Source organism: Artemia franciscana, unplaced genomic scaffold (assembly GCF_032884065.1).
Source record: "Artemia franciscana unplaced genomic scaffold, ASM3288406v1 PGA_scaffold_37, whole genome shotgun sequence".
Lineage (NCBI taxonomy): Eukaryota > Metazoa > Arthropoda > Branchiopoda > Anostraca > Artemiidae > Artemia > Artemia franciscana.
The window spans coordinates 717,727-831,292 of record NW_027062675.1 but is presented as its reverse complement, the minus strand read 5'-3'; the positions used below and the strand labels follow the sequence as shown (position 1 = coordinate 831,292).

Sequence of the window (113,566 nt, the reverse complement as noted above, 5' to 3'; positions counted from 1 at the left end):
ACGGCATTGATTTCTAGCTGACATTTTTTTTTCATTTGAAATTTATTCACACTAATTTTCTGTGATTTTAAGGTTTTTGCCAAACACTTAATTCTTCCCATTAACCGTTTATTCCATACCGAGATGGGATCTCCACATCCCGTCAGTTTGTTAGCTACTAAAAGCGACTTTGCTGAAAACTACTATTATGTTAAAAGAATGAGACTTGATAACATCTTGTCAACTAACCAAGGCTCAGAACGAGGGTGTTTCCTTGTGGTCTCCACCACTGGTAGCTTCACCAATATTAGGTATTAGGTATCTGTAAAAACCTTCCTCTAAACTCTATCTTTGAGGTTCTTGCCCCCTCGGGCTTCACTGCTTGATAAGAAGCACAAGTTTTTCTAATGGTTATATTCAAGAGACCAAAGAAGGATTGATCTTTTTTTTCTTCATAAGCTCAAGAAAAAGCTTTCTTGTATTTCATATTATCCCCCGTATTCTTTCAAGTAGCTCGGTAATTCAGTTCAAGTAATATAATTGTCAAAGTACAACGCGGGGAGTTTGGATGTGAGTTGGGCAGTTAATTCACCAACTACTCAGCCTTGCATTAAAAATTGCGGTTTTGTTCGTGCTTCCTATTTCTTTCCTTGGTAGATTTCAAATCTGTAACTGTAGCCAGATATACAAGCAATATACCAAAGTTTATACCCATGCTTCGCAGACCTATATTACTTCATAGTGAATCTGCACTTGAATATTATCATATTCTTGTTGATGCCTCTTTTCAAACACCTTCTAGCTGTATGTTTAGCTTTACAATCAATGGCTTTACACCCTTTGGCTGAACGCTCATGGTTGTCATTGAGAGGGATCAAATGTTGGATTTGACAAAATCTGTCTCTGGTCTTGCTCTTACAGATTGCAGGACCTGCACATTGTCTGAGTTATTCCAGTACATTTTAACATTTTGAAGTGTAAGGTATGACAAGACTACGTTGATGCTTAGGACACTCAAGAGTTCAGGTATGGTTAGGGGCCTAGAGGCCTTAAAGGTGTCTAATTTTCCATCTTTTCCTGGGAGTAAAGTTTAATTTTCTCAAAAATATGTCCCAGTTACTTCTTGTCCCACAAACAGAGAAAAAAGTCAGTTAATGTGCTACAATAATCAAAAACGTCACCTCCTTCTATCGTTGTGGCTACCAAAATTGATTTCTTCCATGTGTGCACAAGTATATTTAAAGAAGAATTTCCGTTTGCAGTTTGCGTGACAATAGAAAAGGTAGAAGTGCCAGTTGAAGATCTAACATCTCTCATGATAAGCTTTGCAGAGCTCTTTTCAAATTTAAGACCAGGTCGAGCAACCAGTGGTATGCTCGCCTCTTAGACTTTGTGCTCGACTGTTTCCGTTTACGTTTGAGTTACGTAAGGCAGTATCACTTTATGGTTCTACAAAATCGATTTCCACTATTTGCAGTGTTTCCATCATCTCAATGCTGGGCCAGACTGAAACAAGACACCTAGATCATCGGAGAGCTCGCAATATGACTCTAAGTCCGTATTGGAGTCATAATCAGATGACAATTCGTCTAGTAAAGTTAAAAGATCTCCTGGGGATATCTACTTCTTAATGTTCTGAAAAAAATATTCTGCAACAGAATAATAGATATGCGTACAGGGCCTACCAGGTTTTCTTGTATACACGCCAAGAGAGCCTGGTATTAACACACACAATAATAAAGGTAATAAATGATGGTATTGATGAAATTTGAGAAATGGAATTAATAGATTAATTAATAAAATAAAAATGTATATTATAAATTAGTTTTAAAAAATAAAATCAATAAATAATAAATTAAAATAGAGAAATGATAATGAAGATGTAACGAAATAATAACTGCGTAATTAGTAATATGTAAAGAAATAGTTAATAAATTAAAAATGAATAAAATTAATATGAAGTATAACAAAAAATAATAGAGAGAAATAATTATAAAACAAAAACCACTATTAAAGACAACATTAATGAATAATAAGGGCAATAATAATAAAATGCACCATTAAATTAGCTCAGCAAAAACGAATCTACTGTGCAATAATATTCATGAAAATTATAAAGGAGAGGGGATGTATTCTCGAAACCACGGGGAGGTATTTGTTCAGTTTTTATTGTCTTCTGATGAATTTCCAAAAACAAGTATTTTTTCAAAAACAAAATATTAAAAGGTATGTTTAGAAACATAACGAGAAAAACGAATCGAAAGGCCATTCCTCCTGCCCTCCGTCCCCCTCCACCATTGCTCAGGCATTTTGCTTCATATCAACTAGTTTTAAAAGATCGTATGTCACTAATTTTTCAAAAACAGATCAAAAACACACTTCAAGCAACAAGTATTATTATTGACTGACAGGATATCAGGGTCCTAGAGATAAATAGCGCTGTTATCCCAATCCTAAGAAAACGCTCAATTTCATGTAACCTGAACTACAAACCAGTTTTTGTAATAAAACAATTTGCTTCTACCAACCTTAATGAGAACAGCCAAAACGCTTAATTGCAAAAAAAGATAATTTTATGTTTTACTTCCTTGTGTACGACAAGCTTACAAGCCGTATTGCTCAATCTGGGTCCATTTTTTACAGGTAAAATTGTTATGAAATCTCGCTGTTTTTACTCTGAGGCGTCAAACCTAGCTTTTGCTCAGCCGGGATCTGGAAATTCTGTCAGTCCCGAAAGAGTTAAACTCTCTGGGTATAATAAGGGAGATGTTGAAATTACCAAAAGACACAATATACACCCAGGTTTCCAAAGGGTGTACCTGTATTGTGTCAGGAATAGCAAAGGGTTAATTAAGCCGCAACTTTAAGGGTATATTGTGAATTTCAAACTAAATAAGAAGAAACTAAACACCTCCTTCATCTAGGGTTGCAAAAGGGGCTATCCAAAATATCTTAGGAACGTCAAAGGGCATTAAGTTGAAGCTTTCACTGGACAAGCATACCCAATAAGCAAAAATGTTCATGTTATGTTGAGTGTAAAACTTAATCAAACAACCTAATGCGTATCCAAATTTTCAAAAGAGTGTCGGTGAAAAATTTTAGGAACAGCTAGGGGCATTACTTTGGAATTTACAGGGCATGATTTTGGGGATATCAAATTAGAAAAAATATGCTACGTGCATCCAAGTTGTTATAAGGGTGTATCTGCAATATCTCAGAAATAGTTAAGGGTATTAGGTAGGTAGGTAGGTAATTTTATTCAAAAAACAATACAATTTTCATTCATCAGCTAAGGAAAAATAGGCCGCAATGGCGTGCAAGCATAGCTGACATGAAATACGATCCATTTATTTAAAATATTTCACCTACATCAAAAAGAAAAGTAAATAAGATAAATAACTACAAAAAAAGAAAAAAATACAAAAAAAAGAAAACAAAACAAAAACTAATGGTCAATTTAACAAAATGGGGGGAGATACCCCTCTCTCAATCTAAAATACTCAACATTACTAATTTTTTAGAAGATCGGCCTTGAGGCGACGCTTCAGCTGAGGCAGACTCTCTGATTCCTTAACTTGCTGTGGGAATGGATTCCAGACGGACGGTCCCATTTATCTGATGACATGAGCCGACTGGGAAGTATTCCGAAACTCATGAACAAGATTATTTGAATTTCGCGTGTCATAATCATGATAGGAAGAACCCAAGCTAAAAAAATCATTACAAATATCAGGCCTTAAATTATGTAGACACTGATGTACTATAATAACAATCTCCATGTCTCTGATTTTTCCAACATCCAAAATTTCAAACTTCTTATATTTAGACACAGTGCTAGCGCTTCCACGATCATAATTTCCTAGAATTCTAATTGCCTTATTCTGTTGACTTGAACTCTCCTGTAATTAGACTGAAAGTTACTAGCCCAGATTATACAACCATAATTTATATACGACGCTATTAAAGTATGGTACAGTGGCATTGAAACTTTCAAAGGAAGCACATTTTTTAGACACCGCAGCATTCCAACTCCCCTTGACACTTTGCAGGAAACTAGGTCACTGTGTGCCTTCCAACTTAGTTTGAAGTCAAGAAGAAACCCGAGGTAACGCATTTCTAGGACTTGTTTTAAAGAAACATCATTGTACTTAATATCTGAAGGTGAATCTTGGGGCTCTCCAGTCCTTCTAAAAACCATGTAACTTGTTTTTGAAGCATTAACAGCAAGTTTACTGAGTCTACCAAACGCATGTAGTCCCTTTAAAGCACTGTTTGCTCGGTCTATTAAGTCCGGCAACGATTTGGCAATAACAGTTACAGCAGTGTCATCAGCAAAAGACGTTAAGTAACCAGGGACAAAAAATCTCATACTATCTATATAAATTAAAAATAAAAGAGGACCTCGGATAGAACCTTGTGGCACTCCGCAATTCAATGGGTAAGCTTGTGAAACTTCATTATTTATTACGAATTTTACACTTCTACCTCGCAAATACGACTCAAACCAACTCAAACACGTATTCCTAATATCTAACTTCGACAATATATCCAACAAAATTCCAAAATCAACAGTATCAAAAGCTTTCTTAAAATCAATGAAAATTGTCATGCAAAAATAATTTTTTTCCCGTGCACCGTTTACCTTATCAATTAAATTTAAAGCGGTATGCACAGTTGAATGTCTTTTTCTAAATCCAACTTGAATTTCAGACAGAAATCCGCAATTTGTTAGATGCTCATATAGTCTTTTGTGCACTATTTTTTCATATAGCTTTGAGATGATGGGTAGTATTGATATAGGTCTCCAATTTGAAAGGTCACTTAGAGTCCCTGATTTTGGAAGCGGGATGACTTTGGCTATTTTCAACGAATAGAGATATTGACCCTCTGCCATTGACAGATTTATAAAAACTACTAGTACTGGAAGAATATTCGGAAGCACTGATTTTAGAGTTCGTAGGTTGAGGCCATCGGTCCCAGCACTGTTTGATTTTATTGAAAAAACAAACTTCTCTGTTTCTACAAAATCGCAGGGTTCTAATTTCATTGCAAAATCTTGACCTCTTAGGTCTTCAAAAGTTGATTCTTCTATCAGCAACTCGTTGTTCACTGCTGCTTCACTCTGAACAGTTTACCAATCTTCGAGAAATGATAAGCAAACAAATCACATACTTGGTCAAGATCTCGAACTATTTCGCCACCAACATTTAGGCTATACTGTTGTGGACCAGGACTACCTCTGATTACTTCATTAATAATTTTCCAAGTGGCTTTAGGGTTTGATGCATGTTTCTTAAATTCTTCGCCATAAAAGTTTCTCATTTTCTTTCATCTAGTAGAGTTAACTAGATTACGTTTATCCTTGAACTGTGCAGAACTAAACTCATTTGGTTCATGATGTGTGCTGTATACAAAGCATTTCTTATATAATCATTCGCAAAAGCTCATCATCAACCCAAGGTTTTCTCGCTGTTATTTTTCTTATTTTCATGCTTTTCAGTGGGCATGTCAAGTCATAAATACCTAGCAGCGTGGTGTTGAACTTTTTAAAAGCCAAAGATGGGTTATTCTCCCTAAATATACTCTCCCAAGTTACAGCACCTAGCTCTTCTGAAAAAACATTTTAACGTTCGCTGGCTTCAGATCTCGGATCTGTATCATTATGGTGCATATTTTGGTCCTTAGTACATCTTAACCGTCATGACTGGACAATAGCTGACCAATCTCTTTTTGTTCTAAGCTGTTGTACGGGGTTACAAAAGTTTCTACAGGTTGCGAGTAGTCCTAAAAAACAAACAACATCATAGACATTTAACGCTTCATGTCAGTAAATGATTTGGTTGAAGTATGAAGAAAATTGTGTATAGTTGCATATAATAGAACTTCAGCTATAATGGAGAAGGGTCTGTGGTTCTTTGTGTAGGCTGGGAGTGAAGTGTGCCTTGAGCGTCGAAAACTGAGTATCTAAATCTTGGTGGGTCTTTTGATGAAATTAGCCAAATTTTCATGCGTCGCAACGTACAACACTTGTTGAAAATATATTGAGATATTTCTTGATTGTTTGGATTAAACGTGCAATTTTGTGTATATAATAAGGTCCTTGCGAATTTCCTATTTTTTTCATGTTGCAGCATCGAGTGATTGGCAAGCAATGCACGAAAGGTCGTATTTGAATGTCAACTGTCTGATCCTCATCCCATAGCCTCTTCAATCACTTTGTCCTCTTTTGGTCATCAAATCACATTTCTTGGTCTTTAGCACCTTTTAACCATCATGACTTGTCAAAAATTGATCAAGTACTTTTAAACTCGTCGGCATGTTCAATTTTGAATTGTGTGTCCTTTTTCATCACCTTTAGAAGTCACTCCAGTTACCTCGAAAAGAGATTTGGATCTTTCTAGAAATGTGATAGTGCTGAAATGTGTCATTCCCCAATGGAACTAGTTGCTGAGACCTTCCGGTGGAATTGCTTTGGTCTCCGCTAGCATTGTCTGATGGGTTTCCCACCTTTATTTAGTTCAAGGTTCTTTTTGCTTGTATTTTATACATTATAGGCCTCCTTCACGTTTGGCGTTTCGTTTGATTTGTGAAATCTTGGGTAAACAAGAACCCATACTAAACCACAATTCAAAACAATAAAAAGGGTCCCTGTTTAGAAGGCAGGTCTCAATTTACTTGTTGTATAGAAAATAATATCTATCGCCGAATAGTTAAGGAGAATAGAAATGGTGGCCTCGACTTTTTCATGACATTCCATTGAAAGCATTTTTAAAGGTCCGTGGGCCCCATTGATAGCCGTTCATTTTTTTGAGTATTTTTTTTATTAGGCTGACCTAGATTGGCTTTTTCCGTGTTTCCTTTTCATTACATGTTTTCGATCTTGTTAAATGCCACGCTGAATTTATGACTCATTTTTACAATAATTTGGCGTATACCTGAAATAATTTCGACCTATTATTTTTGTTGTTTTGCCCGTAGTGTGTTTTTTTTTTGGTTTGGTCATTTAATGTCCGTTGATTTTGAATTAAAATCGAATAGTTGTGGGCATCAAACCATGGCCAATTGTAGAAAAAGCCAAGAGAGATTTTCCGATTGAGTGAGAGGCAAATCTGGCATTAACCCCCTTATTAGGATTGCATAAAAATGAGTCCGTTCATTTTTTGGGTTTTCTTTTGGATTTATCAGACTGGCCTAAATTGGCTTTTGGTGTCTTTCGCTTTTCATTAGATAGTTTGGATCTTGTTTAATAACGCGCCGAATCTTATAATTCAATTTTGAAATAATTATGCCTCCTTGAGTCATATTTTTTTTTAACCGAACACTACGCTGTTTAACGTAGTTTCGCCTGTTTGTTTAGTCATCTAGTGGCCCTTAAAACGGCCGTTGGTTAAGATGCAATTGCGGTGAACTAGGGTACTTAAGCTCTTTCGCCACAGATACGTTGGGCAAGTTGAATATCTTTTGGCATGATGGTCACCCTTTTGGCGTGAATGGCCCACAAGTTAGTATCCTCAAAAAGTCCAGCTAAATACGCCTCGCTGGCTTCTTGTAAGGCCATCACCGAATTCTGGAACCTCAAGTCAGTTTTAAAATCGTGGGAAATCTCTCGCACAAGTCTCTGAAAGGGCTATTTCATTATTAAGAGTTCGGTACTCTTTTGATAGCGACGAATTCCGGTAGCAAGAGGCGACTTACGTGCTGCCTTGATCGCAAGCTGCTTTCCAGGTGCCTTTCCACCCATTTATTTTCTTACAGTTTGTTTTGTCCTAGCCATGTTGATATGTACTCCCAAACAGCCATTTTAAGGGCTAACACATTATTTCAAATGCTCTACTTTCAAATGGTTTTCATTACTCCTGGCTTTGATTTGTGAAATCCTGGGTAAACAAGAACCCATACTAAACCACAATTCAAAACAATAAAAAGGGTTCCTGTTTAGAAGGCATGTCTCAATTTGCTTGTTGTATAAAAAATAATATCTATCGCCGAATAGTTAAAGAGAATAGAAAAGAGGGCCTCGACTTTTTCATGACATTCCATTGAAAGCATATTTAAAGGTTCGTGGGCCCCATTGGGAGCCGTTCATTTTTTTGAGTGTTTTTGGATTTATTAGGCTGACGAAAATTGGCTTTTTGCGTATTTCCTTTTCATTACATGTTTTGGATCTTGTTGAATGCCTCGCTGAATTTATGACTCATTTTTACAATAATTTGGCGTATACCTGAAATAACTTCGACCTTTTTTGGTTATTTTGTCCGTAGTGTTATTTTTTTGTGTTTTGTTTTTTATGTCCGTTGATTTTGAATTAAAATCGAAAAGTTGTGGGCATCAAGCCATGGCCAATTGTAGAAAAAGCTAAGAGAGATGGTCCGATTGAGTGAGAGGCAGAACTGGCTTTAACCCCCTTATTAGGATTTCATAAAAATGAGTCTGTTCATTTTTTGAGGGGTATTTTTGGATTTATTAGACTGGCCTAAATTGGCTTTTGGTGTCTTTCGCTTTTAATTAGACAGTTTGGATCTTGTTTAATTCCGCACCGAATCTTATAAGTTAATTTTGAAATAATTATGCCTCCTTGAGTCATATCTTTTTTTCACCGAACACTACGCTGTTTAACGGAATTTCGACTGTTTGTTTAATCCATCTAGTGGCCCTTAAAAGGACCGTTGGTTAATATGCAATTGGGGTGAACTAGGATACTTAAGCTCTCTCACCACGGATACGACGGGCAAGTTGAATATATTTCGGCATGATGGTCACTGTTTTGGCGTTAAATGCACACAAGTTGGTATCCTCAGAAAGACCAAATAAATACACCTCGCTGGCTTCTTGTAAGGCCTTCACAGCCGAATTCTTGGACCTCAAGTCAGTTTGGAAATCCTGGGCAATCTCTCGCACAAGTCTCTGAAAGGGCAATTTCCCTATTAAGAGTTTGGTACTCTTTTGATAGCGACGAATTTCTCTCAGGGCTATGGTTCCGGGCCTGTATCTGTGTGGTTTTTTCACCCCTCCGGCAGAAGGAGCCGACTTACTTGCTGCATTGGTCGCAAGCTGCTTTCTAGGTGCTTTTCCACCCGTTGATTTTCTTGCAGTTTGTTTTGTCCTAGCCATGTTGATAGTTCGCCACTCTTTAAAAGAATCAGTGTTGTCAGATTAAACGGAGAGGATTATACTTTCTTGAGCCCAAAATTATGCTTTTTTGGACAGATTTATGCTACGCTTCTATATTTTCCCAGGTTTCATGTAAAAGTTGATCAGTTAAGACAAGCCGAATTCGGTCTTATCTTAATAAAGGTTCAGTAAAGTGAAGTAAAGAATACGGCATTAGACTTTACAGTCCACACCGGCGGTGTTGATCGCCGTTTCTTGGCCCAATTTGGTTCACGTTTTTCGTCTTTTTTTTCGCAGGTCGTCTTTCTTCTCGACGTGGTTGACGATATTTGAAAACCATAGTGTCTTACATCATCATCAAAATTTTACTTCAGATACATTAAAAATAAAAGGAAACACCGCGGTTCATATTCAATGATCTTCTTTTTCTTCGCTTTCGGATTTGACTTCTTGACCAGGGGGTGAGATGGCTGTGTAGAGGTTCTCGATTCAAAAATATGCAAGGAAAAGCTAAATACAGTAAAATAGCAATTGAAAATTTGTTTGCATATTTCTAATCAGATATTATACCTGAGACAAAAAAAGAAAAGTATTTACTGACATTTTAAAGGCACAACAAAGAAAAAGCTCAAAAACCTGAGCTAGAAAGTGTCTAAAAGATTTGGTGGCTTTTAAAAAGGCCGTTGGGTAGGGGGACAGCTCAGGGGACCATTAACCACCAAAGCCATACAATGTACGACCTTGATGCTTCAGAGCGTAGATTACCTCCATTGCAGTTACTGTTTTTCTTTTGGCTTCTTCTGTGTAGGTGACAGCAGCACGAATAACATTTTCGAGAAAAATATTTAAGAATACCTCTGGTTTCCTCGTAAATTAGGCCAGATATACATTTTACACCACCGCGACGAGCCAGTCTTCTGATAGCTGGCTTTGTGATACCCTGGATATTGTTAAGAAGTACTTTGCGATAACTTTTCTGATTCCTTTTCCAAGCCCCTTTCCTCCTTTTCTTCTTCCTGTCATATTAAAATCAGTGGAGTCTTCAACAGCTGTAAAGTTTTTGTCAAACTAAGAAATTTCCTTCAAAGCCCGCTCAATTTATAATATTAAAGTGTTTCCCGTCAAAATGTGACTCTGTCGCGCGGCTTTCGCTCCGTATAAATATAGTCACTAGGTATTGATTCGTTTGTTCATTCTTTTCATTGTTGCCAGATGTAGCATAATTATGTGGAATGTAGCATAATTAGGAACCAAAAGCATCAACGCATAATCCTCCTTAAGATAGCCTAATCGCAGTATAATTTAAGACGATTTAGAACAACTCATAAAGTCACATCAATAAAGAGAACACCAAAGATTGTTTATCAATTTAAGATGGTTATGGTTATCAGCCAAGATGGTTAAAATTTTTCGACCAAACTAAAGTAAAATTTTCTGCACAGCGTTTAGGTGTTTAGGTTTCTACATTACCGCAGCGACCCAGACGCTCAAGCGCTTCCCACACGGTGATCCGTTTTTGAAGTCCCTTCGGTTTGTTCATCCCAAGATAGCCCTGGGAACTGAAAGAACCAGTATTCCGTCACTAAGTTGTGTAATGAACAGATTTCCAGGTATCCTGCAAAAACTCACAGATATTGACTCCCAGTGGCTTAAGCTACCACATGCTTTTAGTGACTCTGAAAAGAAAGATGTAAGAAAAATTGCTACAGACTTGATTTGGAGAAAAGTGCTCGAAATGAGAAATCTTAAATCTTTAGTCGAAATCTTTAATCGAAATCTTAAATTTATAAACGATCTTTGGTGTTCGTTTTATTGATGTGACTTTATGAGTTATTCTACATCGTCTTAAATTATGCTGCGATTAGGCTATCTTAAGGAGGATTATGCGTTGATGCTTTTGGTTCCTAATTATTCTACATTCCGCATAATTATGCTACATCTGGCAACAATGAAAAGAATGAACAAACGAATCAATACCTAGTGGCTATCAAACAGTTCGTGGTAACGAACTGTAGTAAGGAGTGACCCGGCTCAATAGTAACCAAAACTCTAAAAAATGGAATTTTGATACCAATAGCTATATCAAAAGAATCGCATTTTAATGCTGGTTTTAAATATATAAGTTTCATCAAGTTTAGTCTTACCCATCAAAAGTTACGAGCCTGAGAAAATTTGCGTTATTTTAGAAAATAGGGGGAAACACCCCCTAAAAGTCATAGAATCTTAACGAAAATCACACCATCAGATTCAGCGTATCAGAGAACCCTATTGTAGAAGTTTCGAGCTCCTATCTACAAAAATGTGGAATTTTGCATTTTTTGCCAGAAGTCAGATCACGGATGCGTGTTTATTTGTTTTTTTGTTTTTTTGTTTTTTTGTTTTTTTTTTTGTTTTTTTCCCCAGGGGTGATCGTATCGACCCAGTTGTCCTAGAATGTTGCAAGAGGGCTCATTCTAACGGAAATGAAAAGTTCTAGTGCCCTTTTTAAGTGACCAAAAGAATTGGAGGGCACCTAGGCCCCCTCCCACGCTAATTATTTTCCCAAAGTCATCGGATCAAAATTCTGAGATAGCCATTTTATTCAGCGTAGTCGAAAAACCTTATAACTATGTCTTTGGGGACGACTTACTCCCCCACAGTCCCCGTGGGAGGGGCAACAAGTTACAAACTTTGACCTGTGCTTACATATAGTAATGGTTATTGGGAAGTATACAGGCGTTTTCAGGAGGATTTTTTTGGTTGGGGGAGGGGTTGAGAAGAGGGGGATATGCTGGAGGAACTTTCCATCCAGAATTTGTCATGGGAGAAGAAAACTTCCATGAAGGGAGAGCAGGATTTACTAGCATTATTTAAAAAAAAATTAAAAAATAAATGTGAAAAAGCTTTTTCAGCTGGAAGTAAGGAACAGCAATAAAAACTTAAAACAAACAGAAATTATTACCCATATAAGGGGCTCACCTCCTTATGATACCTAGCTCTTTACGCTAAAGTATTTTTAGTAATTTCAACTATTTATTCTACGGCTTTTGTGATTCAGGGGTCATTCTTAATAAATTGGGATAAAATTTAAGCTTTAGTGTAAAGAGCGAGGTACTGACGATGGGGCGAATCCCCTCATATATGTAATAAAAACATGAGAATACAAAAGTTCTTTACGTAAGCTAATTTATAAGTTACGTAAATCTTTTACCAATAAAAAGATTCGTAAAAAATTAAAAGTTCTAGTTGCCTTTTTAATTAACCAAAAAATCGGAGGGCAACTAGGCTTCGCCCCCGCTCTTTTTTTCTCAAAATCATTCGATCAAAATTATGAGAAAGCCATTTAGCCCCCTTAAAAAAAATATGTAAATTTCGTTTTGATTATTCCTCTGCGGAGAGCCAAAATCAAAACATGCATTGATTCAAAAACGTTCAGAAATTAAATAAAAAAAACGAGTTTTTTTAACTGAAAGTAAGGAGCGACATTAAAACTTAAAACGCACAGAAATTACTTCGTATATGAAAGAGGCTGCTTCCTCATCAACACCCCGCTCTTTACGCTAAAGTTTTTTACTGTTTTAAAAAGAAGAATTGAGAGAAAGAGTCAGACTTTAGCGTAAAGAGCGGGGTGTTGATGAGGAAGCAGCCTCTTTCATATACGAAGTAATTTCTGTGCGTTTTAAGTTTTAATGTCGCTCCTTACTTTCAGTTAAAAAAACTCGTTTTTTTTATTTAATATCTATACGGAGCGAAAGCCGCGCGACAGAGTCACATTTTGACGGGAAACACTTTAATATTATAAATTGAGCGGGCTTTGAAGGAAATTTCTTAGTTTGACAAAAACTTTACAGCTGTTGAAGACTCCACTGATTTTGATATAACAGGAAGAAGAAAAGGAGGAAAGGGGCTTGGAAAAGGAGGCACAAGCATTATCGCAAAGTACTTCTTAACAATATCCAGGGTATCACAAAGCCAGCTATCAGAAGACTGGCTCGCCGCGGTGGAGTAAAATGTATATCTGGCCTAATTTACCAGGAAACCAGAGGTGTTCTTAAATATTTTTCTCGAAAATGTTATTCGTGCTGCTGTCACCTACACAGAACATGCCAAGAGAAAGACAGTAACTGCAATGGAGGTAGTCTACGCTTTGAAGCATCAAGGTCGTACATTGTATGGCTTTGGTGGTTAATGTTCCCCTGAACTGTCCCCCTACCCAACGGCCTTTTTAAAGGCCACCAAATCTTTTAGACACTTTATAGCTCAGGTTTTTGAACTTTTTCTTTGTTGTGCCTTTAAAATGTCGGTAAATACTTTTCTTTTTTCGTCTCAGGTATAATATCTAATTATAAATATGCAAACAAATTTTCTATTGATATTTTAATGTATTTAGCTTTTCCTTGCATATTTTTGAATAAAGTTGCGTAATCATACCATGGAATTATTCAAAGAAATAATTTTTGCTATTTAAGTGCACAAGCCCATTCTTTCATTGTTTGAATGAAGATAGTAGGACCGGAGGAAAATGGGTTCCTACTCTTTGATAAATTGCCGCTCGACCTTACAATTTGGACAAAATTATTCCATTAGTTATTTGCAGTAAATAAACAAATATAAAAAGCTGGCAAAATTTTAGCTAGCAAATGAATTTCCTTGAAAACTGACTCTGAGAATGAAGCCCAAAATCACGAGTTTCAAACTACAACAAAAGGCATCCGACTGTCTTTAATTTAGATTTCAGGAAATAAAAACAAATCGAATTTTAGTTGGTATTCATTTCAATGCTTTTCTTTTGTGCATTTCAATGCTAAGCATTGAGCATATTCGTTTGTTCCAACAAACAAATATTGGTCTTTTAAAATACAAGACGCCATAAACTTATAAAATTGAGCGTATTTGTGATTATATAATAAAATTTGTTGCCGTTTATTTTTTAATTTATTTATTTATGATTTATAATGTTGTTTTTTTAAGCAGAACTTGAAAATATATTGTAGAAAGGGACATTTTTCCCGTTTAAAACAATTCCTTTATCATTGGAACGTATGTTAAAACTTTTAGATAGCCTGAGATCGAAACAAATAAAAGTGGGTTTATTTGTGATTATGTAGCAACAATTCGTTATGCGTTTTAAACTTTGGCAAAAGTATTTTTCCATTTGCGTTTTATCGTTTTGCTGTTTTTTTATTTTAGTTATGATTTCTAATGTTTGTTTTTAAGCAAAACTCGAAAATATACTGTAGAAAGGAGCATTTTTCTAGTTTAAAGCAATTCATTTTTTGTGTAGAACGAATATTAAACTTTCAGATATCCTTGGTTCTAAACAAATACAATGCAGTTTGCTTCAACTTTTCGTCTAGCCCCCCCCCCCGGCATTTCAAGAATATTATTATACCATTTTTATCTTTTCAAACATAATGCTAAAATAAAGTAAAATTTATTTTTATTAGAATGCAAATTTGACATACAAGCCTCAAAGTTTCAATATTTTGGGCTCCTAGAAATACCAGACTATAAGTAATAAAAGCCTTTGTTTCGAAAAAAAAATGCATCCGGGTTTTTTTTACTCATCTTTGTTTGAAAACTCTAGTGCTAAAGGGATTCTGATAAAAAAAGGGAAAATTTGTGAGGCTAATTTGTGATTTCTATTGTTTTATATTAAACAAACTCAAAAATATACTCCAGCAAGGGACATTCCTCAGGTTACAAATAGTTTAGTTTTAAATGGTAGGTATATTGAACTTTTATATAGGCTGTGATTAAAACAAATAAAAACAATTCCTTTCCACTCCCCCCCCTCTCGGCATCTCGAAACCTTAAAACGTAATTATTGTATTTTTTAAATATAATACTAGAATAAAGTGAAATTCATTTTCATTGGAATAGGAGTTTGACACTTTTAGCCGCAAATTTAGGTGTCGTTTCTTATTGCTTTATCTTCTGTGTTTTTAGTTGGAGTCTCGGAATTAATTTCAGTGCGATTTTGCAAACACACATGCATGTATGTTACCTTGTCTGAAAGCACTTGTACTGGATTTCACTAATAAAAATTAAAAAGTGGACATAAAAAATCATAAAAGATCATTTTTCTAATTTATTGACATTGAACACTAGTTATGACGGATTTCCACTATTCTTTGCCCCTTTGATGGCAAATTACCATGGATGAAGCAATGAAAAAATGTCTAATTATAGAAAAATGATCTGTCTATCCTTTAGTTTAGGTTTCGTTCCTCAAAAGCTTACCTCCTAGTCGAAGATTCGAATAAAGGTTTTTTAGACAAACACAAGCATGGCCAAAATTCCTTAGCTCGCGCTCACAGAGAAATGTTAACCCGGGTACGGCGGTTTCCAACATTACAAATAAGTATGTGTTCAGTATTTAGTCACACTAGTGACAGAGCAAAGTAGAAAAGAGTTGAAAATGTCTGAAATTGAAGCTGAAGTGGCACCAGCATCTGTAGTATCCCAGAGCATGGCTTCACCAGCCAAGAAGGAAAAGAAAGCAAAGGCTCCAAAACTAGCTAAGGCTGCAAAACCCAAAGGGGATAAAAAGGTCAAGGCACCAGGAAACTACCCAAAATACATGGGTTTGATCACCAAATTCACTGCTGACATGAAATAACGTGGGGAACCTAGCTGTCAGGCAATTCTCAAATACATAATGGGTAATTTCCAGGTTGGCAATGATGCCAAAGTTGTGAAAATGCATCTTAAGCAAGCTTTGAAGCGTTGCCTTGCAAATAGATTTGTTATAAATCCCAAAGGTACTGGCGTAACTGTTTTTTTCAAGCTTGCAGAGCCTGTCAAGGCCGAAAATTCCAAGGCTGTAAAGCCTGCTAAGCCCACAGCTAAGAAAACCCCAGTCAAGAAAACAGCCAAACCTGCTGTAGTTAAAAAATCAACTTCAGCCAAAAGAGGCTACCAAGCCAATGGCTGGAAGCAAAAAACCTGTAAAGGTTTTCAAGAAACCCACTGTTGCCAAAAAAGCAGTAGCAGCAAAGAAATCAACACCCAAGAAGGGGCCGTCAGTCAAGAAAGCTCCTGCCAAGAAAGTGGCATCTAAAACAGCCCTTTTCAGGCCTATCAAAGCAAATGCTCGAAACTTTCTGTTCAGAAAGTTATAATTCTATATATTTCAAATTTTGACTCTCTACTTTTCCCTTTCAAGTGTAATTCAGCTGTTGTTTGAGCCCAAAAATCTGTTGCATAATATTTACTTTTGTATTCTAGCGCAATTGCTGTCTAGAAAAAAACAACCCCATTTTAAAGAATAGATTTGAAGACTGGCTCGTAAGCTTCAAGCTTGATATTAAAGTGCTCAAACAGATAAATATACAAATATATCGCCATAGCCGAATGGGTAGAGTGGCGCCTTCAAATTGCAGGAGCGGAGGTACCATTCCCTACTATTCTGAGCGAGGCTGATGAATCATAACTAATAAGATTATATAAGTCAAAAATAATAACAGATTAAAAATAACAAAGAGTAAATCGTGAGAGTTGAGGTGTCATTCCAAGTAGACTTATAAATACTAGTACTATTTTACAGTAGAACAACACAAATATAAATAGTTTCACTTAATTTATTTTTTTAAAACCCACTGTTGCCAAAAAAGCAGTAGCAGCAAAGAAATCGACACCCAAGAAGGCTCCCGACAAGAAAGTGGCATCTAAAACAGCTTTTTTCAGACCTATCAAAGAAAATGCTCGAAACTTTCTGTTCAGAAAGTAATAAATTTCCAATTTTGACTCTCTACTTTTCCCTTTCAAGTATAATATAGCTGTTGTTTGAGTCCAAAAATACGTTGCATAATATTTACTTTTATATTCTAGCGCCATTGCTGTCTAAAAAAAAAACAACCCCATATTAAAGACTAGATTTGACGACTGGCTCGTAAGGTTCAAGCTTGATATTAAAGTGCTCACACTGATAAATATACAAATATTTCGCCATAGCCAAATGGGTAGAGCGGCACCTTCAAATTGCAGGAGCGGAGGTACCATTCCCTACTAGTCTGAGCGAGGCTGATGAATCAAAACTAACAAGATTATATCAATCAAAAATAATAACAGATTAAAAATAATAAAGTGTAAATCGTGAGAGTTGAGGTGTCGTTCCAATTAGACTTATAAATACTAGTACTATTTTACAGTAAAACAACACAAATATAAATAGTTTCACTTAATTTTTTTTTTAATTCTCGACAAAAAAGAAAAGGTTTGATAAAAAAAATTGAGACTCTAAAAATGACTGTTGTTGTTGGTATTGTTTTCTTATTTTACAATACAACATATGAATCGCAATCTTTGCAAAAACAAAACAGGAGAACCATAGATTACCTAGAAATGACTCACTAGGCGTCTGAGCAGAAATTGTTCACCCACGTAGAGCAGTTTCTTGAATATACCTTAGAAGATAGAAGATAGAATACGTTAGAAGTCTTTGATTAAGGTCAGTTGTTTTCACGGCGCTCTTGAAGGAGCAAGTACATTAGTGTTATTGATGCTTTTGAAAGACAAAAGTAGTTGAAATTTACAATGAAGTTGAGGCCGAAAACATTTGAAGGGACTTTGAACTTAGACCAATCAAAGACGAACTTTAAAGTTAGTTTTGATCTAAGAAAATTGCTTAGGCGGCACTATTGAAGGAACAAGTAGACTTTTGCTATAGATGCGATTGAAAGACCAAGGCAATTTGACCTGTACAATGGAGTTGGGCCTGACAACATATGAGGAGGAATTGGACATGGATAAATCAAAGAATAATTTTAACGTAAGTCTTTGATTTAAGTCAGCTATTTATGCGGCACTATTGAAACAACAAGCAGATTTGTGGTGTAGATGGTACTGAAAGACAAAGGTATTTGAACTGTCTAATGGAGTTGAGGCCAACTTGATTTAATTGGCGGAATGGTCAACTAAAATATCTTGGGGGCTTGTAATGTCACTTTGGTTGCAAGTTTTGACTTTATTTATTGGCTTTGATAAATGTGATTCAAGTGTTGGCATTTATTTATTACCGATAGATGAAAATCAAGGAGATGTCCAACTTAGTCTCTTCTGTTTTTCTTTTTTTTCTTATAAAAGATGTAATTAGCTTGGCGCTATTAGAATAAGGAAACGAGTTTGTTATCAGAAATATAATTTTACTTTGAAAAAAGAATCATTATAATATATATATATATATATATATATAAATATATATATATATATAAATATATATATATATATATATGTATATATGTATATATATATATATATATATATATATATATATATATATATATATATATATATATATATAATATATATATATATATATATATATATATATATATATATATATATATATATATATATATATATATGTATGTATATATATATATATATATATATATATATATATATATATATATATATATATATATATATTTATATATATATATATATATATATATATATACATAAAGATGCCAACAGCACCCGGTGTTCCCAGGCGGTCATCCATCCAAGTATTGACCGGGCCCAACGTTGTGTGATTTCCAGGATTTTACGAGACTGGGTACTTTCAACGTGGTATGGGCGTTGGCTGAAAAATTTTGTAACAAAATGATTGTTGGTCTACAAACTGAAATGAAATAAAATACCTAGTTTTAGAGTCATGTACCAAGGTTCTAATTATTTAATAAATATTTAAAAACAATCAAAATATGTTTATTAATTCTTTTTTTTAAAGCAAACCTTTATTCCTTCTGAAAAAAATGACAAGCCCCCCAAAATGTTTCTATTTTTGAGATGACTACCCAATGGCTGACTAGGCTAGTTTAGATCAGTCAGAATTAGAGGTTCTTTGAGACTTAAGTAATTGTAACAAAATAGTTTAGCCTCAAATACATATTTAGATTATGTTGGGGTATAATTTAGGGATTTTTAAGGAAAATATCTCCCCAGCCAAGAGTAAATTCGTGTCCTTTGTTACTAGATAAATATGCAAGTTTTACCATTCACATTCAGCGTCATATATATCCCCAGCCAAGAGTAAATTCGTGTCCTTTGTTACTAGATAAATATGCAAGTTTTACCATTCACATTCAGCGTCTTTAATTTCATAGATTTTTCTATTCCGGGAGTGGTTAAATGCTATAGAGTGATTCAATGAATTTATAGCCCAGAAAAGGGCTGTTGGTTAATTTACGGTAGGTCTTGGAGCTAAAATCAGATTCACTTAGGCCTTTGCCGATTTTTCAGTCTTCTTTGGTAGAAGAAATGCTTAAATATTGCGCAAAGTGCCTCCTTGGGCAATGGTAATGCCCGACAGTAGCTTATTCAGTTCTTCATCGATTAAAATGGCTAGCTGAAGGTGATGTTACGAGTTTATTTGTTATCTCGTGCAGCATTACCAGCAAGCTCATCAATACTCTATCATAGCTGCAAGGTAAATGGGTGCCCCTGCACCAACTCGCTCTCCATATTAGCCCTTTCTCAGATGACGGTGGATCCTTCCCACTGGGAATTGGAGACCTGCCCTGTTTGGACGGGACTTAGCGTTTCCCTTCATTTTTCCACCTTTTCCTCTTCCTGACATGGTTTCTAGGTTACAGAATTTATTCGGACTCATCTTGATCGCGAACAAATTGAAAATGATGTCTACTCTTGAAAGCGCAATTAATTTATACCGGCCAGAGAACTGAGTTCCTCTGACAAAAGAATTGTGCGCGAACTGTAGTTAGTATTTAAATGGGTCAAATTTTATAAACGCTATTAATTTGACAATTGGATTTCGTTAAGGCAGCTTTTAACCTTGGCTCCAAAAACTTCAGGAAAAGCAGCACAAAAAGAAAGTAAGGCGCAGAAAAATATCATTAACACTGATAAGAAAAAGGAAACGAAAGAGGAAGGAAAGCTACGCCAATTACATTTACAAAGTTCTCAAGCAAGTGCATCCCGACACTGGTGTTTTTAGCAAGGCAATGAGCCCCATGAATAGCTTTGTCTATGACATCTTTGAAAGGATTGCTGCGAAAGCCTCTCGTCTATCTCACTACAACAAGAGGTCCACCATAACTAGCAGAGAGGTTCAAACTGGTGTGAGGCTGCTACTACCCAAAGAACTTGCCAAACACGCTGTTAGTGAAGGCACTAAATCTGTAACAAAATACACAAGCTCCAAATAAGGGGTTATCCCTTGACTATTAGTGCTCAGTCAACCGGACCCTCTCAAATCACCCTTTTAAGGGCTAAAACCTTATTTCAAATTCTCTACTCTCAAATTGCTTTCATTACTCCTGGCTTTGATTTGTGAAATCTTGGGTAAACTAAGACCCATACTAAACCACGATTAAAACAATAAAAAGGGTCCCTGTTTAGAAGGCTGATCTCAATTTGCTTGCTGTATAGAAAATAATATATATCGCCGAATAGTTAAAGAGAATAGAAAAGGGGGCCTCGACATCAAGCCATGGCCAATTGTAGAAAAAGCCAAGAGATATGGTCCGATTGAGTGAAAGGCAAATCTGGCATTAACCCCCTTATTAGGATTGCATAAAAATGAGTCTGTTCATTTTTTGGGGGTATTTTTGGATTTATTAGACTGGCCTAAATTGGCTTTTGGTGTCTTTTACTTTTTATTAGATAGTTTGGATCTTGTTTAATGCCGCGCCGAATCTTATAATTTAATTTTGAAATAATTATGCCTCCTTGAGTCATGCCTTTTTTTTCACTGAACACTACGATCTTTAACGTAGTTTCATCTGTTTGTTTATTCCATTTAGTGGCCCTTAAAAGGGCCGTTGGTTAAGATGCAATTGCGGTGAACTAGGGTACTTAAGCTCTCTCCACACGGATACGACGGGCAAGTTGAATACCTTTGGGTATGATGGTCACCCTTTTGGCGTGAATGGCACACATGTTGGTATCCTCAAAAATTCCAACTAAGTACGCCTCGCTGGCTTCTTGTAAGGCCATCACAGCCAAACTCTGGATCCTCAAGTCAGTTTTTAAATCTTGGGTAATCTCTCGCACAAGTCTCTGAAAGGGCAATTTTCTTATTAATAGTTCGGTACTCTTTTGATAGCGACGAATTTCTCTCAGGGCTACGGTTCCGGGCCTGTATCTGTGTGGTTATTTCACCCCTCCGGTAGCAGGAGCCAACTTACGTGCTGCCTTGGTCGCAAGCTGCTTTCTAGGTGCCTTTCCACCCGTTGATTTTCTTGCATTTTCTTTTGTCCTAGCCATGTTGATAGTTTGCCTCTCTTTCAAAGAATCAGTGTTGCCAATCAAATTAAAGTAAAGACTACGGCATTAGACTTTACAGTCCACACCGGTGGTGCTGATCTCCGTTTCTTGGCCCAATTCGGTTCACGTTTTTCGTCTTTTTTTGCAGGTCGTCTTTCTTCTCGAAGCGGTTGAAGACATTTGAAAACCATAGTGTCTTACATCATCATCAAAATTTTTCTTCAGATACATTAAAAATAGAAGGAAAAACACGGTTCATATTCAATGATCTTCTTCATTTTTGCTTTCAGATTTGAACTGCTTGACCAGGGGGTGGGATGGCTACGTAGAGGTTCTTGGTATTATGGAGCTTGATCTGATTGCCTGTAGGGACATATTTGTTGCAAACTGTTTCTTTTTTTCTTAGTCACGATTTTTTGACCAACACGGCTTCAATAATCTTTCTTTCTTTCTTATTTCTTTCAATCATTCTTTCTTCAACCTATTCCGCTTTTTTTTGTCTTGACATCACTGAACCAAGATAAAAATTCTTTCTGAGCCTGCGTTCGAATGTGGTAGCGAGAACACCTTCAAGGCAAGTTCTGCCAGATCTGGAAAACTCTTTCGTCGGTAAAGATTCTCATTTCGAGCATTTTTTCCACATCAAGTCTGTAGTAATTTTTCTCACATCTATCTTTTCAGAGTCACTAAAAGTATGTGGCAGCTTGCGCCACTGCGAGTCAATATCTTTGAGTTTTTGCATGATACTTGGAAATCAGTTCACTACGACACCTAGTGACGGAATACTGGTTCTTTCAGTTCCCAGGCCCATCTTGGGATTAACAAACTGAAGGGACTTCAAATAAGGATCACCGTGCGGGAAGCGCTTGAGCGTCTGTGTCGCTGCGGTAATTTAGAAACATAAACACCTAAACGCTCTGCAGAAAATTTTACTTTAGTTTGGTCGAAAAATTATAACCATCTTAATTGATAACCGTAACCATCTTAAATTGATATACCATCTTTGGTGTTCGTTTTATTGATTTGATTAAATAAAAAAAACAAGTTTTTTAAACTGAAAGTAAGGAGCGACATTAAAACTTAAAACGAACAGAAATTACTTCGTATATGAAAGGGGCTGCTTCCTCATCAACGCTCCGCTCTTCACGCTAGAGTTTGACTCTTCCTCTCAACTCTTCTTTTTAAAACAGTAAAAAACTGTAGCGTAAAGAGCGGGGTGCTGATTAGGAAGCAGCCCCTTTCATATACGAAGTAATTTCTGTTCGTTTTAAGTTTTAATGTCGCTCCTTACTTTCAGTTGAAAGAACTTCTTTTTTTATTTAATTTCTGAACGTTTTTGAATCAATCCATGTTTTGATTTTGGCTCTCCGCAGAGGAATAATTAAAACGAAATTTGCATATTTTTTTCCTTTTTTTGGCTTAAATGGCTTTCTCATAATTTTGATCGAATGATTTGAGAAAAAAGAGCGGGGGAGGAAGCCTAGCTGCCCTCCAATTTTTTGGTTAAATAAAAAGGCAACTAGAACTTCTAGTTTTTTACGAATCTTTTTATTATTAAAAGATATACGTAACTTATAAATTAGCTTACGTAAATAATTTTTTATTCTCATGTTTTTATTACACATATGAGAGGGTTCACCCCCTCGTCAGTACCTCTCTCTTTACACTAAATCTTAAATTTTGTCCCGATTTATTAAGAATGACCCCTGAATCACAAAAGCCGTAGAATAAACAGTTGACATTACGATAAATACTTTAGCGTAAAGTGCGAGGTATTAGGAGGAGGTGAGCCCCTCATATGGGTAATAATTTCTGTATTTTTAAGTTTCAATGTTGCTCCTTACTTCCAGATGAAAAAAAATTTCATATTGATTTTTTCATTGTTTTTTTTTTTAATAATGCTAGTAAATCCTGCACTCCCTTCAAGGAAATTTTCTTCCCCCATAACAAATTCCTCGATGGAAAGCTCTCCCAGTATATCCCCCTCTTCTCAGCCCCTTCCCCCAACCAAAAAAATCCTCCTGAAAACGCCTGTACACTTCCCAATAACCATTACTATATGTAAGCACTGGTCAAAGTTTGTAACTTGTAGCCCCTCCCACGGGGACTGTGGAGGAGTAAGTCGTCTCCAAAGACATAGTTATAAGGTTTTTCGACTACGTTGAACAAAATGGCTATCTCAGAATTTTGATTCGTTGACTTTGGGAAAATAAATAGTGTGCGAGGGGGCCTAGGTGCCCTCCAATTTTTTTGGTCACTTAAAAAGGGCACTAGAACTTTTCATTTCTGTTAAAATGAGCCCTCTTGCAACATTCTAGGACAACTGGGTCGATACAATCACCCCTGGGAAAAAAGACAAACAACAAATAAACACGGATCCGTGATCTGCCTTCTGGCAAAAAATACAAAATTCCACATTTTTGTAAATAAGAGCTTGATACGCTGAATCTGATGGTTTAATTTTCGTTAAGATTCTATGACTCTTACGGGTTGTTTCCTCCTATTTTCTAAGATAGCGCAAATTTTCTCAGGCTCTTAAGTTTTGATGCGTAAGACTAAACTTGATGAAATTTATATATTTAAAATAAGCATTAAAATGCGATTCTTTTGATGTAGCTATTGGTATAAAAATTCCATTTCTTAGAGTTTTGCTTCTATTGAGCCGGGTTGCTCCTTACTACAGTTCGTTACCACGAACTGTTTGACTTTATGAGTTGTTCTACATCGTCTTAAATTATGCTACGATTACTCTATCTTAAGGAGGATTATGCTTGGATGCTTTTGGTTTCTAATTACGCTACCTTCCGCATAATTATGCTAAATCTGACAACACTGCTCTCGGCAAGTTTTGCCAGATCTGGAAAACTCTTTCGTCGGTAAAGTTTCTCATTTCGAGCATTTTTCTCCACATCAAATCTGTAGTAATTTTTCTCACATCCATCTTTTCAGAGTCACTAAAAACATGTGGCGGCTTGCACCACTGGGAGTCAGTATTTTCCACATAATTATACTACATCGGGCAACACTGAAAAGAATGAATAAACGAATCAATACCTAGTGGCTATATCTATACGGAGCGCCAGCCATGCGACAGAGTCACATTTTGACGGGAAAGACTTTAATAATATAAATTGCGCGGGATTTGAAGGAAACTTCCTAGTTTGACAAAAAAATTTCAGCTGTTGACGACTCCACTGAATTTAATATGACAGGAAGAGAAAAGGAGGTGCAAAACGTCATCGCAAATTTCTTCGTGACAATATCCAGGGTATCTTAAAGCCAGCTATCGGAAGACTGGCTCGCCGTGGTGGTGTAAAACCTATATCTGGCCTAATTTACGAGGAAACCAGAGGTGTTCTTAAGCTTTTTATCGAAAATGTTATTCGTGATGCTGTCATATACACAGAACATACCAAGAGAAAGACAGTAAAAGCGATGGATGTAGTCTACGCCCTGAAACGTCAAGGTCGTACATTGTATGGCTTTGGTGGTTAATGGTCCCCCTGAACTGTCCCTCTACCCAACGGCCTTTTTAAAGGCTACCAAATCTTTTAGACACTTTCTAGCTCAGGTTTTTGAGCCTTTTCTTTTCTGTGCCTTTAAAATGTCGGCAAATACTTTTTTTTTCGTCTCAGGTATAATATCTGATTAGAAATATGCAAACAAATTTTCCATTGCTATTTTTAGATTTTTCCTTATATATTTTTGAATAAAGTTGCGTATTCACACAATGGAGTTATTCAAAGAAATAATTGTTGCTATTTAATTGTACCAGCCAGTTCTTTTATGTTTGATTGAAGATAGTAGGAACGGAGGAAAATGGGTTCCTACTCTTTGCTAAATTGCCGCTAGACCTTACAATTTGGATAAAAGTATTGCATTAGTTACTTGCAGTTATTAAACAAATATGAAAAGCTGGCAAAATTTTAGCTGGCAAATGAATTTCCTTGTAAACTGACTCTGAGAATGAATCCCAAAATCTTGAGTTTCAAACTGCAACAAAAGGCATCCAACTGTCTTTAATTTAGAGGTTGGGAAATAAAAGCAAATCGACTTTTGGCTGGTATTCATTTCAATGCTTGTCTTTTGTGCATTTCAATGCTAAGCATTGAGCATATTAGTTTGTTCCAACACTGCTTTTGGTCTTTTAAAATACAAGACGCTATAAACCCATAGAATTGAGTTTATTTGTGATTATATAGTAACAATTTGTTGCCGTTTTTCTTAAATTTATTATTTATGATTTATAATGTTGTTTTTTTAAGCAAAACTTGAAAATATACCGTAGAAAGGGACGTTTTTTCCGTTTAAAACAATTCCTTTATCAGGGGAGCGTATATTAAAACTTTCAGATAGCCTGAGATCGAAACAAATAAAAGTGGGTTTATTTGTGATTATATAGCAACAATTCGTTATGCGTTTTTAACTTTGGCAACAAATGTTTGCCATTTGTGTTTTAACGTTTTGCGTTTTTTTTTTATTTATGATTTCTAATGTTTGTTTTTAAGCAAAACTCGAAAATATACTGTAGAAAGGAATATTTTTCTAGTTTAAAGCAATTTCTTTTTTGTGTAGAACGAATGTTAAACTTTCAGATATCCTGGGATTGAAACAAATAAAATGCAGTTTGCTTCAACTATACGTCCAACCCCCTCTGCATCTCACAAATATTATAACACTATTTTTATTTTTTCAAATATAATGCTAAAATAAAGTGAAATTTAATTTTATTAGAATGCAAATTTGACATACAAGCCTCAAAGTTTCAATATTTTGGGCCTATTGAAATACAAGACTACAAGTAATAAAAGCCTTTGTCTCGAAAAACAATGCACCAAATCCATTAATGACCTGAAAGAACGTGAGGGACCTAACCTTCAGGCCATTCTCAAATTCATAATGGATAATTTCCAGGTTGGAAATGATGCCAAAGTTGCGACTATGCATCTTAAGCAAGCTTTGAAGCGTTGCCTTGCAAACAGAAATGTTATAAATCCCAAAGGTACTGGCGTAACTGGTTCTTTCAAGCTTGCAAGGCCTGTCAAGGCCGAAAATTCCAAGGCTCTAATGCCTGTCAAGCCCAAAGCTAAGAAAGCCTTAGTCAAGAAAACAGCCAAACCTACTGCAGCTAAAAAGTCAACTTCAGACAAAAAGGCTACCGAGCCAATGGCTGGTAGCAAAAAAACTGTAAAGGTTTTCAAGAAACCCACTGTTCCCAAAAAAGCAGTAGCAGCAAAGAAATCGATACCCAAGAAGGGGCCGTCAGTCAAGAAAGCTCCCGCCAAGCAATTGGCATCTAAAAGGTCACTAGCTAAGAAACTAGCTAAAAAGTAATGTGTGCAATAAGTTATCCTGCAGTATCAAACAGCCCTTTTCAGGGCTATCAAAGCAAATGCTCGAACCTTTCTGTTAATAAAGTTATAATGCTATAAATTTCCAATTTTAACTCTCTACTATTCCCTTTCAAGTATAATTCAGCTGTTGTTTGAGCCCCAAAATACGTTGCATAATATTTACTTTTGTATTCTAGCGCTATTGCTGTCTAAAAACAACCATATTAAAGACTAGATTTGACGGCTGGCTCTTAACATTCAAGCTTGATATTAAAGTCCTCACAATGATAAACGAACAATTTCTGCTCAAAGGCCTAACTAGTCCTAGGTAATCTGTAGTTCTTTTTTTTTGCATTTGCAAAGATTGCGATTCATGTGTTGTATTGCTAAATCAGAAAACAATACCAACAACAACAGTCATTTTTAGAGTCTAAACTTTTTGTATAGTATATTCTAACGTATATTCACGGAACCGCTCTACCAGGGCAAACAATTTATGCTCAGAGGCCTAGCGAATCAATTCTAGGTAATCTGTAGCTCTTCTTTTTGTTTTTGCAAAGATTGCTGTATTGTTAAATAGGAAAAAAACACCAACAACAACAGTCATTTTTAGAGTCTAAACTTTTTGTATCGTATATTCTAACGTATATTCAGGGAACTGCTCTACCTGGGTGAACAATTTCTGCTCAAAAGCCTAGCGAGTCATTTCTTGGTAATCTGTGGTTCTTCTTTTTTGTTTTTCCAAAGTTTGCGATTCATGTGTTGTATTGTTAAATAAGAAACAAATACCAACAACAACAGTCATTTTTAGAGTCTAAATTTTTTGAATCGTATATTCTAACCTCTATTCAGGTAACCGCTCTACCTGCGCGAACAATTTCTGCTAAGAGGCCTAGCCAGTCATTTCTAGGTAATCTGTGGTTCTTCTTTTTGTATTTGCAAAGATTGTGATTCATGTGTTATATTGTTAAATAAGAAAACAATACCAACAACAACAGTCATTTTTAGAATCTAAACTTTTTGTATCGTATATTCTTACGTATATTCAAGGAACCGCTCTACCTGGGCGAACAATTTCTCCTTAGAGGCCTAGCGAGTCATTTCTAGGTAATCTGTGGTTCTTCTTTTTTGTTTTTGCAAAGATTGCGATTCATGTGTTGTATGGTTAAATAAAAAAACAATACCAACAACAACCGTCATTTTTACAGTCTAAAATTTTTGTATTAAACCTTTTCTTTTTTGTCGAAGATTTGAAAAAAGAGAAATTTAGCGAAACTATTTTTATTTGTGTTATTTTACTGTAAAATAGTACTACTATTTATAAGTCCAGTTGGAATGACACCTCAGCTCTCACGATTTACAGTTTGTTATTTTTAATCTGTTATTATTTTGATTGATATAATCATATTAGTTATGATTCATCAGACTCGCTCAAACTAGTCGGGAATGGCACCTCCACTCCCGCAATTTGAAGGTTCCGCTTTGCCCATTCGGCTATGGCGATATATTTTTCAATATCAAAATATTTGTATATTTTTCAATGTGAGCACTTTATTATCTAACTTGAGCCTTACGAGCCAGCCGTCAAATCTATTCTTCAGCCAGGGGTAGATGCTTAAGATGCAAACCCCAGCAATTGGCTTGGTAGCCCTTTTGGCTCAAGTTGACTTTTTAACTGAAGTAGGTTTGGCTGTTTTCTTGACTAAGGTTTTTTTTAGCTGTGGGCTTGGCAGGCTTTACAGCATTTGAATGTTCGTCCTTGACAGGCCTTGCAAGCTTGAAAGAAGCAATTACACCATTACCTTTGGGATTTATAACAACACACCTGCATGCATGTTACATTGTCTGAAATCACCTGTACTGGATTTCACTAATAAAAAATAAAAAGTGGACATCGTGGATCTAAATTCCTAGCAAAAAGTTTTTATTGACATTGAATACTAGTTTTGACGGATTTCCACTATTCTCTGCCCCTTTGCTGCCAAATTACCATGGATGAAGCAATAGAAAACATGTCTAACTATGGAAAAATGACTTCTCTTTCCTTTAGTTTAGGTTTCGTTCCTCAAAAGCTTACCTTCTAACCAAAAATTCAAATAAAGCCATTTCAAACAAACACAAGCACGGCCGAAATTCCTTAGCTCGCTCACACAGAGAAATGTTAACCTGGGTAAGGCGGTTTCCAACTTTGAAAACAAGCATGTATTCAGCATTTAGTCGCACTAGTGACAGAGAAAAGTAGAAAAGAGTTGAAAATGTCTGAAATTGAAGTTGAAGTGCCACCAGCATCTGTAGAATCCCAGAGCATGGCTAAACTAGCCAAGATGGAAAAGAAAGCGAAAGCTCCAAAACCAGCCAAGGCTGCAAAACCTAATGGGGATAAAAAGGTCAAGGCACAAGGAAACCACCCAAAATACACAGAAATGATCACTAAATCCATTGCTGACCTAAAAGAACATGGGGGACCTAGCCGTCAGGTCATTTTCAAATACATAATGGGCAATTTCCAGGTTGGCACTGATGCCAAAGCTGTGAAAATGCATCTTAAGCAAGCTTTAAAGCGTTGCCTTGCAAATAGCATGTAGAAAGTTTGACGAAAAAAACATAACAAGTTTCTAGAAAGCACAAAGTAAGATACATTAAGGTTCTCGAAAAAAGAATCCACATAGAACAAGTTTCACGAGCAAAAACAGTAAGCATCATGTTTCACGAACAAACACCAACACGCAACAAGTTCAAGAAGATAAACATCATGATAAATTAAGTTTCACAAAAGAATAAAAAAACATAGAATAAGTTTAACGAGAAAAATATAAAGATAAATTAAGAAAATCAGCAAGCAACACATTTCACGGAAATTTAATCCACATGCAACAAGTTTCACGAACAAAAATCTGCCTATATAATGTTTCACGAAGAAAAAACTGCATACAACAAATTTCACGACGAAAACTATGTTGAAAAATTTAGACATTTATTATAGCCACAAAGATTGTCCCAGAGCAAAGCGGTGGTTTTAGCCATTTTATGGTGCAAAAAAACAATTGTAGCTAAAAAAAAGCTAAAAAGCAATTGTTTGAAAATTCTGAGGTATTCAATTGTCTTAAAATTGTCAAAATAACATACACATACTGAGACACATAGTTGTATATAATAGAACTTCAGCTATAATGGAGAAGGGTCTGTGGTTCTTTGTGTAGGCTGGGAGTGAAGTGTGCCTTGAGCATCGAAAACTGAGTATCTAAATCTTGGTGGGTCTTTTGATGAAATTAGCGAAATTTCCAAGCGTCGCAACGTACAACACTTGTTGAAAATATATTGAGATATTTCTTGATCGTTTGGATTAAACGTGCAATTTTGTGTATATAATAGGTCCTTGCGAATTTCCAATTTTGTTCATGTTGCAGTATCGAGTGATTGGCAAGCCAATGCACAAAAGGTCGTATTTGAATATCAACTGTCTGATCCTCATCCCATAGCCTCTTCAATCACTTTGTCCTCTTTTGGTCATCAAATCACATTTCTTGGTCTTTAGCACCTTTTAACCATCATGACTTGTCAAAAATTGATCAAGTACTTTAGCACCTTTTAACCATCATGACTTGTCAAAAATTGATCAAGTACTTTTTAGCTCGTCGGCATGTTCAATTCTTAATAAATTGTGTGTCCTTTTTCATCACCTTTAGAAGTCACTCTAGTTACCTCGAAAAGAGAGTTGGATCTTTCTAGAAATGTGATAATGCTGAAATGTGTCATTCCCCAATGGAATTAGTTGTTGAGACCTTCCGGTGGAATTGCTTTGGTCTCCGCTAGTATTGTCTGATGGGTTTCCCACTTTTATTTAGTTCAAGGTTCTTTTTGCTTGTATTTTATACATTATAGGCCTCCTTCACGTTTGGTGTTTCGTTTGTTGTGTTTTCATTGCTTTTTCTGTGTTTTAATAATACTTGTAAATTTTAGTTTATTAATAAAATTTGTAGGTACAATAAAAGTTTGTATCTTTTAGATTTCTTGCTCAAGAAGAAAACTTACATGTGAACCAGGTATGTGAACGATTTAATCATTTTAGAAGGTTGGGTGGGAATTCTCCGCCGCTTGCAATTGGTTATCACGTAGAAAGTATCCTCGAATAATGATATATGAGATGCTTTCATAGTCTACTTATCTAGCGCTCCATGTCCTATAGGAACAATTACTTTTGGATCTTAATTTGGACGAAAAGCTTTTGATTATAAGGGTCCCCTGAAATAAAAAAAAAAATTGAAAGAATAGAAAAATCTCTCGTCAAAGTGAAACCTTTTTTCTTTTTTCAGTTTTCTTTTTCTTCTTTATTTTTCAGACGTCATATGTAAACCCTCAGCACAAAAATACATACAACTTATTTTTATTTATATAGAAAATAGTGTAACAGACATACAATTTATTTTTATATAGATAGATAATTAGTGGGCAATATTTTGTTAAAAATCAACTACATCTATGTATTTATTTTTTAAGGAATGGTAATTATTACTTTCCTCAGGATCAGAAATGAAAAGTTATCCTTAAAACAAATGTTTAAGATTCTTAAACAGCCTGACGTCAAAGCAAAACTATAAAATCAAGTATTTTATATCTGAGTTTTATTAATAAGGAATATTTCCCATTAATTATCTTTTTAAATTATTCTTTGGTTGAAGTCACCGCTAATTATTCTAATTATACCGCTAATAATTATTAATTATCCTTTGGTTGAAGTCACCGCTCATACTGTGATTACTTCTGTAGGCAGCACCAACCTTTTTACTTTTTTCAGTTTTCTTTCTATTCTTTATTTTTTAGACGTCATATGCAAACCCTCAACATAAAAATACATACAACATATTTTTATATATATAGAAGATAGCGTAACAGACATACAATTTATTTTTATATAGATAGATAATAAGTGGGCAATATTTTGTTGAAAGATCAACTACATCTTTGTATTTATTTTTTAAGAAATGGTAATTATTACTTTCCTCAGGATCAGAAATAAAAAGTTATCCTTAAAACAAATGTTTAAGATTTTTAAAAAGCCTGACGTCAAAGCGAAACTATATCATCAAGTACTTTATAATTGAGTTTTATTACTAAGCCAGTGTAGCACAGCGGTATGTGCATCCGTACACAGCTATATGCGGGAGGTCGCAGGTTCGAATCCTGCCACTGGAAATTTTTTAAATATTTTGAATATTGAAAAAAAACCTCTATTTATAATTATTACATGACACATTCTATTTTGAGTAATAAATTTACTTTGGGATGCTGTTTTTTGACCAGATTATTGCTATCTGACCAACAATGATGAGACTGAATTTTTCAAAAATATTTAAATATAGGAAAATTAATTGTTTTTTGCTGTTAAAATAATCAGTGAAACTCTAGAGATCTATGGTTTGGAGTCAGAGAATTTTGCATAATATTCCAAACAAGGGAGTTTTAAAAAGATAATTAGTGGGCAATATTTTTTTGAAAGATCATTAACTTTATGGTCAAGCAGTGATTTAATTTAATGATTTAAATTGTTAACTACAATGTTTATTATTACATGAATCCTACTATCTTGAGTAATAAATTTACTTTTGGATATGTTGTGTTTCGACTAGGTTGCGGCCATATCATGAACAATAATGAGACTAAATTTTTCAAAGATTAAACAAAGAAAAATACAATTTTTCTCTGTTGAAATAATAAATGAAACTCCCGAGAACTATGCGTTGAAGTCAGTGAAACATGGCATAATATTCCAGAGAAGGGACTTTTAAAAAGAAACTCGTTGGGCAATAGTTTGTTAAAAGATCATTAACTTTATGGCCAAGCAATGATTTAATTTTTAATAGTATTTATTGTTAACTAAAAAGCATTTGATGTAGCAATTTTTCTAAAGTAAGCCACTAAACAGTTTTTTTACGATTTTTATTACTCCGTTTATTGCGGAGATAGATAAAGAATGAAAGATGTTTTCGATACGAGTAATTTTTTTTCGCTGTTGAAAAAATCAGTCAAACTCCAGAGATCTATGCTTTGAAGTCATGGAAATATGACACAATATTCCAGAGAAGAGAGTTTTTAAAAGATAACTAGTGGGCAATATTTGGTTGAAAGATCATTAATTTTATGGTCAAGCAGTGATTTAATTTGTTATGATGGTTTTTGTTAACAGCAATTTATTTAAAGTAAGCCACTAACCAGTTTTTTTGCGATTTTTAAGAACTCCGTTATTGGCGGAAATACATAAAGAATAAAAGATGTTTTCGATACGAATAATTTGTTTTCTCTGTTGAAATAATCAGTGAAACTCCAGAGATCTATGCTTTGCAGTCAGGAAAATATGGCATAATATTCCAGAGAATGGAGTTTTAAAAAGATAATTAGTGGGCAATATTTTGTTGAAAGATCATTAACTTTATGGTCAAGCAGTGATTTAATTTTAAACGATGTTTATTGTTAACTACAATGTTTATTATTACATGAATCCTGCTATCTTGAGTAATAAATTTACCCTTTGGGATATGTCGTGTGTAGACTAGGTTGCAGCTATCTCAATCAACAATGACGATATATGAGTTAAAATGGCGATATACGCGAATATGGTGAATATGGCGCTATAAAATCGCCATATTTCAATATGGCGATTTGGCGAATGACGATATACGATTACAAAATAATGGTTAACATGGTTATTTATTATAGCCACATAAATTAATTTTCGTGAAGATTTTTCCTCTCAAAGAAGTAATCCACTTGAAACAAGTGAATATTATTATAAATTAAATTTCAAGACGAAAAATTTCATGATAAATTTAAGTTTCACGAACAAAAATCGGCAAGCAACAAGTCCCACGAACAAATTCAGTTTCACAAGGAGAAATATTAATGTACAGCTTTCAAGAAGAGAAAAATCAACATGCAACAAGTTTCACGAAGAAAAACCTCAGAATGCAACATTTTCTATAAACAAAACCGTGTCGCAAAAAATTACTGTGAAAGTTTCACTAAGAGAAAAATCAACGACTCATGAAAAAGAAATAAAAATACAACAAATTTCTCAGCGAAGTAATCCACTTGAAACAAGTGAATATTATTATAAATTCAATTTCAGGTAGAAAAATTTCAAGATAAATTTAAGTTTCACGAACAAAAATCAGCAAGCAATAAGTCCCACGAACAAATTCACAAGGAGAAAAATTAATATATAGGTTTCACGAAGAAAAAAATCAACATGCAATAAGTTTCACGAGTATAAATATCAAGATAAGTTAAGTTTTATGAACAAATATCCATACACAACAAATTCCACGAACTAAACAGGCTCCACAAATAGAAAAATCAATTTACAAGTTTCACGATGAGAAAAAATCAACATGCAACAAGTTTCAATAAAGAAGAAATGAGAACAAAACAAATTTTTAAAGATATAAATCAAGATACATTAAGGTTTTTGAAGAAAAAATCCAAATGCATCAAGTTTCACGAAAATTTAGCTTGCATCATGTTCCACGAAAAAGAATATCATGATAACTAAAGTTTCACGAGAGAATAAATTAACAAACGACAATTTTCACAAAGAAAATGTCAAGATAAATTAAGTTTCATGAACAAAAATCAGCACGCAAAATTTCCAAGAACAAAACCAGTTTCACATGAAGAAAAATAAATGTACAAGTTTTACAAAGAGAAAAATGAGCATGTAGAAAGTTTGACGAAAAAAACATAACAAGTTTCTAGAAAGCACAAAGTAAGATACATTAAGTCGCTCGAAAAAAGAATCCACATAGAACAAGTTTCACGAGCAAAAACAGTACGCATCATGTTTCACGAACAAACACCAACACGCAACAAGTTCAAGATGATAAACATCATGATAAATTAAGTTTCACAAAAGAATAAAACAACATAGAATAAGTTTAACGAGAAAAATATAAAGATAAATTAAGAAAATCAGCAAGCAACACATTTCACGGAAATTTAATCCACATGCAACAAGTTTCACGAACAAAAATCTGCCTATATAATGTTTCACGAAGAAAAAACTGCATACAACAAATTTCACGACGAAAACTATGTTGAAAAATTTAGACATTTATTATAGCCACAAAGATTGTCCCAGAGCAAACCGGTGGTTTTAGCCATTTTATGGTGCAAAAAAACAATTGTAGCTAAAAAAAGCTAAAAAGCAATTGTTTGAAAATTCTGAGATATTCAATTGTCTTAAAATTGTCAAAATAACATACACATACTGAGACACATAGTTGTATATAATAGAACTTCAGCTATAATGGAGAAGGATCTGTGGTTCTTTGTGTAGGCTGGGAGTGAAGTGTGCCTTGAGCGTCGAAAACTGAGTATCTAAATCTTGGTGCGTCTTTTGATGAAATTAGCAAAATTTCAAGCGTCGCAACGTACAACACTTGTTGAAAATATATTGAGATATTTCTTGATCGTTTGGATTAAACGTGGAATTTTGTGTATATAATAGGTCCTTGCGAATTTCCAATTTTGTTCATGTTGCAGTATCGAGTGATTAAATCAATTTACAAGTTTCACGATGAGAAAAATCAACAAGCAACAAGTTTCAATAAAGAAGAAATGAGAACAAAACAAATTTTTAAAGATATAAATCAAGATACATTAAGGTTTTTGAAGAAAAAATCCAAATGTATCAAGTTTCACAAAAATTTAGCTTGCATCATGTTCCACGAAAAAGAATATCATGATAACTAAAGTTTCACGAGAGAATAAATCAACAAACGACAATTTTCATAAAGAAAATGTCAAGATAAATTAAGTTTCATGAACAAAAATCAGCACGCAAAATTTCCAAGAACAAAACCAGTTTCACATGAAGAAAAATAAATGTACAAGTTTTACAAAGAGAAAAATGAGCATGTAGAAAGTTTTACGAAAAAAACATAACAAGTTTCTAGAAAGTGCAAAGTAAGATACATTAAGTCTCTCGAAAAAAGAATCCACATAGAACACGTTTCACGAGCAAAAACAGTACGTATCATGTTTCACGAACAAACACCCACACGCAACAAGTTCAAGAAGATAAACATCATGATAAATTAAGTTTCACAAAAGAATAAAACAACATAGAATAAGTTTAACGAGAAAAATATAAAGATAAATTAAGAAAATCAGCAAGCAACACATTTCACGGAAATTTAATCCACATGCAACAAGTTTCACGAACAAAAATCTGCCTATATAATGTTTCACGAAGAAAAAACTGCATACAACAAATTTCACGACGAAAACTATGTTGAAAAATTTAGACATTTATTATAGCCACAAAGATTGTCCCAGAGCAAAGCGGTGGTTTTAGCCATTTTATGGTGCAAAAAAACAATTGTAGCTAAAAAAAGCTAAAAAGCAATTGTTTGAAATTTTTGAGGTATTCAATTGTCTTAAAATTGTCAAAATAACATACACATACTGAGACACATAGTTGTATATAATAGAACTTCAGCTATAATGGAGAAGGGTCTGTGGTTCTTTGTGTAGGCTGGGAGTGAAGTTTGCCTTGAGCGTCGAAAACTGAGTATCTAAATCTTAGTGGGTCTTTTGATGAAATTAGCAAAATTTTCAAGTGTCGCAACGTACAACACTTGTTGAAAATATATTGAGATATTTCTTGATAGTTTGGATTAAACGTGCAATTTTGTGTATATAATAGGTCCTTGCGAATTTCCAATTTTGTTCATGTTGCAGTATCGAGTAATTAAATCAATTTACAAGTTTCACGATGAGAAAAATCAACATGCAACAAGTTTCAATAAAGAAGAAATGAGAACAAAACAAATTTTTAAAGATATAAATCAAGATACATTAAGGTTTTTGAAAAAAAAATTCAAATGCATCAAGTTTCACGAAAATTTAGCTTGCATCATGTTCCACGAAAAAGAATATCATGATAACTAAAGCTTCACGAGAGAATAAATCAACAAACGACAATTTTCACAAAGAAAATGTCAAGATAAATTAAGTTTCATGAACAAAAATCAGCACGCAAAATTTCCAAGAACAAAACCAGTTTCACGTGAAGAAAAATAAATGTACAAGTTTTACAAAGAGAAAAATGAGCATGTAGAAAGTTTGACGAAAAAAACATAACAAGTTTCTAGAAAGTACAAAGTAAGATACATTAAGTCTCCCGAAAAAACAATCCCCATAGAACAAGTTTCACGAGCAAAAACAGTACGCATCATGTTTCACGAACAAACACCAACACGCAACAAGTTCAAGAAGATAAACATCATGATAAATTAAGTTTCACAAAAGAATAAAACAACATAGAATAAGTTTAACGAGAAAAATATAAAGATAAATTAAGAAAATCAGCAAGCAACACATTTCACGGAAATTTAATCCACATGCAACAAGTTTCACGAACAAAAATCTGCCTATATAATGTTTCACGAAGAAAAAACTACATACAACAAATTTCACGAGGAAAACTATGTTGAAAAATTTAGACATTTATTATAGCCACAAAGATTGTCCCAGAGCAAAGCGGTGGTTTTAGCCATTTTATGGTGCAAAAAAACAATTGTAGCTAAAAACAAAGCTAAAAAGCAATTGTTTGAAAATTCTGAGGTATTCAATTGTCTTAAAATTGTCAAAATAACATACACATACTGAGACACATAGTTGTATATAATAGAACTTCAGCTATAATGGAGAAGAGTCTGTGGTTCTTTGTGTAGGCTGGGAGTGAAGTGTGCCTTGAGCGTCGAAAACTGAGTATCTAAATCTTGGTGGGTCTTTTGATGAAATTAGCAAAATTTTCAAGCGTCGCAACGTACAACACTTGTTGAAAATATATTGAGATATTTCTTGATCGTTTGGATTAAACAAAGTTCTATAATAAAACATTTGTTTATATAACAAAGTTATATTTGTTTATATAACAAAGTTGTATATAATAAAAATATTTCTTGATCGTTTGGATTAAACGTTTATTATAGACATTTATTATAGCCACAAAGATTGTCCCAGAGCAAAGCGGTGGTTTTAGCCATTTTATGGTGCAAAAAAACAATTGTAGCTAAAAAAAGGCTAAAAAGCAATTGTTTGAAAATTCTGAGGTATTCAATTGTCTTAAAATTGTCAAAATAACATACACATACTGAGACGCATAGTTGTATATAATAGAACTTCAGCTATAATGGAGAAGGGTCTGTGGTTCTTTGTGTAGGCTGGGAGTGAAGTGTGCCTTGAGCGTCGAAAACTGAGTATCTAAATCTTGGTCGGTCTTTTGATGAAATTAGCAAAATTTTCAAGCGTCGCAACGTACAACACTTGTTGAAAATATATTGAGATATTTCTTGATCGTTTGGATTAAACGTGCAATTTTGTGTATATAATAGGTCCTTGCGAATTTCCAATTTTCTAGAAACTTGTTATGTTTTTTTCGTCAAACTTTCTACATGCTCATTTTTCTCTTTGTAAAACTTGAACATTTATTTTTCTTCACGTGAAACTGGTTTTGTTCTTGGAAATTTTGCGTGCTGATTTTTGTTCATGAAACTTAATTTATCTTGACATTTTCTTTGTGAAAATTGTCGTTTGTTGATTTATTCTCTCGTGAAACTTTAGTTATCATGATATTCCTTTTCGTGGAACATGATGCGAGCTAAATTTTCGTGAAACTTGATGCATTTGGATTTTTTCTTCAAAAACCTTAATGTATCTTGATTTATATCTTTAAAAATTTGTTTTGTTCTAATTTCTTCTTTATTAAAACTTGTTGCATGTTGATTCTTCTCATCGTGAAACTTGTAAATTGATTTTTCTATTTGTGGAGCCTGTTTAGTTCGTGGAATTTGTTGTGTATGGATATTTGTTCATAAAACTTAACTTATCTTGATATTTATGCTCGTGAAACTTATTGCATGTTGATTTTTCTCTTCGTGAAACCTGTACATTAATTTTTCTCCTTGTGAATATGTTCGTGGGACTTATTGCTTGCTGATTTTTGTTCGTGAAACTTAAATTTATGTTGAAATTTTTCTACTTGAAATTGAAATTATAATAATATTCACTTGTTTCAAGTAAATTACTTCGCTGAGAAATTTGTTGTATTTTTATTTCTTTTTCATGAGTCGCTGATTTTTCTCTTAGTGAAACTTTCACAGTAATTTTTTGCCACACGGTTTTGTTTATGGAAAATGTTGCATTCTGAGGTTTTTCTTCGTGAAACTTGTTGCATGTTGATTTTTCTCTTCTTGAAACCTGTACATTAATTTTTCTCCTTGTGAAACTGAATTTGTTCGTGGGACTTGTTGCTTGCTGATTTTTGTTCGTGAGACTTAAATTTATCATGAAATTTTTCTTCTTGAAATTTAATTTATAATAATATTCACTTGTTTCAAGTGGATTACTTCTTTGAGAGGAAAAATCTTCACGAAAATTAATTTATGTGGCTATAATAAATAACCATGTTAACCATTATTTTGTAATCGTATATCGTCATTCGCCATATCGCCATATTGAAATATGGCGATTTTATAGCGCCATATTCACCATATTCGCGTATATCGCCATTTTAACTCATATATCGTCATTGTTGATGAGATAGCTGCAACCTAGTCAACACACGACATATCCCAAAGGGTAAATTTATTACTCAAGATAGCAGGATTCATGTAATAATAAACATTGTAGTTAACAATAAACCTCGTTTAAAATTAAATCACTGCTTGAGCATAAAGTTAATGATCTTTCAACAAAATATTGCCCACTAATTATCTTTTTAAAACTCCATTCTCTGGAATATTTTGCCATATTTTCCTGACTGCAAAGCATAGATCTCTGGAGTTTCACTGATTTTAACAGAGAAAACAAATTATTCGTATCGAAAACATCTTTTATTCTTTATGTATTTCCGCCAATAACGGAGTTCTGAAAAATCGCAAAAAAAACTGGTTAGTGGCTTACTTTAAATAAATTGCTACATCAAATGCTTTTTAGTTAAAAATAGATACTATTGAAAATTAAATCACTGTTTGGCCATAAGGCTATTGAACTTTTAACAAACCATTCCCCAACGAGTGTATTTTTAAAAGTCCCTTCTCTGGAATATTTATGCCATGTTTCCCTGACTTCAATGCATAGTTTTCTGGAGTTTCACGTATTATTTCAACAGAGAAAACTTGTATTTCTCGTTGTTTCATCTTCGAAAAATTGAGTCTCATCATTTTTGATGAGATAGCTTCAACCTAGTCAAAACACAACATATCCCAAAGTAAATTTATTACTCAAGATAGCAGGATTCATTTAATAATAAACATTGTAGTTAACAAAAACCATCATAACAAATTAAATCACTGCTTGACAATAAAATTAATGATCTTTCAACAAAATATTGCCCACTAATTATCTTTTAAAAACTCTCTTCTCTGGAATATTATGTCATATTTCCATGACTTCAAAGCATAGATCTCTGGAGTTTGACTGATTATTTCAACAGCGAAAAAAAAATTACTCGTATCGAAAACATCTTTCATTCTTCATCTATCTCCGCAAATAACGGAGTAATAAAAATCGTAAAAAAACTGTTTAGTGGCTTACTTTAAAAAATTGCTACATCAAATGCTTTTTAGTTAACAATAAATACTATTAAAAATTAAATCATTGCTTGGCCATAAAGTTAATGATCTTTTAACAAACTATTGCCCAACGAGTTTCTTTTTAAAAGTCCCTTCCCTGGAATATTATGCCATGTTTCACTGACTTCAACGCATAGTTCTCGGGAGTTTCATTTATTATTTCAACAGAGAAAAATTGTATTTTTCTTTGTTTAATCTTTGAAAAATTTAGTCTCATTATTGTTCATGATATAGGCGCAACCTAGTCGAAACACAACATATCCAAAAGTAAATTTATTACTCAAGATAGTAGGATTCATGTAATAATAAACATTGTAGTAAACAATTTAAATAATTAAATTAAATCACTGCTTGACCATAAAGTTAATGATCTTTCAAAAAAATATTGCCCACTAATTATCTTTTTAAAACTCCCTTGTTTGGAATATTATGAAAAATTCCCTGACTCCAAACCATAGATCTCTAGAGTTTCACTGATTATTTTAACAGCAAAAAAAAAAATTAATTTTCCTGTGTTTAAATATTTTTGAAAAATTCAGTCTCATCATTGTTGGTCAGATAGCAATAATCTGGTCAAAAAACAGCATCCCAAAGTAAATTTATTACTCAAAATAGAAGGTGTCATGTAATAATTATAAATAGAGGTTTTTTTTAATATTCAAAATATTTAAAAAATTGCCAGTGGCAGGATTCGAACCTGCGACCTCCCGCATATATCATCATACGGATGCACATACCGCTTTGCTACACTGGCTTAGTAATAAAACTCAATTATAAAGTACTTGATGATATAGTTTCGCTTTGACGTCAGGCTTTTTAAAAATCTTAAACATTTGTTTTAAGGATAACTTTTTATTTCTGATCCTGAGGAAAGTAATAATTACCATTCCTTAAAAAATAGATACAAAGATGTAGTTGATGTTTCAACAAAATATTACCCACTAATTATCAAATGCTTTTTAGTTTAAAATAGATACTATTGAAAATTAAATCACTGCTTGGCCATAAGGTTATTGAACTTTTAACAAACCATTCCCCAACGAGTGTCTTTTTAAAAGTCCCTTCTCTGGAATATTTATGCCATGTTTCCCTGACTTCAATGCATAGTTTTCTGGAGTTTCACGTATTATTTCAACAGAGAAAACTTGTATTTCTCGTGATTTCATCTTCGAAAAATTGAGTCTCATCATTTTTGATGAGATAGCTTCAACCTAGTCAAAACAAAACATATCCCAAAGTAAATTTATTACTCAAGATAGCAGGATTCATGTAATAATAAACATTGTAGTTAACAAAAACCATCATAACAAATTAAATCACTGCTTGACCATAAAAACTCCCTTGTTTGGAATATTATGCAAAATTCCCTGACTCCAAACCATAGATCTCTAGAGTTTCACTGATTATTTTAACAGCAAAAAAAAAATTAATTTTCCTGTGTTTAAATATTTTTGAAAAATTCAGTCTCATCATTGTTGGTCAGATAGCAATAATCTGGTCAAAAAACAGCATCCCAAAGTAAATTTATTACTCAAAATAGAAGGTGTCATGTAATAATTATAAATAGAGGTTTTTTTTAATTTTCAAAATATTTAAAAAATTGCCAGTGGCAGGATTCGAACCTGCAACCTCCCGCATATATCATCATACGGATGCACATACCGCTGTGCTACACTGGCTTAGTAATAAAACTCAATTATAAAGTACTTGATGATATAGTTTCGCTTTGACGTCAGGCTTTTTAAAAATCTTAAACATTTGTTTTAAGGATAACTTTTTATTTCTGATCCTGAGGAAAGTAATAATTACCATTCCTTAAAAAATAGATACAAAGATGTAGTTGATGTTTCAACAAAATTTTACCCACTAATTATCAAATGCTTTTTAGTTAAAAATAGATACTATTGAAAATTAAATCACTGCTTGGCCATAAGGTTATTGAACTTTTAACAAACCATTCCCCAACGAGTGTCTTTTTAAAAGTCCCTTCTCTGGAATATTTATGCCATGTTTCCCTGACTTCAATGCATAGTTTTCTGGAGTTTCACGTATTATTTCAACAGAGAAAACTTGTATTTCTCGTTGTTTCATTTTCGAAAAATTGAGTCTCATCATTTTTGATGAGATAGCTTCAACCTAGTCAAAACACAACATATCCCAAAGTAAATTTATTACTCAAGATAGCAGGATTCATGTAATAATAAACATTGTAGTTAACAAAAACCATCATAACAAATTAAATCACTGCTTGACCATAAAAACTCCCTTGTTTGGAATATTATGCAAAATTCCCTGACTCCAAACCATAGATCTCTAGAGTTTCACTGATTATTTTAACAGCAAAAAAAAATTAATTTTCCTGTGTTTAAATATTTTTGAAAAATTCAGTCTCATCATTGTTGGTCAGATAGCAATAATCTGGTCAAAAAACAGCATCCCAAAGTAAATTTATTACTCAAAATAGAAGGTATAATGTAATACTTATAAATAGAGGTTTTTTATTTTATTCAAAATATTTTAAAATTGCCTGTGCCAGGATTCGAACCTGCGACCTCCCGCATATATCATCATACGGATGCACATACCGCTGTGCTACACTGGCTTAGTAATAAAACTCAATTATTAAGTACTTGATGATATAGTTTCGCTTTAACGTCAGGCTTTTTAAAAATCTTAAACATTTGTTTTAAGGATAACTTTTTATTTCTGATCCTGAGGAAAGTAATAATTACCATTCCTTAAAAAATAGATACAAAGATGTAGTTGATGTTTCAACAAAATATTACCCACTAATTATCAAATGCTTTTTAGTTAAAAATAGATACTATTGAAAATTAAATCACTGCTTGGCCATAAGGTTATTGAACTTTTAACAAACCATTCCCCAACGAGTGTCTTTTTAAAAGTCCCTTCTCTGGAATATTTATGCCATGTTTCCCTGACTTCAATGCATAGTTTTCTGGAGTTTCACGTATTATTTCAACAGAGAAAACTTGTATTTCTCGTTGTTTCATCTTCGAAAAATTGAGTCTCATCATTTTTGATGAGATAGCTTCAACCTAGTCAAAACACAACATATCCCAAAGTAAATTTATTACTCAAGATAGCAGGATTCATGTAATAATAAACATTGTAGTTAACAAAAACCATCATAACAAATTAAATCACTGCTTGACCATAAAAACTCCCTTGTTTGGAATATTATGCAAAATTCCCTGACTCCAAACCATAGATCTCTAGAGTTTCCCTGATTATTTTAACAGCAAAAAAAAAATTAATTTTCCTGTGTTTAGATATTTTTGAAAAATTCAGTCTCATCATTGTTGGTCAGATAGCAATAATCTGGTCAAAAAACATCATCCCAAAGTAAATTTATTACTCAAAATAGAAGGTGTCATGTAATAATTATAAATAGAGGTTTTTTTTAATATTCAAAATATTTCAAAAATTGCCAGTGGCAGGATTCGAACCTGCGACCTCCCGCATATATCATCATACGGATGCACATACCGCTGTGCTACACTGGCTTAGTAATAAAACTCAATTATAAAGTACTTGATGATATAGTTTCGCTTTGACGTCAGGCTTTTTAAAAATCTTAAACATTTGTTTTAAGGATAACTTTTTATTTCTGATCCTGAGGAAAGTAATAATTACCATTCCTTAAAAAATAGATACAAAGATGTAGTTGATGTTTCAACAAAATATTACCCACTAATTATCAAATGCTTTTTAGTTAAAAATAGATACTATTGAAAATTAAATCACTGCTTGGCCATAAGGTTATTGAACTTTTAACAAACCATTCCCCAACGAGTGTCTTTTTAAAAGTCCCTTCTCTGGAATATTTATGCCATGTTTCCCTGACTTCAATGCATAGTTTTCTGGAGTTTCACGTATTATTTCAACAGAGAAAACTTGTATTTCTCGTTGTTTCATCTTCGAAAAATTGAGTCTCATCATTTTTGATGAGATAGCTTCAACCTAGTCAAAACACAACATATCCCAAAGTAAATTTATTACTCAAGATAGCAGGATTCATGTAATAATAAACATTGTAGTTAACAAAAAATATCATAACAAATTAAATCACTGCTTGACCATAAAAACTCCCTTGTTTGGAATATTATGCAAAATTCCCTGACTCCAAACCATAGATCTCTAGAGTTTCACTGATTATTTTAACAGCAAAAAAAAAAATTAATTTTCCTGTGTTTAAATATTTTTGAAAAATTCAGTCTCATCATTGTTGGTCAGATAGCAATAATCTGGTCAAAAAACAGCATCCCAAAGTAAATTTATTACTCAAAATAGAAGGTGTCATGTAATAATTATAAATAGAGGTTTTTTTTAATATTCAAAATATTTAAAGAATTGCCAGTGGCAGGATTCGAACCTGCGACCTCCCGCATATATCATCATACGGATGCACATACCGCTGTGCTACACTGGCTTAGTAATAAAACTCAATTATAAAGTACTTGATGATATAGTTTCGCTTTGACGTCAGGCTTTTTAAAAATCTTAAACATTTGTTTTAAGGATAACTTTTTATTTCTGATCCTGAGGAAAGTAATAATTACCATTCCTTAAAAAATAGATACAAAGATGTAGTTGATGTTTCAACAAAATATTACCCACTAATTATCAAATGCTTTTTAGTTAAAAATAGATACTATTGAAAATTAAATCACTGCTTGGCCATAAGGTTATTGAACTTTTAACAAACCATTCCCCAACGAGTGTCTTTTTAAAAGTCCCTTCTCTGGAATATTTATGCCATGTTTCCCTGACTTCAATGCATAGTTTTCTGGAGTTTCACGTATTATTTCAACAGAGAAAACTTGTATTTCTCGTTGTTTCATCTTCGAAAAATTGAGTCTCATCATTTTTGATGAGTTAGCTTCAACCTAGTCAAAACACAACATATCCCAAAGTAAATTTATTACTCAAGATAGCAGGATTCATGTAATAATAAACATTGTAGTTAACAAAAACCATCATAACAAATTAAATCACTGCTTGACCATAAAAACTCCCTTGTTTGGAATATTATGCAAAATTCCCTGACTCCAAACCATAGATCTCTAGAGTTTCCCTGATTATTTTAACAGCAAAAAAAAAAAATTAATTTTCCTGTGTTTAAATATTTTTGAAAAATTCAGTCTCATCATTGTTGGTCAGATAGCAATAATCTGGTCAAAAAACATCATCCCAAAGTAAACTTATTACTCAAAATAGAAGGTGTCATGTAATAATTATAAATAGAGGTTTTTTTTAATATTCAAAATATTTCAAAAATTGCCAGTGGCAGGATTCGAACCTGCGACCTCCCGCATATATCATCATACGGATGCACATACCGCTGTGCTACACTGGCTTAGTAATAAAACTCAATTATAAAGTACTTGATGATATAGTTTCGCTTTGACGTCAGGCTTTTTAAAAATCTTAAACATTTGTTTTAAGGATAACTTTTTATTTCTGATCCTGAGGAAAGTAATAATTACCATTCCTTAAAAAATAGATACAAAGATGTAGTTGATGTTTCAACAAAATATTACCCACTAATTATCAAATGCTTTTTAGTTAAAAATAGATACTATTGAAAATTAAATCACTGCTTGGCCATAAGGTTATTGAACTTTTAACAAACCATTCCCCAACGAGTGTCTTTTTAAAAGTCCCTTCTCTGGAATATTTATGCCATGTTTCCCTGACTTCAATGCATAGTTTTCTGGAGTTTCACGTATTATTTCAACAGAGAAAACTTGTATTTCTCGTTGTTTCATCTTCGAAAAATTGAGTCTCATCATTTTTGATGAGATAGCTTCAACCTAGTCAAAACACAACATATCCCAAAGTAAATTTATTACTCAAGATAGCAGGATTCATGTAATAATAAACATTGTAGTTAACAAAAACCATCATAACAAATTAAATCACTGCTTGACCATAAAAACTCCCTTGTTTGGAATATTATGCAAAATTCCCTGACTCCAAACCATAGATCTCTAGAGTTTCACTGATTATTTTAACAGCAAAAAAAAAAAATTAATTTTCCTGTGTTTAAATATTTTTGAAAAATTCAGTCTCATCATTGTTGGTCAGATAGCAATAATCTGGTCAAAAAACAGCATCCCAAAGTAAATTTATTACTCAAAATAGAAGGTGTCATGTAATAATTATAAATAGAGGTTTTTTTTAATATTCCAAATATTTAAAGAATTGCCAGTGGCAGGATTCGAACCTGCGACCTCCCGCATATATCATCATACGGATGCACATACCGCTGTGCTACACTGGCTTAGTAATAAAACTCAATTATAAAGTACTTGATGATATAGTTTCGCTTTGACGTCAGGTTTTTTAAAAATCTTAAACATTTGTTTTAAGGATAACTTTTTATTTCTGATCCTGAGGAAAGTAATAATTACCATTCCTTAAAAAATAGATACAAAGATGTAGTTGATGTTTCAACAAAATATTACCCACTAATTATCAAATGCTTTTTAGTTAAAAATAGATACTATTGAAAATTAAATCACTGCTTGGCCATAAGGTTATTGAACTTTTAACAAACCATTCCCCAACGAGTGTCTTTTTAAAAGTCCCTTCTCTGGAATATTTATGCCATGTTTCCCTGACTTCAATGCATAGTTTTCTGGAGTTTCACGTATTATTTCAACAGAGAAAACTTGTATTTCTCGTTGTTTCATCTTCGAAAAATTGAGTGTCATCATTTTTGATGAGATAGCTTCAACCTAGTCAAAACACAACATATCCCAAAGTAAATTTATTACTCAAGATAGCAGGATTCATGTAATAATAAACATTGTAGTTAACAAAAACCATCATAACAAATTAAATCACTGCTTGACCATAAAAACTCCCTTGTTTGGAATATTATGCAAAATTCCCTGACTCCAAACCATAGATCTCTAGAGTTTCCCTGATTATTTTAACAGCAAAAAAAAAAATTAATTTTCCTGTGTTTAAATATTTTTGAAAAATTCAGTCTCATCATTGTTGGTCAGATAGCAATAATCTGGTCAAAAAACATCATCCCAAAGTAAATTTATTACTCAAAATAGAAGGTGTCATGTAATAATTATAAATAGAGGTTTTTTTTAATATTCAGAATATTTAAAGAATTGCCAGTGTCAGGATTCGAACCTGCGACCTCCCGCATATATCATCATACGGATGCACATACCGCTGTGCTACACTGGCTTAGTAATAAAACTCAATTATAAAGTACTTGATGATATAGTTTCGCTTTGACGTCAGGCTTTTTAAAAATCTTAAACATTTGTTTTAAGGATAACTTTTTATTTCTGATCCTGAGGAAAGTAATAATTACCATTCCTTAAAAAATAGATACAAAGATGTAGTTGATGTTTCAACAAAATATTACCCACTAATTATCAAATGCTTTTTAGTTAAAAATAGATACTATTGAAAATTAAATCACTGCTTGGCCATAAGGCTATTGAACTTTTAACAAACCATTCCCCAACGAGTGTCTTTTTAAAAGTCCCTTCTCTGGAATATTTATGCCATGTTTCCCTGACTTCAATGCATAGTTTTCTGGAGTTTCACGTATTATTTCAATAGAGAAAACTTGTATTTCTCGTTGTTTCATCTTCGAAAAATTGAGTCTCATCATTTTTGATGAGATAGCTTCAACCTAGTCAAAACACAACATATCCCAAAGTAAATTTATTACACAAGATAGCAGGATTCATGTAATAATAAACATTGTAGTTAACAAAAACCATCATAACAAATTAAATCACTGCTTGACCATAAAAACTCCCTTGTTTGGAATATTATGCAAAATTCCCTGACTCCAAACCATAGATCTCTAGAGTGTCACTGATTATCTTAACAGCAAAAAAAAATTAATTTTCCTGTGTTTAAATATTTTTGAAAAATTCAGTCTCATCATTGTTGGTCAGATAGCAATAATCTGGTCAAAAAACAGCATCCCAAAGTAAATTTATTACTCAAAATAGAAGGTGTCATGTAATAATTATAAATAGAGGTTTTTTTAATATTCAAAATATTTAAAGAATTGCCAGTGGCAGGATTCGAACCTGCGACCTCCCGCATATATCATCATACGGATGCACATACCGCTGTGCTACACTGGCTTAGTAATAAAACTCAATTATAAAGTACTTGATGATATAGTTTCGCTTTGACGTCAGGCTTTTTAAAAATCTTAAACATTTGTTTTAAGGATAACTTTTTATTTCTGATCCTGAGGAAAGTAATAATTACCATTCCCTAAAAAATAGATACAAAGATGTAGTTGATGTTTCAACAAAATATTACCCACTAATTACCAAATGCTTTTTAGTTAAAATTAGATACTATTGAAAATTAAATCACTGCTTGGCCATAAGGTTATTGAACTTTTAACAAACCATTCCCCAACGAGTGTCTTTTTAAAAGTCCCTTCTCTGGAATATTTATGCCATGTTTCCCTGACTTCAATGCATAGTTTTCTGGAGTTTCACGTATTATTTCAACAGAGAAAACTTGTATTTCTCGTTGTTTCATCTTCGAAAAATTGAGTCTCATCATTTTTGATGAGATAGCTTCAACCTAGTCAAAACACAACATATCCCAAAGTAAATTTATTACTCAAGATAGCAGGATTCATGTAATAATAAACATTGTAGTTAACAAAAACCATCATAACAAATTAAATCACTGCTTGACCATAAAAACTCCCTTGTTTGGAATATTATGCAAAATTCCCTGACTCCAAACCATAGATCTCTAGAGTTTCACTGATTATTTTAACAGCAAAAAAAAAAAATTAATTTTCCTGTGTTTAAATATCTTTGAAAAATTCAGTCTCATCATTGTTGGTCAGATAGCAATAATCTGGTCAAAAAACAGCATCCCAAAGTAAATTTATTACTCAAAATAGAAGGTGTCATGTAATAATTATAAATAGAGGTTTTTTTTAATATTCAAAATATTTAAAGAATTGCCAGTGGCAGGATTCGAACCTGCGACCTCCCGCATATATCATCATACGGATGCACATACCGCTGTGCTACACTGGCTTAGTAATAAAACTCAATTATAAAGTACTTGATGATATAGTTTCGCTTTGACGTCAGGCTTTTTAAAAATCTTAAACATTTGTTTTAAGGATAACTTTTTATTTCTGATCCTGAGGAAAGTAATAATTACCATTCCTTAAAAAATAGATACAAAGATGTAGTTGATGTTTCAACAAAATATTACCCACTAATTATCAAATGCTTTTTAGTTAAAAATAGATACTATTGAAAATTAAATCACTGCTTGGCCATAAGGTTATTGAACTTTTAACAAACCATTCCCCAACGAGTGTCTTTTTAAAAGTCCCTTCTCTGGAATATTTATGCCATGTTTCCCTGACTTCAATGTATAGTTTTCTGGAGTTTCACGTATTATTTCAACAGAAAAAACTTGTATTTCTCGTTGTTTCATCTTCGAAAAATTGAGTCTCATCATTTTTGATGAGATAGCTTCAACCTAGTCAAAACACAACATATCCCAAAGTAAATTTATTACTCAAGATAGCAGGATTCATGTAATAATAAACATTGTAGTTAACAAAAACCATCATAACAAATTAAATCACTGCTTGACCATAAAATTAATGATCTTTCAACAAAATATTGCCCACTAATTATAATTTAAAAACTCTCTTCTCTGGAACATTATGTCATATTTCCATGACTTCAAAGCATAGATCTCTGGAGTTTGACTGATTATTTCAACAGCGAAAAAAAATTACTCGTATCGAAAACACCTTTCATTCTTCATCTATCTCCGCAAATAACGGAGTAATAAAAATCGTAAAAAAACTGTTTAGTGGCTTACTTTAAAAAATTGCTACATCAAATGCTATTTAGTAAACAATAAATACTATTAAAAATTAAATCATTGCTTGGCCATAAAGTTAATGATCTTTTAACAAACTATTGCCCAACGAGTTTCTTTTTAAAAGTCCCTTCCCTGGAATATTATGCCATGTTTCACTGACTTCAACGCATAGTTCTCGGGAGTTTCATTTATTATTTCAACAGAGAAAAATTTTATTTTTCTTTGTTTAATCTTTGAAAAATTTAGTCTCATTATTGTTCATGATATAGCCGCAACCTAGTCGAAACACAACATATCCAAAAGTAAATTTATTACTAAAGATAGTAGGATTCATGTAATAATAAACATTGTAGTTAACAATTTAAATCATTAAAATAAATCACTGCTTGACCATAAAGTTAATGATCTTTCAAAAAAATATTGCCCACTAATTATCTTTTTAAAACTCCCTTGTTTGGAATATTATGCAAAATTCCCTGACTCCAAACCATAGATCTCTAGAGTTTCACTGATTATTTTAACAGCAAAAAAAATTAATTTTCCAGTGTTTAAATATTTTTGAAAAATTCAGTCTCATCATTGTTGGTCAGATAGCAATAATCTGGTCAAAAAACAGCATCCCAAAGTAAATTTATTACTCAAAATAGAAGGTGTCATGTAATAATTATAAATAGAGTTTTTTTTTTAATATTCAAAATATTTAAAAAATTGCCAGTGGCAGGATTCGAACCTACGACCTCCCGCATATAGCTGTATACGGATGCACATACCGCTGTGCTACACTGGCATATCTGTGCAATTATAAAGTACTTGATGATATAGTTTTGCTTTGACGTCAGGCTTTTTAAAAATCTTAAACATTTGTTTTAAGGATAACTTTTTATTTCTGATCCTGAGGAAAGTAATAATTACCATTCCTTAAAAAATAGAAACAAAGATGTAGTTGATGTTTCAACTAAATATTACCCACTAATTATCTATCTATTTAAAAATAAATTGTATGTCTGTTACGCTATCTTCTATATATATAAAAATAAGTTGTATGTATTTTTGTGTTGAGGGTTTGCATATGGCGTCTGAAAAATAAAGAATAAAAAGAAAACTGAAAAAAGTAAAAAGGCTGGTGCTGCCTACAGAAGTAATCACAGTATGAGCGGTGACTTCAACAAAAGGATAATTAATAATTGTTAGCGGTATAATTAGAATAATTAGCGGTGACTTCAACCAAAGAATAATTTAAAAAGATAATTAATGGGAAATATTCCTTATTAATAAAAGTCAGTTATAAAGTACTTGATTTTATAGTTTTGCTTTGACGTCAGGCTTTTTAAGAATCTTGAACATTTGTTTTAAGGATAACTTTTTATTTCTGATCCTGAGGAAAGTAATAATTACCATTCCTTAAAAAATAAATACATAGATGTAGTTGATTTTTCAACAAAATATTGCCCACTAATTATCTATCTATATAAAAATAAATTGTATGTCTGTTACACTATTTTCTATATAAATAAAAATAAGTCGTATGTATTTTTGTGCTGAGGGTTTACATATGACGTCTGAAAAATAAAGAAGAAAAAGAAAACTGAAAAAAGAAAAAAGGTTTCGCTTTGACGAGAGATTTTTCTATTCTTTCAATTTTTTTTTTATTTCAGGGGACCCTTATAATCAAAAGCTTTTCGTCCAAATTAATATCCAAAAGTAATTGTTCCTATAGGACATGGAGCGCTAGATAAGTAGATTATGAAAGCATCTCATATATCATTATTCGAGGATACTTTCTACGTGATAACCAATTGCAAGTGGCGGAGAATTCCCACCCAACCTTCTAAAATGATTAAATCGTTCACATAACCGGTTCACATGTAAGTTTTCCTCTTGAGCAAGAAATCTAAAAGATACAAACTTTTATTCTACCTACAAATTTTATTAATAAACTAAAATTTACAAGTATTATTAAAACACAGAAAAAGCAATTAAAACACAACAAACGAAACACCAAACGTGAAGGAGGCCTATAATGTATAAAATACAAGCAAAATAAGAACCTTGAACTAAATAAAAGTGTGAAACCCATCAGACAATACTAGCGGAGACCAAAGCAATTCCACCGGAAGGTCTCAGCATCTAATTCCATTGGGGAATGACACATTTCAGCATTATCACATTTCTAGAAAGATCCAAATCTCTTTTCGAGGTAACTGGAGTGACTTCTAAAGGTGATGAAAAAGGACACACAATTTATTAAGAATTGAACATGCCGACGAGCTAAAAAGTACTTGATCAATTTTTGACAAGTCATGATGGTTAAAATGTGCTAAAGTACTTGATCAGTTTTTGACAAGTCATGATGGTTAAAAGGTGCTAAAGACCAAGAATTGTGATTTGATGACCAAAAGAGGACAAAGTGATTGAAGAGGCTATGGGATGAGGATCAGACAGTTGATATTCAAATACGACCTTTTGTGCATTGGCTTGCCAATCACTCGATACTGCAACATGAACAAAATTGGAAATTCGCAAGGACCTATTATATATACAAAATTGCACGTTTAATCCAAACGATCAAGAAATATCTCAATATATTTTCAACAAGTGTTGTACGTTGCGACGCTTGAAAATTTTGCTAATTTCATCAAAAGACGCACCAAGATTTAGATACTCAGTTTTCGACGCTCAAGGCACACTTCACTCCCAGCCTACACAAAGAACCACAGACCCTTCTCCATTATAGCTGAAGTTCTATTATATACAACTATGTGTCTCAGTATGTGTATGTTATTTTGACAATTTTAAGACAATTGAATACCTCAGAATTTTCAAACAATTGCTTTTTAGCTTTTTTTTAGCTACAATTGTTTTTTTGCACCATAAAATGGCTAAAACCACCGCTTTGCTCTGGGACAATCTTTGTGGCTATAATAAATGTCTAAATTTTTCAACATAGTTTTCGTTGTGAAATTTGTTGTATGCAGTTTTTTCTTCGTGAAACATTATATAGGCAGATTTTTGTTCGTGAAACTTGTTGCATGTGGATTAAATTTCCGTGAAATGTGTTGCTTGCTAATTTTCTTAATTTATCTTTATATTTTTCTCGTTAAACTTATTCTATGTTGTTTTATTCTTTTGTGAAACTTAATTTATCATGATGTTTATCTTCTTGAACTTGTTGCGTGTTGGTGTTTGTTCGTGAAACATGATGCGTACTGTTTTTGCTCGTGAAACTTGTTCTATGTGGATTCTTTTTTCGAGAGACTTAATGTATCTTACTTTGTGCTTTCTAGAAACTTGTTATGTTTTTTTCGTCAAACTTTCTACATGCTCATTTTTCTCTTTGTAAAAGAGAAAAATGTAAAAAAGAAATGTTTCTTGTAAAACAATTGCTTTTTAGCCTTTTTTTAGCTACAATTGTTTTTTTGCACCATAAAATGGCTAAAACCACCGCTTTGCTCTGGGATAATCTTTGTGGCTATAATAAATGTCTAAATTTTTCAACATAGTTTTCGTCGTGAAATTTGTTGTATGCAGTTTTTTCTTCGTGAAACATTATATAGGCAGATTTTTGTTCGTGAAACTTGTTGCATGTGGATTAAATTTCCGTGAAATGTGTTGCTTGCTGATTTTCTTAATTTATCTTTATATTTTTCTCGTTAAACTTATTCTATGTTGTTTTATTCTTTTGTGAAACTTAATTTATCATGATGTTTATCTTCTTGAACTTGTTGCGTGTTGGTGTTTGTTCGTGAAACATGATGCGTACTGTTTTTGCTCGTGAAACTTGTTCTATGTGGATTCTTTTTTCGAGAGACTTAATGTATCTTACTTTGTGCTTTCTAGAAACTTGTTATGTTTTTTTCGTCAAACTTTCTACATGCTCATTTTTCTCTTTGTAAAACTTGTACATTTATTTTTCTTCACGTGAAACTGGTTTTGTTCTTGGAAATTTTGCGTGCTGATTTTTGTTCATGAAACTTAATTTATCTTGACATTTTCTTTGTGAAAATTGTCGTTTGTTGATTTATTCTCTCGTGAAACTTTAGTTATCATGATATTCTTTTTCGTGGAACATGATGCAAGCTAAATTTTCGTGAAACTTGATGCATTTGGATTTTTTCTTCAAAAACCTTAATGTATCTTGATTTATATCTTTAAAAATTTGTTTTGTTCTCATTTCTTCTTTATTGAAACTTGTTGCATGTTGATTTTTCTCATCGTGAAACTTGTAAATTGATTTTTCTATTTGTGGAGCCTGTTTAGTTCGTGGAATTTGTTGTTTATGGATATTTGTTCATAAAACTTAACTTATCTTGATATTTGTACTCGTGAAACTTATTGCATGTTGATTTTTCTCTTCGTGAAACCTGTACATTAATTTTTCTCCTTGTGAATTTGTTCGTGGGACATATTAATTGCTGATTTTTGTTCGTGAAACTTAAATTTATGTTGAAATTTTTCTACTTGAAATTGAAATTATAATAATATTCACTTGTTTCAAGTGGATTACTTCGCTGAGAAATTTGTTGTAGTTTTATTTCTTTTTCATGAGTCGTTGATTTTTCTCTTAGTGAAAGTTTCACAGTAATTTTTTGCCACACGGTTTTGTTTATGGAAAATGTTGCATTCTGAGGTTTTTCTACGTGAAACTTGTTGCTTGTTGATTTTTCTCTTCTTGAAACCTGTACATTAATTTTTCTCCTTGTGAAACTGAATTTGTTCGTGGGACTTGTTGCTTGCTGATTTTTGTTCGTGAAACTTAAATTTATCTTGAAAGTTTTCTTCTTGAAATTTAATTTATAATAATATTCACTTGTTTCAAGTGGATTACTTCTTTGAGAGGAAAAATCTTCACGAAAATTAATTTATGTGGCTATAATAAATAACCATGTTAACCATTATTTTGTAATCGTATATCGTCATTCGCCATATCGCCATATTGAAATATGGCGATTTTATAGCGCCATATTCACCATATTCGCGTATATCGCCATTTTAACTCATATATCGTCATTGTTGATGAGATAGCTGCAACCTAGTCAACACACGACATATCCCAAAGGGTAAATTTATTACTCAAGATAGCAGGATTCATGTAATAATAAACATTGTAGTTAACAAAAACCATCATAACAAATTAAATCACTGCTTGACCATAAAATTAATGATCTTTCAACAAAATATTGCCCACTAATTATCTTTTAAAAACTCTCTTCTCTGGAATATTATGTCATATTTCCATGACTTCAAAGCATAGATCTCTGGAGGTTGACTGATTATTTCAACAGCGAAAAAAAATTTACTCGTATCGAAAATATCTTTCATTCTTTATCTATCTCCGCAAATAACGGAGTAACAAAAATCGTAAAAAAACTGTTTAGTGGCTTACTTTAGAAAAATTACTACATCAAATGCTTTTTAGTTAACAATAAATACTATTAAAAATTAAATCATTGCTTGGCCATAAAGTTAATGATCTTTTAACAAACTATTGCCCAACGAGTTTCTTTTTAAAAGTCCCTTCCCTGGAATATTATGCCATGTTTCACTGACTTCAACGCATAGTTCTTGGGAGTTTCATTTATTATTTAAACAGAGAAAAATTGTATTTTTCTTTGTTTAATATTTGAAAAATTTAGTGTCATTATTGTTCATGATATAGCCGCAACCTAGTCGAAACACAACTTATCCAAAAGTAAATTTATTACTCAAGATAGTAGGATTCATGTAATAATAAACATTGTAGTGAACAATTTAAATCATTAAATTAAATCACTGCATGACAATAAAGTTAATGATCTTTCAAAAAAATATTGCCCACTAATTATCTTTTTAAAACTCCCTTGTTTGGAATATTATGCAAAATTCTCTGACTCCAAACCATAGATCTCTAGAGTTTCACTGATTATTTTAACAGCAAAAAAAAATTAATTTTCCTGTGTTTAAATATTTTTGAAAAATTCAGTCTCATCATTGTTGGTCAGATAGCAATAATCTGGTCAAAAAACAGCATCCCAAAGTAAATTTATTACTCAAAATAGAAGGTGTCATGTAATAATTATAAATAGAGGTTTTTTTTAATATTCAAAATATTTAAAAAATTGCCAGTGGCAGGATTCGAACCTGTGACCTCCCGCATATATCATCATACGGATGCACATACCGCTGTGCTACACTGGCTTAGTAGTAAAACTCAATTATAAAGTACTTGATGATATAGTTTCGCTTTGACGTCAGGCCTTTTAAAAATCTTAAACATTTGTTTTAAGGATAACTTTTTATTCAGTTTAAGAAAACTGAAAAAAATAAAAAGGTTGGTGCTGCCTACAGAAGTAATCACAGTATGAGCGGTGACTTCAACCAAAGGATAATTAATAATTATTAGCGGTATAATTAGAATAATTAGCGGTGACTTCAACCAAAGAATAATTTAAAAAGATAATTAATGGGAAATATTCCTTATTAATAAAACTCAGTTATAAAGTACTTGATTTTATAGTTTTGCTTTGACATCAGGCTTTTTAAGAATCTTAAACATTTGTTTTAAGGATAACTTTTTATTTCTGATCCTGAGGAAAGTAATAATTACCATTCCTTAAAAAATAAATACATAGATGTAGTTGATTTTTCAACAAAATATTGCCCACGAATTATCTATCTATATAAAAATAAATTGTATGTCTGTTACACTATTTTCTATATAAATAAAAATAAGTTGTATGTATTTTTGTGCTGAGGGTTTACATATGACGTCTGAAAAATAAAGAAGAAAAAGAAAACTGAAAAAAGAAAAAAGGTTTCGCTTTGACGAGAGATTTTTCTATTCTTTCAATTTTTTTTTATTTCAGGGGACCCTTATAATCAAAAGCTTTTCGTCCAAATTAAGATCCAAAAGTAATTGTTCCTATAGGATATGGAGCGCTAGATAAGTAGACTATGAAAGCATCTCATATATCATTATTCGAGGATACTTTCTACGTGATAACCAATTGCAAGCGGGGGAGAATTCCCACCCAACCTTCTAAAATGATTAAATCGTTCACATACCTGGTTCACATGTAAGTTTTCTTCTTTAGCAAGAAATCTAAAAGATACAAAATTTTATTGTACCTACAAATTTTATTAATAAACTAAAATTTACAAGTATTATTAAAACACAGAAAAAGCAATTAAAACACAACAAACGAAACACCAAACGTGAAGGAGGCCTATAATGTATAAAATACAAGCAAAAAGAACCTTGAACTAAATAAAAGTGGGAAACCCATCAGACAATACTAGCGGAGACCAAAGCAATTCCACCGGAAGGTCTCAGCAACTAATTCCATTGGGGAATGACACATTTCAGCATTATCACATTTCTAGAAAGATCCAAATCTCTTTTCGAGGTAACTGGAGTGACTTCTAAAGGTGATGAAAAAGGACACACAATTTATTAAGAATTGAACATGCCGACGAGCTAAAAAGTACTTGATCAATTTTTGACAAGTCATGATGGTTAAAAGGTGCTAAAGTACTTGATCAATATTTGACAAGTCATGATGGATAAAAGGTGCTAAAGACCAAGAAATGTGATTTGATGACCAAAAGAGGACAAACTGATTGAAGAGGCTATGGGATGAGGATCAGACAGTTGATATTCAAATACGACCTTTTGTGCATTGGCTTGCCAATCACTCGATACTGCAACATGAACAAAATTGGAAATTCGCAAGGACCTATTATATACACAAAATTGCACGTTTAATCCAAACGATCAAGAAATATTTTTAAATATTTTAAATATTTAAAATTTTTTAAATATTTAAGATTTAAGATTTTAAGATTCTTAAACAAATGTTTAAGATTTTTAAAAAGCCTGACGCCAAAGCGAAACTATATCATCAAGTACTTTATAATTGAGTTTTACTACTAAGCCAGTGTAGCACAGCGGTATGTGCATCCGTATGATGATATATTAGGAGGTCACAGGTTCGAATCCTGCCACTGGCAATTTTTTTAATATTTTGAATATTAAAAACAAACCTCTATTTATAATTATTACATGACACCTTCTATTTTGAGTAATAAATTTACTTTGGGATGCTGTTTTTTGACCAGATTATTGCTATCTGATCAACAATGATGAGACTGAATTTTTCAAAAATATTTAAACACAGGAAAATTAATTTTTTTTTGCTGTTAAAATAATCAGTGAAACTCTAGAGATCTATGGTTTGGAGTCAGGGAATTTTGCATAATATTCCAAGCAAGGGAGTTTTAAAAAGATAATTAGTGGGCAACATTTTTTTGAAAGATCATTAACTTTATTGTCAAGCAGTGATTTAATTTAATGATTTAAATTGTTAACTACAATGTTTATTATTACATGAATCCTACTATCTTGAGTAATAAATTTACTTTTGGATATGTTGTGTTTCGACTAGGTTGCGGCTATATCATGAACAATAATGAGACTAAATTTTTCAAATATTAAACAAAGAAAAATACAATTTTTCTCTGTTGAAATAATAAATGAAACTCCCGAGAACTATGCGTTGAAGTCAGTGAAACATGGCATAATATTCCAGGGAAGGGACTTTTAAAAAGAAACTCGTTGGGCAATAGTTTGTTAAAAGATCATTAACTTTATGACCAAGTAATGATTTAATTTTTAATAGTATTTATTGTTAACTAAAAAGTATTTGATGTAGCAATTTTTCTAAAGTAAGCCACTAAACAGTTTTTTTTACGATTTTTATTACTCCGTTATTTGCGGAGATAGATAAAGAATGAAAGATATTTTCGATACGAGGAAATTTTTTTTCGCTGTTGAAATAATCAGTCAACCTCCAGAGATCTATGCTTTGAAGTCATGGAAATATGACATAATATTCCAGAGAAGAGAGTTTTTAAAAGATAATTAGTGGGCAATATTTTGTTGAAAGATCATTAATTTTATGGTCAAGCAGTGATTTAATTTGTTATGATGGTTTTTGTTAACTACAATGTTTATTATTACATGAATCCTGCTATCTTGAGTAATAAATTAACTTTGGGATGTGTTGTGCTTTGACTAAGTTGAAGCTATCTCATCAAAAATGATGAGACTCAATTTTTCGAAGATGAAACAACGAGAAATACAAGTTTTCTCTGTTGAAATAATACGTGAAACTCCAGAAAACTATGCATTGAAGTCAGGGAAACATGACATAAATATTCCAGAGAAGGGACTTTTAAAAAGACACTCGTTGGGGAATGGTTTGTTAAAAGTTCAATAACCTTATGGCCAAGCAGTGATTTAATTCTCAATAGTATCTATTTTTAACTAAAAAGCATTTGATGTAGCAATTTATTTAAAGTAAGCCACTAAACAGTTTTTTTGCGATTTTTCAGAACTCCGTTATTGGCGGAAATACATAAAGAATAAAAGATGTTTTCGATACGAATAATTTGTTTTCTCTTTTGAAATAATCAGTGAAACTCCAGAAATCTATGCTTTGCAGTCAGGAAAATATGGCATAATATTCCAGAGAATGGAGTTTTAAAAAGATAATTAGTGGGCAATATTTTGTTGAAACATCATTAACTTTATGGTCAAGCAGTGATTTAATTTTAAACCTTAAAACAAATTTCCTTAAAACAAATTATCCTTAAAACAAATGTTTAAGATTTTTAAAAAGCCTGACGTCAAAGCGAAACTATATCATCAAGTACTTTATAATTGAGTTTTATTACTAAGCCAGTGTAGCACAGCGGTATGTGCATCCGTATGATGATATATGCGGGAGGTCGCAGGTTCGAATCCTGCCACTGGCAATTTTTTAAATATTTTGAATATTAAAAAAAACCTCTATTTAAAATTATTACATGACACCTTCTATTTTGAGTAATAAATTTACTTTGGGATGCTGTTTTTTGACCAGATTATTGCTATCTGACCAACAATGATGAGACTGAATTTTTCAAAAATATTTAAACACAGGAAAATTAATTTTTTTTTTTTGCTGTTAAAATAATCAGTGAAACTCTAGAGATCTATGGTTTGGAGTCAGGGAATTTTGCATAATATTCCAAACAAGGGAGTTTTTATGGTCAAGCAGTGATTTAATTTGTTATGATGGTTTTTGTTAACTACAATGTTTATTATTACATGAATCCTGCTATCTTGAGTAATAAATTTACTTTGGGATATGTTGTGTTTTGACTAAGTTGAAGCTATCTCATCAAAAATGATGAGACTCAATTTTTCGAAGATGAAACAACGAGAAATACAAGTTTTCTCTGTTGAAATAATACGTGAAACTCCAGAAAACTATGCATTGAAGTCAGGGAAACATGGCATAAATATTCCAGAGAAGGGACTTTTAAAAAGACACTCGTTGGGGAATGGTTTGTTAAAAGTTCAATAACCTTATGGCCATTTAATTTTCAATAATATCTATTTTTAACTAAAAAGCATTTGATAATTAGTGGGTAATATTTTGTTGAAACATCAACTACATCTTTGTATCTATTTTTTAAGGAATGGTAATTATTACTTTCCTCAGGATCAGAAATAAAAAGTTATCCTTAAAACAAATGTTTAAGATTTTTAAAAAGCCTGACGTCAAAGCGAAACTATATCATCAAGTACTTTATAATTGAGTTTTATTACTAAGCCAGTGTAGCACAGCGGTATGTGCATCCGTATGATGATATATGCGGGAGGTCGCAGGTTCGAATCCTGCCACTGGCAATTTTTTAAATATTTTGAATATTAAAAAAAACCTCTATTTATAATTATTACATGACACCTTCTATTTTGAGTAATAAATTTACTTTGGGATGCTGTTTTTTGACCAGATTATTGCTATCTGACCAACAATGATGAGACTGAATTTTTCAAAAATATTTAAACACAGGAAAATTAATTTTTTTTTTTGCTGTTAAAATAATCAGTGAAACTCTAGAGATCTATGGTTTGGAGTCAGGGAATTTTGCATAATATTCCAAACAAGGGAGTTTTTATGGTCAAGCAGTGATTTAATTTGTTATGATGGTTTTTGTTAACTACAATGTTTATTATTACATGAATCCTGCTATCTTGAGTAATAAATTTACTTTGGGACATGTTGTGTTTTGACTAGGTTGAAGCTATCTCATCAAAAATGATGAGACTCAATTTTTCGAAGATGAAACAACGAGAAATACAAGTTTTCTCTGTTGAAATAATACGTGAAACTCCAGAAAACTATGCATTGAAGTCAGGGAAACATGGCATAAATATTCCAAAGAAGGGACTTTTAAAAAGACACTCGTTGGGGAATGGTTTGTTAAAAGTTCAATAACCTTATGGCCAAGCAGTGATTTAATTTTCAATAGTATCTATTTTTAACTAAAAAGCATTTGATAATTAGTGGGTAATATTTTGTTGAAACATCAACTACATCTTTGTATCTATTTTTTAAGGAATGGTAATTATTACTTTCCTCAGGATCAGAAATATAAAGTTATCCTTAAAACAAATGTTTAAGATTTTTAAAAAGCCTGACGTCAAAGCGAAACTATATCATCAAGTACTTTATAATTGAGTTTTATTACTAAGCCAGTGTAGCACAGCGGTATGTGCATCCGTATGATGATATATGCTGGAGGTCGCAGGTTCGAATCCTGCCACTGGCAATTTTTTAAATATTTTGAATATTAAAAAAAACCTCTATTTATAATTATTACATGACACCTTCTATTTTGAGTAATAAATTTACTTTGGGATGCTGTTTTTTGACCAGATTATTGCTATCTGACCAACAATGATGAGACTGAATTTTTCAAAAATATTTAAACACAGGAAAATTTATTTTTTTTTTGCTGTTAAAATAATCAGTGAAACTCTAGAGATCTATGGTTTGGAGTCAGGGAATTTTGCATAATATTCCAAACAAGGGAGTTTTTATGGTCAAGCAGTGATTTAATTTGTTATGATGGTTTTTGTTAACTACAATGTTTATTATTACATGAATCCTGCTATCTTGAGTAATAAATTTACTTTGGGATATGTTGTGTTTTGACTAGGTTGAAGCTATCTCATCAAAAATGATGAGACTCAATTTTTCGAAGATGAAACAACGAGAAATACAAGTTTTCTCTGTTGAAATAATACGTGAAACTCCAGAAAACTATGCATTGAAGTCAGGGAAACATGGCATAAATATTCCAGAGAAGGGACTTTTAAAAAGACACTCGTTGGGGAATGGTTTGTTAAAAGTTCAATAACCTTATGGCCAAGCAGTGATTTAATTTTCAATAGTATCTATTTTTAACTAAAAAGCATTTGATAATTAGTGGGTAATATTTTGTTGAAACATCAACTACATCTTTGTATCTATTTTTTAAGGAATGGTAATTATTACTTTCCTCAGGATCAGAAATAAAAAGTTATCCTTAAAACAAATGTTTAAGATTTTTAAAAAGCCTGACGTCAAAGCGAAACTATATCATCAAGTACTTTATAATTGAGTTTTATTACTAAGCCAGTGTAGCATAGCGGTATGTGCATCCGTATGATGATATATGCGGGAGGTCGCAGGTTCGAATCCTGCCACTGGCAATTTTTTAAATATTTTGAATATTAAAAAAACCTCTATTTATAATTATTACATGACACCTTCTATTTTGAGTAATAAATTTACTTTGGGATGCTGTTTTTTGACCAGATTATTGCTATCTGACCAACAATGATGAGACTGAATTTTTCAAAAATATTTAAACACAGGAAAATTAATTTTTTTTGCTGTTAAAATAATCAGTGAAACTCTAGAGATCTATGGTTTGGAGTCAGGGAATTTTGCATAATATTCCAAACAAGGGAGTTTTTATGGTCAAGTAGTGATTTAATTTGTTATGATGGTTTTTGTTAACTACAATGTTTATTATTACATGAATCCTGCTATCTTGAGTAATAAATTTACTTTGGGATATGTTGTGTTTTGACTAGGTTGAAGCTATCTCATCAAAAATGATGAGACTCATTTTTTCGAAGATGAAACAACGAGAAATACAAGTTTTCTCTGTTGAAATAATACGTGAAACTCCAGAAAACTATGCATTGAAGTCAGGGAAACATGGCATAAATATTCCAGAGAAGGGACTTTTAAAAAGACACTCGTTGGGGAATGGTTTGTTAAAAGTTCAATAACCTTATGGCCAAGCAGTGATTTAATTTTCAATAGTATCTATTTTTAACTAAAAAGCATTTGATAATTAGTGGGTAATATTTTGTTGAAACATCAACTACATCTTTGTATCTATTTTTTAAGGAATGGTAATTATTACTTTCCTCAGGATCAGAAATAAAAAGTTATCCTTAACACAAATGTTTAAGATTTTTAAAAAGCCTGACGTCAAAGCGAAACTATATCATCAAGTACTTTATAATTGAGTTTTATTACTAAGCCAGTGTAGCACAGCGGTATGTGCATCCGTATGATGATATATGCGGGAGGTCGCAGGTTCGAATCCTGCCACTGGCAATTTTTTAAATATTTCGAATATTAAAAAAAACCTCTATTATAATTATTACATGACACCTTCTATTTTGAGTAATAAATTTACTTTGGGATGCTGTTTTTTGACCAGATTATTGCTATCTGACCAACAATGATGAGACTGAATTTTTCAAAAATATTTAAACACAGGAAAATTAATTTTTTTTTTGCTGTTAAAATAATCAGTGAAACTCTAGAGATCTATGGTTTGGAGTCAGGGAATTTTGCATAATATTCCAAACAAGGGAGTTTTTATGGACAAGCAGTGATTTAATTTGTTATGATGGTTCTTGTTAACTACAATGTTTATTATTACATGAATCCTGCTATCTTGAGTAATAAATTTACTTTGGGATATGTTGTGTTTTGACTAGGTTGAAGCTATCTCATCAAAAATGATGAGACTCAATTTTTCGAAGATGAAACAACGAGAAATACAAGTTTTCTCTGTTGAAATAATACGTGAAACTCCAGAAAACTATGCATTGAAGTCAGGGAAACATGGCATAAATATTCCAGAGAAGGGACTTTTAAAAAGACACTCGTTGGGGAATAGTTTGTTAAAAGTTCAATAGCCTTATGGCCAAGCAGTGATTTAATTTTCAATAGTATCTATTTTTAACTAAAAAGCATTTGATAATTAGTGGGTAATATTTTGTTGAAACATCAACTACATCTTTGTATCTATTTTTTAAGGAATGGTAATTATTACTTTCCTCAGGATCAGAAATAAAAAGTTATCCTTAAAACAAATGTTTAAGATTTTTAAAAAGCCTGACGTCAAAGCGAAACTATATCATCAAGTACTTTATAATTGAGTTTTATTACTAAGCCAGTGTAGCACAGCGGTATGTGCATCCGTATGATGATATATGCGGGAGGTCGCAGGTTCGAATCCTGCCACTGGCAATTTTTTAAATATTTTGAATATTAAAAAAACCTCTATTTATAATTATTACATGACACCTTCTATTTTGAGTAATAAATTTACTTTGGGATGCTGTTTTTTGACCAGATTATTGCTATCTGACCAACAATGATGAGACTGAATTTTTCAAAAATATTTAAACACAGGAAAATTAATTTTTTTTTGCTGTTAAAATAATCAGTGAAACTCTAGAGATCTATGGTTTGGAGTCAGGGAATTTTGCATAATATTCCAAACAAGGGAGTTTTTATGGTCAAGCAGTGATTTAATTTGTTATGATGGTTTTTGTTAACTACAATGTTTATTATTACATGAATCCTGCTATCTTGAGTAATAAATTTACTTTGGGATATGTTGTGTTTTGACTAGGTTGAAGCTATCTCATCAAAAATGATGAGACTCAATTTTTTGAAGATGAAACAACGAGAAATACAAGTTTTCTCTGTTGAAATAATACGTGAAACTCCAGAAAACTATGCATTGAAGTCAGGGAAACATGGCATAAATATTCCAGAGAAGGGACTTTTAAAAAGACACTCGTTGGGGAATGGTTTGTTAAAGGTTCAATAACCTTATGGCCAAGCAGTGATTTAATTTTCAATAGTATCTATTTTTAACTAAAAAGCATTTGATAATTAGTGGGTAATATTTTGTTGAAACATCAACTATATCTTTGTATCTATTTTTTAAGGAATGGTAATTATTACTTTCCTCAGGATCAGAAATAAAAAGTTATCCTTAAAACAAATGTTTAAGATTTTTAAAAAGCCTGACGTCAAAGCGAAACTATATCATCAAGTACTTTATAATTGAGTTTTATTACTAAGCCAGTGTAGCACAGCGGTATGTGCATCCGTATGATGATATATGCGGGAGGTCGTAGGTTCGAATCCTGCCACTGGCAATTTTTTAAATATTTTGAATATTAAAAAAAACCTCTATTATAATTATTACATGACACCTTCTATTTTGAGTAATAAATTTACTTTGGGATGCTGTTTTTTGACCAGATTATTGCTATCTGACCAACAATGATGAGACTGAATTTTTCAAAAATATTTAAACACAGGAAAATTAATTTTTTTTTGCTGTTAAAATAATCAGTGAAACTCTAGAGATCTATGGTTTGGAGTCAGGGAATTTTGCATAATATTCCAAACAAGGGAGTTTTTATGGTCAAGCAGTGATTTAATTTGTTATGATGGTTTTTGTTAACTACAATGTTTATTATTACATGAATCCTGCTATCTTGAGTAATAAATTTACTTTGGGATATGTTGTATTTTGACTAGGTTGAAGCTATCTCATCAAAAATGATGAGACTCAATTTTTCGAAGATGAAACAACGAGAAATACAAGTTTTCTCTGTTGAAATAATACGTGAAACTCCAGAAAACTATGCATTGAAGTCAGGGAAACATGGCATAAATATTCCAGAGAAGGGACTTTTAAAAAGACACTCGTTGGGGAATGGTTTGTTAAAAGTTCAATAACCTTATGGCCAAGCAGTGATTTAATTTTCAATAGTATCTATTTTTAACTAAAAAGCATTTGATAATTAGTGGGTAATATTTTGTTGAAACATCAACTACATCTTTGTATCTATTTTTTAAGGAATGGTAATTATTACTTTCCTCAGGATCAGAAATAAAAAGTTATCCTTAAAACAAATGTTTAAGATTTTTAAAAAGCCTGACGTCAAAGCGAAACTATATCATCAAGTATTTTATAATTGAGTTTTATTACTAAGCCAGTGTAGCACAGCGGTATGTGCATCCGTATGATGATATATGCGGGGGGTCGCAGGTTCGAATCCTGCCACTGGCAATTTTTTAAATATTTTGAATATTAAAAAAACCTCTATTTATAATTATTACATGACACCTTCTATTTTGAGTAATAAATTTACTTTGGGATGTTGTTTTTTGACCAGATTATTGCTATCTGACCAACAATGATGAGACTGAATTTTTCAAAAATATTTAAACACAGGAAAATTAATTTTTTTTGCTGTTAAAATAATCAGTGAAACTCTAGAGATCTATGGTTTGGAGTCAGGGAATTTTGCATAATATTCCAAACAAGGGAGTTTTTATGGTCAAGCAGTGATTTAATTTGTTATGATGGTTTTTGTTAACTACAATGTTTATTATTACATGAATCCTGCTATCTTGAGTAATAAATTTACTTTGGGATATGTTGTGTTTTGACTAGGTTGAAGCTATCTCATCAAAAATGATGAGACTCAATTTTTCGAAGATGAAACAACGAGAAATACAAGTTTTCTCTGTTAAAATAATACGTGAAACTCCAGAAAACTATGCATTGAAGTCAGGGAAACATGGCATAAATATTCCAGAGAAGAGACTTTTAAAAAGACACTCGTTGGGGAATGGTTTGTTAAAAGTTCAATAGCCTTATGGCCAAGCAGTGATTTAATTTTCAATATTATCTATTTTTAACTAAAAAGCATTTGATAATTAGTGGGTAATATTTTGTTGAAACATCAACTACATCTTTGTATCTATTTTTTAAGGAATGGTAATTATTACTTTCCTCAGGATCAGAAATAAAAAGTTATCCTTAAAACAAATGTTTAAGATTTTTAAAAAGCCTGACGTCAAAGCGAAACTATATCATCAAGTACTTTATAATTGAGTTTTATTACTAAGCCAGTGTAGCACAGCGGTATGTGCATCCGTATGATGATATATGCTGGAGGTCGCTGGTTCGAATCCTGCCACTGGCAATTTTTTAAATATTTTGAATATTAAAAAAAACCTCTATTTATAATTATTACATGACACCTTCTATTTTGAGTAATAAATTTACTTTGGGATGCTGTTTTTTGACCAGATTATTGCTATCTGACCAACAATGATGAGACTGAATTTTTCAAAAATATTTAAACACAGGAAAATTAATTTTTTTTTTGCTGTTAAAATAATCAGTGAAACTCTAGAGATCTATGGTTTGGAGTCAGGGAATTTTGCATAATATTCCAAACAAGGGAGTTTTTATGGTCAAGCAGTGATTTAATTTGTTATGATGGTTTTTGTTAACTACAATGTTTATTATTACATGAATCCTGCTATCTTGAGTAATAAATTTACTTTGGGATATGTTGTGTTTTGACTAGGTTGAAGCTATCTCATCAAAAATGATGAGACTCAATTTTTCGAAGATGAAACAACGAGAAATACAAGTTTTCTCTGTTGAAATAATACGTGAAACTCCAGAAAACTATGCATTGAAGTCAGGGAAACATGGCATAAATATTCCAGAGAAGGGACTTTTAAAAATACACTCGTTGGGGAATGGTTTGTTAAAAGTTCAATAACCTTATGGCCAAGCAGTGATTTAATTTTCAATAGTATCTATTTTTAACTAAAAAGCATTTGATAATTAGTGGGTAATATTTTGTTGAAACATCAACTACATCTTTGTATCTATTTTTTAAGGAATGGTAATTATTACTTTCCTCAGGATCAGAAATAAAAAGTTATCCTTAAAACAAATGTTTAAGATTTTTAAAAAGCCTGACGTCAAAGCGAAACTATATCATCAAGTACTTTATAATTGAGTTTTATTACTAAGCCAGTGTAGCATAGCGGTATGTGCATCCGTATGATGATATATGCGGGAGGTCGCAGGTTCGAATCCTGCCACTGGCAATTTTTTAAATATTTTGAATATTAAAAAAACCTCTATTTATAATTATTACATGACACCTTCTATTTTGAGTAATAAATTTACTTTGGGATGCTGTTTTTTGACCAGATTATTGCTATCTGACCAACAATGATGAGACTGAATTTTTCAAAAATATTTAAACACAGGAAAATTAATTTTTTTTTGCTGTTAAAATAATCAGTGAAACTCTAGAGATCTATGGTTTGGAGTCAGGGAATTTTGCATAATATTCCAAACAAGGGAGTTTTTATGGTCTAGTAGTGATTTAATTTGTTATGATGGTTTTTGTTAACTACAATGTTTATTATTACATGAATCCTGCTATCTTGAGTAATAAATTTACTTTGGGATATGTTGTGTTTTGACTAGGTTGAAGCTATCTCATCAAAAATGATGAGACTCAATTTTTCGAAGATGAAACAACGAGAAATGCAAGTTTTCTCTGTTGAAATAATACGTGAAACTCCAGAAAACTATGCATTGAAGTCAGGGAAACATGGCATAAATATTCCAGAGAAGGGACTTTTAAAAAGACACTCGTTGGGGAATGGTTTGTTAAAAGTTCAATAACCTTATGGCCAAGCAGTGATTTAATTTTCAATAGTATCTATTTTTAACTAAAAAGCATTTGATAATTAGTGGGTAATATTTTGTTGAAACATCAACTACATCTTTGTATCTATTTTTTAAGGAATGGTAATTATTACTTTCCTCAGGATCAGAAATAAAAAGTTATCCTTAACACAAATGTTTAAGATTTTTAAAAAGCCTGACGTCAAAGCGAAACTATATCATCAAGTACTTTATAATTGAGTTTTATTACTAAGCCAGTGTAGCACAGCGGTATGTGCATCCGTATGATGATATATGCGGGAGGTCGCAGGTTCGAATCCTGCCACTGGCAATTTTTGAAATATTTCGAATATTAAAAAAAACCTCTATTATAATTATTACATGACACCTTCTATTTTGAGTAATAAATTTACTTTGGGATGCTGTTTTTTGACCAGATTATTGCTATCTGACCAACAATGATGAGACTGAATTTTTCAAAAATATTTAAAAACAGGAAAATTAATTTTTTTTTTGCTGTTAAAATAATCAGTGAAACTCTAGAGATCTATGGTTTGGAGTCAGGGAATTTTGCATAATATTCCAAACAAGGGAGTTTTTATGGACAAGCAGTGATTTAATTTGTTATGATGGTTTTTGTTAACTACAATGTTTATTATTACATGAATCCTGCTATCTTGAGTAATAAATTTACTTTGGGATATGTTGTGTTTTGACTAGGTTGAAGCTATCTCATCAAAAATGATGAGACTCAATTTTTCGAAGATGAAACAACGAGAAATACAAGTTTTCTCTGTTGAAATAATACGTGAAACTCCAGAAAACTATGCATTGAAGTCAGGGAAACATGGCATAAATATTCCAGAGAAGGGACTTTTAAAAAGACACTCGTTGGGGAATGGTTTGTTAAAAGTTCAATAGCCTTATGGCCAAGCAGTGATTTAATTTTCAATAGTATCTATTTTTAACTAAAAAGCATTTGATAATTAGTGGGTAATATTTTGTTTAAACATCAACTACATCTTTGTATCTATTTTTTAAGGAATGGTAATTATTACTTTCCTCAGGATCAGAAATAAAAAGTTATCCTTAAAACAAATGTTTAAGATTTTTAAAAAGCCTGACGTCAAAGCGAAACTATATCATCAAGTACTTTATAATTGAGTTTTATTACTAAGCCAGTGTAGCACAGCGGTATGTGCATCCGTATGATGATATATGCGGGAGGTCGCAGGTTCGAATCCTGCCACTGGCAATTTTTTAAATATTTTGAATATTAAAAAAACCTCTATTTATAATTATTACATGACACCTTCTATTTTGAGTAATAAATTTACTTTGGGATGCTGTTTTTTGACCAGATTATTGCTATCTGACCAACAATGATGAGACTGAATTTTTCAAAAATATTTAAACACAGGAAAATTAATTTTTTTTTGCTGTTAAAATAATCAGTGAAACTCTAGAGATCTATGGTTTGGAGTCAGGGAATTTTGCATAATATTCCAAACAAGGGAGTTTTTATGGTCAAGCAGTGATTTAATTTGTTATGATGGTTTTTGTTAACTACAATGTTTATTATTACATGAATCCTGCTATCTTGAGTAATAAATTTACTTTGGGATATGTTGTGTTTTGACTAGGTTGAAGCTATCTCATCAAAAATGATGAGACTCAATTTTTTGAAGATGAAACAACGAGAAATACAAGTTTTCTCTGTTGAAATAATACGTGAAACTCCAGAAAACTATGCATTGAAGTCAGGGAAACATGGCATAAATATTCCAGAGAAGGGACTTTTAAAAAGACACTCGTTGGGGAATGGTTTGTTAAAAGTTCAATAACCTTATGGCCAAGCAGTGATTTAATTTTCAATAGTATCTATTTTTAACTAAAAAGCATTTGATAATTAGTGGGTAATATTTTGTTGAAACATCAACTATATCTTTGTATCTATTTTTTAAGGAATGGTAATTATTACTTTCCTCAGGATCAGAAATAAAAAGTTATCCTTAAAACAAATGTTTAAGATTTTTAAAAAGCCTGACGTCAAAGCGAAACTATATCATCAAGTACTTTATAATTGAGTTTTATTACTAAGCCAGTGTAGCACAGCGGTATGTGCATCCGTATGATGATATATGCGGGAGGTCGCAGGTTCGAATCCTGCCACTGGCAATTTTTTAAATATTTTGAATATTAAAAAAAACCTCTATTATAATTATTACATGACACCTTCTATTTTGAGTAATAAATTTACTTTGGGATGCTGTTTTTTGACCAGATTATTGCTATCTGACCAACAATGATGAGACTGAATTTTTCAAAAATATTTAAACACAGGAAAATTAATTTTTTTTTGCTGTTAAAATAATCAGTGAAACTCTAGAGATCTATGGTTTGGAGTCAGGGAATTTTGCATAATATTCCAAACAAGGGAGTTTTTATGGTCAAGCAGTGATTTAATTTGTTATGATGGTTTTTGTTAACTACAATGTTTATTATTACATGAATCCTGCTATCTTGAGTAATAAATTTACTTTGGGATATGTTGTATTTTGACTAGGTTGAAGCTATCTCATCAAAAATGATGAGACTCAATTTTTCGAAGATGAAACAACGAGAAATACAAGTTTTCTCTGTTGAAATAATACGTGAAACTCAAGAAAACTATGCATTGAAGTCAGGGAAACATGGCATAAATATTCCAGAGAAGGGACTTTTAAAAAGACACTCGTTGGGGAATGGTTTGTTAAAAGTTCAATAACCTTATGGCCAAGCAGTGATTTAATTTTCAACAGTATCTATTTTTAACTAAAAAGCATTTGATAATTAGTGGGTAATATTTTGTTGAAACATCAACTACATCTTTGTATCTATTTTTTAAGGAATGGTAATTATTACTTTCCTCAGGATCAGAAATAAAAAGTTATCCTTAAAACAAATGTTTAAGATTTTTAAAAAGCCTGACGTCAAAGCGAAACTATATCATCAAGTACTTTATAATTGAGTTTTATTACTAAGCCAGTGTAGCACAGCGGTATGTGCATCCGTATGATGATATATGCGGGAGGTCGCAGGTTCGAATCCTGCCACTGGCAATTTTTTAAATATTTTGAATATTAAAAAAACCTCTATTTATAATTATTACATGACACCTTCTATTTTGAGTAATAAATTTACTTTGGGATGCTGTTTTTTGACCAGATTATTGCTATCTGACCAACAATGATGAGACTGAATTTTTCAAAAATATTTAAACACAGGGAAAAATAATTTTTTTTGCTGTTAAAATAATCAGTGAAACTCTAGAGATCTATGGTTTGGAGTCAGGGAATTTTGCATAATATTCCAAACAAAGGAGTTTTTATGGTCAAGCAGTGATTTAATTTGTTATGATGGTTTTTGTTAACTACAATGTTTATTATTACATGAATCCTGCTATCTTGAGTAATAAATTTACTTTGGGATATGTTGTGTTTTGACTAGGTTGAAGCTATCTCATCAAAAATGATGAGACTCAATTTTTCGAAGATGAAACAACGAGAAATACAAGTTTTCTCTGTTGAAATAATACGTGAAACTCCAGAAAACTATGCATTGAAGTCAGGGAAACATGGCATAAATATTCCAGAGAAGAGACTTTTAAAAAGACACTCGTTGGGGAATGGTTTGTTAAAAGTTCAATAGCCTTATGGCCAAGCAGTGATTTAATTTTCAATATTATCTATTTTTAACTAAAAAGCATTTGATAATTAGTGGGTAATATTTTGTTGAAACATCAACTACATCTTTGTATCTATTTTTTAAGGAATGGTAATTATTACTTTCCTCAGGATCAGAAATAAAAAGTTATCCTTAAAACAAATGTTTAAGATTTTTAAAAAGCCTGACGTCAAAGCGAAACTATATCATCAAGTACTTTATAATTGAGCTTTATTACTAAGCCAGTGTAGCACAGCGGTATGTGCATCCGTATGATGATATATGCGGGAGGTCGCAGGTTCAAATCCTGCCACTGGCAATTTTTTAAATATTTTGAATATTAAAAAAAACCTCTATTTATAATTATTACATGACACCTTCTATTTTGAGTAATAAATTTACTTTGGGATGCTGTTTTTTGACCAGATTATTGCTATCTGACCAACAATGATGAGACTGAATTTTTCAAAAATATTTAAACACAGGAAAATTAATTTTTTTTTTGCTGTTAAAATAATCAGTGAAACTCTAGAGATCTATGGTTTGGAGTCAGGGAATTTTGCATAATATTCCAAACAAGGGAAGTTTAAAAAGATAATTAGTGGGCAATATTTTTTTGAAAGATCATTAACTTTATGGTCAAGCAGTGATTTAATTTAATGATTTAAATTGTTAACTACAATGTTTATTATTACATGAATCCTACTATCTTGAGTAATAAATTTACTTTTGGATATGTTGTGTTTCGACTAGGTTGCGGCTATATCATGAACAATAATGAGACTAAATTAAAAGATTAAACAAAGAAAAATACAATTTTTCTCTGTTGAAATAATAAATGAAACTCCCGAGAACTATGCGTTGAAGTCAGTGAAACATGGCATAATATTCCAGGGAAGGGACTTTTAAAAAGAAACTCGTTGGGCAATAGTTTGTTAAAAGATCATTAACTTTATGGCCAAGCAATGATTTAATTTTTAATAGTATTTATTGTTAACTAAAAAGCATTTGATGTAGCAATTTTTTAAAGTAAGCCACTAAACAGTTTTTTTACGATTTTTATTACTCCGTTATTTGCGGAGATAGATGAAGAATGAAAGATGTTTTCGATACGAGTAATTTTTTTTTCGCTGTTGAAATAATCAGTCAAACTCCAGAGATCTATGCTTTGAAGTCATGGAAATATGACATAATATTCCAGAGAAGAGAGTTTTTAAAAGATAATTAGTGGGCAATATTTTGTTGAAAGATCATTAATTTTATGGTCAAGCAGTGATTTAATTTGTTATGATGGTTTTTGTTAACTACAATGTTTATTATTAAATGAATCCTGCTATCTTGAGTAATAAATTTACTTTGGGATATGTTGTGTTTTGACTAGGTTGAAGCTATCTCATCAAAAATGATGAGACTCAATTTTTCGAAGATGAAACAACGAGAAATACAAGTTTTCTCTGTTGAAATAATACGTGAAACTCCAGAAAACTATGCATTGAAGTCAGGGAAACATGGCATAAATATTCCAGAGAAGGGACTTTTAAAAATACACTCGTTGGGGAATGGTTTGTTAAAAGTTCAATAGCCTTATGGCCAAGCAGTGATTTAATTTTCATTAGTATCTATTTTTAACTAAAAAGCATTTGATGTAGCAATTTATTTAAAGTAAGTCACTAACCAGTTTTTTTGCGATTTTTCAGAACTCCGTTATTGGCGGAAATACATAAAGAATAAAAGATGTTTTCGATACGAATAATTTGTTTTCTCTGTTAAAATCAGTGAAACTCCAGAGATCTATGCTTTGAAGTCAGGGAAATATGGCATAATATTCCAAAGAAGGGAGTTTTAAAAAGATAATTAGTGGGCAATATTTTGTTGAAAGATCATTAACTTTATGGTCAAGCAGTGATTTAATTTTAAACGATGTTTATTGTTAACTACAATGTTTATTATTACATGAATCCTGCTATCTTGAGTAATAAATTTACTTTGGGATATGTTGTGTTTTGACTAGGTTGCAGCTATCTCATCAACAATGATGAGACTCAATTTTTCGAAGATTAAACAAAGGGAAATACAAGTTTTCTCTGTTGAAATAATAAGTGAAACTCCAGAAAACTATGCACTGAAGTCAGGGAAACATGGCATAATATTCCAGAGAAGGGACTTTTAAAAATACACTCGTTGGGGAATGGTTTGTTAAAAGTTCAATAGCCTTATGGCCAAGCAGTGATTTAATTTTCAATAGTATCTATTTTTAACTAAAAAGCATTTGATGTAGCAATTTATTTAAAGTAAGCCACTAACCAGTTTTTTTGCGATTTTTCAGAACTCCGTTATTGGCGGAAATACATAAAGAATAAAAGATGTTTTCGATACGAATAATTTGTTTTCTCTGTTAAAATCAGTGAAACTCCAGAGATCTATGCTTTGCAGTCAGGAAAATATGGCATAATATTCCAGAGAATGGAGTTTTAAAAAGATAATTAGTGGGCAATATTTTGTTGAAAGATCATTAACTTTATGCTCAAGCAGTGATTTAATTTTAAACGATGTTTATTGTTAACTACAATGTTTATTATTACATGAATCCTGCTATCTTGAGTAATAAATTTACCCTTTGGGATATGTCGTGTGTTGACTAGGTTGCAGCTATCTCATCAACAATGACGATATATGAGTTAAAATGGCGTTATACGCGAATATGGTGAATATGGCGCTATAAAATCGCCATATTTCAATATGGCGATATGGCGAATGACGATATACGATTACAAAATAATGGTTAACATGGTTATTTATTATAGCCACATAAATTAATTTTCGTGAAGATTTTTCCTCTCAAAGAAGTAATCCACTTGAAACAAGTGAATATTATTATAAATTAAATTTCAAGAAGAAAAATTTCATGATAAATTTAAGTCTCACGAACAAAAATCAGCAAGCAACAAGTCCCACGAACAAATTCAGTTTCACAAGGAGAAAAATTAATGTACAGGTTTCAAGAAGAGAAAAATCAACATGCAACAAGTTTCACGAAGAAAAACCTCAGAATGCAACACTTTCCATAAACAAAACCGTGTGGCAAAAAATTACTGTGAAAGTCTCACTAAGAGAAAAATCAACGACTCATGAAAAAGAAATAAAAATACAACAAATTTCTCAGCGAAGTAATTTACTTGAAACAAGTGAATATTATTATAATTTCAATTTCAAGTAGAAAAATTTCAACATAAATTTAAGTTTCACGAACAAAAATCAGCAAGCAATAAGTCCCACGAACAAATTCACAAGGAGAAAAATTAACGTACAGGTTTCACGAAGAGAAAAATCAACATGCAATAAGTTTCACGAGCATAAATATCAAGATAAGTTAAGTTTTATGAACAAATATCCATACACAACAAATTCCACGAACTAAACAGGCTCCACAAATAGAAAAATCAATTTACAAGTTTCACGATGAGAAGAATCAACATGCAACAAGTTTCAATAAAGAAGAAATGAGAACAAAACAAATTTTTAAAGATATAAATCAAGATACATTAAGGTTTTTGAAGAAAAAATCCAAATGCATCAAGTTTCACGAAAATTTAGCTCGCATCATGTTCCACGAAAAGGAATATCATGATAACTAAAGTTTCACGAGAGAATAAATCAACAAACGACAATTTTCACAAAGAAAATGTCAAGATAAATTAAGTCTCATGAACAAAAATCAGCACGCAAAATTTCCAAGAACAAAACCAGTTTCACGTGAAGAAAAATAAATGTTCAAGTTTTACAAAGAGAAAAATGAGCATGTAGAAAGTTTGACGAAAAAAACATAACAAGTTTCTAGAAAATTGGAAATTCGCAAGGACCTATTATATACACAAAATTGCACGTTTAATCCAAACGATCAAGAAATATCTCAATATATTTTCAACAAGTGTTGTACGTTGCGACGCTTGAAAATTTTGCTAATTTCATCAAAAGACCCACCAAGATTTAGATACTCAGTTTTCGACGCTCAAGGCACACTTCACTCCCATCCTACACAAAGAACCACAGACCCTTCTCCATTATAGCTGAAGTTCTATTATATACAACTATGTGTCTCTGTATGTGTATGTTATTTTGACAATTTTAAGACAATTGAATACCTCAGAATTTTCAAACAATTGCTTTTTAGCCTTTTTTTAGCTACAATTGTTTTTTTGCACCATAAAATGGCTAAAACCACCGCTTTGCTCTGGGACAATCTTTGTGGCTATAATAAATGTCTAAATTTTCAACATAGTTTTCGTCGTGAAATTTGTTGTATGCAGTTTTTTCTTCGTGAAACATTATATAGGCAGATTTTTGTTCGTGAAACTTGTTGCATGTGGATTAAATTTCCGTGAAATGTGTTGCTTGCTGATTTTCTTAATTTATCTTTATATTTTTCTCGTTAAACTTATTCTATGTTGTTTTATTCTTTTGTGAAACTTAATTTATCATGATGTTTATCTTCTTGAACTTGTTGCGTGTTGGTGTTTGTTCGTGAAACATGATGCTTACTGTTTTTGCTCGTGAAACTTGTTCTATGTGGATTGTTTTTTCGAGAGACTTAATGTATCTTACTTTGTGCTTTCTAGAAACTTGTTATGTTTTTTTCGTCAAACTTTCTACATGCTCATTTTTCTCTTTGTAAAACTTGTACATTTATTTTTCTTCACGTGAAACTGGTTTTGTTCTTGGAAATTTTGCGTGCTGATTTTTGTTCATGAAACTTAATTTATCTTGACATTTTCTTTGTGAAAATTGTCGTTTGTTGATTTATTCTCTCGTGAAACTTTAGTTATCATGATATTCTTTTTCGTGGAACATGACGCAAGCTAAATTTTCGTGAAACTTGATGCATTTGGGTTTTTTCTTCAAAAACCTTAATGTATCTTGATTTATATCTTTAAAAATTTGTTTTGTTCTCATTTCTTCTTTATTGAAACTTGTTGCATGTTGATTTTTCTCATCGTGAAACTTGTAAATTAATTTAATCACTCGATACTGCAACATGAACAAAATTGGAAATTCGCAAGGACCTATTATATACACAAAATTGCACGATTAATCCAAACGATCAAGAAATATCTCAATATATTTTCAACAAGTGTTGTGCGTTGCGACGCTTGAAAATTTTGCTAATTTCATCAAAAGACGCACCAAGATTTAGATACTCAGTTTTCGACGCTCAAGGCACACTTCACTCCCAGCCTACACAAATAACCACAGACCCTTCTCCATTATAGCTGAAGTTCTGTTATATACAACTATGTGTCTCAGTATTTGTATGTTATTTTGACAATTTTAAGACAATTGAATACCTCAGAATTTTCAAACAATTGCTTTTTAGCTTTTTTTAGCTACAATTGTTTTTTTGCACCATAAAATGGCTAAAACCACCGCTTTGCTCTGGGACAATCTTTGTGGCTATAATAAATGTCTAAATTTTTCAACATAGTTTTCGTCGTGAAATTTGTTGTATGCAGTTTTTTCTTCGTGAAACATTATATAGGCAGATTTTTGTTCGTGAAACTTGTTGCATGTGGATTAAATTTCCGTGAAATGTGTTGCTTGCTGATTTTCTTAATTTATCTTTATATTTTTCTCGTTAAACTTATTCTATGTTGTTTTATTCTTTTGTGAAACTTAATTTATCATGATGTTTATCTTCTTGAACTTGTTGCGTGTTGGTGTTTGTTCGTGAAACATGATGCGTACTGTTTTTGCTCGTGAAACTTGTTCTATGTGGATTGTTTTTTCGAGAGACTTAATGTATCTTACTTTGTACTTTCTAGAAACTTGTTATGTTTTTTTCGTCAAACTTTCTACATGCTCATTTTTCTCTTTGTAAAACTTGTACATTTATTTTTCTTCACGTGAAACTGGTTTTGTTCTTGGAAATTTTGCGTGCTGATTTTTGTTCATGAAAATTAATTTATCTTGACATTTTCTTTGTGAAAATTGTCGTTTGTTGATTTATTCTCTCGTGAAGCTTTAGTTATCATGATATTCTTTTTCGTGGAACATGATGCAAGCTAAATTTTCGTGAAACTTGATGCATTTGAATTTTTTCTTCAAAAACCTTAATGTATCTTGATTTATATCTTTAAAAATTTGTTTTGTTCTCATTTCTTCTTTATTGAAACTTGTTGCATGTTGATTTTTCTCATCGTGAAACTTGTAAATTGATTTAATCACTCGATACTGCAACATGAACAAAATTGGAAATTCGCAAGGACCTATTATATACACAAAATTGCACGTTTAATCCAAACGATCAAGAAATATCTCAATATATTTTCAACAAGTGTTGTACGTTGCGACACTTGAAAATTTTGCTAATTTCATCAAAAGACCCACCAAGATTTAGATACTCAGTTTTCGACGCTCAAGGCAAACTTCACTCCCAGCCTACACAAAGAACCACAGACCCTTCTCCATTATAACTGAAGTTCTATTATATACAACTATGTGTCTCAGTATGTGTATGTTATTTTGACAATTTTAAGACAATTGAATACCTCAGAATTTTCAAACAATTGCTTTTTAGCTTTTTTTAGCTACAATTGTTTTTTTGCACCATAAAATGGCTAAAAGCACCGCTTTGCTCTGGGACAATCTTTGTGGCTATAATAAATGTCTAAATTTTTCAACATAGTTTTCGTCGTGAAATTTGTTGTTAGCAGTTTTTTCTTCGTGAAACATTATATAGGCAGATTTTTGTTCGTGAAACTTGTTGCATGTGGATTAAATTTCCGTGAAATGTGTTGCTTGCTGATTTTCTTAATTTATCTTTATATTTTTCTCGTTAAACTTATTCTATGTTGTTTTATTCTTTTGTGAAACTTAATTTATCATGATGTTTATCTTCTTGAACTTGTTGCGTGTTGGTGTTTGTTCGTGAAACATGATACGTACTGTTTTTGTTCGTGAAACTTGTTCTATGTGGATTCTTTTTTCGAGAGACTTAATGTATCTTACTTTGTGCTTTCTAGAAACTTGTTATGTTTTTTTCGTCAAACTTTCTACATGCTCATTTTTCTCTTTGTAAAACTTGTACATTTATTTTTCTTCATGTGAAACTGGTTTTGTTCTTGGAAATTTTGCGTGCTGATTTTTGTTCATGAAACTTAATTTATCTTGACATTTTCTTTATGAAAATTGTCGTTTGTTGATTTATTCTCTCGTGAAACTTTAGTTATCATGATATTCTTTTTCGTGGAACATGATGCAAGCTAAATTTTCGTGAAACTTGATACATTTGGATTTTTTCTTCAAAAACCTTAATGTATCTTGATTTATATCTTTAAAAATTTGTTTTGTTCTCATTTCTTCTTTATTGAAACTTGTTGCTTGTTGATTTTTCTCATCGTGAAACTTGTAAATTGATTTAATCACTCGATACTGCAACATGAACAAAATTGGAAATTCGCAAGGACCTATTATATACACAAAATTGCACGTTTAATCCAAACGATCAAGAAATATCTCAATATATTTTCAACAAGTGTTGTACGTTGCGACGCTTGAAAATTTTGCTAATTTCATCAAAAGACGCACCAAGATTTAGATACTCAGTTTTCGACGCTCAAGGCACACTTCACTCCCAGCCTACACAAAGAACCACAGATCCTTCTCCATTATAGCTGAAGTTCTATTATATACAACTATGTGTCTCAGTATGTGTATGTTATTTTGACAATTTTAAGACAATTGAATATCTCAGAATTTTCAAACAATTGCTTTTTAGCTTTTTTTTAGCTACAATTGTTTTTTTGCACCATAAAATGGCTAAAACCACCGCTTTGCTCTGGGACAATCTTTGTGGCTATAATAAATGTCTAAATTTTTCAACATAGTTTTCGTCGTGAAATTTGTTGTATGCAGTTTTTTCTTCGTGAAACATTATATAGGCAGATTTTTGTTCGTGAAACTTGTTGCATGTGGATTAAATTTCCGTGAAATGTGTTGCTTGCTGATTTTCTTAATTTATCTTTATATTTTTCTCGTTAAACTTATTCTATGTTGTTTTATTCTTTTGTGAAACTTAATTTATCATGATGTTTATCATCTTGAACTTGTTGCGTGTTGGTGTTTGTTCGTGAAACATGATGCGTACTGTTTTTGCTCGTGAAACTTGTTCTATGTGGATTCTTTTTTCGAGCGACTTAATGTATCTTACTTTGTGCTTTCTAGAAACTTGTTATGTTTTTTTCGTCAAACTTTCTACATGCTCATTTTTCTCTTTGTAAAACTTGTACATTTATTTTTCTTCACGTGAAACTGGTTTTGTTCTTGGAAATTTTGCGTGCTGATTTTTGTTCATGAAACTTAATTTATCTTGACATTTTCTTTGTGAAAATTGTCGTTTGTTAATTTATTCTCTCGTGAAACTTTAGTTATCATGATATTCCTTTTCGTGGAACATGATGCAAGCTAAATTTTCGTGAAACTTGATGCATTTGGATTTTTTCTTCAAAAACCTTAATGTATCTTGATTTATATCTTTAAAAATTTGTTTTGTTCTCATTTCTTCTTTATTGAAACTTGTTGCATGTTGATTTTTTCTCATCGTGAAACTTGTAAATTGATTTTTCTATTTGTGGAGCCTGTTTAGTTCGTGGAATTTGTTGTGTATGGATATTTGTTCATAAAACTTCGTCATTGTTGATTGAGATAGCTGCAACCTAGTCAACACACGACATATCCCAAAGGGTAAATTTATTACTCAAGATAGCAGGATTCATGTAATAATAAACATTGTAGTTAACAATAAACATCGTTTAAAATTAAATCACTGCTTGACCATAAAGTTAATGATCTTTCAACAAAATATTGCCCACTAATTATCTTTTTAAAACTCCATTCTCTGGAATATTATGCCATATTTTCCTGACTGCAAAGCATAGATCTCTGGAGTTTCACTGATTATTTCAACAGAGAAAACAAATTATTCGTATCGAAAACATCTTTTATTCTTTATGTATTTCCGCCAATAACGGAGTTCTTAAAAATCGCAAAAAAACTGGTTAGTGGCTTACTTTAAATAAATTGCTGTTAACAAAAACCATCATAACAAATTAAATCACTGCTTGACCATAAAATTAATGATCTTTCAACCAAATATTGCCCACTAGTTATCTTTTAAAAACTCTCTTCTCTGGAATATTGTGTCATATTTCCATGACTTCAAAGCATAGATCTCTGGAGTTTGACTGATTTTTTCAACAGCGAAAAAAAATTACTCGTATCGAAAACATCTTTCATTCTTTATCTATCTCCGCAATAAACGGAGTAATAAAAATCGTAAAAAAACTGTTTAGTGGCTTACTTTAGAAAAATTGCTACATCAAATGCTTTTTAGTTAACAATAAATACTATTAAAAATTAAATCATTGCTTGGCCATAAAGTTAATGATCTTTTAACAAACTATTGCCCAACGAGTTTCTTTTTAAAAGTCCCTTCCCTGGAATATTATGCCATGTTTCACTGACTTCAACGCATAGTTCTCGGGAGTTTCATTTATTATTTCAACAGAGAAAAATTGTATTTTTCTTTGTTTAATCTTTGAAAAATTTAGTCTCATTATTGTTCATGATATGGCCGCAACCTAGTCGAAACACAACATATCCAAAAGTAAATTTATTACTCAAGATAGTAGGATTCATGTAATAATAAACATTGTAGTTAACAATTTAAATCATTAAATTAAATCACTGCTTGACCATAAAGTTAATGATCTTTCAAAAAAATATTGCCCACTAATTATCTTTTTAAAACTCCCTTGTTTGGAATATTATGCAAAATTCTCTGACTCCAAACCATAGATCTCTAGAGTTTCACTGATTATTTTAACAGCAAAAAACAATTAATTTTCCTATGTTTAAATATTTTTGAAAAATTCAGTCTCATCATTGTTGGTCAGATAGCAATAATCTGGTCAAAAAACAGCATCCCAAAGTAAATTTATTACTCAAAATAGAATGTGTCATGTAATAATTATAAATAGAGGTTTTTTTTCAATATTCAAAATATTTAAAAAATTTCCAGTGGCAGGATTCGAACCTGCGACCTCCCGCATATAGCTGTGTACGGATGCACATACCGCTGTGCTACACTGGCTTAGTAATAAAACTCAATTATAAAGTACTTGATGATATAGTTTCGCTTTGACGTCAGGCTTTTTAAAAATCTTAAACATTTGTTTTAAGGATAACTTTTTATTTCTGATCCTGAGGAAAGTAATAATTACCATTCCTTAAAAAATAGATACAAAGATGTAGTTGATGTTTCAACAAAATATTACCCACTAATTATCTATCTATTTAAAAATAAATTGTATGTCTGTTACGCTATCTTCTATATATATAAAAATAAGTTGTATGTATTTTTGTGTTGAGGGTTTGCATATGACGTCTGAAAAATAAAGAATAAAAAGAAAACTGAAAAAAGTAAAAAGGTTGGTGCTGCCTACAGAAGTAATCACAGTATGAGCGGTGACTTCAACCAAAGGATAATTAATAATTATTAGCGGTATAATTAGAATAATTAGCGGTGACTTCAACCAAAGAATAATTTAAAAAGATAATTAATGGGAAATATTCCTTATTAATAAAACTCAGATATAAAATACTTGATTTTATAGTTTTGCTTTGACGTCAGGCTGTTTAAGAATCTTAAACATTTGTTTTAAGGATAACTTTTCATTTCTGATCCTGAGGAAAGTAATAATTACCATTCCTTAAAAAATAAATACATAGATGTAGTTGATTTTTAACAAAATATTGCCCACTAATTATCTATCTATATAAAAATAAATTGTATGTCTGTTACACTATTTTCTATATAAATAAAAATAAGTTGTATGTATTTTTGTGCTGAGGGTTTACATATGACGTCTGAAAAATAAAGAAGAAAAAGAAAACTGAAAAAAGAAAAAAGGTTTCACTTTGACGAGAGATTTTTCAATTCTTTCAATTTTTTTTTTTATTTCAGGGGACCCTTATAATCAAAAGCTTTTCGTCCAAATTAAGATCCAAAAGTAATTGTTCCTATAGGACATGGAGCGCTAGATAAGTAGACTATGAAAGCATCTCATATATCATTATTCGAGGATACTTTCTACGTGATAACCAATTGCAAGCGGCGGAGAATTCCCACCCAACCTTCTAAAATGATTAAATCGTTCACATACCTGGTTCACATGTAAGTTTTCTTCTTGAGCAAGAAATCTAAAAGATACAAACTTTTATTGTACCTACAAATTTTATTAATAAACTAAAATTTACAAGTATTATTAAAACACAGAAAAAGCAATGAAAACACAACAAACGAAACACCAAACGTGAAGGAGGCCTATAATGTATAAAATACAAGCAAAAAGAACCTTGAACTAAATAAAAGTGGGAAACCCATCAGACAATACTAGCGGAGACCAAAGCAATTCCACCGGAAGGTCTCAACAACTAATTCCATTGGGGAATGACACATTTCAGCATTATCACATTTCTAGAAAGATCCAACTCTCTTTTCGAGGTAACTAGAGTGACTTCTAAAGGTGATGAAACAGGACACACAATTTATTAAGAATTGAACATGCCGACGAGCTAAAAAGTACTTGATCAATTTTTGACAAGTCATGATGGTTAAAAGGTGCTAAAGTACTTGATCAATTTTTGACAAGTCATGATGGTTAAAAGGTGCTAAAGACCAAGAAATGTGATTTGATGACCAAAAGAGGACAAAGTGATTGAAGAGGCTATGGGATGAGGATCAGACAGTTGATATTCAAATATGACCTTTTGTGCATTGGCTTGCCAATCACTCGATACTGCAACATGAACAAAATTGGAAATTCGCAAGGACCTATTATATACACAAAATTGCACGTTTAATCCAAACGATCAAGAAATATCTCAATATATTTTCAACAAGTGTTGTACGTTGCGACGCTTGGAAATTTCGCTAATTTCATCAAAAGACCCACCAAGATTTAGATACTCATTTTTCGATGCTCAAGGCACACTTCACTCCCAGCCTACACAAAGAACCACAGACCCTTCTCCATTATAGCTGAAGTTCTATTATATACAACTATGTGTCTCAGTATGTGTATGTTATTTTGACAATTTTAAGACAATTGAATACCTCAGAATTTTCAAACAATTGCTTTTTAGCTTTTTTTTAGCTACAATTGTTTTTTTGCACCATAAAATGGCTAAAACCACCGCTTTGCTCTGGGACAATCTTTGTGGCTATAATAAATGTCTAAATTTTTCAACATAGTTTTCGTCGTGAAATTTGTTGTATGCAGTTTTTTCTTCGTGAAACATTATATAGGCAGATTTTTGTTCGTGAAACTTGTTGCATGTGGATTAAATTTCCATGAAATGTGTTGCTTGCTGATTTTCTTAATTTATCTTTATATTTTTCTCGTTAAAGTTATTCTATGTTTTTTTATTCTTTTGTGAAACTTAATTTATCATGATGTTTATCTTCTTGAACTTGTTGCGTGTTGGTGTTTGTTCGTAAAACATGATGCTTACTGTTTTTGCTCGTGAAACTTGTTCTATGTGGATTCTTTTTTCGAGAGACTTAATGTATCTTACTTTGTGCTTTCTAGAAACTTGTTATGTTTTTTTCGTCAAACTTTCTACATGCTATTTGCAAGGCAACGCTTTAAAGCTTGCTTAAGATGCATTTTCACAGCTTTGGCATCAGTGCCAACCTGGAAATTGCCCATTATGTATTTGAAAATGACCTGACGGCTAGGTCCCCCATGTTCTTTTAGGTCAGCAATGGATTTAGTGATCATTTCTGTGTATTTTGGGTGGTTTCCTTGTGCCTTGACCTTTTTATCCCCATTAGGTTTTGCAGCCTTGGCTGGTTTTGGAGCTTTCGCTTTCTTTTCCATCTTGGCTAGTTTAGCCATGCTCTGGGATTCTACAGATGCTGGTGGCACTTCAACTTCAATTTCAGACATTTTCAACTCTTTTCTACTTTTCTCTGTCACTAGTGCGACTAAATGCTGAATACATGCTTGTTTTCAAAGTTGGAAACCGCCTTACCCAGGTTAACATTTCTCTGTGTGAGCGAGCTAAGGAATTTCGGCCGTGCTTGTGTTTGTTTGAAATGGCTTTATTTGAATTTTTGGTTAGAAGGTAAGCTTTTGAGGAACGAAACCTAAACTAAAGGAAAGAGAAGTCATTTTTCCATAGTTAGACATGTTTTCTATTGCTTCATCCATGGTAATTTGGCAGCAAAGGGGCAGAGAATAGTGGAAATCCGTCAAAACTAGTATTCAATGTCAATAAAAACTTTTTGCTAGCTATTTAGATCCACGATGTCCACTTTTTATTTTTTATTAGTGAAATCCAGTACAGGTGATTTCAGACAATGTAACATGCATGCAGGTGTGTTGTTATAAATCCCAAAGGTAATGGTGTAATTGCTTCTTTCAAGCTTGCAAGGCCTGTCAAGGACGAACATTCAAATGCTGTAAAGCCTGCCAAGCCCACAGCTAAAAAAAACCTTAGTCAAGAAAACAGCCAAACCTACTTCAGTTAAAAAGTCAACTTGAGCCAAAAGGGCTACCAAGCCAATTGCTGGGGTTTGCATCTTAAGCATCTACCCCTGGCTGAAGAATAGATTTGACGGCTGGCTCGTAAGGCTCAAGTTAGATAATAAAGTGCTCACATTGAAAAATATACAAATATTTTGATATTGAAAAATATATCGCCATAGCCGAATGGGCAGAGCGGAACCTTCAAATTGCGGGAGTGGAGGTGCCATTCCCGACTAGTTTGAGCGAGTCTGATGAATCATAACTAATATGATTATATCAATCAAAATAATAACAGATTAAAAATAACAAACTGTAAATCGTGAGAGCTGAGGTGTCATTCCAACTGGACTTATAAATAGTAGTACTATTTTACAGTAAAATAACACAAATAAAAATAGTTTCGCTAAATTTCTCTTTTTTCAAATCTTCGACAAAAAAGAAAAGGTTTAATACAAAAATTTTAGACTGTAAAAATGACGGTTGTTGTTGGTATTGTTTTTTTATTTAACCATACAACACATGAATCGCAATCTTTGCAAAAACAAAAAAGAAGAACCACAGATTACCTAGAAATGACTCGCTAGGCCTCTGAGGAGAAATTGTTCGCCCAGGTAGAGCGGTTCCTTGAATATACGTAAGAATATACGATACAAAAAGTTTAGATTCTAAAAATGACTGTTGTTGTTGGTATTGTTTTCTTATTTAACAATATAACACATGAATCACAATCTTTGCAAATACAAAAAGAAGAACCACAGATTACCTAGAAATGACTGGCTAGGCCTCTTAGCAGAAATTGTTCGCGCAGGTAGAGCGGTTACCTGAATAGAGGTTAGAATATACGATTCAAAAAATTTAGACTCTAAAAATGACTGTTGTTGTTGGTATTTGTTTCTTATTTAAAAATACAACACATGAATCGCAAACTTTGGAAAAACAAAAAAGAAGAACCACAGATTACCAAGAAATGACTCGCTAGGCTTTTGAGCAGAAATTGTTCACCCAGGTAGAGCAGTTCCCTGAATATACGTTAGAATATACGATACAAAAAGTTTAGACTCTAAAAATGACTGTTGTTGTTGGTGTTTTTTTCCTATTTAACAATACAGCAATCTTTGCAAAAACAAAAAGAAGAGCTACAGATTACCTAGAATTGATTCGCTAGGCCTCTGAGCATAAATTGTTTGCCCTGGTAGAGCGGTTCCGTGAATATACGTTAGAATATACTATACAAAAAGTTTAGACTCTAAAAATGACTGTTGTTGTTGGTATTGTTTTCTGATTTAGCAATACAACACATGAATCGCAATCTTTGCAAATGCAAAAAAGAAGAACTACAGATTACCTAGGACTAGCTAGGCCTTTGAGCAGAAATTGTTCGTTTATCATTGTGAGGACTTTAATATCAAGCTTGAATGTTAAGAGCCAGCCGTCAAATCTAGTCTTTAATATGGTTGTTTTTAGACAGCAATAGCGCTAGAATACAAAAGTAAATATTATGCAACGTATTTTGGGGCTCAAACAACAGCTGAATTATACTTGAAAGGGAATAGTAGAGAGTTAAAATTGGAAATTTATAGCATTATAACTTTATTAACAGAAAGGTTCGAGCATTTGCTTTGATAGCCCTGAAAAGGGCTGTTTGATACTGCAGGATAACTTATTGCACACATTACTTTTTAGCTAGTTTCTTAGCTAGTGACCTTTTAGATGCCAATTGCTTGGCGGGAGCTTTCTTGACTGACGGCCCCTTCTTGGGTATCGATTTCTTTGCTGCTACTGCTTTTTTGGGAACAGTGGGTTTCTTGAAAACCTTTACAGTTTTTTTGCTACCAGCCATTGGCTCGGTAGCCTTTTTGTCTGAAGTTGACTTTTTAGCTGCAGTAGGTTTGGCTGTTTTCTTGACTAAGGCTTTCTTAGCTTTGGGCTTGACAGGCATTAGAGCCTTGGAATTTTTGGCCTTGACAGGCCTTGCAAGCTTGAAAGAACCAGTTACGCCAGTACCTTTGGGATTTATAACATTTCTGTTTGCAAGGCAACGCTTCAAAGCTTGCTTAAGATGCATAGTCGCAACTTTGGCATCATTTCCAACCTGGAAATTATCCATTATGAATTTGAGAATGGCCTGAAGGTTAGGTCCCTCACGTTCTTTCAGGTCATTAATGGATTTGGTGCATTGTTTTTCGAGACAAAGGCTTTTATTACTTGTAGTCTTGTATTTCAATAGGCCCAAAATATTGAAACTTTGAGGCTTGTATGTCAAATTTGCATTCTAATAAAATTAAATTTCACTTTATTTTAGCATTATATTTGAAAAAATAAAAATAGTGTTATAATATTTGTGAGATGCAGAGGGGGTTGGACGTATAGTTGAAGCAAACTGCATTTTATTTGTTTCAATCCCAGGATATCTGAAAGTTTAATATTCGTTCTACACAAAAAAGAAATTGCTTTAAACTAGAAAAATATTCCTTTCTACAGTATATTTTCGAGTTTTGCTTAAAAACAAACATTAGAAATCATAAATAAAAAAAAAACGCAAAAGGTTAAAACACAAATGGCAAACATTTGTTGCCAAAGTTAAAAACGCATAACGAATTGTTGCTATATAATCACAAATAAACCCACTTTTATTTGTTTCGATCTCAGGCTATCTGAAAGTTTTAATATACGCTCCCCTGATAAAGGAATTGTTTTAAACGGAAAAAACGTCCCTTTCTACGGTATATTTTCAAGTTTTGCTTAAAAAAACAACATTATAAATCATAAATAATAAATTTAAGAAAAACGGCAACAAATTGTTACTATATAATCACAAATAAACTCAATTCTATGGGTTTATAGCGTCTTGTATTTTAAAAGACCAAAAGCAGTGTTGGAACAAACTAATATGCTCAATGCTTAGCATTGAAATGCACAAAAGACAAGCATTGAAATGAATACCAGCCAAAAGTCGATTTGCTTTTATTTCCCAACCTCTAAATTAAAGACAGTTGGATGCCTTTTGTTGCAGTTTGAAACTCAAGATTTTGGGATTCATTCTCAGAGTCAGTTTACAAGGAAATTCATTTGCCAGCTAAAATTTGGCCAGCTTTTCATATTTGTTTAATAACTGCAAGTAACTAATGCAATACTTTTATCCAAATTGTAAGGTCTAGCGGCAATTTAGCAAAGAGTAGGAACCCATTTTCCTCCGTTCCTACTATCTTCAATCAAACATAAAAGAATTGGCTGGTACAATTAAATAGCAACAATTATTTCTTTGAATAACTCCATTGTGTGAATACGCAACTTTATTCAAAAATATATAAGGAAAAATCTAAAAATAGCAATGGAAAATTTGTTTGCATATTTCTAATCAGATATTATACCTGAGACGAAAAAAAAAGTATTTGCCGACATTTTAAAGGCACAGAAAAGAAAAGGCTCAAAAACCTGAGCTAGAAAGTGTCTAAAAGATTTGGTAGCCTTTAAAAAGGCCGTTGGGTAGAGGGACAGTTCAGGGGGACCATTAACCACCAAAGCCATACAATGTACGACCTTGACGTTTCAGGGCGTAGACTACATCCATCGCTTTTACTGTCTTTCTCTTGGTATGTTCTGTGTATATGACAGCATCACGAATAACATTTTCGATAAAAAGCTTAAGAACACCTCTGGTTTCCTCGTAAATTAGGCCAGATATAGGTTTTACACCACCACGGCGAGCCAGTCTTCTGATAGCTGGCTTTAAGATACCCTGGATATTGTCACGAAGAAATTTGCGATGACGTTTTGCACCTCCTTTTCTCTTCCTGTCATATTAAATTCAGTGGAGTCGTCAACAGCTGAAATTTTTTTGTCAAACTAGGAAGTTTCCTTCAAATCCCGCGCAATTTATATTATTAAAGTCTTTCCCGTCAAAATGTGACTCTGTCGCATGGCTGGCGCTCCGTATAGATATAGCCACTAGGTATTGATTCGTTTATTCATTCTTTTCAGTGTTGCCCGATGTAGTATAATTATGTGGAAAATACTGACTCCCAGTGGTGCAAGCCGCCACATGTTTTTAGTGACTCTGAAAAGATGGATGTGAGAAAAATTACTACAGATTTGATGTGGAGAAAAATGCTCGAAATGAGAAACTTTACCGACGAAAGAGTTTTCCAGATCTGGCAAAACTTGCCGAGAGCAGTGTTGTCAGATTTAGCATAATTATGCGGAAGGTAGCGTAATTAGAAACCAAAAGCATCCAAGCATAATCCTCCTTAAGATAGAGTAATCGTAGCATAATTTAAGACGATGTAGAACAACTCATAAAGTCAAACAGTTCGTGGTAACGAACTGTAGTAAGGAGCAACCCGGCTCAATAGAAGCAAAACTCTAAGAAATGGAATTTTTATACCAATAGCTACATCAAAAGAATCGCATTTTAATGCTTATTTTAAATATATAAATTTCATCAAGTTTAGTCTTACGTATCAAAAGTTAAGAGCCTGAGAAAATTTGCGCTATCTTAGAAAATAGGAGGAAACAACACCTAAGAGTCATAGAATCTTAACGAAAATTAAACCATCAGATTCAGCGTATCAAGCTCCTATTTACGAAAATGTGGAATTTTGTATTTTTTGCCAGAAGGCAGATCACGGATGCGTGTTTATTTGTTGTTTGTTTTTTTTCCCAGGGGTGATTGTATCGACCCAGTTGTCCTAGAATGTTGCAAGAGGGCTCATTTTAACAGAAATGAAAAGTTCTAGTGCCCTTTTTAAGTGACCAAAAAAATTGGAGGGCACCTAGGCCCCCTCGCACACTATTTATTTTCCCAAAGTCAACGGATCAAAATTCTGAGATAGCCATTTTGTTCAACGTAGTCGAAAAACCTTATAACTATGTCTTTGGAGACGACTTACTCCTCCACAGTCCCCGTGGGAGGGGCTACAAGTTACAAACTTTGACCAGTGCTTACATATAGTAATGGTTATTGGGAAGTGTACAGGCGTTTTCAGGAGGATTTTTTTGGTTGGGGGAAGGGGCTGAGAAGAGGGGGATATACTGGGAGATCTTTCCATCGAGGAATTTGTTATGGGGGAAGAAAATTTCCTTGAAGGGAGTGCAGGATTTACTAGCATTATTAAAAAAAAAACAATGAAAAAATCAATATGAAATTTTTTTTCATCTGGAAGTAAGGAGCAACATTGCAACTTAAAAATACAGAAATTATTACCCATATGAGGGGCTCACCTCCTCCTAATACCTCGCACTTTACGCTAAAGTATTTATCGTAATGTCAACTGTTTATTCTACGGCTTTTGTGATTCAGGGGTCATTCTTAATAAATCGGGACAAAATTTAAGATTTAGTGTAAAGAGAGAGGTACTGACGAGGGGGTGAACCCTCTCATATGTGTAATAAAAACATGAGAATAAAAAATTATTTACGTAAGCTAATTTATAAGTTACGTATATCTTTTAATAATAAAAAGATTCGTAAAAAATTAAAAGTTCTAGTTGCCTTTTTATTTAACCAAAAAATTGGAGGGCAGCTAGGCTTCCTCCCCCGCTCTTTTTTCTCAAATCATTCGATCAAAATTATGAGAAAGCCATTTAAGCCAAAAAAAGGAAAAAAAATATGCAAATTTCGTTTTAATTATTCCTCTGCGGAGAGCCAAAATCAAAACATGCATTGATTCAAAAACGTTCAGAAATTAAATAAAAAAAAGAAGTTCTTTCAACTGAAAGTAAGGAGCGACATTAAAACTTAAAACGAACAGAAATTACTTCGTATATGAAAGGGGCTGCTTCCTAATCAGCACCCCGCTCTTTACGCTACAGTTTTTTACTGTTTTAAAAAGAAGAGTTGAGAGGAAGAGTCAAACTCTAGCGTGAAGAGCGGAGCGTTGATGAGGAAGCCCTTTCATATACGAAGTAATTTCTGTTCGTTTTAAGTTTTAATGTCGCTCCTTACTTTCAGTTTAAAAAACTTGTTTTTTTTATTTAATCAAATCAATAAAACGAACACCAAAGATGGTATATCAATTTAAGATGGTTACGGTTATCAATTAAGATGGTTATAATTTTTCGACCAAACTAAAGTAAAATTTTCTGCAGAGCGTTTAGGTGTTTAGGTTTCTAAATTACCGCAGCGACACAGACGCTCAAGCGCTTCCCGCACGGTGATCCTTATTTGAAGTCCCTTCAGTTTGTTAATCCCAAGATGGGCCTGGGAACTGAAAGAACCAGTATTTCGTCACTAGGTGTCGTAGTGAACTGATTTCCAAGTATCATGCAAAAACTCAAAGATATTGACTCGCAGTGGCGCAAGCTGCCACATACTTTTAGTGACTCTGAAAAGATAGATGTGAGAAAAATTACTACAGACTTGATGTGGAAAAAATGCTCGAAATGAGAATCTTTACCGACGAAAGAGTTTTCCAGATCTGGCAGAACTTGCCTTGAAGGTGTTCTCGCTACCACATTCGAACGCAGGCTCAGAAAGAATTTTTATCTTGGTTCAGTGATGTCAAGACAAAAAAAGCGGAATAGGTTGAAGAAAGAATGATTGAAAGAAATAAGAAAGAAAGAAAGATTATTGAAGCCGTGTTGGTCAAAAAATCGTGACTAAGAAAAAAAGAAACAGTTTGCAACAAATATGTCCCTACAGGCAATCAGATCAAGCTCCATAATACCAAGAACCTCTACGTAGCCATCCCACCCCCTGGTCAAGCAGTCCAAATCTGAAAGCAAAAATGAAGAAGATCATTGAATATGAACCGTGTTTTTCCTTCTATTTTTAATGTATCTGAAGAAAAATTTTGATGATGATGTAATACACTATGGTTTTCAAATGTCTTCAACCGCTTCGAGAAGAAAGACGACCTGCAAAAAAAGACGAAAAACGTGAACCGAATTGGGCCAAGAAACGGAGATCAGCACCACCGGTGTGGACTGTAAAGTCTAATGCCGTAGTCTTTACTTTACTTTACAGAACCTTTATTAAGATAAGACAGAATTCGACTTGTCTCAACTGATCAACTTTTACGTGAAACCTGGGAAAATATAAAAGCGTAGCATTAATATGTCCAAAAAAGCGTAATTTTGGGCTCAAGAAAGCATAATCCTCTCCGTCTAACTTGGCAACACTGATTCTTTGAAAGAGAGGCAAACTATCAACATGGCTAGGACAAAAGAAAATGCAAGAAAATCAACGGGTGGAAAGGCACCTAGAAAGCAGCTTGCGACCAAGGCAGCACGTAAGTTGGCTCCTGCTACCGGAGGGGTGAAATAACCACACAGATACAGGCCCGGAACCGTAGCCCTGAGAGAAATTCGTCGCTATCAAAAGAGTACCGAACTATTAATAAGAAAATTGCCCTTTCAGAGACTTGTGCGAGAGATTACCCAAGATTTAAAAACTGACTTGAGGATCCAGAGTTTGGCTGTGATGGCCTTACAAGAAGCCAGCGAGGCATACTTAGTTGGAATTTTTGAGGATACCAACATGTGTGCCATTCACGCCAAAAGGGTGACCATCATACCCAAAGGTATTCAACTTGCCCGTCATATCCGTGTGGAGAGAGCTTAAGTACCCTAGTTCACCGCAATTGCATCTTAACCAACGGCCCTTTTAAGGGCCACTAAATGGAATAAACAAACAGATGAAACTACGTTAAAGATCGTAGTGTTCAGTGAAAAAAAAGGCATGACTCAAGGAGGCATAATTATTTCAAAATTAAATTATAAGATTCGGCGCGGCATTAAACAAGATCCAAACTATCTAATAAAAAGTAAAAGACACCAAAAGCCAATTTAGGCCAGTCTAATAAATCCGAAAATACCCCCAAAAAATGAACAGACTCATTTTTATGCAATCCTAATAAGGGGGTTAATGCCAGATTTGCCTTTCACTCAATCGGACCATATCTCTTGGCTTTTTCTACAATTGGCCATGGCTTGATGTCGAGGCCCCCTTTTCTATTCTCTTTAACTATTCGGCGATATATATTATTTTCTATACAGCAAGCAAATTGAGACCAGCCTTCTAAACAGGGACCCTTTTTATTGTTTTAATCGTGGTTTAGTATGGGTCTTAGTTTACCCAAGATTTCACAAATCAAAGCCAGGAGTAATGAAAGCAATTTGAGAGTAGAGAATTTGAAATAAGGTTTTAGCCCTTTAAAGGGTGATTTGAGAGGGTCCGGTTGACTGAGCACTAATAGTCAAGGGATAACCCCTTATTTGGAGCTTGTGTATTTTGTTACAGATTTAGTGCCTTCACTAACAGCGTGTTTGGCAAGTTCTTTGGGTAGTAGCAGCCTCACACCAGTTTGAACCTCTCTGCTAGTTATGGTGGACCTCTTGTTGTAGTGAGATAGACGAGAGGCTTTCGCAGCAATCCTTTCAAAGATGTCATAGACAAAGCTATTCATGGGGCTCATTGCCTTGCTAAAAACACGTGTCGGGATGCACTTGCTTGAGAACTTTGTAAATGTAATTGGCGTAGCTTTCCTTCCTCTTTCGTTTCCTTTTTCTTATCAGTGTTAATGATATTTTTCTGCGCCTTACTTTCTTTTTGTGCTGCTTTTCCTGAAGTTTTTGGAGCCAAGGTTAAAAGCTGCCTTAACGAAATCCAATTGTCAAATTAATAGCGTTTATAAAATTTGACCCATTTAAATACTAACTACAGTTCGCGCACAATTCTTTTGTCAGAGGAACTCAGTTCTCTGGCCGGTATAAATTAATTGCGCTTTCAAGACTAGACATCATTTTCAATTTGTTCGCGATCAAGATGAGTCCGAATAAATTCTGTAACCTAGAAACCATGTCAGGAAGAGGAAAAGGTGGAAAAATGAAGGGATACGCTAAGTCCCGTCCAAACAGGGCAGGTCTCCAATTCCCAGTGGGAAGGATCCACCGTCATCTGAGAAAGGGCTAATATGGAGAGCGAGTTGGTGCAGGGGCACCCATTTACCTTGTGGCGCGTAACTATTATGGCGCGTAACGACTTACGCGCGCGGGGGGGCTTGGGGGGGGCGCGAAGCGCCCCCACCAACTAGGTGTTGGGGTGGCGCGAAGCGCCACCCCAACAGCTAGTATCTATATATATAAAAATAAGTTGTCTGTGGATGGATGGATGGATGTGTCAGGTGACGTCACCTGAAAAAACTGGATTAGGTGACGTCAAAACTGAAAAAACTAAAAAAAGGCAAAAACTACAAAAAAAAACTAAAAACTAATAAAAAAAATAAAAAAGCTAAAAAACTAAAAAAACTATAAAGGTAAAAACCAATAAAAAACTAAAAAAAAACTGAAAAAACTAAAAAAAGGCAAAAACTACAAAAAAAAACTAAAAACTAATAAAAAAAGTAAAAAAGCTAAAAAACTAAAAAAACTAAAAAAACTAAAAAAAGGTAAAAAACTAAAAAAAATAAAAAATAAAAAAAAACTAAAAAAAAGGAAAAAACTGAAAAATAAGCTAAAATAAAGGTAAAAACCAATAAAAAACTAAAAAAAAAAAGGAAAAAACTAATAAATGACGACACTCAAAGAGAAAGCGACCAGGACAAAAGGAATGTTCGATTAGCAATCAACAAAGCACCGGGACACAGGGAGTATAAATGACGACCAGGACATAAGTAAAAAAAAAAAACTATCTATATATAATAAAAAACTAAAAAAAAAAAGGAAAAAACTAATAAATGACGACACTCAAAGAGAAAGCGACCAGGACAAAAGGAATGTTCGATTAGCAATCAACAAAGCACCGGGACACAGGGAGTATAAATGACGACCAGGACATAAGTAAAAAAAAAAAACTATCTATATATATAAAAATAAGTTGTCTGTGGATCTGTGGATCGTGGATCAGGTGACGTCACCTGAAAAAACTGGATCAGGTGACGTCAAAACTGAAAAAACTAAAAAAAGGCAAAAACTACAAAAAAACTAAAAACTAATAAAAAAAATAAAAAAGCTAAAAAACTAAAAAAACTAAAAAAAGGCAAAAACTACAAAAAAAACTAAAAACTAATAAAAAAGCTAAAAAACTAAAAAAACTAAAAAAAAGGCAAAAACTACAATAAAACTAAAAACTAATAAAAAAAATAAAAAAGCTAAAAAACTAAAAAAACTAAAAAAAGGTAAAAAACTAAAAAATAAATAACGACCGGGACACAGGGACACAACTACAACGGGGACACCGGGGGAAACAGGGGGATAACCTGACAATCTATTTATATGCAAAGACAATGGGACAGCAAAGAATGTTGTATATTCGCAAGTTTTACGTAGTTAAAACCATATATATATATATATCTATATTCACAGGTGGGACATAGGGACACAACTACAATGGCGCGTAACTATTATGGCGCGTAACGACTTACGCGCGCGGGGGGGCTTGGGGGGGGCGCGAAGCGCCCCCACCAACTAGGTGTTGGGGTGGCGCGAAGCGCCACCCCAACAGCTAGTATATATATATATATATATATATATATATATATATATATATATATATATATATATATATATATATATATATATATGTATATATATATATATATGTATATATTTATATATATATATATATATATATATACATATATATATATATATATATATATATATATATATATATACATATATATATATATATATATATATATATATATATATATATATATATATATATATATATATATATATATATTTATATATATATATATATATATATATATTTATATATATATATATATATATATATTATAATGATTCTTTTTTCAAAGTAAAATAATATTTCTGGTAACAAACTCGTTTCCTTATTCTAATAGCGCCAAGCTAATTACATCTTTTATAAGAAAAAAAAGAAAAACAGAAGAGACTAAGCTGTACATCTCCTTGATTTTCATCTATCGGTAATAAATAAATGCCAACACTTGAATCACATTTATCAAAGCCAATAAATAAAGTCAAAACTTGTAACCAAAGTGACATTACAAGCCCCCAAGATATTTTAGTTGACCATTCCGCCAATTAAATCAAGTTGGCCTCAACTCCATTAGACAGTTCAAATACCTTTGTCTTTCAGACCATCTACACCACAAATCTGCTTGTTGTTTCAATAGTGCCGCATAAATAGCTGACTTAAATCTAAGACTTACATTAAAATTATTCTTTGATTTATCCATGTCCAATTCCTCCTCATATGTTGTCAGGCCCAACTCCATTGTACAGGTCAAATTGCCTTGGTCTTTCAATCGCATCTATAGCAAAAGTCTACTTGTTCCTTCAATAGTGCCGCCTAAGCAATTTTCTTAGATCAAAACTAACTTTAAAGTTAGTCTTTGATTGGTCTAAGTTCAAAGTCCCTTCAAATGTTTTCGGCCTCAACTTCATTGTAAATTTCAACTACTTTTGTCTTTCAAAAGCATCAATAACACTAATGTACTTGCTCCTTCAAGAGCGCCGTGAAAACAACTGACCTTAATCAAAGACTTCTAACGTATTCTATCTTCTATCTTCTAAGGTATATTCAAGAAACTGCTCTACGTGGGTGAACAATTTCTGCTCAGACGCCTAGTGAGTCATTTCTAGGTAATCTATGGTTCTCCTGTTTTGTTTTTGCAAGGATTGCGATTCATATGTTGTATTGTAAAATAAGAAAACAATACCAACAACAACAGTCATTTTTAGAGTCTCAATTTTTTTTATCAAACCTTTTCTTTTTTGTCGAGAATTAAAAAAAAATTAAGTGAAACTATTTATATATGTGTTGTTTTACTGTAAAATAGTACTAGTATTTATAAGTCTAGTTGGAACGACACCTCAACTCTCACGATTTACACTTTATTATTTTTAATCTGTTATTATTTTTGATTGATATAATCTTGTTAGTTTTGATTCATCAGCCTCGCTCAGACTAGTAGGGAATGGTACCTCCGCTCCTGCAATTTGAAGGTGCCGCTCTACCCATTTGGCTATGGCGAAATATTTGTATATTTATCAGTGTGAGCACTTTAATATCAAGCTTGAACCTTACGAGCCAGTCGTCAAATCTAGTCTTTAATATGGGGCTGTTTTTTTTTAGACAGCAATGGCGCTAGAATATAAAAGTAAATATTATGCAACGTATTTTTGGACTCAAACAACAGCTATATTATACTTGAAAGGGAAAAGTAGAGAGTCAAAATTGGAAATTTATGGAATTATAACTTTCTGAACAGAAAGTTTCGAGCATTTTCTTTGATAGGCCTGAAAAAAGCTGTTTTAGATGCCACTTTCTTGTCGGGAGCCTTCTTGGGTGTCGATTTCTTTGCTGCTACTGCTTTTTTGGCAACAGTGGGTTTTAAAAAAATAAATTAAGTGAAACTATTTATATTTGTGTTGTTCTACTGTAAAATAGTACTAGTATTTATAAGTCTACTTGGAATGACACCTCAACTCTCACGATTTACTCTTTGTTATTTTTAATCTGTTATTATTTTTGACTTATATAATCTTATTAGTTATGATTCATCAGCCTCGCTCAGAATAGTAGGGAATGGTACCTCCACTCCTGCAATTTGAAGGCGCCACTCTACCCATTCGGCTATGGCGATATATTTGTATATTTATCTGTTTGAGCACTTTAATATCAAGCTTGAACCTTACGAGCCAGTCTTCAAATCTATTCTTTAAAATGGGGTTGTTTTTTTCTAGACAGCAATTGCGCTAGAATACAAAAGTAAATATTATGCAACAGATTTTTGGGCTCAAACAACAGCTGAATTACACTTGAAAGGGAAAAGTAGAGAGTCAAAATTTGAAATATATAGAATTATAACTTTCTGAACAGAAAGTTTCGAGCATTTGCTTTGATAGGCCTGAAAAGGGCTGTTTTAGATGCCACTTTCTTGGCAGGAGCTTTCTTGACTGACGGCCCCTTCTTGGGTGTTGATTTCTTTGCTGCTACTGCTTTTTTGGCAACAGTGGGTTTCTTGAAAACCTTTACAGGTTTTTTGCTTCCAGCCATTGGCTTGGTAGCCTCTTTTGGCTGAAGTTGATTTTTTAACTACAGCAGGTTTGGCTGTTTTCTTGACTGGGGTTTTCTTAGCTGTGGGCTTAGCAGGCTTTACAGCCTTGGAATTTTCGGCCTTGACAGGCTCTGCAAGCTTGAAAAAAACAGTTACGCCAGTACCTTTGGGATTTATAACAAATCTATTTGCAAGGCAACGCTACAAAGCTTGCTTAAGATGCATTTTCACAACTTTGGCATCATTGCCAACCTGGAAATTACCCATTATGTATTTGAGAATTGCCTGACAGCTAGGTTCCCCACGTTATTTCATGTCAGCAGTGAATTTGGTGATCAAACCCATGTATTTTGGGTGGTTTCCTGGTGCCTTGACCTTTTTATCCCCTTTGGGTTTTGCAGCCTTAGCTAGTTTTGGAGCCTTTGCTTTCTTTTCCTTCTTGGCTGGTGAAGCCATGCTCTGGGATACTACAGATGCTGGTGCCACTTCAGCTTCAATTTCAGACATTTTCAACTCTTTTCTACTTTGCTCTGTCACTAATGTGACTAAATACTGAACACATACTTATTTGTAATGTTGGAAACCGCCGTACCCGGGTTAACATTTCTCTGTGAGCGCGAGCTAAGGAATTTTGGCCATGCTTGTGTTTGTCTAAAAAACCTTTATTCGAATCTTCGACTAGGAGGTAAGCTTTTGAGGAACGAAACCTAAACTAAAGGATAGACAGATCATTTTTCTATAATTAGACATTTTTTCATTGCTTCATCCATGGTAATTTGCCATCAAAGGGGCAAAGAATAGTGGAAATCCGTCATAACTAGTGTTCAATGTCAATAAATTAGAAAAATGATCTTTTATGATTTTTTATGTCCACTTTTTAATTTTTATTAGTGAAATCCAGTACAAGTGCTTTCAGACAAGGTAACATACATGCATGTGTGTTTGCAAAATCGCACTGAAATTAATTCCGAGACTCCAACTAAAAACACAGAAGATAAAGCAATAAGAAACGACACCTAAATTTGCGGCTAGAAGTGTCAAACTCCTATTCCAATGAAAATGAATTTCACTTTATTCTAGTATTATATTTAAAAAATACAATAATTACGTTTTAAGGTTTCGAGATGCCGAGAAGGGGGGGAAGTGGAAAGGAATTGTTTTTATTTGTTTTAATCACAGCCTATATAAAAGTTCAATATACCTACCATTTAAAACTAAACTATTTGTAACCTGAGGAATGTCCCTTGCTGGAGTATATTTTTGAGTTTGTTTAATATAAAACAATAGAAATCACAAATTAGCCTCACAAATTTTCCCTTTTTTTATCAGAATCCCTTTAGCACTAGAGTTTTCAATCAAAGATGAGTAAAAAAAAACCGGATACATTTTTTTTCGAAACAAAGGCTTTTATTACTTATAGTCTGGTATTTCTAGGAGCCCAAAATATTGAAACTTTGAGGCTTGTATGTCAAATTTGCATTCTAATAAAAATAAATTTTACTTTATTTTAGCATTATGTTTGAAAAGATAAAAATGGTATAATAATATTCTTGAAATGCCGGGGGGGGGGGGGCTAGACGAAAAGTTGAAGCAAACTGCATTGTATTTGTTTAGAACCAAGGATATCTGAAAGTTTAATATTCGTTCTACACAAAAAATGAATTGCTTTAAACTAGAAAAATGTTCCTTTCTACAGTATATTTTCGAGTTTTGCTTAAAAACAAACATTAGAAATCATAACTAAAATAAAAAAACAGGAAAAGGATAAAACGCAAATGGAAAAATACTTTTGCCAAAGTTTAAAACGCATAACGAATTGTTGCTACATAATCACAAATAAACCCACTTTTATTTGTTTCGATCTCAGGCTATCTAAAAGTTTTAACATACGTTCCAATGATAAAGGAATTGTTTTAAACGGGAAAAATGTCCCTTTCTACAATATATTTTCAAGTTTTGCTTAAAAAAACAACATTATAAATCATAAATAAATAAATTAAAAAATAAACGGCAACAAATTTTATTATATAATCACAAATACGCTCAATTTTATAAGTTTATGGCGTCTTGTATTTTAAAAGACCAATATTTGTTTGTTGGAACAAACGAATATGCTCAATGCTTAGCATTGAAATGCACAAAAGAAAAGCATTGAAATGAATACCAACTAAAATTCGATTTGTTTTTATTTCCTGAAATCTAAATTAAAGACAGTCGGATGCCTTTTGTTGTAGTTTGAAACTCGTGATTTTGGGCTTCATTCTCAGAGTCAGTTTTCAAGGAAATTCATTTGCTAGCTAAAATTTTGCCAGCTTTTTATATTTGTTTATTTACTGCAAATAACTAATGGAATAATTTTGTCCAAATTATAAGGTCGAGCGGCAATTTATCAAAGAGTAGGAACCCATTTTCCTCCGGTCCTACTATCTTCATTCAAACAATGAAAGAATGGGCTTGTGCACTTAAATAGCAAAAATTATTTCTTTGAATAATTCCATGGTATGAATACGCAACTTTATTCAAAAATATGCAAGGAAAAGCTAAATACATTAAAATATCAATAGAAAATTTGTTTGCATATTTATAATTAGATATTATACCTGAGACGAAAAAAGAAAAGTATTTACCGACATTTTAAAGGCACAACAAAGAAAAAGTTCAAAAACCTGAGCTATAAAGTGTCTAAAAGATTTGGTGGCCTTTAAAAAGGCCGTTGGGTTGGGGGAGAGTTCAGGGGAACATTAACCACCAAAGCCATACAATGTACGACCTTGATGCTTCAAAGCGTAGACTACCTCCATTGCAGTTACTGTCTTTCTCTTGGCATGTTCTGTGTAGGTGACAGCAGCAAGAATAACATTTTCGAGAAAAATATTTAAGAACACCTCTGGTTTCCTGGTAAATTAGGCCAGATATACATTTTACTCCACCGCGGCGAGCCAGTCTTCAGATAGCTGGCTTTGTGATACCCTGGATATTGTTAAGAAGTACTTTGCGATAATGCTTGTGCCTCCTTTTCCAAGCCCCTTTCCTCCTTTTCTTCTTCCTGTCATATCAAAATCAGTGGAGTCTTCAACAGCCGTAAAGTTTTTGTCAAATTAAAAAATTTCCTTCAAAGCCCGCTCAATTTATAATATTAAAGTGTTTCCCGTCAAAATGTGACTCTGTCGCGCGGCTTTCGCTCCGTATAGATATTTAAATAAAAAAAACAAGTTTTTTCAAATGATAGTAAGGAGTGACATCAAAACTTAAAACGCACAGAAATTACTTCGTATATGAAAGAGGCTGCTTCCTCATCAACGCCCCGCTCTTTACGCTAAAGTTTGACTCTTTCTCTCAATTCTTCTTTCTAAAACAGTAAAAAACTTTAGCGTAAAGAGCGGGGCGTTGATGAGGAAGCAGCCTCTTTCATATACGAAGTAATTTCTGTGTGTTTTAAGTTTTGATGTCACTCCTTACTATCATTTGAAAAAACTTGTTTTTTTTATTTAATTTCTGAACGTTTTTGAATCAATGCATGTTTTGATTTTGGCTCTCCGCAGAGGAATAATCAAAACGAAATTTGCATATTTTTTTTTGGCTCAATGGCCTTCTCATAATTTTGATCGAATGATTTTGAGAAAAAAAGAGCGGGGGACGAAGCCTAGTTGCCCCCCGATTTTTTGGTTAATTAAAAAGGCAACTAGAACTTTTAATTTTTTACGAATCTTTTTATTGGTAAAAGATTTACGTAACTTATAAATTAGCTTACGTAAAGAACTTTTGTATTCTCATGTTTTTATTACATATATGAGGGGATTCGCCCCATCGTCAGTACCTCGCTCTTTACACTAAAGCTTAAATTTTATCCCAATTCATTAAGAATGACCCCCTGAATCACAAAAGCCGTAGAATAAGGAGTTGAAATTGCCGAAAATACTTTAGCGTAAAGAGCGAGGTATTAGAAGGAGGTGAGCCCCTCATATGGGTAATAATTTCTGTTTGTTTTAAGTTTTATTGCTGTTCCTTACTTCCAGCTGAAAAAGCTTTTTCACTTTTATTTTTTAATTGTTTTTTTTTAATAATGCTAGTAAATCCTGCTCTCCCTTCATGGAAATTTTCTTCTCCCATTGCAAATTCTCGAAGGAAAGTTCCCCCAGCATATCCCCCTCTTCTCAACCCCTCCCCCAAACCAAAAAAATCCTCTTGAAAACGCCTGTATACTTCCCAATAACCATTACTATATGTAAGCACAGGTCAAAGTTTGTAACTTGTTGCCCCTCCCACGGGGACTGTGGGGGAGTAAGTCGTCCCTAAAGACATAGTTATAAGGTTTTTCGACTACGCTGAATTAAATGGCTATCTCAGAATTTTGATCCGTTGACTTTGGGAAAATAATTAGCGTGGGAGGGGGCCTAGGGGCCCTCCAATTTTTTTGGTCACTTAAAAAGGGCACTAGAACTTTTCATTTCCGTTAGAATGAGCCCTCTTGCAACATTCTAGGACAACTGGGTCGATACGATCACCCCTGGGAAAAAAAACAAAAAAAAAACAAAAAAACAAATAAACACGCATCCGTGATCTGCCTTCTGGCAAAAAATGCAAAATTCCACATTTTTGTAGATAGGAGCTCGAAACTTCTACAGTAGGGTTCTCTGATACGCTGAATCTGATGGTGTGATTTTTGTTAAGATTCTATGACTTTTAGGGGGCGTTTCCCCCTATTTTCTAAAATAACGCAAATTTTCTCAGGCTCGTAACTTTTGATGGGTAAGACTAAACTTGATGAAACTTATATATTTAAAATCAGCATTAAAATGTGATTCTTTTGATGTAGCTATTGGTATCAAAATTCCATTTTTTTAGAGTTTTGGTTACTATTGAGCCGGGTCGCTCCCTACTACAGTTCGTTACCACGAACTGTTTGATAGCCACTAGGTATTGATTCGTTTGTTCATTCTTTTCATTGTTGCCAGATGTAGCATAATTATGCGGAATGTAGAATAATTAGGAACCAAAAGCATCAACGCATAATCCTCCTTAAGATAGCCTAATCGCAGCATAATTTAAGACGATGTAGAATAACTCATAAAGTCACATCAATAAAACGAACACCAAAGATCGTTTATAAATTTAAGATTTCGATTAAAGATTTCGACTAAAGATTTAAGATTTCTCATTTCGAGCACTTTTCTCCAAATCAAGTCTGTAGCAATTTTTCTAACATCTTTCTTTTCAGAGTCACTAAAAGCATGTGGTAGCTTAAGCCACTGGGAGTCAATATCTGTGAGTTTTTGCAGGATACCTGGAAATCTGTTCATTACACAACTTAGTGACGGAATACTGGTTCTTTCAGTTCCCAGGGCTATCTTGGGATGAACAAACCGAAGGGACTTCAAAAACGGATCACCGTGTGGGAAGCGCTTGAGCGTCTGGGTCGCTGCGGTAATGTAGAAACCTAAACACCTAAACGCTGTGCAGAAAATTTTACTTTAGTTTGGTCGAAAAATTTTAACCATCTTGGCTGATAACCATAACCATCTTAAATTGATAAACAATCTTTGGTGTTCTCTTTATTGATGTGACTTTATGAGTTGTTCTAAATCGTCTTAAATTATACTGCGATTAGGCTATCTTAAGAAGGATTATGCGTTGATGCTTTTGGTTCCTAATTATGCTACATTCCACATAATTATGCTACATCTGGCAACAATGAAAAGAATGAACAAACGAATCAATACCTAGTGACTATATTTATACGGAGCGAAAGCCGCGCGACAGAGTCACATTTTGACGGGAAACACTTTAATATTATAAATTGAGCGGGCTTTGAAGGAAATTTCTTAGTTTGACAAAAACTTTACAGCTGTTGAAGACTCCACTGATTTTGATATGACAGGAAGAAGAAAAGGAGGAAAGGGGCTTGGAAAAGGAATCACAAACGTTATCGCAAAGTACTTCTTAACAATATCCAGGGTATCACAAAGCCAGCTATCAGAAGACTGGCTCGTCGCGGTGGTGTAAAATGTATATCTGGCCTAATTTACGAGGAAACCAGAGGTATTCTTAAATATTTTTCTCGAAAATGTTATTCGTGCTGCTGTCACCTACACAGAACAAGCCAAAAGAAAAACAGTAACTGCAATGGAGGTAATCTACGCTCTGAAGCATCAAGGTCGTACATTGTATGGCTTTGGTGGTTAATGGTCCCCTGAGCTGTCCCCCTACCCAACGGCCTTTTTAAAAGCCACCAAATCTTTTAGACACTTTCTAGCTCAGGTTTTTGAGCTTTTTCTTTGTTGTGCCTTTAAAATGTCAGTAAATACTTTTCTTTTTTTTTCTCAGGTATAATATCTGATTAGAAATATGCAAACAAATTTTCAATTGCTATTTTACTGTATTTAGCTTTTCCTTGCATATTTTTGAATCGAGAACCTCTACACAGCCATCTCACCCCCTGGTCAAGAAGTCAAATCCGAAAGCGACGAAAAAGAAGATCATTGAATATGAACCGCGGTGTTTCCTTTTATTTTTAATGTATCTGAAGTAAAATTTTGATGATGATGTAAGACACTATGGTTTTCAAATATCGTCAACCACGTCGAGAAGAAAGACGACCTGCGAAAAAAAGACGAAAAACGTGAACCAAATTGGGCCAAGAAATGGAGATCAACACCGCCGGTGTGGACTGTAAAGTCTAATGCCGTATTCTTTACTTTACTTTACTGAACCTTTATTAAGATAAGACCGAATTCGGCTTGTCTTAACTGATCAACTTTTACATGAAACCTGGGAAAATATAGAAGCGTAGCATAAATCTGTCCAAAAAAGCATAATTTTGGGCTCAAGAAAGTATAATCCTCTCCGTCTAATCTGACAACACTGATTCTTTTAAAGAGTGGCGAACTATCAACATGGCTAGGACAAAACAAACTGCAAGAAAATCAACGGGTGGAAAAGCACCTAGAAAGCAGCTTGCGACCAATGCAGCAAGTAAGTCGGCTCCTTCTGCCGGAGGGGTGAAAAAACCACACAGATACAGGCCCGGAACCATAGCCCTGAGAGAAATTCGTCGCTATCAAAAGAGTACCAAACTCTTAATAGGGAAATTGCCCTTTCAGAGACTTGTGCGAGAGATTGCCCAGGATTTCCAAACTGACTTGAGGTCCAAGAATTCGGCTGTGAAGGCCTTACAAGAAGCCAGCGAGGTGTATTTATTTGGTCTTTCTGAGGATACCAACTTGTGTGCATTTAACGCCAAAACAGTGACCATCATGCCGAAATATATTCAACTTGCCCGTCGTATCCGTGGTGAGAGAGCTTAAGTATCCTAGTTCACCCCAATTGCATATTAACCAACGGTCCTTTTAAGGGCCACTAGATGGATTAAACAAACAGTCGAAATTCCGTTAAACAGCGTAGTGTTCGGTGAAAAAAAGATATGACTCAAGGAGGCATAATTATTTCAAAATTAACTTATAAGATTCGGTGCGGAATTAAACAAGATCCAAACTGTCTAATTAAAAGCGAAAGACACCAAAAGCCAATTTAGACCAGTCTAATAAATCCAAAAATACCCCTCAAAAAATGAACAGACTCATTTTTATGAAATCCTAATAAGGGGGTTAAAGCCAGTTCTGCCTCTCACTCAATCGGACCATCTCTCTTAGCTTTTTCTACAATTGGCCATGGCTTGATGCCCACAACTTTTCGATTTTAATTCAAAATCAACGGACATAAAAAAACAAAACACAAAAAAATAACACTACGGACAAAATAACCAAAAAAGGTCGAAGTTATTTCAGGTATACGCCAAATTATTGTAAAAATGAGTCATAAATTCAGCGTGGCATTCAACAAGATCCAAAACATGTAATGAAAAGGAAATACGCAAAAAGACAATTTTTGTCAGCCTAATAAATCCAAAAACACTCAAAAAAATGAACGGCTCCCAATGGGGCCCACGAACCTTTAAATATGCTTTCAATGGAATGTCATGAAAAAGTCGAGGCCCTCTTTTCTATTCTCTTTAACTATTCGGCGATAGATATTATTTTTTATACCACAAGCAAATTGAGACATGCCTTCTAAACAGGAACCCTTTTTATTGTTTTGAATTGTGGTTTAGTATGGGTTCTTGTTTACCCAGGATTTCACAAATCAAAGCCAGGAGTAATGAAAACCATTTGAAAGTAGAGCATTTGAAATAATGTGTTAGCCCTTAAAATGGCTGTTTGGGAGTACATATCAACATGGCTAGGACAAAACAAACTGTAAGAAAATAAATGGGTGGAAAGGCACCTGGAAAGCAGCTTGCGATCAAGGCAGCACGTAAGTCGGCTCTTGCTACCGGAATTCGTCGCTATCAAAAGAGTACCGAACTCTTAATAATGAAATTGCCCTTTCAGAGACTTGTGCGAGAGATTTCCCACGATTTTAAAACTGACTTGAGGTTCCAGAATTCGGTGATGGCCTTACAAGAAGCCAGCGAGGCGTATTTAGCTGGACTTTTTGAGGATACTAACTTGTGGGCCATTCACGCCAAAAGGGTGACCATCATGCCAAAAGATATTCAACTTGCCCAACGTACCTGTGGCGAAAGAGCTTAAGTACCCTAGTTCACCGCAATTGCATCTTAACCAACGGCCGTTTTAAGGGCCACTAGATGACTAAACAAACAGGCGAAACTACGTTAAACAGCGTAGTGTTCGGTGAAAAAAAAGATATGACTCAAGGAGGCATAATTATTTCAAAATTGAATTATAAGATTCGGTGCGTTATTAAACAAGATCCAAACTATCTAATGAAAAGCGAAAGACACCAAAAGCCAATTTAGGCCAGTCTTATAAATCCAAAAGAAAACCCAAAAAATGAACGGACTCATTTTCATGCAATCCAAATAAGGGGGTTAATGCCAGATTTGCCTCTCACTCAATCGGAAAATCTCTCTTGGCTTTTTCTACAATTGGCCATGGTTTGATGCCCACAACTATTCGATTTTAATTCAAAATCAACGGACATAAAATGACCAAACCAAAAAAAAACACACTACGGGCATAACAACAAAAATAATAGGTCGAAATTATTTCAGGTATACGCCAAATTATTGTAAAAATGAGTCATAAATTCAGCGTGGCATTTAACAAGATCGAAAACATGTAATGAAAAGGAAACACGGAAAAAGCCAATCTAGGTCAGCCTAATAAAAAAAATACTCAAAAAAATGAACGGCTATCAATGGGGCCCACGGACCTTTAAAAATGCTTTCAATGGAATGTCATGAAAAAGTCAAGGCCACCATTTCTATTCTCCTTAACTATTCGGCGATAGATATTATTTTCTATACAACAAGTAAATTGAGACCTGCCTTCTAAACAGGGACCCTTTTTATTGTTTTGAATTGTGGTTTAGTATGGGTTCTTGTTTACCCAAGATTTCACAAATCAAACGAAACGCCAAACGTGAAGGAGGCCTATAATGTATAAAATACAAGCAAAAAGAACCTTGAACTAAATAAAGGTGGGAAACCCATCAGACAATGCTAGCGGAGACCAAAGCAATTCCACCGGAAGGTCTCAGCAACTAGTTCCATTGGGGAATGACACATTTCAGCACTATCACATTTCTAGAAAGATCCAAATCTCTTTTCGAGGTAACTGGAGTGACTTCTAAAGGTGATGAAAAAGGACACACAATTCAAAATTGAACATGCCGACGAGTTTAAAAGTACTTGATCAATTTTTGACAAGTCATGATGGTTAAAAGGTGCTAAAGACCAAGAAATGTGATTTGATGACCAAAAGAGGACAAAGTGATTGAAGAGGCTATGGGATGAGGATCAGACAGTTGACATTCAAATACGACCTTTCGTGCATTGGCTTGCCAATCACTCGATGCTGCAACATGAACAAAATTGGAAATTCGCAAGGACCTATTATATACACAAAATTGCACGTTTAATCCAAACAATCAAGAAATATCTCAATATATTTTCAACAAGTGTTGTATGTTGCGACGCTTGAAAATTTGGCTAATTTCATCAAAAGACCCACCAAGATTTAAATACTCAGTTTTCGACGCTCAAGGCACACTTCACTCCCAGCCTACACAAAGAACCACAGACCCTTCTCCATTATAGCTGAAGTTCTATTATATGCAACTATACACAATTTTCTTCATACTTCAACCAAATCATTTACTGACATGAAGCGTTAAATGTCTATGATGTTGTTTGTTTTTTAAGACTACTCGCAACCTGTAGAAACTTTTGCAACCCCGTACAACAGCTTAGAACAAAAAGAGATTGGTCAGCTATTGTCCAGTCATGACGGTTAAGATGTACTAAGGACCAAAATATGCACCATAATGATACAGATCCGAGATCTGAAGCCAGCGAACGTTAAAATGTTTTTTCAGAAGAGCTAGGTGCTGTAACTTGGGAGAGTATAGTTAGGGAGAATAACCCATCTTTGGCTTTTAAAAAGTTCAACACCACGCTGCTAGGTATTTATGACTTGACATGCCCACTGAAAAGCATGAAAATAAGAAAAATAACAGCGAGAAAACCTTGGGTTGATGATGAGCTTTTGCGAATGATTGATATAAGAAATGCTTTGTATACAGCACACATCTATGAACTAAATGAGTTTAGTTCTGCACAGTTCAAGGATAAACGTAATCTAGTTAACTCTACTAGATGAAAGAAAATGAGAAACTTTTATGGCGAAGAATTTAAGAAACATGCATCAAACCCTAAAGCCACTTGGAAAATTATTAATGAAGTGATCAGAGGTAGTCCTGGTCCACAACAGTATAGCCTAAATGTTGGTGGCGAAATAGTTCGAGATCTTGACCAAGTATGTGATTTGTTTGCTTATCATTTCTCGAAGATTGGTGAAACTGTTCAGAGTGAAGCAGCAGTGAACAACGAGTTGCTGATAGAAGAATCAACTTTTGAAGACCTAAGAGGTCAAGATTTTGCAATGAAATTAGAACCCTGCGATTTTGTAGAAACAGAGAAGTTTGTTTTTTCAATAAAATCAAACAGTGCTGGGACCGATGGCCTCAACCTACGAACTCTAAAATCAGTGCTTCCGAATATTCTTCCAGTACTAGTAGTTTTTATAAATCTGCCAATGGCAGAGGGTCAATATCCCTATTCGTTGAAAATAGCCAAAGTCATCCCGCTTCCAAAATCAGGGACTCTAAGTGACCTTTCAAATTGGAGACCTATATCAATACTACCCATCATCTCAAAGCTATATGAAAAAATAGTGCACAAAAGACTATATGAGCATCTAACAAATTGCGGATTTCTTTCTGAAATTCAAGTTGGATTTAGAAAAAGACATTCAACTGTGCACACCGCTTTAAATTTAATTGATAAGGTAAACGGTGCACGGGAAAAAAATTATTTTTGCATGACAATTTTCATTGATTTTAAGAAAGCTTTTGATACTGTTGATTTTGGAATTTTGTTGGATAGATTGTCGAAGTTAGATATTAGGAATACGTGTTTGAGTTGGTTTGAGTCGTATTTGCGAGGTAGAAGTGTAAAATTCGTAATAAATAATGAAGTTTCACAAGCTTACCCATTGAATTGCGGAGTGCCACAAGGTTCTATCCGAGGTCCTCTTTTATTTTTAATTTATATAGATAGTATGAGATTTTTTGTCCCTGGTTACTTAACGTCTTTTGCTGATGACACTGCTGTAACTGTTATTGCCAAATCGTTGCCGGACTTAATAGACCGAGCAAACAGTGCTTTAAAGGGACTACATGCGTTTGGTAGACTCAGTAAACTTGCTGTTAATGCTTCAAAAACAAGTTAGATGGTTTTTAGAAGGACTGGAGAGCCCCAAGATTTACCTTCAGATATTAAGTACAATGATGTTTCTTTAAAACAAGTCCTAGAAATGCGTTACCTCGGGTTTCTTCTTGACTTCAAACTGAGTTGGAAGGCACACAGTGACCTAGTTTCCGGCAAAGTGTCAAGGGGAGTTGGAATGCTGCGTTGTCTAAAAAATGTGCTTCCTTTGAAAGTTTCAATGCCACTGTACCATACTTTAATAGCGTCGTATATAAATTATGGTTGTATAATCTGGGCTAGTAACTTTCAGTCTAATTACAGGAGAGTTCAAGTGCAACAGAATAAGGCAATTAGAATTCTAGGAAATTATGATCGTGGAAGCGCTAGCACTGTGTCTATATATAAGAAGTTTGAAATTTTGGATGTTGGAAAAATCAGAGACATGGAGATTGTTATTATAGTACATCAGTGTCTACATAATTTAAGGCCTGATATTTTTAATGATTTTTTTAGCTTGGGTTCTTCCTATCATGATTATGACACGCGAAATTCAAATAATCTTTTTCATGAGTTTCGGAATACTTCCCAGTCGGCTCATGTCATCAGATAAATGGGACCGTCCGTCTGGAATCCATTCCCACAGCAAGTTAAGGAATCAGAGAGTCTGCCTCAGCTGAAGCGTCGCCTCAAGGCCCATCTTCTGAAAAATTAGTAATGTTGAGTATTTTAGATTGAGAGAGGGGTATCTCCCCCCATTTTGTTAAATTGACCATTAGTTTTTGTTTTGTTTTCTTTTTTTTGTGTTTTTTTCTTTTTTTGTAGTTATTTATCTTATTTACTTTTCTTTTTGATGTAGGTGAAATATTTTAAAGAAATGGATCGTATTTGATGTCAGCTATGCTTGCACGCCATTGCGGCCTATTTTTCCTTAGCTGATGAATGAAAATTGTATTGTTTTTTGAATAAAATTACCTACCTACCTACCTAATACCCTTAACTATTTCTGAGATATTGCAGATACACCCTTATGACAACTTGGATGCACGTAGCATATTTTTTCTAATTTGATATCCCCAAAATCATGCCCTGTAAATTCCAAAGTAATGCCCCTAGCTGTTCCTAAAATTTTTCACTGAAACTCTTTTGAAAATTTGGATACGCATCAGGTTGTTTGGTTAAGTTTTACACTCAACATAACATGAACATTTTTGCTTATTGGGTATGCTTGTCCAGTGAAAGCTTCAACTTAATACCCTTTGACGTTCCTAAGATATTTTGGATAGCCCCTTTTGCAACCCTAGATGAAGGAGGTGTTTAGTTGCTTCTTATTTAGTTTGAAATTCACAATATACCCTTAAAGTTGCGGCTTAATTAACCCTTTGCTATTCCTGACACAATACAGGTACACCCTTTGGAAACCTGGGTGTATATTGTGTCTTTTGGTAATTTCAACATCTCCCTTATTATACCCAGAGAGTTTAACTCTTTCGGGACTGACAGAATTTCCAGATCCCGGCTGAGCAAAAGCTAGGTTTGACGCCTCAGAGTAAAAACAGCGAGATTTCATAACAATTTTACCTGTAAAAAATGGACCCAGATTGAGCAATACGGCTTGTAAGCTTGTCGTACACAAGAAAGTAAAACATAAAATTATCTTATTTTGCAATTAAGCGTTTTGGCTGTTCTCATTAAGGTTGGTAGAAGCAAATTTTTTTATTACAAAAACTGGTTTGTAGTTCAGGTTACATGAAATTGAGCGTTTTCATAGGATTGGGATAACAGCGCTATTTATCTCTAGGACCCTGATATCCTGTCAGTCAATAATAATACTTGTTGCTTGAAGTGTGTTTTTGATCTGTTTTTGAAAAATTAGTGACATACGATCTTTTAAAAGTAGTTGATATGAAGCAAAATGCCTGAGCAATGGTGGAGGGGGACGGAGGGCAGGAGGAATGGCCTTTCGATTCGTTTTTCTCGTTATGTTTCTAAACATACCTTTTAATATTTTGTTTTTGAAAAAATACTTGTTTTTGGAAATTCATCAGAAGACAATAAAAACTGAACAAATACCTCCCCGTGGTTTCGAGAATACATCCCCTCTCCTTCTAAATTTTCATGAATATTATTGCACAGTAGATTCGTTTTTGCTGAGCTAATTTAATGGTGCATTTTATTGTTATTGCCCTTATTATTCATCAATGTTGTCTTTAATAGTGGTTTTTGTTTTATAATTATTTCTCTCTATTATTTTTTGTTATACTTCATATTAATTTTATTCATTTTTAATTTATTAACTATTTCTTTACATATTACTAATTACGCAGTTATTATTTCGTTAAATCTTCATTATCATTTCTCTATTTTATTCATATTATTTATTGATTTTATTTTTTAAAATTAATTTATGATATACATTTTTATTTTATTAATGAATCTATTAATTCCATTTCTCAAATTTCATCAATACCATCATTTATTACCTTTATTATTGTGTGTGTTAATACCAGGCTCTCTTGGCGTGTATACAAGAAAACCTGGTAGGCCCTGTACGCATATCTATTATTCTGTTGCAGAATATTTTTTTCAGAACATTAAGAAGTAGATATCCCCAGGAGATCTTTTAACTTTACTTGACGAATTGTCAT

General features: G+C 33.1%; 3 protein-coding genes, 14 non-coding genes and 2 pseudogenes across 17 annotated transcripts; 10 read left to right on the top strand and 9 right to left on the bottom strand.

The window, feature by feature from the left end:
* Window positions 1-8,679: 8,679 nt before the first annotated feature.
* On the bottom strand, window positions 8,680-9,090 carry LOC136041767 (histone H3-like). Its single transcript, XM_065726526.1, has one exon. The coding sequence runs from the start codon at window positions 9,088-9,090 to the stop codon at window positions 8,680-8,682; it is 411 nt and encodes a 136-aa protein (XP_065582598.1).
* A 711-nt stretch (window positions 9,091-9,801) lies between these two features.
* On the bottom strand, window positions 9,802-102,186 carry LOC136041766 (uncharacterized; annotated as a pseudogene).
* On the bottom strand, window positions 18,541-18,659 carry LOC136041773 (5S ribosomal RNA; annotated as a pseudogene).
* On the bottom strand, window positions 43,720-43,797 carry Trnai-gau (transfer RNA isoleucine (anticodon GAU)). The gene is given in 2 exon segments: window positions 43,720-43,755; window positions 43,761-43,797. It is a non-coding gene; the product is annotated as a tRNA-Ile (tRNA).
* Trnai-gau (transfer RNA isoleucine (anticodon GAU)) lies at window positions 44,646-44,723 on the bottom strand. The gene is given in 2 exon segments: window positions 44,646-44,681; window positions 44,687-44,723. It is a non-coding gene; the product is annotated as a tRNA-Ile (tRNA).
* Trnai-gau (transfer RNA isoleucine (anticodon GAU)) lies at window positions 45,573-45,650 on the bottom strand. Its single transcript is given in 2 exon segments — window positions 45,573-45,608; window positions 45,614-45,650. It is a non-coding gene; the product is annotated as a tRNA-Ile (tRNA).
* On the bottom strand, window positions 46,500-46,577 carry Trnai-gau (transfer RNA isoleucine (anticodon GAU)). Its single transcript is given in 2 exon segments — window positions 46,500-46,535; window positions 46,541-46,577. It is a non-coding gene; the product is annotated as a tRNA-Ile (tRNA).
* Trnai-gau (transfer RNA isoleucine (anticodon GAU)) lies at window positions 48,349-48,426 on the bottom strand. The gene is given in 2 exon segments: window positions 48,349-48,384; window positions 48,390-48,426. It is a non-coding gene; the product is annotated as a tRNA-Ile (tRNA).
* Trnai-gau (transfer RNA isoleucine (anticodon GAU)) lies at window positions 49,276-49,353 on the bottom strand. Its single transcript is given in 2 exon segments — window positions 49,276-49,311; window positions 49,317-49,353. It is a non-coding gene; the product is annotated as a tRNA-Ile (tRNA).
* Window positions 59,879-59,956, top strand: Trnai-gau (transfer RNA isoleucine (anticodon GAU)). Its single transcript is given in 2 exon segments — window positions 59,879-59,915; window positions 59,921-59,956. It is a non-coding gene; the product is annotated as a tRNA-Ile (tRNA).
* Trnai-gau (transfer RNA isoleucine (anticodon GAU)) lies at window positions 60,798-60,875 on the top strand. Its single transcript is given in 2 exon segments — window positions 60,798-60,834; window positions 60,840-60,875. It is a non-coding gene; the product is annotated as a tRNA-Ile (tRNA).
* Trnai-gau (transfer RNA isoleucine (anticodon GAU)) lies at window positions 63,571-63,648 on the top strand. The gene is given in 2 exon segments: window positions 63,571-63,607; window positions 63,613-63,648. It is a non-coding gene; the product is annotated as a tRNA-Ile (tRNA).
* On the top strand, window positions 64,495-64,572 carry Trnai-gau (transfer RNA isoleucine (anticodon GAU)). Its single transcript is given in 2 exon segments — window positions 64,495-64,531; window positions 64,537-64,572. It is a non-coding gene; the product is annotated as a tRNA-Ile (tRNA).
* Window positions 69,111-69,188, top strand: Trnai-gau (transfer RNA isoleucine (anticodon GAU)). Its single transcript is given in 2 exon segments — window positions 69,111-69,147; window positions 69,153-69,188. It is a non-coding gene; the product is annotated as a tRNA-Ile (tRNA).
* Window positions 70,035-70,112, top strand: Trnai-gau (transfer RNA isoleucine (anticodon GAU)). The gene is given in 2 exon segments: window positions 70,035-70,071; window positions 70,077-70,112. It is a non-coding gene; the product is annotated as a tRNA-Ile (tRNA).
* On the top strand, window positions 70,958-71,035 carry Trnai-gau (transfer RNA isoleucine (anticodon GAU)). The gene is given in 2 exon segments: window positions 70,958-70,994; window positions 71,000-71,035. It is a non-coding gene; the product is annotated as a tRNA-Ile (tRNA).
* Window positions 71,881-71,958, top strand: Trnai-gau (transfer RNA isoleucine (anticodon GAU)). The gene is given in 2 exon segments: window positions 71,881-71,917; window positions 71,923-71,958. It is a non-coding gene; the product is annotated as a tRNA-Ile (tRNA).
* A 3,840-nt stretch (window positions 102,187-106,026) lies between the features above and the next one.
* On the top strand, window positions 106,027-106,437 carry LOC136041765 (histone H3-like). Its single transcript, XM_065726524.1, has one exon. It carries the CDS (start codon window positions 106,027-106,029, stop codon window positions 106,435-106,437), a length of 411 nt encoding a protein of 136 aa, XP_065582596.1.
* Window positions 106,438-107,397: 960 nt separating this feature from the next.
* Window positions 107,398-107,721, top strand: LOC136041764 (uncharacterized). The gene has a single exon (XM_065726523.1). It carries the CDS (start codon window positions 107,398-107,400, stop codon window positions 107,719-107,721), a length of 324 nt encoding a protein of 107 aa, XP_065582595.1.
* Window positions 107,722-113,566: the final 5,845 nt, after the last annotated feature.

What these genes read in the sequence shown, in the direction of transcription:
- LOC136041767 (XM_065726526.1), bottom strand. Translation starts at nt 9,090, where the DNA reads ATGGCTAGGACAAAACAAACTGCAAGAAAATCAACGGGTGGAAAAGCA.
- LOC136041765 (XM_065726524.1), top strand. Translation starts at nt 106,027, where the DNA reads ATGGCTAGGACAAAACAAACTGCAAGAAAATCAACGGGTGGAAAAGCA.
- LOC136041764 (XM_065726523.1), top strand. Translation starts at nt 107,398, where the DNA reads ATGGGTGGAAAGGCACCTGGAAAGCAGCTTGCGATCAAGGCAGCACGT.